This window comes from Macrosteles quadrilineatus, unplaced genomic scaffold, assembly GCF_028750875.1.
Source record: "Macrosteles quadrilineatus isolate MER2022 unplaced genomic scaffold, UCM_ALF_1.0 Scaffold_8__2_contigs__length_117827958, whole genome shotgun sequence".
Lineage (NCBI taxonomy): Eukaryota > Metazoa > Arthropoda > Insecta > Hemiptera > Cicadellidae > Macrosteles > Macrosteles quadrilineatus.
Genome location: NW_026542601.1, coordinates 70,992,411 through 71,114,306, shown reverse-complemented (window position 1 = coordinate 71,114,306; position 121,896 = coordinate 70,992,411). Strand labels below are relative to the sequence as shown.

General features: G+C 33.4%; 2 protein-coding genes across 2 annotated transcripts; one reads left to right on the top strand and one right to left on the bottom strand.

Moving 5' to 3' along the window:
• The first annotated feature begins 778 nt into the window (after positions 1 to 778).
• Positions 779 to 14,733, top strand: LOC129000180 (ragulator complex protein LAMTOR2-like). Its single transcript, XM_054427125.1, has 3 exons — positions 779 to 984; positions 6,786 to 6,948; positions 14,506 to 14,733. Exons 1-3 carry the CDS (start codon positions 917 to 919, stop codon positions 14,650 to 14,652), a joined length of 378 nt encoding a protein of 125 aa, XP_054283100.1. The 5' UTR covers positions 779 to 916; the 3' UTR covers positions 14,653 to 14,733.
• A 77-nt stretch (positions 14,734 to 14,810) lies between these two features.
• Positions 14,811 to 39,310, bottom strand: LOC129001308 (BTB/POZ domain-containing protein KCTD5-like). The gene is made up of 5 exons (XM_054428559.1): positions 39,046 to 39,310; positions 23,541 to 23,649; positions 21,010 to 21,197; positions 20,490 to 20,618; positions 14,811 to 16,777 (listed from the first exon to the last, which is right to left on the bottom strand). Exons 1-5 carry the CDS (start codon positions 39,277 to 39,279, stop codon positions 16,748 to 16,750), a joined length of 690 nt encoding a protein of 229 aa, XP_054284534.1. The 5' UTR covers positions 39,280 to 39,310; the 3' UTR covers positions 14,811 to 16,747.
• Positions 39,311 to 121,896: the final 82,586 nt, after the last annotated feature.

Sequence of the window (121,896 nt, the reverse complement as noted above, 5' to 3'; positions counted from 1 at the left end):
TATTTTATAATTTTTTTATAATAATTATAATTTAATGGACATCTACGGTGAACATTGATGTCTCATGGGTAAAAATAGCCAGACCACCTTTTCGGTAAGGAAAAAAATGGTATTTACTCAGGGGAGGTATAGGTGAGGTTACGATGACAGCTGTAGTAGGCTTCTCAATAGTAGAGGGAACACCATTACCGTAACAATACGGTTTTCAGCCGTCGGCCTCGGTGGTCTAGTGGTTAGCGTGTCGCACTGTATGCTGAGAGTTCCGGGTTCGAATCCAATCCCACTAGTGGCACCAACCTTTTGACTAAGATTTTTTTCATTATCAGCAAGTTTGGTTGGTTTGGTTCGGTTATGACAGTTTAATTTTATTATTAAGTCATTATAAAATTTTAATTGAGCAATTTCTAGTTTTATTTAATGAACAGAATTATTTTTTTCTATTAATAAACTTTTTTATATTATTTCATTATCAGCAATTTTGGTTAGTTTTGTTAGGTTATGATAGTAATTTTATAATAAAAAAATTATAAAATTGAATTTGAGGCATTTATAATTTTACTTTATGAACAGGACTATTTTTGCGATTAGTAAACCTTCATTGCCAAAATGCTCTCGCTACTACAGCGCTGTTCACGGAGGAATTTTGAACTAATGCCTCAATCGTATCTCCCCTAAGTCAGACCCGAAAAAAACCTCAACCTTAACCTGTCAGAATCAGGACCAGACCAGACCAGACCAGGTCCAGGACTCAGGACTCAGACTCAGACAGACTCAGGACTCAGGAGGGAGGAGAATAGTAGATCAGCGGAGATAGCAATTAACCTTAAAAAAATATAATTTAATCGTAAATTGTTCCATCTCATATTTCAACTGCACCTAATAATAATAAGTTAATAATTAAAATATAATTTTAGAAATGCTACGACCGAAGATTTTAACTCAGGTATTAAGCCAAGCAAACACTGGAGGAGTTGAGAATACACTGTAAGTAATAAGTTAGGCCTAAGGTTAAGTCGTTAATTTATTTAGGCTCAATTAATCAAAAGCTGAAACTATTAAGGACAATGTTTCAATTTAAAATTAAAGCGATATCTTTTCAGGGCCAGGTGTAGCATTTTGGAGCCCCTAGGCCCAAATAATTTTCCGCCCCCTTGGCTGGTCGCCTAAAGTTTTCCTTCAAACCTTTACTAAAAGCTATATCATGCCCATAGGCCTAACTTAATTGCTTGAATACCACTCCTCGTCGGAATTTTATCATTGCAAGTTTTTTGAAGAATTGACTTGTTTAGCCTTAACAAAATGCCGTCTTAAACACTTTTAGCAATTGTATGCTCATGATTGTGGGACTGAAAGAAAACAACTCAACCGACCGAACATTCCTGCAAAAAACATGGCAATTGATTCCAATTTCAGGCCCAAAAACATGAACTCCTTACAGTACGGTACGTGATACCATAGATTAAACATACTCCTTTAGTAGATTAGCTGAAAACTAGGTACTCGTGTTATTTATAAATTGTTAATCCAAAATATAACGATAGGCCTATAATCCTAAACAATAGGTCGTCTCCTGGTTATATTATAATAAATTAAAACACATCATAGAACTAAATTATCCCTAAAATAATAGAAAGTAAATTACGTCAAAACTGACGTCCAGTGTCACCAACATGAACTAGACATGAAAACACTTTTGAATTAACAATGTGATAAGAAGTCAATTTGAGTTCTAGGCTATGGTTCTGTTTAATCTATGGCGATACTGCATGTAGGCTAGGTTATATTTCCAAAGCAAGATTTGTATTTGTTATTTTGGTTCAATAAATGAGTTATGAGTTAAAACAGAGCAATATTACTGCAACCATACCGATCTTTATGTCTGAGGAGAAAATGACAGCATTAATGGTGCTTTGGAGGGTAGCCTATTGAACTTTTCTAAAACCTATTGCAAACTGAGATTAATATTTTTTTGATAATTTTAAAGATAGGCCTACATTCATAGTTTTTTTAACCCTCCGAGCGTCACTCGTCGAAAAATCGACTCACGACACACTTTGTGCAGTGTCACGCGTCGATTTTTCGACACACGAACATCGTTTACGGCGAAGGCTCTATGACTGACTGAATTGGATTGAACTGGATCGAGTTAGGTATCGTTCTTTTCGTTAGATTCTAAGCTTTCTCCAGAGGTCTGTCTCTAAGCGCTTTATGTTCTCCGAGCCGATCGTAATTGTTGCAGACAGCTGACGTTCGTGTTTTAGACAACTTGGTTATTTCACATCGGTGACTTGTGTGTTTTTGTACGTTTATCGTCGTTTTTAGTGGTAAAAATGGACAGTAGTGATATACGTAATGCACTAGAAGATGATATTAGTGATGTTGAAGGACTTATTGACGATCCGGATGAAGTAGGTGGTGATATTGATGTTTATCAGCCAGATTCCTAGCTATGGTTAGGCTATGCATTCTTAGCTAAACGCTATGTACTGAAATCTGTTTTTTGCCCATAACTTAAGCCTGGTTTACACGGGTCGAGTATGTCAGACGAGTTATTCGGCCCAGTTACTAGGCCCAGTTGTTGATTTGTTCAACTCGCCCGGTACTCGACTGGACTGTCTACACGCGTTCCTATTTCAAACAGGGACAGTGTAGGCACAGAGAAGTAATTTTTATTATTTCTATATGGTGAAGTGTATTCCGTATACCGTATCTTTTGTGTTAAATGTTGTTTGAGTTTAAAATGGCCCTTCAAGAGTTTAATACTGAATCTACACAATAGCTTAATTAGGCTGAATCACTGAATTAGATTATTAGATATAAAACTGAATCACCACTTAAATTCAGAGGTTGCTTAAAAGCTTTTTTGCAAATAACTTGTAAACGGTGAGGAAATAGAGCAAAGTGAAAGGTGATATTCTGAAAGAAAATAAGATTGGTTACAAATTACTATTCTTCATTTCTTTAAAATAATATGTAAAGGCAGCCAAAAGTTGCCTCAAAAAAAAAAATTGAAAACACCGTTTTCAATGTAATTCTAATAGAACATATGCTTTCTAACGAACCATTGATTAATAAAATCAGTCCAGTATAACTGTAGATCTTAAGTTGTTGTACAACAATTTTAAAAACTAAATTCTATAAGAGTAGATTTACGAGACAATGCAACACAGTACTGTTCAACTTGTACTTGTACAAAATCACTTGTACTGTTCAAATAAACCATTGTCATTGAGCATTGAGGGTGAGTAGGCCTACACTACTCACTGAACTAACCTCAATACTGATCATTGTGTGTCAGTGTGTGATCGGTGATCGACTCACTCAGTGTCCACAAAAAAAATTAAAAAAAATCATTCTGTGGACGCTGGACTCACTTGATAGCAGTAGGCCCTAAACAGATGTTTCACGGGCAAATCGTGGTAGTAGGGGTAGCTACTGGGCCGAGCAACTCGGTTTTCAACTAAATCACTCGACTCGCTCTCAATTGACCTCTTTTTATCAACTCGCCCTTTGCTCGACTCGTCTGCATGTCTACACCATGCGAGTTAGAGAGCGAGTGGCAACTCCTACACTGACTCGCCCGCTGTACTCGACCCGTGTAAACCAGGCTTTATTTATTTGCAAATCTACTTCCTTATATTATTATTTATTTGTAATCCTCATAAAATTTAGAACAAAGTGGCTATTTTCAAATATTTATAGGCCTATAATTTATACAATTTCATTGAGCGCGAACTTATTTTTTTTTTTCAATTTTTCCAAAATAATTTTTTTTTACGGTACCTAAAAAATTTTTTTGAAACAAATATTCCTTATGTTTTATATATGACATTGAAGCCCATGATTTTCCAAACAAAATGGTACGGTATATAGAAAAGTAGAATTAACATTGTTTTAAGCTTCTCAGATCCGTTTTAATAAAACCTTGCAAATGCGCTAAAAATAGGTGGACATTAAGGCCTAAACTATGGACACTCGGAGGGTTAAATATTCAGCACAACGTGCAATGCAGGGCCTATTATATATTTTAACTTGATCCTGCAGATTGCTGTAAACTAATCAAAAGATTAGTTAGTAGGGTAACGTTTGTTTTGTGAGGTGAGAGTGGTAACAGCGTCTAGCACACATGCGCCCCTAATCACTCCGATCAGTAGCGCCGAGCCAGCATAGTGGCAGTGCAGTGGCAATATGATGCGTACCGCTCGGGTGCTTGTCAACATCCCTACAGACTACCCGTATAACCGATGAAATTGATGCGTAATTCTGAAAAATAGTTTACATTTTCTAGCAATTATTTCTTCCTATGAACCTAGAGTTTTTTTTATCCATTTACTTTTATTTTTAAATATAAACAAAAATTCCTCTCGGCCGTGCGCCCTTTAAGAGCTCGTGCCCATAGGCCCGAGCCTATTGGGAAATCCGGCCCTGTATCTCAGACCCAGATTTGCAGTTGTCGGTCGGCGTTTAATTAATGAATTAATCACTATTCACATAAGTAGTGTAAAATGCACCTTAACCCATTGGCGCCGACTTACGAGCGTTACTCGTACGGCCGCTGCAGGCCCGGCGGCCGACTTACGAGTGCCGCTCGTGTCACCGCTAGGCAGCGCCATTAGTTATTTAGTTATTATTATTTTTCGCCCTTTTAGCGAATTTCCCATATAGGGAATAAGCTATTACCGTAGTACTCATGGTAAGACCTGGACCCGGGACCAATTTACTTTTTCGTTTTGAGGTCCCTAGAGGCCAAAAACACCATCAGTTCGAATTCATATAGCATATATATATAGATATATATATATATTTATATATGTGTCCGTTAGCGCAATAACTCGAGCAAAAATCATCCGATTTTTATGAAATTTGGGACAAATGTGTAAACCTACGTTTATTCGAACGAGTTTGCGAACCAGCATGATCGGATTATGGGAAGAGGGGTTTATGGGGGGTTTTATGTGGTAAAAATTGGTTTTTCCCATTTTTTACCCTAAAAACATAAAATTTAGCAACTTCTTTCCAAACCATTTTGTAGAGCTTAAAAAAACCAATAATTTAGTAAAGCGTTATTATGCGCCTAATGGCTACGGAGAAAATTAAAAAAATTGTAAATTTAAAATTCCCATGTTATTCTTATATGGAGAAAATTGTAAACTGTTGTAGTTTGCTTGTTTATGAGCATATTTTGATCAAATTTGGAAAAAACACTTTTTTACCACCCTCCCTGTTGCAGCCAACCTAAGTACTCGTTAAACTAATGCTATTTAAATAGGGAATAAATGTAATATTTTTAAGGAGACATTTTAGTGTAAATCCAATCAGGCAAATGGAAATTCGCTTAGTCTGCAGGTTTGCTGCGGCGGGGGTATTTGTTTCTTCTTACTATTATAATGTTTATAAATATCTTGCTTCTTGATTTGCGTATTTACTCATTTATTTTAGCGAATAACAAACAATTTTGTGTTGCCATGGAAACCACATATCACCAAAAATCAGCTGCGGTAAGGTAAACAAACAATAAAAAAAAAATATTATTACTTATAAAAGTACACAACTTTTAATTTTTCTACGTAGGGAATCGATTGAACTTTATTGGTGTCTGGATTAATCTTGGAATTTGTATATCAAGTTTACTTTCAAAATATTGTTTTTAAAATTTTTATTTTCATAATCTTTAACCCTCCGGGTGTCATGCGTCGCTGCAGCGACTCACGAACACTTTTTACGGCGAAGGCTTTCCACTTAATTCTTGGTTTTTTAAGTGGTCTTTTATCTTGTGGTACTATGGAATATACTTTTAAAAGTTGATTTATCTCCTATCCACCACGCATAGCCTGCCCATCCAAGCCTTACTTCTGGAAAGCACCCCTATATCTGGGTGTTTACACATTTCTCATAGCTCTCTGTTTGTTTTTATCTCGACCTCCGTTATCTTGAACTGGTCTGTATATTTTGTCTGCACTTTTCAATACTATGGGGAGAGTTATGGTATGGTATGAGTCGACTTTGGTTTCTACTGCACCTTGCAGCTCGTTGGACAGTTTTGTAGAGATCTACTACACCAATTGACGCTTTCATTACTAACCAAAATTATAGTATGACTCACATACATTCGGACATACAGAATAAGAAGTATCAAGACGTAAACCACTTATATCTTAAACGATTAAGCAATAAATTTCTGAAAAAGGATTTCCCAAATATGAGATGAAATTTCCATGGCATAAACTAAATAACTTACTTACACAGTTTGCATTTACGACAAAACTTGATTAAACTGTTTGAGATGTATAGATCAAAATAACACATTTCCTGATAAAGCAGATCCTTCACGGTAGAAAAAAAAATAAATTTTTAAAGTGAAATAGTATGCAGGCCAACACCGAAGAACAATATTTTTGTATACAAACAACTTGTAACATAAACATTTCAATGACAGTTTATAACCAGCTGTTAGTTTAACCAGCACTGAAAATACTTTGAATTGCTAGCGTCGGCTGCTAGGCTTTAAAAAAATTGAAACTTAATTTCTAAAAAACTGAAACCCTAAATTAAAATTATGGCTTCGACATTCCCTAGTTCTCAAAATTATCTTTCTTTCAACACAAAAATCATGAAAATCGGTCAAGTGGTTGATTCAGAATCGCGAAATAATAAAACCCTGTTTCGTTTTAATATTATAGATAGATTTAAACATATATAGGGCCTACTTATACCAGATGTGAGGTCTATATAATCTCATCGAAGCTTTAAAAAAATCTTGAATTTCACCTAGTCCTTTTTTCCAGACTACTGAACCACGAAGGCACTCTTCTAGCGTACAGTGGTTTTGGAGACAGAGATGCTACAGTCATAGCAGCAATAGCTAGCAACATTTGGTCAGCTTATGAAAAAAATGGGCGAAATGCTCTAAAAGAAGACAAACTGCAACTGGTTCTAATGGAGTGCTCAGTAAGTTGACTAAAGAAAAACACTATGCCTACTACTAGCCTTAATTATTTGGTGTTCATCCCTTGGGGAATCTTGTTTTTAACCAATAACTTATATGTGGGTAGATCAGGAGAGATATAACTCACAGAGTTTTTCTTTTTATGGGTAACTAGCTGTTTGCCTGTTCTATGTACGGGAATCTTGTAGTAAGTTAAAACCTTATATTCAAAACAGGAGTTGGTTTGCATATTTAGTGTGCATTTTTCCAGATATGCTGGCAAAACTATTACTGTATACTATAGGAATACATATAAACCTTCGCAAATACAATATCTGACAGTTTCAAAGCTAAAACGAATGCTTCACAATTAAATGTCACCCGATCGTGTTCGTCCATATTTTATATCTAATGATAAAAGGAATTGCTTTAGAGATCTATTAGGCATAGCCCTAAGGTAGGCCTGTAATTGAAAGTTACTTTTCACACTGGTTAAAAGTAGGCCTAGTTAAAATACTACCTTAACCTCACTACTGCACACTTTATTCGGGTTGAAATTTTCCTTAACAAAGGTGATCTTGTCTTTTCCACGAAACACTGAGAAATAAGGACATTCATGTGTTACCAACAGACATACACACACAAATACTGAATTGAATTAGGGGATTTGCTACACTTTAACCCAAACAAATTACAAACACAATAATTATTTGAAATTTTGATAGTGTCATCAAATTTTATGATAGGCCCTAATCGTTTTTAGGCCTAATCAAACTATAAAATTTGTGTAAATCCGTTGGCAAATATATAAATAAGTAAATAGATACACAGTCCACAAAACATTTATACGTTAACAACGCCAAGTTTAAAAACTCAAAATTCTACAACTTGCTACCACAACAATTTAAACGTCTACACAACAATAAAACATTTGTCCAACACCTAAAAAAATACCTCACCAATAGACCATATTACAACATAAACGAATACACAGAGGAACATTCATACACACACATACGCCAGCTCACTTCGTGAACATACAGCGAAATCCCGTCCAGACGGAAGAACTATGACGATTCCCCGATATACGGATTGTGGTGAAGACATCGAAGGTAAAAGGTAAAAGATGGTTTGCTAAAAAATCGTTCACTCACGTTTTATCATTTTCATAGCATAAACCATTTTGGAGTCCGGACCGAAAATGCAAAAACTATACAGTAAGACATCAATTTAAATTGAATAAAAAAATTATAACCCTTTAATAGCATTATTTGTAAGCAACTTTTAATGTTAACATAGGCCTATTAATGACAGTTTGAAAGAACCACCTTTATCTAAACAAAGGTTTCTTATTTAAAAGATTGCGTAATCTCTAAACGATAATCAGTACATATATCTAGAAAAAGTACCGATATCGTTGTCGAAATGTAAGTAAGTAGTAACCAAAAGTGACACATTTGGAAAAGCGAGTTTAGCTACATCTGTAAGTTAAACTTCTGTTACGATCACAGCGAAATCAGAAAGATCTTCCGAGATCGCAGCAACATCCACAATCACCCACTGCAGTTATGATTTTTTACTTTGCACTTTACACAACTGTTCTTGAAGCGCCGTCAATGAGTGAAAACCTTTTTTGTATGCTATTGGTGACGATGATTAAATAAATGTAAGTTGCCCAGCACTAATACAACACTGATTCACGGTATTTTCCCCGGTTATCAAAACTCAAGAACAATCGTTATGCTTGCGATTAATTAAACCGGTTAAGTAAGGCACAACGTTTTTAATCTCACTTGATTTGGATGTGCTAACAAAACTTGATCGGAAATGGTTGCAGTATTTGTAAACAACTCTTAATGTAAACATATCAGTGACAGCTAGAAGTGAGAACTAATCCAAACAGCTGATCGTTATTTCATAAAGTGTAATAGTAAACATTGGGAGAAAATTTGACAAAAATCAAACAAAATTGGGTTTTTGATGGTTCGTTATTTTGTTTTCAAAGAAGCGAGGCCATGTTTTTATAGCCAAAGACACTCTCACCAATCCAGTAAATACAGAAAAATGATTAGAACCTTGATCGGTACTCTAGTTTTCTAGGAGTAGGCGGCGTAAAATGGCATTTTGGCATCACAGACGGAATGACAGAATGGAAAACAGACAGGCAGACAGAAATTGAGATAAGACTCGTTTCGGCTTTCTTAGGCTACGAAACGTAAAAATAACCAAAAACTGCATGATTCTAAGCAATGTAGGCCTACAGACAAAACTGTAATTCTATTTATATAGATTAAATCATAAACACTGTATTAAATATCTACATGCATTTTCAATTTGTACATGTAGTTTAAATATAAGATAATAAGTTATGAGAATAAAACTGCTCTTGGCTACAAAAAGCACACAATTTAGATCTAGGCCTCAAAACAGAGAGAGACAGAATTGCACTCGGAAACTTAATGGCGCGAGGACACAACCTACTACTTTGCTGTTCTGTTGAAAACCCTACAATTTTATGCTGTGTCTTTCATATTACCTGGGCAGTTTCTGACCATATAGCGAGGTAAATGTTTTTTTATCAATTCACAGTTAGACAAATATTATTATCATTACAACAAAGCTAAGTTATAATAATTGCATGGTTCTCTACCATCATACTCTTCTATACACTTTTTGAAAAATTTGTTCTTTTATGGTTTTTAACCGAATGGCAAAAACCTTAAAGTGTGAAAGGAGCGTAAGGATTGGTAATAAAGCATTTCGGTGATTGATCAACTTGCTGACATAATATTTGCATGTATAAAAGGTTTAATTTTTAACCAAACTTTCACATTCTAGGATGCTGGGCTCTATCCAAAACCCATTTTACACATTATTTAAGACTAGGTCTAATGCATGGTGGAAGTGAGACGGGTACGTGCTACTGCACATCGTAGCTGAGTGAGGGTGGTGCGGGGCAGGGTATTGTGACATCGCCTTGGGGGCAAACAGCCTAGCGACCATATCGAGCAGTGACGCTGCTCTAATAAAATTGTAATTTGAAATAGTTAGAACCGAGAAAAATCCTGAAACATTGCATAGTCATAGACGATTAACAGGATGCTTATGATTTAAATGTTTTGCAGCTCTCGATCGTTTTAAAAACTATCTTGAGCCGGCAAAACCTAATTATTGGCACTAGGTACAAAATATACCATTTAATTTTGTTGAATATTGCAACCCAACTCATCTAGTCTGGATTAGTGATGGACCATCATATGTTTTTACATTTTACATATGCAGTTGTTTACAAAATATAATTCAGTGTTGTGTTTGTAAGAAAATAAAAGAGTTTACAACAAATTTATTCTTTCATTAACTTTAATTTCACCAACAAAGGTTATGGGCCATTTGGAATGATAAAATAATCATTTTACAGTATTCTGTGCTTAAAAATAAGTAAAATGAGTTTTGGCTATAGAATTGAACCTTTGAAACGAAATAATTATGACACTTGGAAAATTCAAGCTGAAGCTATATTAATCCAACAAAACCTAATGGAATATGTATCTGGGGAGAACAAATGTCCTGAGGATGAAGTTGGTAAGAATACCTGGATACAGTTAAAGATCTTAAAGCAAAATCAGAACTAATATTGATAATTTCACCTAGTGAATTGAAATTAGTAAAAAACTGCAAAACTTCCAAAGAAGTATGGGATTGCCTGCAGAACAATTACCAAAGTTCTGGTCCTGCAAGGAAAGCCACATTAATAGCAGTTAATAGTTCATAAAATGAAAGATGGGGAAGATGCTAGGGATCATGTCAACAAATTTATGGAGATCGTTGACAAACTTCAAGAAATGGACATAATTATCAATTCAGACTTACTTAGCATTATGCTACTTTACAGCTTATCATCATCATTTGAAAATTTCCGTGTAGCAATTGAGTCTAGAGACACTTTACCTTCTCCTAATGATTTAAAAATAAAAGTAATTGAGGAGAGTGAAGCTAGGTCAAAAGACACTTGTACGAATAATGAAGATACATTGTATTGCAAAACAAAGCAGTTCAACTCCAAGAAAGGTATTCAAAACACTTATAGTCATAAAAAACCAGATGAGAACAACACTACAAAAGTAGGTTTCAAAGTTAAATGTTTTAGATGTGAAAAAATTGGACACAAAGCCAACAACTGTAGATCCAAACAAATGGGAAATAGTTTTAAAGCAGAGGCTGAATGTTTCTCTTCAAATTTGAACATTTTAGGTTCTACTTCATCTGATTGGTGTATTGATAGTGGATGTACATCGCACATGTGTGGAGAGAAATCACAGTTCAGAGATATCAAAAATTCAAACGGAATTTTGAAACTTGCTTCTAAAGGAAAGACATCTGACGTTTCTGGAACAGGAACGGTTTCACTGGAATTAAAAAAATTCTGAAATCATACATTTGATTGAATAACACTCTGTTTGTACCAGACTTGGCAACAAATCTAATGAGTGTCAGTAAAATAACAGATAAAGGATTTAAAGTGATTTTTGAAAAAGAGAAAGCTGTCGTCCAAAACCAAAGAGGAAATGTAATTGTGGCAGCTGAACGTCAGGGTGGTCTTTATTATGTCAAAAGTACAAAATCTGTAATGGTAAATGAAAAATCAAACTATACAAAAGAACCTGAGATCATAGATTGGCATAAGAAGTTAGGTCATCTAAACGAGGTTGACTTAAAAACAGCTTTAAAAAATGAATCTTTGAATGGATTAACCTTCAACATGAAAGACAAAATTGGAGAATGTGAAACGTGTATTAAAGGAAAATTGACACAAACACCATTTCAATCAAGAAAGATTGCAAATAATGTAGGCTTGTTAGAAGTCATACATTCTGACATTGTAGGTCCTATGAAAGTAACTACACCTGGAGGAAATAAGTATTTTGGAACATTCATTGATGAACATTCAAGATACTGCTATGTATATTTTTTGAAAAGTAAAGACGAAATTTTTGAACGTTTCAAAGAATATAAATATGAGGTGGAAAATCAAACAGGAAATAAAATCAAGTTTCTGCAAACAGATAACGGCAAAGAATATTGTAATGATGAATTTGACAAGTTCTTGAAAGAAAGTGGTATAAGGCGAAGACTAACAGTTCCATACACGCCTTAACAAAATGGTTTGGCTGAAAGAAAAAATAGAACATTATTGGATATGGCAAGATGTTTACTGATAGAATCAAATCTACCAGGATGTATGTGGGCTGAAGCTATTAACACATCTAACTATATAAGAAATCGATGCCCTTCAAAAGCTACTGAACACTTAACGCCATATGAAAAATGGACTGGAAGAAAGCCTTCAGCAAGAAACTTGAAAGTATTTGGATCAAAAGTATTTGTATTAAACAAAGCTTCAAGAAAAGGAAAATTTTATCCGAAAGCGGAGCAAGGAATATTTGTGGGGTATGCAAGCAATTCAAAAGCATACAGAATTTGGATGCCACAACAAAAGCAGGTTAAAATTGCAAGAGATGTAAAAGTTCTTTCAAAAATGTACTATGAAAGAAATGAAGATGTAAATGATTACAATCTTCTTGAGCAAAATAAAATAAAAGAAAGTGATACAAAAGATCAAGATTTTTGCATTATTCCGATCAAACAGAGCGAAAATAATGATGACCAGTCTGATTTTGACACTATATTTGAAGAAGAAAATGACAGTGAAATGGAAAATGATATTATTTTCGAAGATGATATTGAAAATCAACCTGATGATTCACCAAGCTCAAATGATATTGAAAATCAACCTGATGACTCACTAAGCTCAAATGAACATTTAGACACTGATGAAATAAGGGTATCACAGAAAAGGCAAAGAAAACCTCCTCTTTGGACAAAAGATTATCAAATGTCAGCTACCTGCAATGAAGATTCAACTTTAGAATCTTCAGAGGAATGGAATGAAGCAATAAGAGAGGAAATAAAAGCTCATTTAAAAAATGAAACTTGGGTGCTCGAGGATAGAAACAAAGATATTAATGTAATTGGTTGTAAAATGGTATTAAAGAAGAAACTAAAACCAAATGGAGAGCTAGAAAGAAGAAAAGCACGATTGGTAGCAAAAGGATTTGCACAAAAACCAGGCATTGACTACGATGAAACTTTTGTTCCGGTAGCAAAGCTAAGTTCAATAAGACTTATGCTTGGACTTGCTGTTGAAGATGATCTAAGTATTGATCAAATGGACGTTTCAACTGCTTTTCTAAATGGAGAAATAAAAGAAAAAGTTTACATGGAACTTCCTAACAACTTTGAGAGATACCTCCAAGAAATAATGGTGGATGAGAGTGAAAATGAAGATAAAAAACTATTCAACAAAACAACGAAAATGATTACTGACTTAAAAAATGCTCAAAACAAAAAGGTTTGTCTACTAAAAAAGGCCAGCTGTAACTCCACTAACACCAGGTCTAAAATTGGTTAAAGGACATGAGAAAGATTGTAACTACCCATACCAAAATTTAATCGGTTCATTGATGTATTTGTCAATAGCCACAAGACCTGACATAACACATGCTGTGAGTTACCTGAGCCAATATAACTCTTGTTTTGAAAAGGAACACTGGATTGCTGCAAAGAGGGTTCTCAGATATTTGCAAGGCTCAAAGAACTTGTGTCTTGAATTTTTCAAAACAGGAAAGCCATTAATTGGAGCAGCAGATGCAGATTGGGCATGCAGTGAAGACAGGAGATCATACACCGGTTACTGTTTTAAATTTGGCGGGGCTGTAATCTCCTGGGAATCAAAAAAAGCAGAGGACTGTAGCTCTGTCTACGAGTGAAGCGGAATACATGTCATTGACTGAAGCAGCAAAAGAAGCCATTCATTTAAAACAATTGATTAATGATATGGGAAGACCTCAAGAAGTCATTGAAATATTTTGTGATAACCAATCAGCTATTACAATGGCTAAAAACTCCATTATAGGAAGTAAATCTAAACATATCAGTATCAGAGAACATTTTATACGGGAAAAAGTACAAAATGGAGAAATAAAATTGAACTACCAACCCACAGAATACATGGTTGCTGATATTTTTACTAAAGGACTAAGCGAACCAAAACATCACAAATTTCAAAAGTGCCTAGGACTTTTACCTAGCTAAGTTGGGTGAGGGGGGATGTTGAATATTGCAACCCAACTCATCTAGTCTGGATTAGTGATGGACCATCATATGTTTTTACATTTTACATATGCAGTTGTTTACAAAATATAATTTAGTGTTGTGTTTGTAAGAAAATAAAAGAGTTTACAACAAATTTATTCTTTCATTAACTTTAATTTCACCAACAAATTTTGTAGCTAGTTATAATTTGTATTTTGTCTGTGGAATCAGCAGTCATAGACAAACTCTGCCTGTGCGCCTGCTGGGTTGCTATAGTTGTACTCCTTCAATCACCTTAATTTGTTATTATGGGTATTTAATCGGTATGAATCATTAAGGAATATTTAATGTAATACAAATTTAATTGTGAACCCTCCAGTAGGCCTAATCTGACAGTGTTAAATTTTCATATAACTTTCTTTTTTCAGTCAGGTAAAGTGGCTATCACACAAGTGGCTAATATTCTGCTGTGTCTTTATGCCCAAGAATCTGTTGGATTTGGCATCCTACGAGAAAAAGCGCAAGCCCTGGCTCAATACCTTGAGGGACCTCTTCGTCTAGTCACTACATCATAATTCTTGTCTTTCAGCCATAACAAAATAAGTTTTACTAAATACTATTGTGTACTCTATGTAAATAAAGTTTATATTCAACTATTTTATCTGTATTTTTTTCTCAATATCAGAGAAACGATTAACAAAAAAAGGATGTACAAGAAGGAGCAAAAAGAAAATTACGCAAATCACATAATTTAATTATCTGGTACAAAAACAAGCATGGAGACACCATATTAAAATTGTCAACAAAAATATTATTTTTATAGGGAAAACAAAAACTAGATTTTTTGACCTAATAATGTTAATGAAACACATCTCTATGTTACTATCAGGATTAGGTTAATGGTAAAATACTCACAGACCTAAAAATGAACTGTGAGAAAAGTTAACAGATCCAAGTTATAAAAGTGTTAATAAATAGGTACTTTATATTCGGGCAGTGAATGTACAGTTCTTATCATGAAACTTGACATGGTTTCCACTCAGTGTAATATCTTAAAAAAAAAACCAATACTTACAACCCACAATAACAATATATAATACCTTATGATTTAAATAAAACTATCAGACAAAAGTACAATCTTTTCCCGATATAAAGCTAACAAAATTTTGTAACAATAGACTTTTTGTTACAACTGCCAACCATAAATAATATTTTATGTTTTATAGGTAACTCAATCGCCAAACGATCGCTTAGAACACAATGTTAAATTTTGAAATGAGTTTAGAAATGAGAAAATGAAAGAAAAAACTAAACAATCAAACTGGTTTTATACAAAGTTTTTTATAAAGAACATTATTTATTACTCTAAACAACTAACAACTCTGAAGAATATAGGCAAAAATAATTGTTCTTCTCTACGAAAGGAAAAAACTTCATCATAATACGATGAATTAAGTTTCATGTAATATGAAAGTTATCAAACAAAGATTAGAAAATCATAACTTATGAAAAAAATATGACATAATAATAGCATTATGTCAATTATTAATAGATTTACTTAATTCATAATTAATTGTGTTTTAATTGTTGCAGCATAATTAAATGCCATACATAAAGGACCAACCCAAAAGGTGAATGATATAGTCACTGATCAGTTTGATAAAAAAAAAACTTTAATAATAGTTTGATGATTCATTACTGATTGCGGTCATTGTATCTACAAAAGAAGTGATACCGAGATCTCATTGGAAACCCAATATATCGGCACAATTGATAGTTCATGTTTAAAGCTGACTTCTATTGAGTATCAAGCTAGAAGGTGTTAATGTATAGAACAACAATATTACAAGAAAACGCTCCGCTTGAGTTTAAGTAGGAGCACAAGAAATTATATTCTCCTTTATACCAAACCAATACAAATAATGCTGGCAAGAAAACTTTGTTTTTCGAATTTCACATGTAGGTTTTGTGTTTATTTACAACAATATAACTATTCACATTGTTCATTCAATTAATTGGATGGCTTATCATTCACCTTACTGGGAGATTTGTGTAAACAACAAGTAGGATCTCTCAAGATTAATCTTCATAAAAACTGTCTGAATGGAGTGGCGTACAAGTTTGTTCCCAACTTGCAAAAAAGTTCATCATGTTGGCTGTCTAGATGTCAAAATTAATTAAATTAGCTTCTTCTTTAAAGATTTTTATTGCAGTAAAACAACACTAAAACCCTCTCTGGAAAACTAAATGTTGATTACAGATACACGCTTTAAACTCAAAGACCTGACCAATAAACTTATAGTAAAAATACTAAACAGTTATGCTAGAATAAAAATAGGATGAGCAAAAAACAGGTGAAAATCGATTTTGCTCCGTATACCCAGCGGCAAGGTAAAAAATGCAAGGCAAGAACCAATACTTATTATAACCATATTGATAATATGAAAAATCAAAATTGGTTGAGTCAAACTGACAAGGGCCAAAAAATAACTTGGGCTAAAAGTTTATAAACCTTGTTGTACTTTTGCACATTCTTAAAATACAATTTCATAAATAATACTTTAAAATCATAATGCCGCTATTTTTTTAAATCAGTGAATTGTCACCTTCAACTAGAGTTAGAATTGCTAAAATGAGTACATCAGGTGAGGCATTTTACTGTCCAAATCTTCACATTCTTGATCCTTTCTGCTGCAACACCTGAAATTAATATTCAAAACGCATTACAACAAAATTATCTTTATTCCAAAATTAAATTATCACAGACATACCTTATAGCTAAATGTAATTTCTCAAAGACAAGTATTAGAACTAACAAACATGCTTAAAACCATATTTCGTAGTTGTATAGGTGTCCCTAACTGAAGAATTTAAATATGTTTTCTCCCAGAACTATCAAAAGAGAATTGAAGTGTCATTTACAATTTATTTAAGTAAGCGCAACAAACAGAAGATTGCATCAAAATAGTGTGATTTATACTCTTCAAACAAATAATACTTGGTAAACACATTTTATGACTGTACATTTGTGAATGAAAAAACTAATTTTCAATAACTGTGCATATGCATGAATTACAAAGTTTGGAGATTGATTTTAGTAGTATACCAGCCAGCACTAGTGAACAATGTGAGTTATGGCCATGAGTTTTGAATGATTTGTTTAACCCTCCGAGTGTCCCTTGTTTTGGCCTTGATGTCTGCCTATTTTTTGCTCATTTGCAAGGTTTTATTAAAACGGATCTGAGAAGCTTGAAAACAATGTTAATTATACTGTTCTATATACCATTTTGTTTGGAAAATCATGGGCTTCAATATTATACATAGAAAATAAGGAATATTTGTAAAATTTGAAAAATTTAGGTAAAAAAAAAAAATATTTTAGAAAAAAAAAATAAATAAGTTCAATGAAATTGTATAAATTATAGGCCTATAAATATTTGAAAATAGCCACTTTGTTCTAAATTTTATGAGGATTACAAATATATAATAATATAAGGAAGTAGATTTACAAATAAATAAGTTATGGGCAAAAAACAGATTTCAGTACATAGCATTTGGCTAAGAATGCATAGCCTAACCATAGCTAGGAATCTGGCTGATAATTTACATCAATATCACTACCTACTTCTTCAGGATCATCAACCAGCCCTTCAAAATCACTTAAATCTTCTTATAATGCACCACGTATATCACTACTTTTGATTTTTAACACTAAAACAATGATAAACGTAATAAAACACATCAGTCATCGGTCCGAGGGTAACCTAGCTGTTTACAAATACGCACGTCAGCTGTCTGCTACAATTACGATCGGCTCGGAGAACATAAAGCGCTTAGAGACAGACCTCTGGAGAAAGCTTAGAATCTAACGAAAACAGCGATACCTAACTCGATCCAGTTCAATCCGATTCAGTCAGTCATAGAGCCTTTGCCGTAAACAGTGTTTTTGAGTCGCTGCAGCGACAAATAACACTCGGAGGGTTAACTGTTATATTGAAGTGCTGCCAATATAAATATACATATAAATATAAATATATTGCACACAAATGTTGGCAAATTGTCTAAATGTCTGTGAGTGTGAGCATGTTTATTGAAAACTCTGTTAAACTACTCAGCAGGCATTGCAGCAAAGTAAAACCTTATCACACAACATTCATAAGCCTTTTAAAGAAGAAGAATTAAAACCTGTCATGGTACACAATACCTCAATTATTAAATTAGAAGAAAGAATAGAGTATTAAAAAAAATACTCTTAGAAAAAATGTTGAAAAAAACATAGTCTTGTAATTTAACCCTGTGTTAATTTAAAACTGTGTTTTGTACATACAAAAATGTATTTAAGCCATTTATAATCAATAAATTGTAAAAAAAATCAATAACAAACTTTTACTTTACATATTTTTAAAATACATAGCAACCATAAGCAACACGATCGGTGACACATGGAGTGTTTTTCCGTGTGTTGAAATATTAGACAAACAACATTTGTATACATAGGCCTATATTAATACTAAAACGTATAAAAACCATGTATAATAAATACAATTGTTCATGAAATAAAAAAAAAACTCTTACTTTACATATTTATAAGAAATATATAGCAAACAAAGACAACACTATCGGTGACGCACGGAGCCGGTCTCGTACTACGCAACTGTTCGGGCTTCAACTGATAAATAGGGGTTTTGCGGGGGAGGTGTGAGATCTAAATAATGTTCAATCGGTTCCTAGAAAGATGCATGCAAGGTACTGTTACTCCTAAAGTTACCGGCATATTACTTTTACTTGGTTATATTGGTTTTTATATTTCTGTATAAAAACAAATGCACCCGGAGGAAAACTCTGTGGTGTCACAGACAAAGGGTTACAATAACATTTGCACAAACTGATGGTATATTTTTTTACCCATTCAAGTGTGGATTTCCTAAGACCTAATAAGAAAGGAAAATAGATTCCCCAACAAAATTTGTGGTTTATGTATCTTAAGTCTTCATTAAAGCCCCTGTCACACGGAGCTGGTTCCAGCAGCTATTTTTCGCTGCAAGAACCAGCAGCATTAGTGGTTATTTCTCCAGCGCGCTAGAAGTCCTGTCAGACGAAGCTGGAGAACTAGCGCTACAACTTACAAGTCTGGGAATCTAACTACACATTGTAGTTGGATGTAACTACACACTCATAATAATGGTAGCAAAAATAATGTTGTAGAAGTAAAAAGTGTCACGAAAAAAACAAAATATTAATATTATTTTGTTTCTACTATGGGCATGTAAATTAACTTATTAAAATCAAATAAGTTGTGTTAGGCGTATAACAAAAGGACTTTATCTTTCCTCGACACAAAAAATCACATTAATTTAATTAATATATGTGAGATGTAGCAATCGTAACAACAAGAAAATTATGACAATGCGTGAAAAACTTTTAAACATGAAAGTTTAAATTTATTTTTGATTAGTTTAAAAGTGTTCAATTAATTTAAATTCATTTTTCTTAATGCGAGAACTAGCACGATACTGTCAGACAGAGCTGGAATGGTGCTAGAGACTACAGATAGTCACATGACCTGCTAGTGACTCTTCAAGCGCTTGTAATATTAAACTGTTTAAAACCTCCAGCGGCTGGAGATACCAGCTCATGCGAGTGTTTCTAGCAGCTGGAGAATCAGTCACACGATGCTGGTTTTCTGCTGGTTCTAGCTGCGAGAAAACCAGCTCCGTGTGACAGGGGCTTAACATACAGTAGACTCCCTCTTATCCAGACACCTTTTAACCGGACATCGGTTTAACCGGACTACACTCGGTGGAAATGACATCTCTTTAACCGGACAATTTTTATCAGCACATTGGTTTAACCGGACTAGATCGGCAGGAAGTGGGCAGTACTGAAACGTCTGTTCTCTTGGGAAAGATTTGAGACCAGTGATCACGTGTCTTAATACAATGCTCTCCTAAATTTAAGTAGAATATCACAGTAAACAGTCCGTTTTAACGAGATTTTGGGGACATCGGTTTAACCGGAAAACCCGTTATCCGGACTGGCCTCGGTCCCGAGGAGTCCGGATAAGAGGGAGTCTACTGTATTAAAACCATTATAAAAGGACCAGTTTGTCCAGTAGGCTACAAGATTTAACGTTTACGTTGCAATCGTATTTTGGAATTTGCCATTGTGTTTACAAAATGCTAGGAAGTTCCAAGTTGCAAAAGGTATCCCAAGATATGTCAAAAGGTGATGGGAATGATATGTTAAATAGGCTATAAGTTTAAAAATTAAAAATGTAACCTACTTTTGACTCAATTTAATGATTGAAAACCAAAATTTAAGAGAGTCATTAAATGCTTGGTAAGCTATTTATTTTTTTCCTTAGTTGACCATTCTCAGTGGACTGCATACAATGTACTTGTAAGTTAAATACCTTGGCCCTGTCAGTAGGTTCAGTCTCCTTGGTGTTCCTGTCTCGAGGGCCGTACTCTCTCGACACTACACACAGGAACTCTGCGTGATCCTCGTTCCCATAGTTGTATTGTGAGCCAATGTTGATCAGCTGTAATTTGTTTATAGGATAGGTTAGTTAAGGGCAAGTAAAAAAATATGCAAAAAACATTTCACAAACTGAAACTAAATAGTTGGAAAAAGATCTATCAATTATTAGTGATAAATTTAAACCTTTAAAAGTCTTAAAATGTTCAAGCTAACAACTTCACAATACTGTGTTGACGAAGAAATAAGATACACACAGGCGTACACAAATTATTAGAAACTATTAGCCTACAATACAATTTACTTAGCTTTTAGATTCTGTTTTTATTTTCTACATGACTTTTAATAAGCCTAAACACAAATACATTGAAATCACAATCTTTTGTATTACAATAGTAATGTTTACAGTTGTCCATGCATTTATTTCATGTCTAATGATTATTCTGACTTCTTACCTGTTCAAACTTCCAGCCGTCGCTCATAGTGGACACCATTTGCGTGAGCTCGTCCTCATGACATTGTATCACTCTGTACACGTGTTTCTTTGAGTCTTTAAGAGGTCGGGTATCTCGGCACACAATGCGTTCTTTCACTAGTCGGATGAGTTCTGTGATGTTATAAAACTCTGCTTCCTCCAGTACTCCTGGAGAGAGAATTGGTAACTATATTTTGAGACATGTTTAATCGTACGTGCTACAAGATACCCATAGACCCTTTTAAATTGACTGGGCAAAAGCATTTTTTTTTAAATTATTTGTTTACCATGATTCAATTAATTTAGGCCTTTGTTTGAAAGGTCTATTAGTCTGATTGGGTCATGCCCATTGTTTGTAACATTATTTATGAATTTCCCTAGAGGGAAGTAACTATAACCGTATATAGCACGGTAAGACCTGGAGCCAGGACCGATATGCTTTTTCATTTTGACGTCCCCAGAGTCCAAACACTATTTGTTAAAACAAAACTTATATATAGTTGGTTTTTCTAATTTTTGACCCTCAAAACACAAAATTTCCCAATTTCTCTCAAGACCTTTTTAAAGAGCTTAAAAAAACAAATAATTTAGTATCTTGATGTGTTTTTGTACGGTTATTGGTTACGTAGAAAATTTAAAATTCCCATGTTATCCATATGGAGAATGTTGTAAAATGTAGTTGCTTGTTTATGGAAATATTTTGATAAAACTTGGCAAATTTATAAAACCGTGCCTACCATTCGAAATGGTGGGATACTGAGGCCGGCGGGTCGTATGAACCTCTCTCTTTTACACAAACATACATTCTCTCAACCTGCTCTGCTACACTTATTTGTTAGGCCTAACATAAACATTTCAAATTTATATGTTGGTTTTATAAGACAGTGCTTATTACTGTGTTGTTAGTTTGAACCTTGACATATTTTTTATAGTTTATTTAGGCAAATTAAGATTGATGGTCGTTTTTTAACACCACTAAAAACATCAAAAATGTAGTCAGCGAGGAACTTTTTTTTTATTTTCTGGAACAATCATTGTTGAAGGAATACAATGCACATCAACATTATGAAACAAAACATTTGAAAATAGATAGGTGAAATTACAGGGCCGGTAAGAGCAGAGAAAGTTTGACCACTGAAAAAAGAAAGTTTTGCACTTAAAACTCTCCTTTTTTAGATTACAAGAGATTAAACTTTTACTTCGTCAGAGTGCTTAAAATGTCGTATTTGCAAGTATAATTTTTCATACCCGGACACCCCTCTCGCAATGGAGGGTATTCCATACCCCCCAAACCTACGGTGGTCGTGGCCACGCTGGCCTAGAATTAGAATAACCCCCATACCCCCGACAAAATGCCCCCCCCCCAAAAATTTGCCCTGGAACCGCCCTTGGTCCTAGGCCTATATATTTGTTGGGTTATGCCTTTACCTGATTTTTAAATAGTCTTTATGCACTTGACAGTAGGAAACTCAGTGGTGGATTAGTTTGCACAAAACTGAACTAATGCTGACACTCCTCCCCAATCTTGTTCTGACATAAAATACTCGTACTTATTACATTATCATGTACCACCAGAATGGATTCTGTGTACCACTCAAAATAAGAGATGTATGCGTATCACAAGTTAGGAATACTGTTAAGGAACTTAATTTTGTTTAATAAAGTGTCCAATTATTTTAGAACTCTTTCATTTAATAAAAAGACTATCTGAGTCTGTTTTTACAACAAGGAAATGAAAATACCCCCGCCGCAGCGCTTAAACCTGCAGACTAAGTGAATTTCCATTTGCCTGAATTAATTTGAAATTAAATAGATTTAAATAACATTAGGTTTAACCTAGGTTTGCTGCTACAGGCAGCCTAATAAAGTGTGTTTTTTAGTAACATAATAGCTTAGAATAAAATAAATAAATTTGCCAAGTTTGATCAATATATATCCATAAACAAGCAAACTGTAGCATTTTACAAATTTCTAAAAAAAATTGGAATTTTAAATTTAATTTTTTTTTATTTTCTCTGTAACATATGACCGTACAAAAACTCTTTAATATAGCCTACTAATTCATTTTAAGCTCTTTTATAATGGTCTAGAGAGAAATTGCTAAATTTTGTGTTTTAGGGACCGTCAAAAATGAGAAAACCCAATTTTACCTATAAAACCCCCTGCAAAACCCCGTTCCCATGCTCCTATCATGCTGGTTCGCAGACTCATTTAAGTTTATGCACCTTAAAACCAAATTTTATGAAAATTGGAAAAAAATTACTTAAGTTACAGTATTGCGTTTACGGAAACAAATATATATATAACATTTTGAACGGTTGGCGTTTTTGGTCTCAGGGGGCATCAAAATAAAAAAGTAAACCAGTCCCGGGCCTAGGTCTTACCGTGCCACCTACGGTAATAGCTACTTCCCTATAGGGAAATTCGCTAAAACCCAGCCTTAAAATAGAACTATTATAAATAAGTTAGGTTGCTAGAAAACATGGTTCTCTTTATCAATTCAAGACTCACCTTCTTCTTCTAAATCCTTATTAATGATTAGTTTTCCATGCCGTAAATAATTTAACACAGGACTGAAATAAGTAGGGTCCCGATCGATCAAATAAGCACCTTTCTCATCCTGAAAAAGAATATGGAATTGTAACCAAAATTGCCTATTGTGAACACAACTTTAGGTCACTGAAAGCATGGTTTAAGTTAATATTACAGTTGAACCTCTAAGATTAATTTCAAGGGGTAGGGGAAAAATTATCGAGGTATTCATAGTAAAGAGGTTAGTTTTATCGAGGTTACCGGCCGTTATTCGCCTTATAAAGGTTTCTCCTCTACACAGGCACGTGCCAAACAATGACTGAGGTATGGATGGGGTTTCATGTAGAGACTTAAAAAAGCGTCTGTTTATAAAACTACGTACTATGGAGTTAACCTCATAGTTCATGAGAAATTCGCCTTATAGAGGCCACATTCGTCTTGTAGAGGTTTTGTGCTAAGAATATTAATTGGCCTATATTTATTGCAAAAACCCTGTCCCCTAGGTTAGAAGTTAGATGTACATAAACTTGTATATTTTCAGTAATATTAAGGCATTAAATTTTAAATATTTGGTTTGAATTAATTTATAAAGTTAAAATATAGACAAATATTACTAAGCAGGCATTTTAATGAGATTATACTGGCAATAACGATCGTTAAAAGTCGTGTCCCTGGCCGTGAATGTAATGCTGGGTTCGAGGTCGAAACCAGTTCTCGTCAGGTCTTTCAACCCTCTCTCCAGGGTGTCCACAGAAAATTTGTCATCGATTTCCATGACTTTCCATGACTATCCATGACCATTTACCATTGATTTCCATGACTCACGAATTTACTAGAAAATTATATATGACATACACACACGGATAATACTGCCTAGACAAGTAATTTCACAGAAAATACAGAAATTTGTATTAACACTAGAGTAGGCTAATACATTTTGCAAAAATATTGTGTTCAACATAAGGAAAGAAAGAAGAAATCCCAGCCTCCTCCGTCCCCATAGCTGGCCAAGTTCTCTCAAGCCACTTTCTTTTTTCTTTCCGATCTTACTTTATATTATTGAATTTTATTGAGTTTAGAGTTTACTAAATTAAGGTTTTAACTTTGGAAAGACTTAACTTGAGACAACTCCAAACAATATAACAATAGCCTATTTGTATTCCAATTTGAGTTGTAATAATAAAGTTGTAACATTTCAATATACACTACTGTTGCAACAATATTCTACAAATATTAAATTCAATTATAAGATTTAGTAGCGACAGATTATATTGAATTATTAAAAACACAAAACTCATAAACCTATACAACTGTAATAAATTAAATTGTTGTGAATTTGTGAAAAACTGAAAAATCCTGAAAATTGCTACAATAGTCGGGTTACAGCTGACTAGAGCATTGAAAAGTACCGTCAAATCTATCCATCATTGGGGATTTCTATGACTTTCCATGACTTTTTGCCTATTTCCATGACTTTCAATGACCAGAATTTTTTTCCATGACTTTCCCTGACTATCCCTGACTTTCCAGAATGTGGACACCCTGCTCTCTGTTCGTTGTTGACTGTGGGTGAAGTAGGTGAGACGTTATGTGATGCCAGGATTTCTAGTTTATACGGAAAGTCTTGATTTAAAATCCGTTTTGTAAGCATTAAGTTTTTGTGTAATGATCGGTATTGATAATAACTGTTACAATACGGTAAATAACTTATTTAAAACTACAAAAATATAAGACAGACGGATACTTAACCAAACTTATGGCCAGCAAAGGGAACCACGGCCTCTAAGTTCCATTTTAGTAAATGACGAGAGTGAAAATGCTAATGTCGGTCACTGTAATTTGGGTCACAAAATCTGAGGATCTGATGTATGACCTATTACTTTTGGTGAATTCTGTCACCCAAATTACTTCTCTTATGAGTTTTCAATGTTGAGAATTAATTTTTCTGTAACCCACAATACAATTGAAAATTATTTCTGTTTACTTTCTTTACTTTACCTATTTTGATGATGGGCGGGATTATACAAAAATGTGGGCAGTGAGAATTTGGCTCCTAGATTTGCGAGAAAATTACGAACCTCGTGTTAATAGCAGACGATAATAACGAAAAGGTGACACTTTTATAATAAAGGATGGTAACACAAGTGTTGTTTAATACATAGAAGTTCCCCATTTATACGTTTGAGTTACTGTGTACCTACTAATGTCAGTCGCCTTACTTGCTTTACATGTAATGTCAGTCACGTGACCTACATTACTTGTAATTTGGGTCATTCTTAAAATAGTGGGTCACATGGTGGTTTGTATGCATATAAATAAAATCGCTAACTTTAATGGTTATTTTTAAGCAAAACATTATACTTTTCAGTATATTGTTTAAAGAAAAAAATATTGCAGCCTATAATTTGTATTGTGAGTTAGATAAATAATATAGAAGGATCCTGATATCATTACCGCAATTTTTTTAGAGTTTTATTTTGAGTTTTTTAACATCTTGTATATAATTTATAGCAATCACATTTCTCACACTTTGGTATTATTGGGTATCTAAAAAGCTATTGGAATCATAATTTGCATAATTCATTGTAGATATCCTTGTCAAAACTTAGGATTGTTTGTGTGATCCAGATTACTCAAAAACCAGAGGTTGAATTTCTCTTCTGGCAATAATAAATGTTATTAATTATTTTATTGCTAATAAGATCAGATTTATGAACTACAAAGGCTACACATTGGAAAAAAATAGACTTAATTACTATTGGTGAGTATTAATTTTCTCAGATATACCTAGGGGACAGCAATCGTCCTATTTTCAAGTTTTTAAACCCTTATGATGTCTAGTAAATTGGGCTTGGTGTTTATAAATCTAGGTATGGTGTCTAGTAATCTTGGTTAGGTGTCTTGTATAGCAGTGTTTCCCAACCTTTTTTACTGGTGTACCACTGCACTAGACAAAAAAATGTCACGTACTACCTAGTCAAATGAAGTATGAATAATTATCTATGGAGAGATCTTTAATAGTTTGCAAACCTAACTAACCTATACAGCCAAAAGAACTAAAAGTAAAATTCTGTGTAGTGTTGTAACATTTAACAATTAATTAATTAAAATGACAAGAAACACAATAAAAATTGTTGCTGAAGTTCCGAATCACAGTTTAGTTCAAACAACTGTTTGTTTTCTGGTGCAGTCAAGTTGTCTGGTGCCATTTCTATCTTCATTCAAATCCTCAGGAAAATAAAGGTTGTAGCTGTTAATTTAGCTGAGACAATGGTTTTTAATGTCAGCCAGAAATTCAAGACTCAGTTGGTTGTAATTTCGTCATCAAAATTCCCAATTGTAGGAGACAGTGAAATCTTGTTTCTTCTACCTATTATTACTTGATTGCTCCTGTTATAAGCTAGTAACTGTAATAGCTGTCTAACAAATGATCTCGTATTCGTTCTATTGTATTGATAACGAAACAAGACACAGTTGCCGATGGCCAATGAATTGTTAACAGTGCCGCACCGGTGCGAACCATGGTGAAATAGTAATTTTAGGCCTAGTAAAGCCTAATCATACGTCACTGCGTACCACCGCAGTTGCCTCTGCGTACCACTAGTGGCACGCGTACCACAGGTTGGGAAACGCTGTTGTATAGTAACTGCCCTGTCACGATGTTTAAGCGAGTTTTCTAGGTGTAGTGTCTAGTAATCTAGGTCTGGTGTCCTACAGGAAGTCTCGGCGACCAAAAGTCATTTGAGAAAGGGTAATTACTACCTATATCTACAATGAGATATGATGTAATTATTTTTAGTTAGGCTACTTAGGCTACAGTTTTTTTCACGCAGAATCCAAAAATGCAATCAGTTTTTGTCGGAGAGATTCCTAAGTGGCTGTACAATTAAATAATTAATATTAAACTTCAGTTTCGTTGAGTGATTCAGATATTTGTGGTTTGGACGAGTCCAAGTTCTAGCACTAACGAAAGGGGTCCCCGGAAGGTTTGTGGAGTGGAAACAGCTGTTAGATGTTTACAACCGATGCTAACAAACTAAAACTCACACGATGACATGAGAGCAAAATCTGAATTACAATATGCAATAATTAGATTTGTAATAGCAAATGAACTTTGACGCCGTTAAGAAAATACAATAACTCAACTACACATTTAAACTATTACTCACTTCAACATTAATTATAAAACAATGGAATTTATTCTCGTAAAATACAAGTAATAGAAGCTATGACACTGCCACTTCAATAGGTAATAGTGCATAGGCCAGGCCCTAATCCCATTGTGCCTAAAAGTGAAAACATGCCACAGTGCATAATTTCATGCATCAGCAACTAATAAATGATATTACATGTGTAATATGGAAACCCCAACAATGAGAGATCCCATGCTAGGTAACAATATTTTAAAGACATAAGTTACTGCAGTACAGAAGTTATTATTGACACCCTTTTATATTAAATTAAGATCAGCTAATCTAATCTAAGTTTAATTTAACCTAGGCCTAATCTAACCTAGAACCTAACCTACTAAATATTAATTTTTAAAATCACTTTTTATGACAGAAGAGGAAGCATGACATAGGCATGTGAAGAAGATAGGTCGGACTTTATGCGGATTCGTGATTGTATTAAGTCCTTGAAGTGAGGTTAGATTAGGTAAGTTGTTTAAAGTTTAGGTTATAATGAACCGACTCATTAACCCTAGCAGTGGCCAATGTTAGAAGTGGGGAATGGCCAACCCATTTTGGCGATTTTGCAAACCTTTTTTTGAAAATTCGTAAAAATTCAACCGTACAAGTAAACCTAGCCAACCTCATATTCATTTTGTTCGGAAAGAACAGGAGAATCTAGAAATAGTAATATCATAATGATTTAGACAGTGTATTTTATCGATAAAGTGAAAAAAATAAAAAAATTTGAATTTTTTTTTTTGAAATTTCAAAAGCGGCCTTGGTATTTTTTTTCTACGGATTTCTTTATGGGAAATTCATTATATACATTTTGTAGAAAATCTAATTCCCTACATAGAAATATATAACATGTTAGGAAAATATTTTTTTTATAAGTTTTTGGGGCGAAATATAATGACAAACGGAGAACCGAAAAAATTGAGAACCGTACAGTGTTAGTTTATGTTGTAAAAAGTTCTATAATACATGTGTATACTAATAATGATATATACATGTTTGTAAAGCTAATGAAGTAAGGAATCAAAAAAAGTCATAAAGTTTATGGTAAAAATAATTTTTTACCTATAAACATACGTATATAAAATAATGTTTATATATTTTAGCGATTTCTCGAAAAACAAAATTCACAGTACTTAGTATACACAACTTTTGTACCAAATTTTTTACTTCAAACCAACATAATAATCTTGTAGTGTATTCAATTACCAACATAAAAATGTATAACATGTTAGAAATATTTTTTTTGTAGGTACGTAATAGGGACATAATAATACAATAACCGCAAAACCGCAAATAAGTGTAAACTATAGCCTACAGTGTTTGCTTGTGTTGTGAAACATTATGTAGGCTGATGATGTAGCCTACATATTTGTAAAGCCAATGAAGTAAGGAATCCAAAAAAGTCATAAGTATGATGGTAAAAAGTTATTTTCACCTATGATTATGTAGGCCTATCAATTTGAGAACGTTTTGAATTTTTTGCGCATTTCGAGAAAATGGAGTGTACAGTATTTAGTAGCCTATATAATTTTTTACCAAATTTTTTACACCCAAACCAATATAAACATGTTGTAGTGTATTCATTTACCTTTATAAAAATGTATAACACCTTGGGTAAATCATTATAACCCCTCTGAATGTCAGAATCGGGGTCGCCGTCTATGTGTCACCCCGACAACCCATCACCTCGGTATTTTGGGCACAGACGACAACGTGTCACCTCGTAAAAATATAACGATGCCGTCTAGGTGTCACCTCGTCTAGTTGTCACCTCTTCTCTGGAGGTGATTGTTTGTCGTGTGTAGAGACGACTGCCTGTCACCTCGCACGCTTGCGTCAACGTGTCACCCCGACTACCCGTCACCTACTCTAGGCCCAGGTGACGATCTGTCGTTGCCGTTTACGACAAACAGTCACCTCGTACACTCGCGACAACGTGTCACCCCGACTACCTGCCACCATCTGTTTACGTTTTCTTATAACGCATAATAGGATTTCTCCACTTGGTTTATCGGCGCTACCATGCTTGAAAACAAATAATTGTATATGTTACAATAAATAATAAACAAATAATCAAATACATTATAAATTATGCATGTTTAATCTTCACTAACTAGATGATACACGCAGGCTCCACCCGGGTAATAAAACTAAAAAATCTAACAAATTAATAAAATAATACTAAAATATAGGTAGTTAGAACCAAATAACATTAGGTTGGTTCTGTATACTGCAACAAGTAGAAGAAAAAAAATATTTGCAATCTAAATGCAGTTACGACATTTTCCAATGTAGGAGATTTTATAAAAAGTTCAGTGACACTGTTATATAAATTTTAGTTAAAAGCTAACATTGCATGCTCTCAGCTTAAATAGAAGTCAGTCATTGTGCCTGAGGAAATAAAAACGACCTTTTGCGATTAAAATTTTTCATGTTAGTGCCAAATATAAACTTAGTTCCAGATCATAACAGATGTTACATTTGAGACTAAATTTTTAAGACGCCGTTAGACATTTGACCAATTAATTGAACATACATTGAAATAGCTCATAGTGTATTTGGATGAATTAATAATTATCATCCACTAGGCCTTCTATGGCCACGAGAGAAATTTGTTTCTTGCATTCAAACACAAAAATGAACTAGTTAAATATAAAAAAAACTACAAGATATGTCAGAAAAAATACGTTTCATGCTAAATTAAAATTATGTTCCTTTACTTTAGCTTACTACAATCATTAAATTCAAATATATATTTAATTTTTATAATCCATGTAATTCAACAGATTAAAACTATTATTCAATTAAAAATTAAACCTGATATTCCAAAATATAAGCTTTCAAACAGCACTGAAAAAAAAACGCATCTTACATATTGAACACATAACTCTTGGGAAGTTCAAGAATAGACTTTTAAATGTTAAAGGATGCATTTACCTGACTTAAGTAAAAGGTATTCTTGTTAATACAAATATACAAACTTTGAGTTTTTTTAACTTTTCAAAATCGAAAATTTTGACTGTAGTTACTGCAGTTTTAAATAACGCCTTTATAACAACGGTACTTGACAATTGCTAGATTTCGAGCAACAGGTACATAGTACTTAATTATTTTATGAATGCTAATATTATAAATTCAATATTTCTCAAGTAAGCCTATCGCATAAAAAAACACAATACCGACTAAGATACTATTATTTAAAAAGCTGTATGTCTTACCATGTAAACACTTTTGTTCGCATTAAAACACGTCGTTCTGTTCTTTTAAACCCCGAACTAACAAACCAATCCATATTGCTAATAAAACGGGTTACTTAAAAAAATATATATAACTGTTAACTGTTTGACTGTTATTTAACTTTTAATCACTGTTTACTATTAACTGTTATAAGAGTCGACGTATAAGAGCTCCGCTCCGCTAAAAAACTGGGTTTTCTCATTTTTGTCCCTCAAGACACAAAATTTCCCAAATTGTCTATAGACCTCTTTAGAGAGCTTAAAACACAAAAAATTCAGTATATCTAAGTATTTTTGTACAATTATTAGTTATTGTACAGAGAAAATTTATAAAAATATGATCTGAAATTTCCTATGTTATTCTTATGAAGAATATTGTAAAATGTTGTAGTTGCTTGTTTATGGAAATATTTTGATCAAACTTGGCAAATTTATTTATTATATACTGAGATATTATTATTTTTCTAAAAATACACACTTTATTAGTTTCCCTGTAGCAGCAAACTTAGTTACTCGCTAAACTGAATGCTAAAAATGCATTTTTAGGCCTAATTGAAAATCAGTTCAAGTAAATGGGAATTCGCTTAGACTGCAGGCTTGCTGCATCGGAGGTATTATTTTTTTACAGATTTTTTGTACTTATTTTTGAGCCTGTTTTATTTATATAGGGATTCCGCACATATACAGGAAAATATATTTCTAAAAGGTTTGTGTAGATTTTCTCTGCGATGCACGGGAAATAAAATATGAATTTACTAAAAGACTCATTCTGTTCGGCAGTGTCGAAATAATTATCATATCCTAGAAATGATCAAATTTATGATTTTTGATTTATTAATATTGTTTCTTGATATAGTAGAGTTTTGAACTTAGCTGATTCTAACAATCAATAGTTCAACAATCAAATTAAAAACTGTAATTCAACGGTTATTTTGAGTCAAAAACATAAACAATACTGGAGCAATTGATTTTAAATAATAGACAAACTTTATAGAAAATAATTTTTATGTAGGTTGTTCACCTTGCCTTTGCTTGAAACTCGTCCGATTGGAATGACTAATAGCTTAAATGAAAACCGATATTGCACTGAAGGTTCGTCTTAGACCAAAATATATCTATAGGATTATATAATTATTGAAGGTTGGAGAAAAGATAAGTACATATAATATATTTGGAATATGGTTTTAATTCATATTAAACTTGATTAAACATATTAAAAAAAAAAAAAAAAAAAAAAAAAAAAAACCAAGGAATAAATGTGCGGAGGGGGTATTTTAATCAGCCACAAAGTATATACCATGTAAGGACCGAAAGTTACTTTTAAAATTGTTTGTCATAGAATAGGAAGACCGGAAGCCTGATATGATTTTTTTTTTATATCATACGCTCGGTTATTCACTGGCGCAATCACCCACATGTACTGCCAATTGTGTAAATCATCTGTTTTAAATGGAGTCTTTTAAGTCCTGAACAATGAATTAAACTTTTATTTCGTAATAAATTATAAATTTCATAATAGTATATAAGTCCTCAGATCATATCAGAATATCTTCAGAGATCGAAAAATGACAAAATAAAGTGCCAAAATATAATCTGAACTGATTTTACTGGTATGTCATTTAAGTTTTGTGAATTGAAAACAATTTTGAGAAGTTTTTTTGTGCTTGTTAACAAAACATCTTTAAAAATTGTGTATCATGTTTTATTTTTTCTCCAGGGTGTTCCAATTCTATAGCTACGTCACACAATGTTTGCGTCCATCATCGCGCAGATACCGGACGGGCCTAATCCGCTGTTGTCAAAACATACAGTAGCTCTTGTTCTTCTCTGGGAAACCGAGGGGTTGCGACTCAGCGGTCATTGCTACTGCCTCCCTTTAATTCTCAGAAACAGTGGCAATGACCGCCGGGAAAGGGTAGCGCACCCTCTCGTCCCTCTCGTCTTACAACAATACCCATATTTTGACAACAGCGGGTTAAGTCTGACCAAGTCTACCTGAATATTTCTTAGATTACAACACCTTTTTAATCCCACTTATTACATACAACTGCCTCTACATATTTATCTCTACGAAAATTAAGTCTTTACTTAAAATGGTAGGTTGAATAATTATAAAGCTCGATGGACCAGGTCAACACAATCCATCCATCCATATATATAATACGCTAAGCCGATTTTTGTAAACAGAACTCCTCCCTCATTTTTGGACCGATTTTGATGATTAAAGTGTCAAAAGAATGGCCCTGATCTGTAGTTTTGCAAAGTGTTTTTATCTGTTTGAAATCTTTATTAGTTTGGACTGAATTTTCCATCAAAGTTGGGTTTTCTACCATAATATTAACATGGGGGAATCTAAATATTTAATTAGAAACTTTTCCTCCGCTAATTTAAGAGAACGACTGGGCGTAGAAACTTGGTAGAGGTGTCCAAAGAACGGTCTTGGTCTGTAGATGAGTTATCAAAAGAAAAACGAAGTAAATTCCCTAAGGGCTCTGCCCCAGAAGCCTTTAAAGATCCCTCCACAGATTTGTTTACATTTTGGCCATGTGGATAATAATTTTTGTTTTTTATGAAACAAACTGTTAATTTTTAAATTGTATTTTAAACAACAAACACTTATTGAGAGTTACTGAATTGTCCAAAGGAAGTATTTTTTGCAATGTTATTTTCTTGAACTCTTCGAGGTCCTTTGAATGTTACTAGCTTAACGAAAAAAGTGTTGTGCATGTTTACTGGCACTACTCAGCAACAAAAACAATTTAATTTATCTCTAAAAAATATATTCTTAAAGTGCACTGAGCAGCAGCCTAAAACTCAAACTCGCATTGTGACATTTATGATTCGGCTTATATTTCTCCAACAGTTATTCATCTGCAGAAGAAGTTCAGTGTGCTCTTATTATCGTGTCTAATAACATCCAAACACACAAACCTTGCCTAAAATGGTACCTATTTTGACAAATTATTTGCAGTTTGGTCTATATTACGGACCGTGGCTCACTGGGTTGGTAACATTATTGAAATAAGTAACACGATATTTTGGCTGTAAGAGTAAATACTATTTAAGCAGCTACTGTCATGACAGAAAGGTCATATTCCTTTTAAATCCTTTATAAGATACGTTAATTAACAATGCATGTAAATGTCAATATTTACGTAACAGCCAATTTACAGTATGTTTTTCGCTTAGGATATGCCACATTGCTATTGCATTTACATTATTTGTTGCCAATGAAGCTACACGACCATATAAACGAGGAGGCCCCTAACCGTCGATTTCGACGGGTTTCACCTAGTATAAAATAAACCCTGATGACTCCGCTCAATGTTGTGGATGCCTCTGCGAATGCTACCTAGTTTATTTAATACTAGAGAACCCGCGCGGCATAGTATGAAACATAGCGCCGAACAAAGCGTTAAGCTCATATTCGAGTAATTCTAGTTACATCTTAGAGTTACACTTGTTAGAAACTAATTATAAATATCTGTATTTGCGTTGTCAAGGTTCGCCTACATTATTTCTGCTCTCAGTTTTATACTGATAACTTCTAATAAATGCTAAACGATCTGCTTCAGTTCGAGTTAACATGTCGCAACAAAGTTATCACAGCATTGAGAATAAAAATTTTAAAAAACTGTTGCCTCACTGATAACCTGTGTTAAGTAATTTAAGTTGGGCCATTTTATTTCTTTGTATTGAGGCATCCCCTTGATCAAACGAATTTTCTCCGTAGAGAATCCTGAAAAGTGGGGTGATGGTGATATCAACCCTTTCATGTGCTCCATTTTTTACCCACAAACTCTGGGTTACCAACTGGACAGCCATAATCTGCTTTGAATAGGCTAAAGTAACAACACCATTGAAAGTTGCTTAAACGACCCATTTGCGTTTTTTTTTCAATTGAGGTAGAGTGAGTAATTCTAAAGTTTACAATAAAGACATAAGGTCCGCCAAGATTTGGTATAATCTAACTTGAATTTATCACAGTCAAGGCATTATTATGGTTTCGTAAATGTTTGAAATATCTCGATCTGTTAGTGTCAGAAGTAAAACATTTCTTGTATGCATTAATTTGATCTGACATTAAGCAAGTTAACTTTACCACCAAGACAACACTATGTGCTTCGTATGTTTTTCACTTCTAAAGTAAGTTGCATAGCAGAACTGGCATATATCTTACCAAGTAAATGTGTATCTGGATGAGTATCTGTTAGAGCAGGCCTATTCTACTCTCCTCATACAGATAAGATATTTTATTATTAATTGTCTCCTCCTACCGTTATAAATATTTCTTATTTGAACTTGAGGCATTTCTGTTCTTCCAACAAAACTGACTAACCTTTTACTAACCTTTTAACTTCGTCTTAATCTACTGAATATTACAATAGCTATTTACATTACAAGTGTAGTAAGAGCGTTTTTACATGAATGTCTCTGTCTTAATCTGATATAGAAGCTTGAAATATATTTTACCTAACCCGCCATGTTAAACTTCCCTATCCCAAACGTGATGTATATAACTTCGTTACTTCTCGAGTGATGTAAAGTTGAAAAAAAAACTCACTCGGTGATGTAATGAAACCCATTTATAGCTATTTACATTAGTTGCATAATTCACCTAAGTGATGTAAACACGCTCTTGCGTAACGTGTAACGTACAAAATTTTACCTGACCCGAAAATATACAGGGGGTTACGTTCAATATTTTGTATTATCCATTTCACTCATCTTCTAACAGTAAGGTTCTTTTACAAACAAAAGCTAGGTTAGGAAAATTCTTAAATCAACACAATAAAATTCAAGCACACAGCTGATTTCTAGCGTTGAACGTCGAGGTATATTTTTTACCTAACCCGCCATGTTAAACTTCCCTATCCCAAGCGTGATGTATACAACTCCTTCACGAGTGATGTAAAGTTGAAAAACATATAAAACATATTTTACATGAAAAACATATTTCGGGTTAGCTGGAGCGGAACCCGAAAGGATTTTTGAGGTAAGAATATGTCTATACGTTAATCGAGGATGTGAGCTATCATCCTGCCAAATTTCAGCCTGATCCGACAAGTAGTTAGTGCGTGATTGAGCTTCAAACGAACAAACAAACACGCAAACTTTCACATTAAAAATATTTAGTATGATTAAAGAAAAGAATAGTATTCATATTTAAAAGGAATTACAGAATTTAGTTAGCTGTTTCAACTAAACTGGTTGGTTCTATGATATTCAATACCATTAAAAATTAAAAGATTTACCAACAGAGTGCAGCACTAAATTATTATTTATTTTTTTATTTTATGACAACAGTTAATTTGAATTAAGCAGCAACAAAAAGCTGTGATACACAATGAAAATTGCAAAGTAGTATTGTTTACATTTACGTATGCATTTTTCTTTTAATTAATAATTTGCGGTATTGTGCGAATGTTTGAAAATTTACTTTCTTCTATTATTTAGGTACAGTGGTAGAACATTATGTCTATTTTAGATTTGTTATAATAAACGCAAAGCATGAGTATAACTGCAATAAGCATTGTATTCGTATACGCCAGCCCCGTACGAAGGACGGCTACTCTGCTAGTTTGTTCATATATGTACTTTTAGTTAAAAGTGATGATACTATCGGAGTGACGGTTTGAGGCGGTGTCAAGTTGTCGGCTGCATCGACGCTAAACCGCCACCTCTCACGCTCGCGTCTAGGTGTCACCCAGACAAGGTGTCACCTCCTCTCTTTGGAGGTGACGACTAGACGCCTTCGTACATGACAACCTGTCACCTCGCACGCTTGCGCCTAGTTGTCACTCCGACTACCTGTCACCTCATTCAAACGGTGACGGGTAGTCGGAAACGATGCGCGACAACGTGTCACCTCAAAACCTGTCTTAAAAGGTGACGGTTGGTCGGGGTGACTGGTTGTCGAGGTGACACGTAGTCGCTGTCCCTCAGAATCGTCATTTTTGGACATGATGCTAACAAAATAGCCTACAGTAGTAGGCCTATTTAGTATAGGCTATAACTTTTTTACAAAATTGTTTACCCCCGAACCATTATAAACATGTTGTAGTGTATTCATTTACCTTTATAAAAATGTATAACACCTTGGGTATATCATTATATAGGTACAACAATCTCTGAATGTCAGAATCGTCATTTTAGGACATGATGCTAACAAAATACAACCTTTTATGAACACTATTCCACACAATTCAGTAATATTTATGCATGAAGATAACTGTTATACACACACACAACACTTCACTTACACTAACACTACGAACTAATAACATATTTAGTAATAAATCGCGGATAAAACTATTACGGCAACAACACAAACAAACAATGGCAATACAAGACAGCTGACAGACTGTGGGAGTAATGACTCACTTCCGTCGTCTACATCACTGTCTACATGCGAGCATACAGAAATAACCCTGAGTGCAGGGCTGCCACTCTCTGAATCTAAATTTCTTCCTCTTCAAAATGATATACTATATGACTAGTAATAATAACTTTCACTGTATATAATTCGTATTTTCCATACTGTCACCGGACGACTGTTGGCCATTTGTTAGAAATTTCGAAAACAGCTGTTTTCATAAAATCGTACCGATTGTGCAATCAATATTTAGTTATAAATATCACTACCACAATGAAGATAAAATCAATGGCTATCCAGTGGTATCACCCGCAACATCCCAAGACGAAAATTACCCGAGCAGGGTAATGCCAAACAAGAAGTGTTTTGCCAGTTCCCAAGTGTCGGCTGCAAAAGTCGTACCGCGCCAAAATTTCATTTGATTTCTAATCGTCGTGACATTGTTATATACCTGCTACAGGGTTTGTTTATGTAATCAAATGAAAGTTCAGAATGTGATCTTTCGAATGGTATATATATTATTCTAATCTGAGTTGATTGTAAGTGTTTTTTTTACCGTTAAAAAAATTTCGGCCCATACCGTAACCAGACGACTTTGGCCATTCTAAGCATCAACGTCATACCGTAACCAGACGACGGTTGGCCACTGCTAGGGTTAATTTATGCTACTTCCAGACTGCAAGATTTTTTGTTATTGTTAACTTATTTCATTGTATTTCAACCACTATTTAAATTGTGCAAAACAGTCTTGAAGTAGCATAAATTAGGCCTAATGAGTCGGTTGATAATAACCTAAACTTTCCTTCCTAATCTAACCTCACTTCAAAGCACTTACCTAAATACAATCACGAATCCGCATAAAACCCGACCTACCTACCCACATGCTGATTAGGCTAACTTATTTGGTTTCAAAACTAATTGATTTCATTCCGCATTAAGTATAAACAACTATTTGCTCTCCTCATTTAGTTCTGAGTCCACATACGGACCCATTCCACCACGCCATATTACCATCAGTAGGCCTACCGCTCAACTAACTTAACCTTATATTCGTAATCTTAACCTTCGTTTTAAGGCCACTTGGGAATCTCTCCGACAAAAACTGATTGCATTTTTGGATTCAGCGTGAAAAAATTTGAAATAGACATCTAAAAATTACATCATATCCCATTGTAGATAGGCCTAACTTGCCAGGTAAATTGTAAGTAAGTTAGCCTGAGAAAGTTGTAAGTTAGTGTTGGTGTCTAGGAACAGTTTAAAAACGTCTTCTAGGACGTTTTAGGTGATTTGGGGGGTGTGAATAGTAACCATGATATTGCTAACTATAGCCTATCAATTATAAAACTAAACTGTCATAACCTAACCTAAGTTTACTAACCAAACTTGATAATGAAAAAATGGAATGAAGGTTTACTAATTGAATCGATAGCCTCAATCGGTATTAGCATAGCCCGGTTAAGAAACGGTAACCAAAGCCATTTTACATAAGTTAGGCTACATTGTTGATTGGCTTCAATTACAGTAGGTCAAACCTAGCTTAGGCTAGGTTGTCAGTAGCCTAACTTGCATGGTTATTGGTTAGGCCCTTCATACTTAAATATTGAAGAACGAATAAAGGAATTCACTAATCTAATAATAAAATAATATTATTGTAAGTAGGCTATAATGGATATTTTAATTACCCTATCAGATATCAGGTCGGAGTCTTCTTTACACAGTCTATATAAAAACGAATTTGGGTCTCTTGATAAAGTTGTTTTAGTCGTCAAAAAACACGTACCACCAACATTTAATTTAACCCACTGCTTACTACTAGGTTTAGATACACTATTCATTTCCATGTCCATTGAATTGTTTTCTAATTCGCCTATATTGTTTTCAAACACAGTTTTATCGCTAATTTCTGCTTCAGCCATGTTTGTTTGCTTTGCTTGCTTGTGGTGTTCGTTCTCGTTGACGTTATTTGACGGACGGACGCACGGATAGTCAAAGGCTTTGAAATTGTTGTCCACCATAGACTACTACTAACCAGTTTATATGATATAACTACACAAACACTATAAAAATTGATCAGCTATTAATTGTTAAATATTCAATGGTGCTATATTAACTTTAGTTTAATTATTAGCCTTTAGTATTTATGTGTTTAAATATATGTTTTAATACCTGTAACCCGCGGGCTTTGCCCCGTTTAACTTCTTAATTTTCAAGATTATCTCGTTCGCATGGCTCAATCACGTCCTGGTTGAAGTTGGTTCGCTACGCTCACTCACCTTTAGGTTGGAGCTCGTTCACTACGCTCACTCACCTTTAGGTTGGAGCTCGTTCGCTGCGCTCACTTGCCTTCAGGTTAGCTCGTTCGCTACGCTAACTCGCCTCCAGGTTGAAGTTCGGTCGCTACGCTCACTTACCTTTTGGCTGCAAATTAGCTGTTGTCATAAATGTAAAAGAAATAATAGCGGTGGGGCACACGGAAGATTTCTCAGGTGCCGTTTGACGTCACTAACTGCTGACGTCACTAAAGCCTGGTTTACACGGGTCGAGTATGTCAGACGAGTTATTCGGCCCAGTTACTAGGCCCAGTTGTTGATTTGTTCAACTCGCCCGGTACTTGACTAGACTGTCTACACGCATTCCTAAAATTCCTATTTCGAACGATGACAGTGTAGGCACAGAGAAGGAGAGAAGTAATTTTTATAATTTATCTGTGTTCTGTGGTGTAGGGTATTCCGGATACCGTAGCTTTCGTGTTAAATGTTGTTTGAGTTTAAAATGGGACTTTCAAGAGTTTAATGCTGAATTTATAAATTAATTAAATCACTGAATTAGATTATTAGAACTAAAACTGAATCATCCATTTAATTCAGGCAGGGGTTGCTTAAAAGTATTTTTTTTTTTTTATACGATAGACCAAAGTGGAAGGTGATATTCTAAAATAATAAGATTTGTTTCAAATTACTATACAGGTACTGCATTTCTTTAAAATAAAATATATAGGCAACCAAAAGTTGCCTCCAAATAAAAAAAATGTGAAAACACTGTTTTCAATGTATTTCTGATAGAAAACATTTTTAGGGAGTGAGCTTTCTAACAACCCATTGATTAATAAAATCGTTCCAGTAGAACTGTAAATCTTAAGTTGTACAACAATTTTGAAAACTGAATTTTATAAGAGTGAGTAGATTTACGAACAGCAAGACAATGCAACACAGGGCCAACTGTTCAACTGAACCATTTAGTATTGAGGGTGATTAGGCATACACTACTGAACTAACCCCAAAAATACTGATCGTTGTGATCGACTCTTTGTCAGCGACCACAAAATAACAAAAAATATTGTTATTCTGTGGTCGCTGGACTCACTTGAGAGCAGTAAACAGATGTTTTGCGGGCAAATCGTGGTGGTGGGGGTAGCTACTGGGCCGAGCAACTCGGTTTTCAACTAAATCACTCGACTCGCTCTCAACTGACCTCTTTTTATCAACTCGCCCGTTGCTCGACTCGCCTGCATGTCTACACCAAGCGAGTTAAAGGGCGACCCCACAACCCGGTGACGTCACTACCGGACGCCTAGTCCACGTCTGGTTACCGGACGCGTATCCTCTGTGTTCGAAATAATAGTGCTGCGCCCTGTTGGTAATCCTTGTAACTTTAATGCTATTGGACATCATAGAACAGAACCATCTTGTTTAATTGAAACAGCTGTTAAGATTCAATAATTCCATTTCTCATAAGGTTAACATGGGAAACTCCAGAGCCACTGGGGCGGAGCCCGAAATGATTTTTGAAATAAGAATATGCCTATATGTTAATCGGGAATGTGAGCTATCATCATGCCAAATTTCAGCCCAATCCGACCAGTATTTTTCGCGTTCACTTGTCACAAACATACATCACATCCATACATCCATACATCCAAACTTATTTTTCATTTATAATATTAGTAGGATTAGTAGGATTGTAAGATATTATAAAATTTGACGCAATCTATGCGTAATCACGGTCAAAGATAAAGAAGACAAGTATCCAAGTAGTATCAAGTATCCAAGTAAGTACTTAACGTACAGAAAATAAATTAAAATGAAAATAACAATAAACGAACAAACCTAACAATACTTTTAACTTCAATTAAAGAGTGGTGCATTTCCAACAACATGTCCCTGAATATTGCCAAGTGTTCAATCATGACACATACTTGGCTTAAAATACCTACTTTGAATGGTCGCCATTTTATAAGAAAGTAAAGTAAAGTATTAAAGACATTCGGCAATCGGCAGATTACGAGAACCGTACCACTTTCAATATGCAATTAGATGGTCAGTTGTTTTTGTTGAAACGAGTCACAGTGGTCAAAGATTTGGGTGTTACCTTTGTGACAGATCTTACCTTCGACAACTACATTGACGATATAGTAGCAGAGCAAACTGGTTCCTGGGATTTCTCTTTCGATCGACCTGTGGACTGAGCAACACTTGGGCGCTTGGACTCTGTTCTGCTCTCTTTGTTCGCCAAGTGACTGTTGGTGCCATGTGGAAAAAACTTGGCGGTGTATCAGAGAAAATGGAGGACATAAAAAAAATAATAAAAACTCAAGTAATTGGCATAAAGTTGAAGGCAACTATTGAAATCTTAAGGTACAGTTATTTAAGTTTCGTTTAGTATTTTGTGTTTTACAATTATAACAGCACAACTCCCATCCCAATACCACCCTGAGCGATAGGGATTAATGAGATTCGCTCTAACTCATCCTCTCCCCTTTATGGGCAAGTGTTCATTTGTTTTCTTTCTTAGTTTTGTTTGTTTCTTTTTTAAATTTAAAAGCCTGTATGTATCCCTGGTTTTTCCTATTTCCCTACCCACACAACACAAGAATATCCTTGGAATGTCCTGGGGATATCCTCTGTATATCTCGCAATGTCCTCAGGATATCCTGGGGAACTCCCTGGGATATCCCTATGTCCGCCCAAATCCTGATCCCTGGGATATCCCACCAGGATATTATACATGAAAACACAAAATAATAAATATTTAGTCTGAAAAGCACTTTTACCAGTTACGTAAATTAAATATAGCTCATAAAAACAAATTTTGGAAAAAAATAGAAACAAAAATGTTTTTGTGATTGTTGATATTACTAGTTTTCAACCGGTTAAAGAGGAGCCGACAGCTGAAATGGTCGCAATACTTAAATATTTTTGATACTACAGTATGATTCTGTTTAGGCAGCAAGTTGTTAAATTCGTGATCATACATAAAAAAAACATTGCCACAAACAAATTGAGAACCTCCTCCTTTTGTTGGTAGTGGGGGAGTTGGTTAAAAAAACAGTCGGTGAAAGTAAAAATCTGCATTTAAATTATATTTATTTGTACATTGTAGTTCCAAAAGTCCGACATTGGATCATTCCCTTCAAACCCTTTGGGACGGAGCTCTTTTGACGGATCTGCACTAAACGTCACACAAACCATCCTTGAATAATGCCTGAAAGTTTCATTACAATCTGTCGAGCGGTTTCGTAGTCCATAGGGTATATACATACATACTTCCTCTTTTATAGATATAGATAATTTTTCAGCGTCATTTTTGGGATAACATTCCTTTGTATGTTATTTATAATATATGACAAAAATGTAGAAATGTGCATGTCGGTAATCTTAGAATACGGAACCAGACAAAATAAATTTAGATACTCAACTCTTATTATCATACTGTATTTGCACTTAATGCTATTTTCATACAGGTAGTAACTATTATTGGAGTTGTTGTTCTCGTTACGCATTTTCCTCTCTTGCATTAGCATTATGCATTTGTCAAATTTAATACTTATCATGTGTCATATTTCCTCAAGGCTTTTTGAAACCTCGTCAGGCAATGGCAATTCCTGCTGATTATATTTATACTGATTCTCACTAAAAAAAAAAAACTCTACTTTAAATTTAAAAACCTAATTTATTTTTGCGTTATAATATAATTTAAGGTACAGTTAAAATTTAAATCAAAATGTTAATTTTAACATTATTTTACATCTTTTTAGATTTATATGGTTTGAATCGAAAAACCAAAGACAGTTTACAAATCCGCACATTGAGACGTCTGTTTTGATGTATATTTTAGGAGTGAGTTTGGGTTAAACACAGAGCAGAGAATGTCTTAAAACAAAAAAAGCCTTATCGGGAACAAACTTTCCCGATAGTCGTTTTGATTTTTCCTATGGTTTTATGTTTTCAAATCCTAAAACGCCACGTAGCCAGTTAATTGTTGAATAACTTTGAATATTTGTTAAGTATTTTTATGTAGCATTGCTATAAAAATACTTTTATGATGTAACCATTTTTAGATTAATTTAAAAGAGAGAAATACTAAGCCGATTTGTCATATTTTTGACGCAAGTGAATTGAGCCCATAAAGACGAAAGACATAAATAATAGTATTTCTTGCTAGAATGAACGCGCTTGGCAATCATGTACGTGTTCACTGAGCTTTGGCCCAGGTTGGTACGCCTGATAACAATATACTTTACGATCTGTATTCTCAGTTGTACGACGCAGAAGCGATTCTCTCCAAAATTGTATTTTTTCTCTTCTTATATTCTAGTCAATATGAATATTTTCAGTATAAAATTAACTTTTCGATTAGCATACCACATTGTTCTTTTCCCCTCTTAGGTTAAGTTTGCAGTTTATAAATATCGAACATGTATTTTTTATTATATTGCTAGAATGTTTAGTTTGTTATTTCTTTTCGGGTAGTTTCAGTGGGTCAGGAAGTCAAATCACACAGCAAACAATTGCTACACAGCTCCAAAAGAATTGAGTTGATCCTTCGATTTGTTAGGTGCCAATGAGACTTTAAATATAAATAACAAACAAATATAATGAAAGTATGAACGGAATACGTGTGTATTTGGTATATGTCCTATTCCACTTACAGTAAAACTGGGTTCAAATATTACGTCTTTTGTATTAACGAATCTGTACACACAACGGTATGTTATTTTGCTAGAATGAGCATGTCTTTCTAGCAAAATGTGATCATATATAACTTAAATAAAACGGATGATTATGTCCTGACGAAACGTGGTGCTTTCTTGAAAGAATAATCTCACGAAAGCGGAGTTATTCATATCTTCAAACACAAGAGATAAATTTGTGTTTGCATAAGGGAGCTCCTGGGATTTTACTAACTCACCAAATACTCAAAGTAATCTTTTTAGTTCATTCACTGCATAACCTTACAAATACTGTTTAAGAACATCTTATTTTATTTATGGTTAAATTAAGAATGTAAACAAATATATCCTTTCCTAATAATAACGTACTTTTCAGAACTTCGAATGTTTTGATATAGCCCATTTTATATGTTGAATTGCATAAATTGTTCAACATAGATGTTGAATCCATAAGAAAACTAAAAAAATGGGTTGTTTCTTTTAAGCAATGGAGGGACCAATTTTAAACTGATAATAATATTTGATGGTGTAGAGCTAAAGCACAATCCCGATACAATAAGACGATAAGTTAATGGAAAAAATAGTACACAAAATGTTAACGTTTTCCAAAATTTATTCCTGTATTTAATGCTTTATTTATGTTAATTTGTTGGTACAATGCAAAAGATCCTGCTTTCCAACCTACAAGGTTGGTCCTAGATTAATGCATCATTACCAAATTTTAAATACATTATTTATTTTGCTATGTTCTGTTTATAAAAACCCACACCATACTGTAGAATAAGGAGCAAAAAACATCAACTGCTTCGTATCCTACATTTAGGTAAATTTTCATTTGCGGTAGCCTAAATTTTAAATGTATTTTTATTAAAGCTTTTGGTGTCAACCTTGGTAACATAATCTCACTTTGTAGTTGATATATCGTGTTTGGATGTGCATTAAATGGGTTTTATCTGATAAGCCATCTTCAAAATAATATATTATCTAAATAATTTATTGAAAATAAAATTGAATAATTTAATTTTTTTTTTAAATTAGATACGAAAATGTATAAATATTAAGAGATTTTTATAACGGACGAGTCTCATAACTTCCAAAATAAAACAGGATAAATGAATAAAAAATTACACGAATGCATCCCATGCTACACATACAATGTTAGCGAATTTCCCTATAGGGAAGTAGCTATTACCGTAGGTGGCACGGTAAGACCTAGAACCAGGACCGATTTACTGTTTCATTTTGATGTCCCCAGAGGCCAAAAACACCATATATTTATATATATATATATATATAGACTTATATATATATATATACGTCCGTGAACGCGATAACTTGAGTAATTTTTGTCCGATTTTGATGAAATTTGGTTTAAAGGTGTAAAGCGGGATAAACTTGAATGAGTTCGCGAACCAGCACGATTGGACCATGAGAACGGGGCTTTACGGGGGGTTTTATGGGGTAAAAATTGGTTTTTCTCACTTTTGACCCTCAAAACACAAAATTTCCCAATTTCTCTTTAGACCTTTTTAAAGAGCTTAAAAAACAAATAATTTAGTATATAAAAGTATTTTTGTTCGATTATTGGTAACGGAGAAAATTAAAGAAATTGTAAATTTAAAATTCCCATGTTATTCTTATAGAGAATATTGTCAAATGTTGTAGTTCGCTTGTTTATGGATATATTTTGATCAAACTTGGCAAATTTATTTATTTTGTACTAAGCTATCAATATTTTACTCAAAAACACACTTTATTAGTTTCTTTGTAGCAGCAAACCTAGGTACTCGTTAAACCTAATGTTATTAAAATATATTTAACTGAAAATCAATTCAGACAAACGGAAATTCGCTTAGTCGGCAGGTTTGCTGCGGCGGGGGTATTTAATTTGATTACAATCGAAGGACTTTAAGCGATTTATATAGTTTTGATAAATTCTATTTTCATTATTTATTATCATAATAAACTACTGATTATAATATTTGTCATGTCACGATCATAAAAGCCTAAACTAAGTTTAGCTTAAATAATACTACAGTTAATTACTGTTAGGTGAAACGGACGGAGTTCACATGTACCCAGTAATAAATGATATGTTTGTTTTAATCTAAGCTTAAAATAAAAATAAAAAAACTTAAAAAAATCGGTTGGTTCCGTGACTTTCACTAAGTATCGTAATAAACCGATAATTAACAAAGTTGTAAGGTGAAAGAACGAACAAAAGCAATAACGGAACATAATGAGAAACGTGACCGGAAGTGAGTGTTAAACGAGACAAGAAGTGTATGATGAACTTCTTCTCGTTCGACTTTTCAACTTATCAATCAAACTTGTCCACAACACTGTAGGCCTACTTGTAAACAGCAACTTGTATCCTCACTCATTCAAAGCAAAATGATATGTTTCAGAATTGATTCAGGTGCATGTGTCATTTAAAGAACACACCAATAAATGACACGTTCTCTTGTTAAACATCAAGTTCAGTTCAGTTTGAACAGGCAACTTCAATGCACAAGAATGAATAAAATAATCTTATCCTCTTGAGCCTATGAATAATGCACATCTTGTCTAACATATTAGACGGCGGTGGGAATAAAAAATATTATAGCTATTTACATTACAAGTGTATTAAGAGCGTTTTTACATCACGCAAGTGAATGTTGTGCAACGAGCGGAAGCGAGTTGCATAATTCACCTAAGTGATGTAAACACGCTCTTGCGTAACGTGTAACGTACAAGATTTTACCTGACCCGACAATATACATGGGTTTATGTACAATATTTTTCATTATCCATTTCACTCATCTTCTAACAGTAACGTTCTTTTACAAACAAAAGCTAGGTTAGGAAACTACTATAAAGCATAACAATAACATTCAAGAGCATAGCTGATTTCTAGCGGTGAACGTCGTTGGCTCCATAGAGGTATATTTTTTAAGTTTAGCACTCAATGTTATGTAAATGGGTTTCTTTACATCACCGAGTGAGTTTTTGATACTTTACATCACTCGAGAAGTAAGGAAGTTGTATACATCACGCTTGGGATAGGGAAGTTTAACATGGCGGGTTAGGTAAAACATTTTTATAATGTACGTAAACAGTTTGCAAGTTTATAGAATGGATTCGTCCATCACTTAAGTGCAAATAGTTTCCTGTTTCATTAATAGAATTTTATTACAACAAAGACCCCGTACAGATGCCATTTGAATACTGTATCTTGAAGGAATCAAGGCAAACTTTAAGGTACAATAAAAATGTCAGTTATTAAAGTAGTTATGCGTTTATTCGGGATAAATTCAACCAATACTACATTAATTTATTTATATTTTTTAAAGCTGACCCGGCGTGTTTGAAGCATCTAGGGCTAATGAATGTCATGTTAGCTAAAGTGATTTTAGACTTTTATGAGATTAACACATAAGAGATATTCATATAGTTTAATACAATAACATAATGCAATGAAAATTCAATGGCACTGCCTGAATTGTAATTGTAAGTACCGTACTTCGATTGTGTGCCAGCAAGACGTATTCAGGTTCAAACTGTGTATTGTGCAGCATGGGATGCGTTCAAGTTAATTAATTAACCTGTCCTTTGTGTTGAGTTAAATTAGATACCGTCATAGTGAAATAATTTTAGAATTTCAAAATGTGTGCGTTTCAATTGTGAAGTTTACAGTTTTTTTTTTTCAGAAACAAACATTATTAAAAGAATCGTAGGCTATCCGGTTTTCAAAATACAAAGAACGACTATTAGGAACTCATATAATGAACAACCAAACATGATAAACCCAAAACTGAGTGACATAATATTACAGAGGTTGACACCAGGAACTTGTTAATGAGGATATATTACGAAATTCCCATGAACAAAGATTTACATACACGTAGATGTTTACTTTGCTTTTATACAGTACGACTTTTACACTCATAGCATCATTAATTTATAACATTATTAGCCAATTTACAACTAAAATTAATACCAAAGATTCTAGGTTTATAAATATTTTTAGTGGTAGAAATAGAGATTATAATAATTATTTTTTTATTCATTTAAAAATGACGTTATATGAACAGTATTTATTTAAAATGTTTTGCAGTGTGTAAAAACTTAAACAGAAGGTCATGTTGAGTATTTGGGGGGTTAATAAAATCTCATGAGCTCCTTTATGCAAACATAATTTATCTCTTGGGTTTAAAGATGAATAAAAACTCCACTTTAATGAAACTTTTATTTTTAAGAAAGCAACAAAGGTTTACAGGAATGTGATTTTAAAAAGTTTTGTTTCGTTGTATTGTATGGCCAAGATACACCACACAAACATGCTCGTCCTAACGAATACATTTCCATCCTAACATCCTACAGTTACCATCCTAAGTTGTAATGTTTTGATTTGTATAGCTGTAAAATGGAGATGTCCGTTGGAAATAAATAAATATATTAAATGAGTGGTAACTCTTTTCAAATATTAAAACACTAGCTGAGTACCCATCCTTCGTACGGGGTTGGTATATAAGTATAAAATACTTATTGCAGTTATGGTAGAGGACTTAATTTATACGGTATGCTATAGCCACATCTACCATAGCCATAATGTTCTACCACTGCACCTAAACCATAGAAACTTTTTATTAGTAGTTAGTAGTAAGCTTTTTGTTACTAGTTGGTTCAAATTAGCTGTTGTCATAAATGCAAAAAAATAATAGTGCTGCAGTGTTGGTAAACAACTTTATTTAATGCTATTTAATATCATGGAACCAACTTGTGCAGTTGAAACAGCTGACAAAATGCTTTAATTCCTTTCAAATATGAATACCCATAAGGTTAAGATGGGAAACTCCAGAGCCACTGGGGTGGAGCTCGAAAGGATTTTTGAGATAAGAATATGTCTATATGTTAATCGGGAATGTGAGCTATCATCATACCAAACTTCAACCTTGTCGGTTTAGTATCTTCGCGTTTTGTCACAAAAATCCATCCATAAATCCAAACTGTCTCACTTATAATATTAGTAGGATATGTTACACTTCTTTCGTAAATATTAAATCCATGCATATATGAATATGATTCCCACACACAAATATCCCTCTCAAACTTTTATTAAGAATTATTTGATTTGTTATTCACCAATATTGGTTATTAGTTCATAATTATTCAGTTCCATTACGTACTAAACATTTAATCATAAACGTAATTTTTATGGGAATCGTGTTTGTCACCCACTAACACTTCCCAAATAACTACAATATTAAATGTTGTTATACGGATTGGTATATAAACAAAAGCAAATCATTCAAAAGTAAGGTTTATTTTTTAAATATACAAAGAATAGTTTTGAGGAGATTATCAAATAAAAGTACCGGTTTGAAAAAATTTCTTCTAGGTCGACCATTTGAAAATAAAGCTTTAAAAGTGTATGTTATCAGGCTTACCAACCGTTACACAACTAAGTGAATACGCACATGATTGCCAACCACGTTCATTCTAGCAAGAAATACGTCTATTGTGTCTATAGGATTCAACTGTAATAGTATATACTTATTGATACTATTTTTTCAATATTGCTTAAAACCTTATACCACAATTAATTCAAACACTCATTTGCTATTTCAAACACTATTTCAAAATCATTCAACGAATTGTACCTATTAATTAACTATGCAGCGCTTTAAGATATTTCTCAAAAGAAGGAGAAAAATAATCAAAACTACTATTCATCCGAAAACATGTAGAGCTACGTGTTTCATTATGATAGCTTAAAAATAGGTTAACAAGCGTCATGGCGTGCCCTATCGTCTTATCATGTGATATTCTGTATAGATAAATTTACCAAGGAACGTAACGGATTTTCATAAAATATTGATATAACTATAACACCCATTTATCTTATTTTTACATGAGGACTTTACAAAAACTTTAAAGTAGTAAGTAACTGTTCACTTGAAGCAGGGAATCCAAGTGACGTCAAGATGACGTAGAAGTCGTGTGCCGCATTCTTGACCCCGAGGTTATCTCTTATCAGCAATTGACTCAAATTTACCTCAAACCAAAACCAACTAGATATCCGTTATCGGGGATTTCCCAACCACAGGGTCACCGCATCTGTTTACATCCTGCTTATCAACAACTGTTCACCATCCACGTATGTCCGATGCGCATGATGTGTGTTACATAATGTACATATGACATATGTACATATGTACTAATGACAATTTACGTTTCGAATTGGTTCTTTTTTAATCGAATTTTCATATTTTTTATGATAAGTTCTTCGTGAAATTCCATATTTATTGCTCGAGAAATGTCCACACAGCATCAGATTTCAAAGTAGACTGAAACCATACAAGCTCGAAACCTGGCTTTTATACCAAGAGTTCTGTCTAGTCAAACAAATTCCTCAATGCGTATTCAACTATATCGTTCTAGCTGTCACTTACGGATCTTGGATTGGTCGATTTACAACGTTTAGTGTACCGTCGCTGGTTTGAGCTCTGTATCACCTGTCATCTCCACTCGTCCAGTAGATGATGACACGAACCCACTCTGGTAACGATTCCTATATCCGGCCATAAGTTCATCAAAGTTTTTTTGTGATGTGGTCTGGAAAAATCCGAAATAAGGTTGGCTCTGTTTGCATTTGAAGAGCCCCGAGATGAATCCGGCTATTCTTGGTTAAGTCTAGACATTTTACTAGATCGATGGTTGTACCAAGGCTGAGTGCACTTAGTTGAATATATGGTATAAAATAAAAGACAGTCCATAGACGTCATACTCGCTCAGTGGTACAGTCTTAGCTTTGTAAATAGTGGTAGGAAAACTAAAAAATCCCATTGATGTAAAATAATTTCTTTTCCAAACTTTTTATTTGAAATTGAATAAAAACCATATTTTTTTAGTTTCTACGTTTTATAAACAGATAGAGCGCAAGTCATTACTTGTAAACATAATGACTGTTTCATTATTACTGTTCATCATCATTACTGTTTCATTGTAAACAGTAGTATCGACCCCTCGGAAACAGATAAAGAAGTGTAAATAGAGTATAAGCAGCATGTAAACAGACGCGGTAACCTGGAGGTCAGGAAATCCCCGATAACGGATATCTAATTGGTTTTTGATTGGAGGACAATTTAAGTCAATTGCTAATAAGAGATATAACCTCGGGGTCAAGAATGCGGCACGCGACTACGTTATCTTGACGTCACTCAGATTTCCTGCTTCAAGGAACATTTACTTACTACTCTTTTAAAACCTAAAATAAGGTAATTTATAAAAGTCAGTGTTAGTTTTAGTCAATCCATAAAAACGAAATGCATTATTCAGACCACTTTCATGAAGTAGGCAAACCGTGAAATGCTTTTTATCGGGCTGTAGTTTTTCCCATCTCTTCCCTATCCGGTTGGAGGTTTTTAGTCAAACTAACCGCAAAGAGAATACCTACTCGGGTAAACACCCTTTTTACATATTAAAAATGTATATAATTTATAAAATGGTTTAATTTAAGAGGAACTATTTCATACTCTAAAGTAAAAAAAAGTGCAGGAATGCAAATTATATCTAATTTTAGGCCATTAGAGTACAGTACAGTATATCTAAGTGATACGTTCTATGACAATAGTATAAGAACTTCACATGTATAATACTGTAATTCTTTTTGGATTAAAGTAACCCGTTGTTCTGAGGTTGAATCCCTTGATTCTCCGTGTAAACACAAAAGCTCTTTCCTGTAAGCGGGTTAACTACTCTGTCCTGATCTTAAGTATTGTAAACTATCTCAGAGTTGAGTATGAGGACAGTCACGATTCACATTTCAGTTACCATATTCCATAACATTTCATCAAAGGGTAAATTATATGTAACTTGTACTCTGCAATTTTAACACCTAGAGTGTGTTGCATTGTTAGATTAAATGTTAATTCATATTATTTCTATCCGAATATGTTTATTTATATTTTTTCATAAAGTCAAGTTCTCGTGTGAACCTTTACGTTTAAGGTTTATTATTTCCTCAAAATATGCATACAGCATTACAAATACTGTTACATACGATAAACTAGACGCATATTATCATAGCATATTATATTAGGTTGTATTTTAGATTTTGACATGTGTTTTTATTAAGTGACAAATAAAGTAAAAACTATTAAATTTTATATAAATTAAAAATTAATTTCCTATTTTATATGAAGAAAATAATGCATAAAAAGCTTTAGGAATAAAAAGAACTAATTTTTTTCAAAGTTTGCATTATATGAATGCATTATTAAAAAAAAGAAAAAAAATTTGCGTTAAATAATAACGTTTAACTTACTAGGCCTAGATCTTTTCTACTTTGATTTCCTACATAGGTCTCATAAAATATAAAGTATAATGAAATGATAAAATAAAAAAACTTGTACACTCATTCAAATATTTACAATGCAGAGTGGGTGCACAATATCTATGTTTTAAGTCTTTAGACACAAGTCATGTTAAGTATGGAAAACCCTATGTCTTAATTAATTATGGAAATAAAATGTAGTACTGTTACAAAAGCTACAAATGATTAAAGCCAATCATATGTGTAAAAATATACTAGGCAGGTTTAGTTTTCAAATCCAATTTAATTTATTTTTAAACCCGTTGTATGAATCCTGCTTGTAGAATAGAAAATTTTTATTCATTACATTTAAATAGAGAAAAAATAACATTATATCTTCCAGAGCCACAGCAAGAAGTACTGTATTAATTAACTTACTTCAATAACTTTCACAGCTTGAAACATATGCCGAAACTAAACTCTATTGGCACAGCCTACAACACCTTATTGATAGGTTTATTACAATACATAAAACAGGACTTTGTATTCTCCGCTCTCGTCGCTCACTTCTAGTATGAATTATTCACCAAGTTTCATCTCACTTGGCGGTAACGTCTTATAGGGTTGTCCCTACACCAGGACTGAGTTAGTTCTTTCTTTTAATAAAAAGAGGTTGGCGGCCTCAAACCTTGCATTTGCCTGTACACATGTATCCAGCAAAGCAAGGAGTGAGCCGTTACAGTACAAATGTTAACTGCACTGAAAATGTTTACGGCAGTCACCAGGACCCGAACCCACGACATCGCCGCCTTGGGTCCGAAGTCCGTGACGCTACCGACTGAGCCACCTACTCACCTAAGTTTGATTGCTCGTGAATCTGTCCTTTTGTATTTTAACGTAAACTTCACTCTACTTGTCACAAAACACATATCTTTCACTTTTATTATATAATATATTTTTTCTAAACGTCATGGTATTTTAGGTGAGGTCAATACTTCAGTATGATAAATATATTTGGGCATCACTCACCTTATTGAAATCAGGAGAACACACTCCTTGTCATATCACAGTTCATTGAACATACACATTGATAAAAAAAAAACAAAAATAAAAATAAAAATAAATATAAAATCACAGATTAAAGTTCTCATCTCCAACGTTTCGCCACACCAATATAAACGTGCGGCGTTTTTAAGGTTATTTTTTCATCTTACGTAAACGTTGTGAGCGCCTAACCGCGACTAATATTTTTGTGTGTTTGTAACAGTTCCCACAACACCCAAGCATTGCAACTGATCGAGATGCTGCAGTAAATTTATACTCCCATTTTAAAATATGAGGCAACCTTTTATTTGTGGTCAATATCCGGTATGCTTTTGGTAAAAAACCATCAAGTGCCCGTTTACGAATATATGTTTTTATACAGAGTTTAGAATTTGTATAAACAGAAAAATCGATCCACGCACACTGGTCGGTTATTGTACACATGTTATATTTTACACGAGTAGCCCTATGGTTGCTGGCATTATACTTATGTAGTTATGGGCATGGGCATTACACCATTGAACATATCAAACATATTTCATTTCATTTCAAAACAAATGGATCTCCTTCTGTTTTTTTGTGTTATCTGTGTGTCTATTGTGAATAAAAAACACTTAAAATAAGTTCCAAAATGCTTATTGTTTCCAAATAGAAAATCATTTATCAGCAAATTTCCCTATAGGGAAGTAGCTATTACCATAGGTGGCACGGTAAGACCTAGGCCCGGGACCGAATTATCTTTTCATTTTGATGTCCCCGGAGGCCAAAAACACAATTCGTTCAAATATATATATACGTCCTGGAATGCGATAATTTTTTTGCCGGATTTGATAAACTTAAATAAGTTCACGAACCAGTATGATTGGATGGGAGGGGGGTTTATGGGGCGAAAAATGGGTTTTCTAATTTTTGACCCTCAAAACCCCACATTTCCCAATTTCTCTCTAGACTTTTCTAAAGAGCTTAAATAACTAATAATTTAGTACTTCAAAGGTTGTAAGGTTATTGGTAACGGAGAAATTCAAAAAATAGTAAATTTAAAACTCCCATGCTATTCTTATAATATTGTAAAATGTTTTAGTTTGCTTGTTTATGGATATATTTTGATCAAACTTGGCAAATTTATTTTTTTTACTAAGCTATTATTATTTTACTAAAACACACACTTAAATAGCTTCAGTGTAGCAGCAAACCTATGTAGGCTACTGGTTAAACCTAATGTTATTTAAATAGATTTGATTGAAAATCAATTCAGACAAATGTAAATTCGCTTAGTCGGCAGGTTTGCTGTGGTGGGGGTATTTTGTTCCTCGCTCTGCACTCTATATTGACAACTAATGAGTAAACATATCACAATCGAATTCTCAAGAGATTTTCTTAACTCCCAAAGGTCGCGCATGAGATGTTCAAAAGCTGAAACGGCGAAAGTAATATTTCCAGCGTTTTTCAAGTTCAAATCCTTATTCCCCGGTGAATTATTGGAAGATATTGAATAGCAAACGTTTATACTCGTATTTTGCGGGATTTCAGTATTTATCGAGATCGTAAAAATTCACCCAGTGACTGAAAATTTACGTTTGCCTTTGAATGCTAAATAGTTTAAATAATAAACTTTGTAATATTTTATCAACAACTATTATTATAACAGTTATATTTTATATGATAACTTTTTAGTTATATTATTACTTTATATACGGTATAAGATGTACACGTAGATCTCCATAGTTGTAAAAACACATCTCCACAACTTTACAGCGTAGCGAGTCATTGTCCCCAGGTCTATCTCCTAACACAAAAGCTCTTACCGTAAGCACATTAAGGGATAGTAGTTTCCTCTAAATCATTACCACCCTTTTTGAACGTAGAACCCTCTAAAATACTTTAGAAGGTTTAAAACAAATGAAAACTATCGTAAAAATGTTCATTATTGATATATTAAATGTTGAAATGCTGATTATATAATTGTTAAAATGTGACGCTTCTGGAAGTAGGTTATTTCAATCTAAATATGAGCGAAGGATTCATATAGAAAGAAGTTAGATGCATTATGTAGCATTGTTACTGATTAAGATTATCTGTTTATTAAGCAAAAATTATAATCTATATACAGGGTGAGTTTTAAATGAGTCCTCCCCCTACATTTTTCTACATTTCTTAAGATAACTCCGGGCCACGTCAGATAATTGTAGAGTAGTGAGTACTTCAGTTTGACTGGATACACATTTTTGGCCTCCATATCGGATACCTATTTTTTTTTTCAAATGTAAAGGTAGGGTTAGGACCTATCGTTTCAAAATAGATGTTTACACTGAATTCGATGCTGCAATCCGTTAAAAAAATCTTGATCCATTCAGCAATGCCGCAATCCGATTTTTGTTATCGAGCTTTCTTGATGAAATATTACAATTAATTCATTTAAAATTTCAATATTTCAAAAAAACAAAATATGACAATTAAAAACGGATTACGGCATTGCGTTCAGCATAAAAAAGTAATTCAATAAGATGGGTCATAACACCAACTTCAAATTTAAAATAATTGATCACATTTCGAAATGGTGGATCCAAGATGGTGGCCGAAAAAAATACATCCGTCATAAACAAGTGGAAATAGGTCGACAAATGCTAGTGGTGTACTTATCTTGATCTAGCACTATTTTGAGATTATGGTCTTAGTTTGTAAATGCACAATGCCTTTAATGGGCTAAAAATAAAGTTATAAAAAGTTCTCATAACTTTTGAATGGAACAAGATAAAAAAAGATTGTGGCAGCGAAGATCAGAGACTAACAAATAATGAACTTTTATTTGAAACTAAAAAGGAATTGTTGGCCGTTATTAAAGAAAGTATGTAAGAAGAAAATAATAAATTTTGGTTTGTGTTTCAACATTGACTTTTAATAAGACCCAGAAGCCAAAATTTTAATAAAGCCTTTTTTTAAAACAAAATGTGCCTTAAAACTTTAAAGTTTTAAGATTGACTCTAAATGAGGTTACAGTGCGTCCATATTATAAATCCAATTGGACAAGGGAAGCTGAGTCTAATATCCAAACATGAAAACTCTATTAACTTTTCTTAGGATCGAACAGGCGATCTTCCAAATACTGGATGAGCTTTATAACCACTATAGCTCCACAATAAATATATTTATAACCACTATAAATATGTCAGCTCCCCAGACATATTTTTCAATTCTATACAATGGTCTCCACGAGTTTGTAGTAATTAGCATATACATGGATTCAGCTGCATATCTAGGTATTTAATTGAGTGATATTATTTTATTTTTAGATAATTAGATGGGTAAGTGTGATTAAATCCTTTGAACCCTTCCCCCCTTTTATACTTTTCCGTGTTGGATTTTTAAATTAATGATTGAACTTAGTTAGTTAACAGGTTCAGATAACACTTTGAGTCAGGTGAACATTAAAAATAACACACGTTTTATCAGGGCTACCAGTATGTGCTCTAACGGCATTCACTATTTCCATCTGCATTATTTGTATTCTCAATAAAAAAACACATTACAATTTCTGCCATCAAAAGTTCTTCGAAACAAATCGAATTGAACGCAAAATGTTAGCTCGCTACAGAATTTGGATTTTATAGTTTTGTGACAATTAATTCAATGTGTTGCAGCAAAAAAGTGAGTGATGAATATTAATAGTTTTGTTTGGCGCTAAATAGTTTGATATTTTAAAAGGCATTAAAAATTTAGTGGTTATCATGAAGGCATTTACAAAAGCTATCCAAATAAAAATATCGATTTAACCGAAACCACATTTAACCGAATTTCAAGCTTGAAGGAAACTTAACTGTTAACTCCAAAGGTTATTTAATACAGGTATCAAAAATCTTCTGCAATAACGACAAATAATGTTTTAAATATTGAGTTCATTTCTTTAATCTGGTCATTTTGTTTGATATGAGTATTAAAACTAAATAGGAATATTGATGCATAAATAATCATCGAATTTCAATGTTAATTAAAGAGCAGGTAGAGCTTATATTTGGTTTCACTTCTTCCTCATTGTAGGCTTTGTCTCAAAGTGTGAAGCATTGTTGTTTTTCTAGAACACAATGTAACAGGGTGATCACGTATTTCATTACTGGCAGATATTTTACCAACTTTGCTCACCCTTCTACTCAAGTATATCTGCCAACGCTCCCGACACGATGATAAAAATACAGATTTCATTGGTTTGTATATATTAATACTTTTGTGGAATGTTCAAATAAAAAATGTGCTTAAAGGTAAAACGTAAGACATAATGTATCTAGGAGAATGGCCCTCCATCAATATGCAGGTTTTAAACTCAATATAAGCTCTACTGTGATGTATCAAATGTGAATTTTTAACACTATATCTATAGTTAAATTACTTCTTTTTGATAGTAATTCATAATGGTATATTTTGAGCAGGGGTCCACGTTCCCAAGATCGGGTGCGAAGTGTAGGCCCCTAGTTGAGAAGCTTGCAAAACATCTTCGTTAGTATTGGAAACACCATTTCATACCCAAAAAACTACGATTGCTGTTAAAAACGATAAAACCACGATACAGTTTTTATACAAACTAATACCAATTTGTATATTTAAAAAAAGTTGTTTTAATACATTGTCGGATAGAGATCAAACTAATATTTCAAACATATTTTCAAATACCGTGTTATAGGTTATGCAGATAATGAAATATCTACAAGAAAATAAACCTGTACAAAAAGATTGTGAGCCTATGAGCTGCAAATTAAAATAATCATATCGTTGGTAGATCTGGTGATAATATAAGGATAACGATACTGCCTTGTAGACTGAGAAGGCCTGAAGTTATCACGAGTAATTAAAGGTTAGGTAAACATATTATCTTAAAACATGTAAACTGGCTTTTAAAACAAAAATTACATTGACACTGTTTTTTTTTTATCTATTAATAATCAACTTTGGGTTGGTGGTATATTGTAACCATATTCATCTAATTTCGTCTTTAAAAAAATTTGTTAAAATTATTATCTATTTTACGAAACTATAAAAAAGTATAAATACAGTAATTATGAGTTCAGTTTTTTATGTGTTTGAAAAGACAATTGTAGACCGCTATTATCTATATAAATAAAATTAGAGTTTTGTCTGTACATTGCTTAGAATAATGAACTTTTTGGTTATTTTTACATTTCATAGGTCAGAGAAACCGAATCAAACCTTATCTCAATTTCTGTCTGTCTGTCTGTCTGTCTGTCTGTCTGTCTATCTGTCATTCTCTTGGTAACGCTAAAATACGCACTTTATTACAACTACTCCTCAATAACTATAGCACTGTCCCGCCTGAAACTTATTTTCCAAATACTATACATATATGAGATGGTTTTAGACGTATTTCATCGAATATGAGACAGTTAGATATTTAACAGTAAACCCTTGAAAATCAAGTTTTTGTCGATTTTTGACGTGGAATTTCTGGAAGCCCATGTTAACCTTATGAGAAATGAAATTATTGAATCTTAACAGCTGTTTCAATTAAACAAGTTGGTTCTGTTCTGTGATGTTCAATAGCATTAAAGTTACAAGGATTACCAACAGGGTGCAGCACTAGCACTATTATTTCTTTTACATTTATGACAACAGCTAATTTGCAACCTGGAGGCGAGTGAGCGTAGCGAACGAGCTAACCTGAAGGCAAGTGAGCGTAGCGAACGAGCTAACCTGAAGGAAAGTGAGCGCAGCGAACGAGCTCCAACATACAGGTGAGTGAGCGTAGCGAACGAACTTCAACCAGGACGTGATTGAGCCATGCAAACGAGATCAGATAGTAAAAATAAAAGTAAGCCTACCGTTATAGGATCGACCGGCAGACACAGAGGTAATTTAACCTTTTATTGATTGTCATACCGATCCGGAACAACAAAAAACAACATAAAATGAAGCTATGTATAATAGTTTGGCCAGCATATCTTAAAATATGCAAACCAACTGCTGTTCTTTATATAAGAAGGTTTCAACTGAATATTATAAGATCCCCGTGCGTAGAACGGGTACACAGCTAGTACTGAATAAGACTTACTTAACTCCTAACAATATAACTTTCTACAGAAATTTAAACGTAAAAAAATTCCATTCAAGATAAACATATGACCCCTTTTCAAACATGGACTAGATTCATCTTTAAAATATAATAACAACATTAAAATATTTGGGTTAATTGGTGCAAAGAATATTTAATGGGTGCCGCTCTCTAAAACAGAACTCACAAAAGCGGCAATGCAAAGGTAAGCTAATACGGGTTATTTCAACTGGAAAATTAAAACTCGACGTTTATTTTCATAAAAAAATAATACTACCCATCCAAAAGATGATTGTAAAACACCTTTTTACCTAACCCGCCATGTTAAACTTCCCCATACCAAGCGTGATAAATACAACTTCTTTACTTCACGAGTGATGTAAAGTTGAAAAAACTCACTCGGTGAGGTAATGAAATCCATTTATAGCTATTTACCTTACAAGTGTAGTAAGAGTGTTCGAGCGGAAGCGAGTTGCATAATTTACCGAAGTGCTTACGCAACGTGTAACGTACAAGATTTTACCTGACCCGACAATATACAGGAGGTTACGAACAACATTTTTCGTTATCCATTTCACTCATCTTCTAACAGTAACGTTCATTTACAAACAAAAGCTAGGTTAGGAAAATTCTTCAAAACATAACAATAAAATGCAAGCGCACAGCTGATTTCTAAAGTTGAACGTCGTTGGCTCCATAGAGGTATATTTTTATACACTCAAGTTAAGCACTCAATGTTATTTAAATGGGTTTCATTACATCACCGAGTGAGTTTTTTTCAACTTTACATCACTCGAGAAGTAACGAAGTTATATACATCACGCTTGGGATAGGGAAGTTTAACATGGCGGGTTAGGTAAAATAACATTGAGTGCTTAACTTAAAAAATATACCTCTATGGAGCCAACGACGTTTAGCGCTAGAAATCAGCTGTGTGCTTGAATTTTATTGTTATGCTTAGAAGAATTTTACTAACCTAGCTTTTGTTTGTAAATGAACGTTACTGTTAGAAGATGAGTGAAATGGATAGTGAAAAATATTGTTCGTAACCTCCTGTATATTGTCGGGTCAGGTAAAATCTTGTACGTTACACGTTACGCAAGAGCTTGTTTACATCACTCAGGAGAATAATGCAGCTCGCTATCGCTCGTTGCACAACATTCACCTGCGTGATGTAAAAACGCTCTTCCTACACTTGTAATGTAGTGAAATATACAATGTAATGTTCTTTATTATTTATATACAAGGCGAATAATTCGCCTATTGGGTCTGATGATGATTGGAGTGTCCAATCGAAATCGATCACCACTTACAATTTTTTTGTATATTTACCGTCTTGTGAGAAACAGTATAAGCGTAAATATCTATATATTAATTACGTAAGCCGATTCTTTGCGTCAAAATTGAGGGTGACTGGCAAGTCGTAGAACGACGGGAGAGGGATCAAATTAAAGGTCTCGATCCCGTGACGGCAGGAAAAATAGTGAAATTCCCAAAATTTTAACACAATTTTAGATATAACGTAAAATTTGTTCCATAAGAATAGCATTATAAGCCATTTACTGCTGATTTTTGTTTACTCCAATACAGCTGATCGTGATTTATCATTAAGCCAGCAGTAAACAACATTACATTTGGATTACTCATTTGCCAGTCAATTCTGCAATGTAGGCTACTGTATACTACTGTATACAAAACCAGGGATAACGTTACCCATAATAATTAAGACTTTTTAGTTACGTCAAAGTTGTAATAAATTGTTTTCAAGATTAAAGAAACTCTTCAAGATTAAATGGAGAACTTCTGCTTTGTTTTGATTTGAAAACATCTGCTTTATTTTTATTTCATATTATATGATAAAGATTTATCCCACACTTTTTTGTAAATTTACAAAGATTTATATTTTTGAGATTTATTGTAGTGTTTAATCAATATTTTGTATGAAGAAAAATAATCTCAACGGCCACTCTTAGAAAAAAAATTGGGAATAAAGATGAAATAGGTTCGTACAGTCAATATATTTGTTCATTAAGTAAGTACTATTAGTGTTATACAGACAATGGTACTATGACAAGTTCCAATGGGCGAAAAAAACAATATTGTTTAGAGGAGGTTTTAACCAGGTGCATTTGTACTGACTGTTGCTCCAAGCAGAAAAGGCTCAAATAATATACAGGATGGTAAAAAAGTCCCTGGACAGTTAAATATTTTAAAAAATAATGCAGATAGAGCTACAATACTTGGTACAAAGTTACAGGGCATAAAACTCTATTTTAACACATATTCAGTGATCCAATAACTCTTCAGGGGGACGGCCCACAAGGAGTCGGAAGAAAATCTTAAATGGAAGCATAGGTCAATATGCACATCAAATTAAAGGTCTTTTTTAGTAGAATACAATGCCACAAACCGCACGTCAAAAGGTTGACCCTGCACAAAATGACAGTTGTTCAAAGATTCATTTAATTTACATTGCTATTATACGCTTTATCCTCAGGGGCCCTAGGAATCGGAAGAAAATTGTTAACGTAAGCATAGGTCGATATGCACATCAAATTAAAGGTCTTCACTAGTAGATTACGATGCCGTAAATTCAAGCTCAAAAGAATGCCTGAGTAAAAAATGGCAGTCGTTCAAAGATTCAAAATGGCGGATTCAAGAAATCTTTGAACATCTGTCATTTTGCGCAGGATCAACCTTTTGAAGTGCGGTTTGTGGCATTGTATTCTACTAAAGAAGACCTTTAATTTGATGTGGATATTGACCTATGCTTCCATTTAAGACTTTCTTCCGACTCCTTGTGAGCCGTCCCCCTGAAGAGTTATTGGATCACTGAATATGTGTTAAAATTTAGTTTTATGCCCTGTAACTTTGTACCAAGTATTGTAGCTCTATCTGCATTATTTCTTTTAATATTTAACTGCCCAGGGACTTTTTTACCACCCTGTATAGCCTAGCATGTACGAAAGTAAGGGAGCACCTATATAACAGTAAAACCTAGAGGTAATTTCCGTTTCTTAAAACTAACCAAAATTATGCATTTTGTGATTGGTTTCTATAAATGGGTAATGGAACCCTAACCAGTCGCAAAATAGTTAGTACTCAGACGTTGATTAGGCCTTTTTTGATAGAATATGTGGTCAATCACAACTTTAGGACGAATACCACCACATATATTTAGGCTACAATAGGCTAATAGTAGTTTTTTAATGTTGATCGGAAACATATTTTGGGTTAAGTTCTCTCAGAGCATATACATAGAAATAATAACTGGGTCGGGTGTTAATTTGGCGGTTTTGACCAAGAACTAAGCTTATCTCAACACACCTTTTTTGCTTTTTCATATTTGACGAACATAATTCCAATATTTCAATCAGGGAAGCCTTTTTATCAACATTAACCAAAAGACCAAAGCTACCTTAGTAAGCCAATATTTATTCACAAACATGTTTGCTGCCTTTAGCAGAGTTAAACCTCTGGGGTCATTCAAACTTTTTTTATAAAAAATTACATTACAAAAACAAACAAAGACAAACAACAAACTATTTTTTCCACAAAAGATATGGTGTACAGGGATATCCATCCTGACACATAGATAATTTGATTCTGAGTTTGCTTAAAGATTACAAAAATTAAATGTTTTACATTTGAGCTTTTTAGGGACTTATGTCCCTACAAGCCACTAGTATGTTTTAAGTGTTATAAGACGTTTCTTTTATTTACTTTCCGTAAATTTAATAACACGTACAATGCTGATGAAGAAGTTATTTAGCGTCTTAACCAGTTCAGGGCAATACACCTACCTGTACATCTCATCATGTCAAGCATATTAAACATAATCCAAAATACATTGTCAGATAATATTCGACGAAAAAATGGAAATGAACTAATTTAAACTGTAATACACGACTGTTATTTCCGTCATTTCCCGATTTTTATTCTATTGATAATTATTATTGGACTGACAATAATGATGAGATAATTAATTGTATTCTTCAAGTAATGAAACACGTGATATACTATCACGATAATTAACAACAAAAATACACGAAAAGCCGACATTATAGATCCGAGACTGACACTGTCATAATAGTATAATTAAGATAGTATGACAATATGCTGCACATGGAACATTAAATGTCTTTTCTATATAATTATGTTAAAAATCACTCAAACAACTAATATAGATTAAAACTAGTTATAATTTTAGTTAGTCATTTGGTTATATTTTCTCTGAACTGGTGGATGTTCAACACTTAAGCACTGAGGATGCCTGATGGTTAATATTGAAGCCGGTGGCATTGAATTGATCAAACACAGCTTATGAGGAAGGTTCAAATATTAGAGCTTTATAATACAAAGTAAGTCTTCAAAGGGCTGCATGTTTTAGAATTTGCCTGTAGGGATGTAGTTGTAGCCATTACCTTAATCATTGTGATAAAACAAAAGTCTAAGATCCTTATACTGCGTTTTTTCTACTATTATTACAAAAATAATGTTTTATTCATCTTAGCTACAAACACCTTTAAGCCAATATTATTTGTACCGAACGTAAACATAATATAATATATATAAATAGAATATATAGTATATAAGTATAAGTATAAGTTTTCCCTATTATGAACATTTCCTAAAATATCAATGTCTAACTATTTTGAAGCCATCCCAACAGAGCTCATTTGGTTCCCACAGTCAAACTCAACGGGGATTTTTCAAGGCCTAAGAAGAATTCTGAACCATCGGATGTCGTTTCGATATCTTGACGAAGACCAATAATTCTGAGTTCCCCCTGTAAAATTTTCCTTCAGCAGAAAATCAATATTCTTGCCCTATAAGAAACCCATGTTAAATAAAAATGTCGCTAAATTACAATTATAATATTAAATCATAGAACTACTTATGATTAGATTTTTGGCTGAGTTTTTAGTTAATGAAACACGGATATTACAACAAGGGTATAATACAGACAAAAATTCTTCAAGTAGTTTTGTAGGGAGAAAAAAGCTGCATATATATATCAGGTTAGATATTTATCAGCTCCCCATGTTCCATTATACATTACAATCGACACCACGACCTTATAGTGGCGAAAAAGTCAAGGAGTTTCTCCTTTTACCTTATAGTAGGCCTATTATGTTACAATATATTGATATTCTAAAAATTATCCAATATTTAAAGGCTAACGTTTATAATAGGTAATTAATTTATAATTTTATATAAATATTTTTAACCACTGTATACTGTACATACAGTATTTAAAATGTTCCATTGCAATATTAAAAATATTTTTATAACTATAATTCATTTAGTTAATTTGTAATTTATTTGGCTTGGACGTACTTTTATAATTGATATTTTTCTTATTCCATTCTATTCTTGTACACAAATAAACAGTGCAACGAGAAGTAATACAGATATTTAATAGAGAGTCGAATTCCTACGATACATTTTTGTTACTATTTTCTGTACTTGAGTACGCTTAAATAAACCTTCAAATGTCATTTTATCTATCTACCCCTACCAATAGATTGTTCTCTTGGATAAGCAACTTTTTGAAAAAAATATTTGCAAAAGTCCTATTGGTATAGATCCGGGACTGACACTGTCATATAGTATATTACATGGAGTTTAGTGTTAACTCCGAACAAGCCTTCTAAACAAGTTTCTAGTGTTTGTGGAAAAACTCGAAGAATGGAAAGAAGCCAGACCAGATACAAAAGTTGTTGGAATTTTGTCCACCTCAAACATGATCGAAGCTTATTGACAAACATTGGGGCTGGTCTAAAGTCACCAATCTGAGATTGTATGTCGTGATTTGTCCTCGAAAATGTTCTTTTGTCCTTATTTTCTTTCAAAACTTATGAGAAAGAATCCTTGAAACATCAATCATCACTATTGCAATGTTAACTGGCCCTAAATCATAATCATATTAAAAACTATTTTCAAGTTTAATAATCTTAAACTCTAAATTTGTCTAAATAATACATTTTCTCCTGAATCGATTGTGGGGCCAGGTGTGATTTTTAATTGGCCTATAATTTAACGTAGACTTATATCAACAGACTTGCGTTTAATAGCAAAATACTGGGGTTTTGACCATTATCTCTCAAGTCAAATCCATAATACCAACAACGTCAAAAGCACGCCAAAATGTTTGCAGATCTATTTACATTTCTCTTAACTAAATATTATAATGTTCTACAGATCCGCATAAAAGATTGCACAAGTAATGCAATAAACATGATGTCTTGTGGGGTTATTTTCATCATAGAATAATCTTTTAAGATAATTTGAGCTCTATTTACGTAATTAATTGTAGTCTTTCCCATAGCATATTCGAGCTTAGCAATAAGGTCTTTCTTTAATATAGTACATGAATTTAAATATGAACTCAACGTATGTTGTGATTGTCAGACCTTTCTGAATTGTAATGTACATTTTTTATTTTAAATGCATTTGCATAGTAGAAATATATATGATCTACAACCATAATACAATTTAATATAACATTGAAAGATCACTAGTATAATTAATTATGTTTTCATTATTTTTTCACTATTTGGCAAGTTAATTTTAATTGCCTACTCACTGAAATATATTAAATTCACAAAACTAGAATTATTTAAAAATAAATGCCCTTTTTTAAACAAGAACTTTTATTCACAAATATTAAGATTCAATACATCCTAAAATAGAAATGCAATCCTATAGGTTTAAGATCATCAAAGTGAAGTATATTTACCAAGTCCTCCGGTAAAAAGACCTCTGTGTTAGCAATAATTTAAAGGTAAGCTCATCCGTTGATTTCAAAGAGAAAAAACGATAAACGCTTTCATCGTTTGTTAAGATCAGTACGTATGATATATTCTATTTTCACGATAGCCTTCAACCTACCTCTCCCTTGATTGGGTACTGTAGGAGATATCTAGTGAAGTAACATAATAAAAAGTCAATAATACAATGCTTATGTACGCAGTCAATGGATTTTAAAGTAGAATACAACCATACAGGTTTTTTATCTTAAAAAGGGGGTTTGCACGCAACACTAGGGCAAAGGTTTAGCAACTTACTTTTTAAATAAATGGTGCATTATTATTATTATTATTATTATTATTATTATTATTATTATCATAACGGAGCTTTAGTGATAAAACCGACACATAAATAAATTCTAATAACAATTTTACATAGATATATAAGAGTGGGTACGAGAGATGTCTTCAGTAAAAAAATATGTTGTATGTCATCAATCAGACTGGACAACAATATTATATATCACAAATAATGTTTTTAATAATATATCATAAATAAAAAAAAAACATTTACCATCCTTATTTTCCATTAAATTAAAAGATTCTAATAAACTCAGTATATCAGCATCAATAATGTAATTGAATATGTCCCGGTATAGTCGCAAAAGACTTTTCTTAAGCGAGCTGTATTTTAAAATCCCACAAGAAATATGTGCCAGAGTTTTTACTTATGAGAGATTCGTCAGGATTTTAACATTGATGTCGATTGGGGATTATGTGGAAATCTGGAAAATATTACTTCCCTTTAACCTTAACTCTTGTGGCGGAGAAAAGGTGTGAACCCACTACAGTGCAATCACCATCCCTCTCCCTTCAGAAAAATATAATTCCACTAATGTAACCACTCGGTTATGTCTCTGCAAACGAAAGTAGTAAGCAAATATTTTATTCTAAGTAGTGTTTGTGTAAACTGAGGGCACTTTTTTAAATAAACAAATTTACAGACTAAGACATATAGACAAATATTAAACAATTTTATTCGTTTAGTTATACTTTACTTTACTTTTATTCGAATTCTCAGTTAATTCACCTAAAGGCTTGAATGGAATATGGTACGCTCGTATACTAAACCAAATATGACATCAAAATGTTATATTTCGTAATTTGATTTTAAATGAGATTTCAGGTAATAATTATAAATTAACAATATTTAGTGAGAACCCGTTGAGTTTACCTCTGTGCCTATCACGTGTTTGGTTTTTGCACCAAAAAACGATTGAGGTGCATCAAAAATTCATGTTAAACGTACACTTATGTTTTCTATATTCTTTTTGGGCCAAAAAATTTAGTAGGAGTGAGAAAAACAACAAAATGTCTTAACTACGCAATAAAATATATGCAATGATATAGGACTAATTTTTAAGTAATCCACTAATGAGTAAAATGCAAAAAAATACAGTAGAACCTTGACAACAAGACTCTCAAGGTTGACTCGTTATTGAGGTTTGCAATAACATGTGATTTGGGGTCAAATAAATTCAAGGGGATTTGAAAATTAGCCTTTTTTTTAAGTGTCTTCTTATCGAGGTTCCACCAATGATTATAATAATATGAACGATATAAATCCTTCCAGGTATAAGTCATAATCCTATAAGACATGGTTTCTAAGTGGGATAATACGTGTATTGATATTTCATTCCTAAGGGAAGGAAGTGGCGAAGGACAACCCTGTGGAAACACTAGACGTTACTGTATGTATGACTTTGAACATCTTTACTGTGGATAAATAGCAATACATTTCTGAAGATGTTGATATTTTTAAGCTATCCAACCTAAACTTCCCACTTCAACAAGGCTTAAGATTTTAGTTTAAACTATATTTATGTTTCGCTATTCGGATAGTAATTAATTGATTGAAAACTATTAAGGCTTTATAGTTTAATTGCATTGGTGGGTTGTTACCCTCAAACTACGTAAGAACTCGGCTCGAATAATCTATAAAATAAAATCTTTGTTACATGACTTACCTAGAGATCTTGTGTGACACTATGAAGCAATAATTTAAGATTTGTAGGCTACTCTTAGTCATTACACTAAATGTCATAGTTGTACTCTAACAATATTTATATTATTTACTATATTTATTTAAAAGTGCAACACGTTGCACAACATTGTATAAAGCAACATATTTACTACTAAATATATCCAAAATAATCTGCACAGAAATAAAACCACAAAGCGCCATTCTCTCGGAGAATAAATCGGAATAGATAATTTAATATGTTTTAGTTGCTTTATTTTTGGTGTTATTTTTTTAAAGGTAGATGTAAAAATTGTTTATTAACTATAACCCACCATATGGGGTAAAAAATACTACATTGACTCCATAACTTATGTTGAGATTAAATTAGCAGCCTATAAACTAGTTTTTGCTGCATGTTCTTAATGGAATTTGTATAGGATCATTCACGAATAGTACATTATGAAACTGAATACTCCTATAGACCCTCCATAGTTATAGTGCTTGGCTTCAAATCTGAGGATTGCTGGGTTGATTCCTAGCAAGGTCAGTTCTGGATCCAGGTGACATTACCAATGTGCATAAATTGATGTAACGTAACAAAAGGAATACGTTAGATAGTTACAAGACCAGGGGTTAGAAGGTTCCCTTGGAACCCCGTAAAAAGCTTTAATGTCGTGGACAAAACAAAGCACATGGAAGCACATGGAGTTATTTCATACCAAGTACATAAACTATTTAGCAATACTTTTCTTATAGCAAACGTAAGTAAAAACCTCAAAAAACAGACGCAACAAGCAAAAATATAACAATACAAATGTAAAGTTATCTCTTATACAAGTAAAGTATTCTCTCCGCATGCATATGAGACAAGTGAAATATCTCGGTCATACATTGGACCAAAGTTGTGCATTAGATGCCATTAGGGATCCCTCTTAAATGGCCAACTATGTGTCATATAACACTACTTACTGAAGAATAAAAAAGCAAATGGGAAACCTTTAATAGAATTAAACAAATTCGTTGTTACGTTTTTGAAGTCAAAGATACAATATAATACAAAATAGCAATCGTAGAAAAAATTTCATGTACCATATTTCTAAATTAAAATCCAACAAATAAACAAATGTGAATAATTTAAAATGGAAAGAAAAAAAATGTAAAATAAATAAATTCTACAGTTTGATCACAATTGCTAAAACATTTAAATCATCTTCTATAAAATATTAAAAATCCATAATATCATTATCATAATCTAAGAATAAAATTCAAACCGAAGATTCAATAGAAAGCTGGCATCTGCTGAATAACAATAAGATTACTTATCTTACAATTAAAATGGTAATGCAGAAAAATAAACTTTGTGGCTTCATCTCTGAATACATTGAGTATCAGGATAGATGCGGACAATTGAACTATTCATTTGTAAATTTGATAGTTCCAAAAAAGTAAAATGTTACCACATACTTAATGTTACCATCTACATATTTGTGTGAATGTGTCTAACATACTTAGCTGTAACCAACGTTAGAGCACCTAAACCACTGTAAATATTTTTTTCAGGAAAACATTGATTGTGAAGATAATTAATATATTTTTTTCACACTTATTACAATCGAGCTATTTTGTTGGAACATATTTATGACCATTTAATGGATACCTTATTATGTATGTTGAAGCCATAGTTATTTCCACTTGGAGTAACAATGAAGCGCTTAGCTGAAGTTTACTCATCGAAAATTCTGTATGAAAGAGGAGCGAATGATGTACAGACCCTAACTATCACACACTTGCTGTTATTATTTCACAAGGAAATGAATTAGAGAAAAAGATGAGCTCTGTTGAAATTAATTTTTTTTTATTTTTGATAGTGTTTATGTGTTGATGTTCTGCGTTTATCTAGAGCTAGAATATTGTATAGCAGTACAATACTTAACTTACTATTCCTTCTTAGTTTATATTTACACAATGTATAAATACTTAGGTTAGGCCTATTTAACACTTAGTTATGATCATTTTAATACAATGTAAAACTTATCCTCAATATATTTGTACATTTGTAGGCCTACTACGTTACTATATCACTGTTTAAGCTATATTACTCAAGATAGTGAAAATTTATTAAGTAAAACATTGCTAGAAAAACATTCAGGGCAAAACAAATAACACATAAGATGTAAGAAGTATAATCTGGGCCGGGTTGTATGTTTATTCACTTAAGCCTGTCACGTATGCAACGTTATAACTGTAGAGGAAAACCTCCACGTCGCTCGCATGTTTGACTCAAAAGTCATCATGATTATTCAAGTCGCACCTTCGAGTTGTGTTGCGTGTGTTTGGGTTTTTTTATTCACTAGTCATTTTTCAGCTCACTTGTTGGCTGTAAACAACTTTTGTGAGTGATACGTGTAAATTAAAAAGTATTTGGATAAATTTTAAAATAGAAACTGCACCAATCTATATAAATAAAATTAGAGTTTTGTCTGTACATTGCTCAGAATTATATACTTTTAGGTTATTTTTACGTTTTATACATTAAAGAAGCAGAAACGAGTCTTATCTCAATTTCTGTCTGTCTGTCTGTCCCTTTGTCTGTAACACTCAAGATGGCATTTTACGCAATCTTCTCCGTGAAAACCAGAGTACATATCAAGATCCAAGTCATTTTAATGTATTCACTGGATTGGCGAGAGTGTCTTTAGTGATTTAAATATAGCCTCACTACTTTGTAAATAAAATTACGGACGTTCAAAAATGCAGTTTTGTGCGATTTTTGTCAAATTTTCGTTCAATTTTTTATCACATAATCGTCTATGAAATAACGAACAGCTGTTCGGATCAAGATTATTTTTTCTATCTGTCAATGACATGTTTACAAATTTTGTTTACAAATACCGCAACTATTTCGAATCACGTTTTGAAAGCAAATCCCAACCAAGTGAGATTAAAAACGTTTTTCTTACATAACGGATTTAATTAATCGCAAGTGCAATAATATAGTCTAATAGTGTAACCGTAAATGAAATTAAATAACTAGACATCGTCCAAATCGGAACCAGAAATTCTTTGAGTATAAAATGTTTCTTGAGTTTTGACAACCAGAAAGAAGAATACCTTGAATCAGTGTTGTATAGGGCTGTGACACTGAAATGATCGTCGCCAATAGCTTACAAAAAAGGTTTCCACTCATTGACGACGCTTCAATGGCGATTGTGTAAAGTGTAAAGTAAAAAATCACAACTGCAGTGGGTGATTGTAACAGAGGTTTAACAGAGGAAGTGCTAAACTCGCTTTTCCAATGTGTCACTTTCTGTTTCTACTCACCGTGTGATGCAATCGCTGGACCATACAGCCAATAGGCCCATAGCTCATATCTTGGGTACGTAAGCCTACATATTTATTCATAACAACCTTTTTGACGACGATCCTTGATACCGGTACTTTTCCATAGAATACATGGCCTACCTACTTAAAAAATAAAATTACAAATGACCAAACCTCCAACATTGTGTGATTTTCGTCACATTTCCTTCTAATGTTAATAGATATACTAATCATTGTTTAGAGAATGCGTAATCTATTAAATAACATAAAGTTGTTTGGGTAAGGTTGCTTCTTTTTCAAACTGACACCGATAAGTTTACGCTATAACTTTTTACGAGAAAATCCAAAAGCAAGAGATCAATAACCTCGGGACTAGATATTAATGTATTTAATTGGTCCGATTTACTGTAATTCTTAGGTAGGTTCTTACGTAGGTACTGGTTCTTTTCCTTAGAACCGGTGGTTTACAAATTAGATATAGTTGGTGTTGCACCTTATTTATTAGAGCCGTCCGTATTCAATTTAAGTGATGTCTTAACTCTGTATAAGTTTTGCTTTTTCTGCCTGGATTCCAAATCTTAGCTTACCCGGTATGCTAAGAAAATGATAACCTATTTGAGTAAAACATTTGTTGGGCAAACCATCATGAATTGTTTACGCCTTTATATTGTTTATGTATCAATAGTTCGTGGCCTTTGTTGGATTGTTGTATTGTGTTGTTTTGTTGTATGTTGGTAACGCATTAATGTCCTTATTTCTCAGTGTTTCACGGAATGGACAAGAGCACCTTTGATACTGAAAATGTCAACCGGAATAAAGTGTTAAATGGTGAGGTTGAGGTAGTACTTTAAATACGTTTAAGTTAACCGATGTGGAAAGTAACTTTCAATTATAGGCCTACTTTAGGGCTACGCTTCATGGATCTATAAAACATTTTTAAGTTTAATCATTGGACATATGGACCAACACGATCCGGGTGACATTTAATTGCGAAGCATTTATTTTGGCTTGAACTGTCAGATACTGTATTTGCGAAGGTTTATATATAATAGTTTTGCCAGCATATCTGCAAATATGCAAACTAATTGCTGTTCTTAATCTTAATATAAGAAGGTTTCAACTGACTACTATAAGATCCCCGTGCGTAGAACGGGCACACAGCTAGTATTTCATAAATTTAAATTTGTATTATTATGAGTATTTTGGCCAGCTATGCTTGCATCATCATTAGTACATTTATTTTATTAAAACAAACGTTAACAATTCTTCTTGAAGAAATTATTTAGATGTTTTCGTATTATCATACTACCTTAAATTTTCCTTGCTTTTGGATTTCGGACCAATGAATACGGAAAGAACTGCCTACGAGTACTAAGAAGAAACATTACTAAAAATGGTACAAAAATATCTTTGTATACATTATGCTAGGCAATTCGACCTCCAAAAGAGGTAAAATAATACATTTTAAGGCATTAGGTTTTACGTACGTCAAATAGTTCAATGGTAATGATTGCCAGTCTGTTACGAACCCCGTGCCGCACCGGATTGACTATAGTAGTCAAAGGCCGGACTAAATCAGTAGGCCCTTGATAGTGCTATCTTAATGTGTGTGTCATTGACTATATATACCTACTGTAGGTTTATATAGTCAATGCTTGTGTATACTACAAACATGTTTGTGGCCATGTGTTTCAGGTTTTTTTTATATATTTTTTATCTTCGTGTCGTATTTGCTTTAATTGTGCTCTTGAAGAGTTTATGCATTGATAATGATGTCTTTGCATTGAAACATGTAAGCCACTGAACAATCTTTTACATTGGTTTATTTGATGGAGGTAATTAAAGCCGGTTATTGTCTTAATAAATTAGTCCAGGGGCTGGCCCCTGTATAAAATTCAATATGTATTAAAATGATTAAAATTGCAATAATGCAATTGCAACGTATATTTATATGCAACGTAATGTACGTATATTTTTTATCAAAATGTATTAAAACTCATGATTCTGGAAACATGAATTTTAATACATTTTACTTTGTACACTAGGTGAACGTCAAATCTCACAGTTTGGAAACGGATCGTGATATTGCCTAAAAAGTCGATAGTCAAAAGCCTGACAAATTGTAACGCCGAAGAAACTGTCCAATAATGAAGAAAAAGAAGACGATAATCACGTACTGTTGGTCTCATTTTACTCTCACTTCCGGTCACGTTGCTTATTGCTGAACATTATTGTTTTTGTTCGTTCATCACTCTTTTGACTTTTCTGTAACATAAAAAAATAACTAACCTATTATTTAAACTATTTTATATTCCACAACGAATCAGACAACACTTTTGCATAGATAATAATGATCTATGAATATCTTATAATTGTTATACATTTTGCATTCATGATATCTCTGCTACATTTGCACAAATTAAATGGTTAAGATTAAAAGCTTAAAGGTGGTAATGAACTTACATGGCATTGGTAAATATAGTGAAACAAGTTTCATACTTGATTACCAAGAACGACTTTGTTGTAAAAAGGCCCAAAAAGACCACGTGACATTATAACGTGGGTTTGACATCATGTCAGTTAAATTGGAATAGAATGCACATAGAGCATTAAGTGGTATTTTACGCTTACATAATATTGTTTCTCTTGCACCTAGAGTATAATACTCATGCAATGTAATAAAATGAAGCAACTTCTTGTTTGGTTATAATCATTGGGTGATTTACAAGTCCACGTTTGACATTTACCCCTCCTACCTCATGCACCTGATTAATTCTAAGTATTTTATTAAATGCATAAGACCTGTTTCTCAATTTGTGTATATTTTACGTGTCAAAATGAATCAACATTTTCATGGTTAGGTAGCCTCTGGATCACTAAATTTATTCTAAATGGTCTAGTTACCTGGCTTCTTCAAGTGATCCTTTTTCAGTAGTTTACTACTTTAGTTTCAGACTTCCATCTTCAGGTAATACAAAAATATCGATGGAATCATTTAATCGATTTGGTTAGATTCGTCGTTAACTCTGAAAACATACACACAAACACAAAAAAACATGGAAAACGAATATAATAATGTAAAACTGGCCAATGAAATCACCGGACACGTGCGGTGACTCACTAGCGTGATTTAGCGTGATTTCATTAGTCAGTTTTACATTATTATATTCGTTTTCCGTGTTTTTGTCGTGTTCGTGTGTATGTTCTCAGAGTTAACGACGAATCCAACCAAATCGATTAAATGATTCCATCGATATTTTTGTATTGTAGGACTATGTGAATTCTATCTTATTATTACCATACAAAATTAAAAATACACACATTCATTCCGTGTTAAAAATTGACCACAAAGCATAATTTTCTACTGTGAACGTGAATAAGGTGCTGATTTTTAGATTTTATCTAAATTTAATGGTGATAAGGCAACACTATTAAAATTAAAGAATAACAAAAACGTTACGACGAATCATTAAAAAAATCTAGAATTCCTATTAATGGCGTATAAAAAGCAACGGGAATGTTTAGAAAAAGTGCATTACATTTTTTCTACTTCCAAACAAATTAAGTCTTTTTCGCATGCCGCAAGTAAATAAGCTATTAATATTTGACCAATAATGTTCGTTTGATATAATAATGTCTTATGATAGGCCTAATTAATAACCATGCCATTGGCTTAAATTGATCAAAATGCTTATTAGTGTATTTCAACTAGGCCCAACCGAAGTTCATATTTAAAAGGCCAGTGCAAAGGGTATACGTTTAGTTTGGGTGTAGGGTTGATAACTTCCTATAATAATTAGACAAGAATTATAATTAGAATTATATTAAAACATTATTTCCTTAAACGCGTTTTAGAATATTGATGAACCCTCACTGTAAAATTGAAAAAAATATTGTCAACAAAGTCCCCACTAAAATATGATATTTAGAGTCATGTCCAATTTTTTTCTGTAGAATAAAAAGGTTGAGAGCTCCATTATTTAGACGTGTGTTTTAAAAAGGATGATGAAAACCTGTGCTAAAACTTTTAATGTTGTAATATGACGAAGCAATGAGAGAGCAAGTAATATACCTCGGCTTTCCATGTTCCAATACCAATCGACGTCTCGACCATATTCCGACGAATCTTTCAACAGTATCACCCTTCAACCACATTTTTGTTAGGAGGTTCTTCCTAAGTTTTTTTTTCTTAAATAAAAAAGTAAATTAAAATAAATAGTTGAAAGTATTGATGAAAAGTAATAGAATACACACGAACACAGTATGGCTGCATGCAAAAATAAATTATAATCTAATTCATTAAAAGTAAAAAATTTGGGTGACGTTTACAGTTTTAAATCACTACATGATATTACAAACCCTAAATAAAAAAAAAATATATGCATTGAAAGCTAGTTCACCAGTGTTCTAAAAGCTTATAGCTTTTATCCATTTGGAGGGTTTGTAGCTTGGAATTCCTACTTCAGGTTACAAAAGCTCATGTGTAAATATTTTGTATTTCCTCACCAATACCATATTGTTATGATGCCGAGATCTACCAACGCTACTATTGGCAGTTCAGAGAATATTACTTTTCTTTTCCCTTCCCATGTAAATGCTCAAAAGGTTTATGGAACAGAAGATTTAACTACAGTCTTATTTTTATAAGAGGAATGAAATTGGAATTCATTATAAGAATATACATCTGAATTTTTTATCATGAATTGTATTAGTAATGAGTAAGTACTGTGATAATTACTATTGGTTGTATACAGTTAAGGATATTACATAATGCTCGTAAAAAAACTTCACTTAATTTTAACATCCATATTTTCGATATATCAAGGTATATTTTCTTGTAGTTTTTGTTTGTTTTATGTAATTGCGTGATTATAACCACCCAAAGACTTATCTTTGTCAACAAAACAAAAAGGTTTAACCTATTCCCGGATAACTTATTTTAAAATTTATGTTTAAGAAAATCTGTAGCAAGACTTTTATCGGATTAAGTTTTACTTTCTTCATGTAGAGTTCTATAGTTATGGTATTTGATACCAAAGAATGTATATTGATGGCATATATTAAAATATTATGTAAGGAACTCTAATACATGGGTACGTGGGTACTCTGGTATTAATAGGATCTTGTTAATCAGGGTTTACTGTATTATAATCTAATATTTTATAAACTTGATCGAAAACAAAAATGTAATTTTTTTTGTGCTAAGACGCTAGGCACGAACCTGGGATTGTTTTTCACATTACTTCGGGCTAGACCTAGGGGTTGCGGCATTATCACTTGGATAAAATCCAATGGTGACTTGGCGGGGATCGGACCCGGGACCTCAGGGACTGAAGTCCCGCGCTCTAACCACTACGCCAGCTCGCTCCCCCCAAAACAAAAATGTAATGGATAGTTTAGAACTAAAACAATGAAAATCATGCATTATTTGTGCAAAAACTTGGAGAAATACTATTTAGTGCATTTATTTAATTGTTTGGAAACTGTTAGATACGATATTTAATACAATGGTTTGTGACGTCAGTTCTATTTCGAAATTTGACTAGATACACTTTTCAAGCAAAACCTACGCTCTCTATCAGTTATAAAGGGATTTTTGAAAATGCAATAATGACAAGAAGGATGTCGCAGCTCATAAGAGACAAACAAGTTATCACAATAGAGAAGTCTTGTCCAATATTGTCTCTGAGTAAACCCAGTCTCTCATCTCGCCCTGAAACATACACGCTGCACTTATTACGTCAACTTCATATTTGGCTTTATGAGAAATGGTTATAAAACATAGTGAACATGGTCAACCTCTAAGTACAGCTCTTAACATTCACGATGTAAAGGACGACTTTATAACTAATGATGAAGTATCCAAACAAAAAAGAGTATTTTAGTTTTTTTAAGTTGTACTATAGTTGTAGTTGTGTATAGATGCACTTCCATAAAGTATAGATCACTTTGATGTTACTATGTTCAAGTTAAAGCAAGTTTAAGAATAAGATAAAAATATGTTAAGGTGGGGTTATGATAGATAATGCAATGCAATATTTTTTAGCCTGTTATTGGCAAATTTCCACTGTGCTGGCCAATCACATATGCTTCTAGCATAATGTTTACGTTTCAGCGAAAATAAAATAACTTGAATCAATATAATGAGTTTTTGTGTTGACTACCTTGGATTTGAAACCTAGTTGAGTATTAAATAGTTTTTTTTGCCAAAGTCAAAAAGTAAATTAAAATAAATAGTTGAAGGTACTAATGAAAAGTAATAGAATACACACTAACACAAAAAAATTATAATCTAATTCATAAAAAGTAAAAGATTGAGTAATATTTAAAATTTTAATCACCACACGATATTTAGCATTATATACCCTGATTAAAAAAACTATGTGCATTGAAAGCTAGTTCATTAGTGTTCTAAAAGCTTATTTGGCTAAAGTATATTAAAAAGCTTTGCAAGAGTAAATAAAGATCCGGCTTTCTAACAGACTAAGACCCTTTAATGTGCTTAAGGTAAGAGCTTTTGTGTTTGGACTTAGTAAGAGGAATGACCGTCCATTACAGAGAATTGGCTTATGTTATAATGAAAAAGCAAATGATTTCGATAATTATTCTACTTTTTTACAAATTTGTCTGACCATTAACAGAGTTTTTAAATTGGAATATGATGAATCATTGTTACCCATTCTTGACCTAGGATAGTAAAAACACCATGCAATTTAATACCTGTTTTACGCCTATTTGTAAATATTTCCACCGATTTGTATTTAACATGAACTTTAGGTCAAATTGGAGTCAAAATTGAAAAAAAACGTACACAGTAAGTTTCTACTGAAAAGATTAAGGTGATGAAAAAGGGTAGTTTTACAAGTACAGTTTAAAGTTATACTACTTAATATCTGTTGCCTGATTTTTTATAAACTTGAATGCTGTTCATACAAGTCAACGTGCAGGTGTTAAACATTGTTTGTACATTCTACTGTAATTTGAACATAAACTATTATTTATATCTGTTAACCCACACCTAAGTGTGATTCAGAGGCAATTAAGCTGATAACAGCTTGATATTTTTTATCTTATTATACAGGATGATCAACTCAAGGAGGCCAACCATTAGGATATCGGAAACGGTAAGAACTAGAGAAAACTTTAAAAGGGGGACATTCCTTTATTTTTTGTGGCAGTTAAAAATATGATTTTATTTTTTCGAAATTCAGCCGCCATTTTTCAAAATGGCGGCCAACTTTGAAATTTTTAATAGAACACCCTATATTTTATCATATTTTCGGATAGAACATACAATTAAAAAACTTTTTTAAACTTGAAATTTTTTCGATAAACCCACTCGTTTAGGAGTTACAGCCTATGGAAAAATGACTTCCGGTGTACATTTTACATCATGTAGCTCCTAAACAAGTAGACTTATAGGGAAAATACGAAGGGTAAATAAGTCAAATAAGTCTTAAAATTGCATCAACATTCCATAAAGACCATAAAATACACAGTTTTCCACTTTTCAAGTTTGCCGCCATTTTGGAAAATGGCCACCATTTTTAAAATAATAGAATTAATATTCTTAACGAATTTTATGGTCTTTTTGGAATGTGGATAAGTCTACTATAGGAGCTACATGATGTAAAGTGTACACCGGAAGTCAATTTTCCATAGGCTGTAACTCGTAAACGAGTGGGTTTATCGAAACAGTTTTAAGAATAAAAAAGTTTTTAAATTGCATGTTCTATCCGAAAACATGATAAAATATAGGATGTTCCTTAATAAATTTCAAAGTTGTCCGCCATTTTGGAAAATGGCGGCTGAATTTCGAAAAAATAAAATCATATTTTTAACTGCCACAAATGATAAAGGAATGTCCCCCATTTTAAAGTTTTCTCTAATTCTTACCGTTTCAGATATCCTAATGGTGGCCTCCTTGAGTTGATCACCCTGTATAGTGGAATCTTGCAGTATATAAATGTCAGAGCGTCAACACTGTTGTTTGAATGATTCTCCACGATCCGTTGACGCGTTGAATGTGTGGAACATGAAAACATCGGAATTATTACTTCGCTTTCCTACCACTGAATTTTAAACTTGGTAAAACAAATACACATCAAGAAGTGAATTTTACTTGAACGATTTTCTTATTATATTGTCATTTTTAAATTTTTTTACTTAAATGTTATGAAACAGAATTATATTCAATACGTTACTGTATCCCAGAACTATTTCAGTTAGGTTATGTTCAGATTATTTTAATACGTATGAACATATTTCTTAATTGAAACACATAATGTCAATTTGAACATTACCCTGATATTATTAGCATCTGGAAATTGAATTTGCTATAACATCACTTTGATCCATTGATCTATTATATTTGATACAGTTACTAAATTACATTGCAATAGCTAATATAAGGGTTAATTTGTTTATATTGCACTGTTTGTACACATAACATGAAAACATAATCAATTACCTTAAATAATTACCTGAATTTAATACTTAAAGTTATATTCAGCAAGCCTTTTTGTGCTACCAAATTCAATGGCTGTGAATCATTTTATATGTTTTGATTTATGAATATCAAAACTAGTTATTCCTAGCGTATTATATTAATGTATCATATTGACTAGAATCTGATACTAGACATAAATTAAATATTTTACAAAAAAAAGTTATATGTATCACGTTTATGTTTGACTATGTTATTATATATTTCCTGTGCTAGAGAGCTAGTTTTTAATAAGAAGTTTTAAATATGAAAAGACATGCAATCGTCTCAGGAAAACAAAATTTGTACTTGTAAGTAATAAGGTTTCTATTTAATTCCTTGGACATTTTTATGGACAATATTAGGTTTTATTATTGAAATATTTTATGCTAGAGTAAGCTAATTAAAGTATGCAAATTGTCATAAGGTAACCGACATTTAAATACGTTTTTATTTTCAAGAAACAAACTTTAAAATACCATTGAACCTTTTTTATCAACACAAATAACTCACGAGTTATTTGACCCCTCTTTCACTTTGATCAAAGGTTATTTGAAAAAAAGCAAAGAACGAGGTTAAATTTTTGCTGACGTGAGGTTAAATTTCCCAGATTATTTCCCCCTCCAATAAAGGTGACTGGCGAATGACAGGTGCAACAATGGGGTGTTGAGGGGTAGTTTTGGGGGGAGGGAAGTGAGGGAACGACAAAGGAGAAATCGGCAAATATTCCCAGTCTGCTGTCGGCAGCCGTGCAGGTGGTATCGTTACATCTCCGTGTTGTACGGATACCCATTGTTATCAGAAGGTAAGGCCTGATTGAAAGAGTATTACAGTTATAATATTATGGCGTAAATTAAAACATTTAGTCTGAAATCCTAGGTTCACTTCTTTTTTTAGTTTATGGCATTTTGCATATAACATTAAAAAATTATGTCCGTATATATACGAAGTGGTTTTAAAGTAATAGGCACAATCTTGGTCTAATAACACTTTAATAATTTGGTTTAATCAATTTGAGAAAAAATATTCAAACAACTACTTAAATAAATTACTCCCCTACTTTATCTTTATTGGAATTAAATTGGTCACATGTTTTAATGATAATACAGGGATACTTAAAATTAGCAAAACATGTTTGGATAGTGGATGATTTTAAATCATTCATTTACATGAAAGCCAATAAATTATTACGAGTTAAAATTGCCCTCAAGAGAATTAAATAACTCTTCGAATTTTTTTATATATGTATAGCTTACTTTTGTTCTTCACCACTAAGACCACTCATTCCAACGGGATTTAATAACCGTTAGTATTTCATGTGGCACTTTAAATCTATATACATAAAAAAATGCCTATACATCATACATTCTAGGTACTGAATATGCTAAATATATATACCAGGTGTTGTTTAAACAATAGTGAGCTGTATGAATTTTTAGCAGGTTTTTGCAATTAATTGAGAAAATAAAAGGGTTTCATATACTTTAACTGTAAAATATATTGTGACCGCCTTTATCAAGATATATTGTCCAAACTTAGTGCTGAAAGAACATTTACTATAAAGGCAGCAACGAAAAATTTAGTATGAAATACTCAAAATATACGAACATAAAATTTAATATTATGATGAACTTCAAAGGAAGAGTGTCACAGGCAGTGACAATGAAGTTTCGTATCAAAATTCCCATGAAAATTAAGATGAGTCATTAATTATTATATTACGGCATTAAAATAGTTTTGGTATTAAATAAGGTAAAAATTCAAATTATTAAGTAGAAAAAGAAAATTATCAGATCAGTTATAAGTCTGGTAGAACTATAACGGTGTTAATACGACTTCTCAATTTGTACAAAGAAAATACGATACGTTTAAATATTTATTAATTGCAGCCTTTTCATCGGTTTGGTACCATTTACCTGTTGAGAAAAAAATTTGAGGAAGCAAAAAATTAAATTTCATTTCCATATCTGCTGGTTACCTATTATTATTATTATTATTTTCTAACGTTTATTTCCATTTCAGATGTCTGAGGTCGTCCGGTTCTAGTTGTCTTGTATACACGATCAGATTCCCAAAAAATCCACGTTATTCATAAATTTGTTTGTGCCGTGGGTGTTATTTTTAAAGAATCAAATCTATTCCAATAACAAGACTATAATGTAAACAAATTATAACAGGCAATGAGCTTATACGAAAATTAAACTTCACTATTTGCTCCAGCCATTGTCATATAAATAATGTTGACGCGATAATAGGTCTTAATATTTATAATCATATACAATTTGTTTTTTCCAATTTGTAAAGCCAAGTTAACAGAAAGATTAGCAATACCTTTAAAACGGTTAAACATAGAGTTGCATTGACATTTCTTCATTATCTGAATGAAAAACAATTACGGCGCTAATGTTACACACGACTTGTGGACTGGTAATTAATTGTCCATAATTTACAAACGTTAATTAAGCCATCGGTTTACATATTTGTTTGTGTAACTAACCAACGAGTTAAGTAAAATAAACATGACATGTGTAATCAGCCAAGTGCGTATAATAAGCATAAAATAAGGTACTTACCTCTCAATGTATCTTTTTGTGTTCAATAAACTTTTAATAAACAAAGTAGTATTAACAAAAATCGATAAATATTTTTTATTTTATTTCATAACATTACTATTAAACTAATTCTAATTTATAAAGTTTAGTTTGCATTAGTAACCGAGATGGATTTGAAAGTGATGGAATATATAATAAAAAAAATAAATTTGATTTCTACTGTTGATAGATGAGATTGCATATTTACAGCATGCAATACTACAAAAGAGATTGTAAATGTAAAACTCAGGTTCCTTAAAATTATAAGCTAAAGCTTCCTTGGAGGATAAGGACAGTTTTATATAAGGAAGTCTATCCAATTCAGACATTGGTGAAGCCGATACTTATCTTGCATTAAGTTCAATGCTATTGGATGACATTAGCATTATGTGAAAATAGTCGTGGTGTTATGTTTATTATTTTTCCTCAAAGACGAGGTTTTTTTTTAACAAGCAGTGCTACTGGTCGCAATAAGTAAACTCACCGATGGGTGTACGCTATCACTATCATTATTATTATGATTATTGTTATTACATAATATGGAATGGTGAAACTTGGTGACAGAGGCATTGACGGCCCCGGTTTTTAACACGGGGCTACCAGTCCGGCCAATAATTAACTATTTCCATAATACTATCATCATACACACACATATATAAAAAACATACTAGCTCATAGTCAAATATCATAAAAAAAACATAAAAAAAAGAAAAAAAACATGTTTTTGTTCAAATTATAGTTGTTTATTATATATTATTTAATTTGAAAACAAAACAAATGGATTTATACTATGTACCTGTAAAAGATATTATAATAATGTAATAGATATGAGTTTTCCTCTCAAATAGCTTGCAGCTAGAGGTATACAAGGCGCTGCAGTGTACAACAAATTTTCGCATGCGAGAAATAAACAAATTGAAATTATTATTATTATTATTATTATTATTATTATTATTATTTTTATCAATTGAGAAGGAGACGCCACTTAGGTATGTATTTTAACCCAAATATGAGTAAAGGATGAGTGTAGAATGGAGTGTGATACCTTGTGGAGCTTTGTTACCTATTGACTAAGACCAGCTGTTTCATTAACCAGGACCATTTATAAGCCCAATAAATGAAACAGCTTAGTCCAGTTTCGAACCAACATAGAGCTGCACACTTTTCTCAGGATCGAACCGGTGACCTTTTGATTACTAGGCTTGCACTATAACCAGATTCATGCAAAGGTTTAAAATACTGATAAGGAAGTTATGAACGTGTGTTATGTTGGATAACCAATATGTCGAAACGTAACATTTACTTCAACAAACATTGCTTTGTATTTTTTCACTAATATACTTTTGATCTGATTATGAATTCTGTAAAACTATCATAAATTAAAAAAATATATATTTTCAGACCCAAGATCGGAAGAAAAATGAAATCGGTTTAAGAAGGAAATTAAAGCTGTCTGGAAAAGGGATTCCTTAAACAAAATCCTACTCAAGCAAGCCCAACTTTGCAGCGTTCTTTGTCTTCGTGCTTTATAAATCGGAGGTATATTTCTGAAGATGCATTTCATATCTTCCAGTTCGACTTTAAAATCCTAACGTGAGTATCAGGATTATCTCTGCAAATGTTTCGGTTCACAATGCATTACGTTTGTTTTATACACAGTTGTCGAATCAAATATCATTGTCTAATTTATTACTGTCCAATACAATTATTTATCTCAAAAATAAGAATAGGGATTAAATGTTTATTGAGGAGGGTATAATACGAAATGTGCATTTTGGTTAGCTAATAATGCTTTGATTGCTGATATATTTTATTTTCAATCTTGGTCAATAAACGTTTACCAGCCACTAGCAATATATGCTTAATGATGATATAAAATTAGCGTTTACCAAACAATAAAACTCCTTTTACTATCTATTTTGCAATTTATTATTACCCTTGTTTTAAACGGACTACTCAGTTTATTCATTTAGATAAATATTTTTGGACATCACTCACCTTTTTGAAATAAGGAGAACGCAGTTCTTGTCACCACACTTCATATCACACACTAAGACACATTTAAAATAAAAATAAAATAACGGACTCAAGTTCTTTAATTTCTGTATTTTTATTTAAAATGTATGTTCTTGTGTGATATGAACTGTGGTGACAAGAAAAAAAGGTGAGTGATGCTCAAAAATATTTATCCAACTGGACCTCACCTAAAATCAATGTCGTTCAAACATGTATCTGTTAATTGATACACTTAATATTAATTAAATACCTTTAGATAGTTGGCAATTTATAAATAAGTGGTTTCGATAATATAAGCATTTGATTCGGCTACCTTAATATTTTAGCGAGGCTACGAACACTATTCGTTGTTATATACAGTATATACACAGGTGAGTATGTGTGTGTCCGTTAACGCGATGACTCGAGTCATTTTGGCCATATTTTGATTTAATTTGTCTTGGAGGTGTAGGACGGGATTAACTCGATGGAGTTCGCGAACCAGCAAGGTCGGTTAAGGGAAACTGGGTTCCACGATTTTATTGGGTTTCACCCATTTTATTATACCTGTGTTATGGTTGTTTGAAAATTGTCAAAACAGTTTTTTTAATTGTTGTCATCAAAACATAGAAATTCACAAACATGATGTCCATCGTCTATTGGGATATTTTATATCGAAGCGATGTTGTACAATGTTGCTGAGAAAATTAACGAAACAGTAGACCTAAACTAGTGCAACTACCCCATCAGCTGATTTGACAGTTAGAGACGATAGGGGCGGAAACGACGTAGTATAGCGGATTTGAGCCGTTTTGTATATAATTAGCGTATGTTGTCAAAAGTGCAGCAAGCAGGTGGTACCAGGATACAGGTGGTAGGAGCAGGAGGTAATGGATAGGGGATGAAACAGCTGTCTGTACAGTAGTGTGTTTAAATAGCTAACACTTGTTCGTTTGCAATTATTGTCTTATATGTATAAGGCATATCAACCAACATCAACACCAACGTTTTAACCCAAAACACAGATTACATTTAGTCAATAAACAAAAATAGTTAAAATCATATTAATAAGAATAAGAAACATTTAACAGCACAGTATGGTGAAAACCGAGGCGCGGTGACCACCGTCGTTAATCTGGGACGGTTTAGAAAGTCTTACGTAAGCGGCCTTGGGTCGTCCCGTTCTTTGCGATCACGGCAGCTTTGAGTCTCATTCAGTGCCTGGTAACCCGCGTTGAATAACACAGTACGCTTGGTGTTTGCTCGTTTCTGTATGTGCCGTATGTGTTTACCGCTTGCCATGTTACAGTCGTAATATAGTGGAATGTTGTGTTGGAATATAACACTACACGTTGAGTTAGCTTGTGTCTGTACCGTCTATATTTTAACAAGTGAAATGTGTTGTGCTTGCGTATGTCTCGAACTATGTGACACAACAGCTGTATCCAGTGTAGACCCTACCACCAACCAACCGCCTCGCCGTGCCTATCCATTAGCCGTCATTGGTCGTGTCCATCAATGAGGTATTTTTAAACTAAATTTATAATTTATATCTTATGTTAGACCTCCTAAAAAACAGTTTTGCCGATAGTAATGTAAAATAAAGTAAAATTAAATATTGGTCTTTACATCTAAATATCTTGGTCTAAATATCTTTAAAAACACATCAGTAGTGGTATAAGGGGTGTTCTGCGCACAATATTTTTGTTATAGGGTTTTATATAGTAAAATTAAATATTGCTTATATATATCTTAAAAACACATCAGTAGTGGTATAAGGAGTGTTCTGCGCACAATATTTTTGATATAGGGTTTTATATAGTTAAATTAAATATTGCTCATATATCTTTAAAAAAAACATCAGTAGTGGTATATAGGGTGTTCTGCGCACAATATTTTTATATAGGGTCTTATATAGTCTTTAGAAAGACTGATTTGTTTTGTACGTGAATTATACCCAATTCCATGTGTCCTGACTTGTGTGAATCAAATAAATTAGTTTACCATCTCCAACGTAGGAGGGCGGGTTTGGTATATTTAATTGTATCGGAAAGCAAACCTCTAAAAACTTGTTGTCATAAAAGAAAATAAATGTTTTGCCATTTGCATTGTGTCTTTGTTCTACTAATTGATAATGTTTGTTTTGCAACAGGTATTTAAATGTAACTTTTTCTGTTTCTATTAGACTCACTAGTTGAGGAAGCTTCATTTCTTGACATATGGCTTCGGGTGATAATTGATTAGAATAATTTGATCCTGATGCATTCCAATGTAGTGGTAATTTAATTTGCTTCTGAAACTTTAGACGTACTGACATTGACTTGCGAAAATTTTTGGTTTTAGTAGTAGTAGATTTCTTTAAATTTTCTTTTATTCTCTCTAGTTTATCTTGTGTGATTTTACTTGGCTTGTCCATAGTTAACATCAGAACAGAGCTAGCATATGTGAACAGTCTCCGTTGAAGGTTCGACACTGAATGATATGATGTTGGCGACTTCCTTACTTAGTAAGTAGAATTACCCGACAGTAGGGAAATATACCCGCGAAGCAGGGTAAACCTCCCAACTGCCCCCCCCCTCCCAACCGACTCGCGCATAAAAGTAGCGGCAGCGAACGGACTGTAGTCAGTCTCTCCCAACTGGTTCAGCTGACTGGTTGTGTGCAGACTGACTGACTTCTGATTAAAACCTTTCGTTAGATTTGGCCAATCTAACTTAATGTTTTAGTCAATAGCATGTGCTGCATGTTGGTTTTAGCTTGTAGCTTAGATGGTTTTTTACTTTAAGGAGTGCATCGTGTCTTTGGTACTTGAATTGTGCAGAGTGTTGTATTTTAATCATGTGATATTTCAGCTAACAAAGGATTAAGAAGTCCCCTATTACAATGAACACTCTTTTGTGACTGTAAATATTCTATATTTAAAATTTAAGTTGACCATTTTGTAATTAGTTGAAAGGTCCAACGGCCTGCATACTATTCTGCATTTGGTTGAATTAAATTTTAAATTTTTTGTTGTCATTGGTGGTTTACTCATGTCAGCTAGCAATGAACACTTTCTCGTGACTGTACATATTCTATATTTAAAATTTAAGTTGACCATTTTGTAATTGGTTGAAAGTTCCTACGACCTGCATACCATTCTGCATTTGGTTAAATTAAATTTTAAATTTCAGAGATAGAGCAAGTTTGACACACACAAACATCTTTATGGGGACAGTTCGTCGACTGCGCTGCTCCGGCTATTGCTAATGAGTCTTTGATCAATACCACGAGGACAGTCCTTCGGCTGCGCTGCCTCTGATCAAAAAGACTGTAACATTGGTCTTTAGCCAATTCAGACTTACACACAAACACAAAAATAAAAACAAGCACTAAGGCCCCCCGCTACAACAAAAGGAGAGATGGAGCAAACTTTTGCTCCATCTCTCCTTTTGGTATTATTTTGAAATGACCTTGACCTACTTACAGGACTTTGAAAATATCTTGGAAAAACAGAAAACGGTAGTAGTGGATCTGGCTTGTATATGTTTGAATCCAACCGGGTGTGTGTTCTAGCTTGGACAATCACTAATTAATTCACATAAGCAGGTGCAGCGTTGTTCTACCCCCACTACTCAACCCGAGCGTATAAAAGGGCTGTGAGCAGTCGGATGTTTGCCAGTCTTGCACAACCGATGAAGCTGATCGGATGGGTAAACTGGCTATAGACGAGAACCTTAGTTTAGAGTCGGTACCACTCTAACCTAAGGTTCTTGTCACCTAGTAGTTATATTAGAAGCATGTTGATTGTAGTATTTGTTGGCTTGTAGTTTTGAGGGTGTTTTGCGTATTTGCATCTTTGGTAAGGGTGTTGTATTTCTTAATTATGTGATGTTCCATTTCAGGTATCAAAATAATTAAGTCCCTATTAGTAATTTTTATTTTTTCAATTTGAGTTGATCATTATATGTTACAAAGTTCTAAGTGACATTAGTAAGTTGAAAACGTTCACACAAAACAAAAACATGAAACGAATAATAAATTTATGACATAGAGTTCTCTTTGACATACACACATTTTTTTATGGGGACAGTTCGATGACTGCGCTGCTCCGGCTATTGCTAATGAGTTTTTGATCAATACCACGAGGACAGTCCTTCGGCTGCGCTGCCTCTGATCAAAAAGACTGTAACATTGGTCTTTAGCCAATTCAGACTTACACACAAACACGAAAATAAAACAAACACTAAGTTTCCCCACTACAACAAAAGGAGAGATGGAGCTAATTTTTGCTCCATCTCTCCTTTTGGCAATATTTTGAAATGACCTTGACCTACTTACAGGACTTAGAAATTTCCCTTAAAATACATAACAAACACTAAGTTCCCCTATTACAACAAAAGTAGAGATGGAGCCATTTTCGCTCCATCTCTCCTTTTGGCAATGTTTTTAAATTACCTTGACTTACATACAGGACTTAGAAAGCTTCCTTATAGTACGTTATTAGGAACCGAGAACAGTTCTTTTAAGTTAACACCAACGGACACAACATTTCCCCTCCAACCACAAGCTTCCCCCCTCCACCCACAAGCTTCCCCCCTCCACTTGAGTTTTGCTATAAAAGGAAGTTTGCTTCGCAGGCAATCATCATTCCATGATCTGAAGTAGTCTTAGCTAGCTGAGTCAGCTCAAACTATTATTCACTGTTTCATTTGTTATCATGGCTTACCTTAGAATTCCCACTAGACCCTCGAAAGTAGTTTCTTCATCTTCAAAGTCTCTTCCTCGGTCTATTTTAATTTCATCGCATGCGTCAGATCCAAAATCGGTTCTTCGAGAAATACTGCAGTCAGAAGGTGCAAGTCCTGGAGCAGAAGAACAATACACCTTCCGAGCCATTGGTGATCAATCTCCTCCACTGATTGAAATATTATCTTCATCTTCATCTTCACAATCAAGTTCGTCTTGTTCATCTTCTTCGGAGTCAACATCATCTGATTCATCTACAAGCTCTTCCTCGTCCTCTGACTGCACTGTTGCTGATATTCTATCAACACCTACTGCTACTAGAACTTCATCTCCACCTCCAACTTCTACACCATGTATTTCTCCCTTGACAACTCCACCTTTACAATTCACTATTCCACCACCCATCATATCTCCTCTAAAAGACTCCCTACCAGCCACTTCCAAATCCTTTGACCACCTTCACACTTCTCCTTCAGATAAGTGTAAACAATTAATTGCTGACAGGAGAAGAAAATTTGCACACACCCTCTCTAAGTGTCGATATGTTTTTAAAAAGGGTGCTAGTAAGGGGGAACACTGTGAAAAGGTTTGTGTTTTGAATAGTGATATGTGCTCCATTCATTCAAAACACAATAAAACCACAGAGTCTTCCAATAAAATTAAAGAACTTCCCAAAGCAATCCGGGTAAGAAGGATGAAAAGGTGTACGAAATATTTCTTTGTCAGATGTGTATGGTTTAATAACATCATTATAAAACGTAACGATACAGGAGAGCATTTTTCAATTAGATTACCAAGAGATGTTGTAAACCCTGAACATCCGAAAAGAACTGACTACCTTATCCGGGATGCTAAAGGAAGATTGTCTTGGAAATCTTCAATTTCCAAGTTCAAAAAGACACGGTAATTTTTTTCCTTTTAACATTTTACATTACCAAAGATAACACAGTAAATTCAATTTTTCCAAATTCTTAAAAAAAATGTGTGAGCAATTTGTTTAAATCTGATACATCATGTGTAAAAACATGCTGCAGAATTAAATGAATTGTTCACACATTTTTTTTATTATCTTGCAATGACCTTGACCCACTTCTTAAACTTAGAAATTTCTGCAAAATTTTAAAATAATGATAATATCAATTTCTACCACTACTAAAATTAAGGTAGTTTGTTTAACCCCACCCACCTTTACCCCCACCAGTACATAAAGGTATAAAAGACGCTTGATATTGCACATAATTCATTCTTAGATTGGAGCTAGCAGAGGCAAGTTTAACTATGAATTCCCCAGCTACAATAATAATTAAAAGAAACTTAAAAAACCTTCAAGAAGCATTTGCATTCAGGGGAAGTTTAGAAAAATATTTAAATCATAGTGTGACATGTCATTTTACTTTGTGGAAGGAAGAGAGAAACATCTGGAACTCAGAAGCAAACGGGTTGAAACTAGAATTAACTGATGTACGATTTAATAAAATAATTCGAAGGCTAGTGGAAATGTTAGAAAAAGGGTATATTGTGACTGCCACATTCTACATAAAACCAGACCGCAATAACTAAAAACAAAATGGAGTAAAGGTTAAGGGTGGGGGTAAAGGTGAATGGTGGGGGTTTGTCTATATAACATGTTTGCTGAGGTACAATCAGTTACTTCAGATTTACCACTCTTGTACATTATGTCTCCTGTGGACAATATTTTCCCGACAACTTCTTTTTTAAAAACCTTATTGGAAAACATTGTTTTTGAAGCTGGTTCAGAGGAAGAAGACATAGACTTGGAGGAAGAATCTTTATCCGAAGAAGAGTTGGAATCGGATGGTGACGAAAATTTGGAAGTATTGACTGATGAAGAGTTAGATGAAGAAGATAGAAGTTTTCTACTTGTTGAAGATTCATCATCTACTGAAGAGATGGTATGCTCGGAGAAACTTGTTGAGCTAAGGGAAACACCTACAACAAGTCATATAATGTTTAGTGCAATGTTTAGAAGTAGAAGACGATTGTTTGACTCTGACTCTGACTCTGACTCTGACTCTGACTCTGACTCTGATAGTGTACAAAAACTAAAATGAGAGGGTGGGTTGGGAGTTTGTTTTGCAAATCATCAATTTCCAAAACAAATACAGTAAATTTTCTATTTCTAAATTTGAATCTTTGAAATATTTTTGATTTCTTTTAAAACCTGATACTGTAATCATAAAATTCCAAAAACATAGTAAATCAGCTTTTTCAAAATTTTGAAAAAAATGTCTGAGCAATTTGTTTAATTCTGGTACATCATGTGTAAAAAAAACATGTTGCTGGGTTAAATAAATTGTTCACACATTTTTTTATTATTGTACAATGACCTTGACCTACTTAAAGAGTGTAAAAATTCCATGGTTCAACAAAAATGTTACCCATTTCCCCCACTACTATAAAGTAAAGTGGGGAGCGGTCTACCCCCACCACTATATGTAGGTATAAAAGAGGTTTGATATCCCGCATTAAACATTCTTATTTTTGGAACTCGCAAACGCAAGTTTAGTGAAGATGGATAAAAAAAAGATTAGACATAATGAAAGAGAAAGAATGAGGGTACTGAAGCTAAACGAAACATTTGAGGTATTGAGAACCGTACTCAAAGCTGAAAAAGGAAAATCTAAACTTCAAATTATAAATTTAGCAATTGAGAGAATAAGATTCTTAGAAAAGGAAGTTGAAGAAGCAAGAATGAGGACTGTGGGAGAAATGAAAGAAGCTAGTACTATAATTGATAACCACGTTGAAAAATTAAAAGAAGATGATGATGATGAAAAAATGCTGTCGGATATGATCCAATTAATGAATGGTGAAATGGAAGAGCGGATTCTGTCGGACATGATGGAGTTATTGGATAGGGAAATTGACGAAGAGTACTAACAAATACAAAAGGGGAACTGGGTAGGTTGGGTTTGTCTTGGAAATCTTCAATTTCCAAGACTATAACACAGTAAATTGGGGCTTTTCCAAGTTTTGAACAGTAAATAACTTTTTTCCAAATTTTGAATAAAAAAATGTCTGACCAATTTATTTAGTTCTGGTATAACATGTGTAAAAACGTGTTTCAGAGTTAAATGAATTGTTCACGCATTTTTTTATTATCCTGCAATGACCTTGACCTACTAAACAGGAATAGTTAGTAAAAAATAAAATACCTCGTTTTTCTATAAATATGTTTCAAAGTTGGAGAATAGCCTGTATTTACGTTAGATTATAAAAAAATTAGGGAATGGGGTGATGTCATTAATTAAATAGTAGTAGAGGGGATAAAGAGGGGAGGGAATGGTATAAATAGAGGTGGATGTTCATACCTTTCATCAGTATGTTGCTGCTTCTTGAATAGAGAACATCTACAACATGCTACGCTGCACCATTTGTCAAGCCACATTCGAGGATGAGATAGATCTTCTACTTCATGAAATAGTCGATCATCCTACAAATGAAGAGGAATTGGAAGGATATCAAGACTTGATTGAAGAATTGAATAAAATAGGACAAGGAGAAGAAGAAGAACCCAAACCATCCACTTCAAGAGATCAAAGAGAAGAAGAACCAAAACCATCTACTTCCATGCAACGCTGCGCCATTTGTCAAGCCGCATTTGAGGATGAAATAGATCTTGTACTTCATGAAATAGTCGATCATCCTACAAATAAAGAGGAATTGGAAGGATATCAAGACTTGATTGAAGAATTGTATAAAATAGGACAAGGAGAAGAAGAAGTACCCAAACCATCTACATCAGGAAATCCAGGAACAGAAGAACCAAAACCATCTACTTCAAGAAATCCAGGAGAAGAAGAACCGCAACCATCAACTTCAAGACCAAGTGTTATTCATTATGCACCCAAACCCCCAACTTCACCTTCAACTGATGCATCTCCAACAAATGTGGAACTACACGCTCATGCTCTACCGGGTAAAGTGGTAACACATTTTAAAATTGACAATGCTACATTAAAACTAGAAGAATTTATGTTTAGTGCAAAAGGACTAGTAATTGAAACGCTACAAAATGAATTACAAAGATTAAATTTTTTAAAGTTTGGACTATTGCTGGATGTTATATTTATCAACATGCAAAATGAAACATCACCTAGGGGATTTTTAACAAAAAACAGAACCATTATGTTTGCCTCAGATATTGAATCAATTGTAGATGAATGTTTTGAAGAACTTTTGACAAAATTGCAAGAACATGAAGGCAGAGGATCAGGATGGACTGTATTGAGCATATCAGGTTTGGATGTAAGAGTACATAAACATGGATATGGAATGAGAGGAAGTAGCTATATTCCTCTACCCAAGAAAATTGCAGACACTAAATCATGTATAAATATACAAAATGATGATACTGAATGTTTTAAATATTCAATGTTGGTGAAATATGTCAAAAATAATAATCCACAAAGGGTAGGAAGAGAATATGAAGAAGTGCAGCACAATTATAATTTTCAAGGAATGAGCTACCCTGTAAAAATCAAAGATATCACCAAGTTTGAAAAAAAGAACCCAACTGCTTCTGTAAATATATATGGTTTAGATTCATCAAACAATGTATATCCACTACGTATAAGTGCACAAGAACTAATGAATCACACAGACTTGTTATTAATCACCAAAGGTGAAATATCGCACTATGTATATATTAAGAACTTTAAAAAACTTGTTATTTCACAAACTTCAAAGTATAGAGGATGTAAGACAATTTGTAAAAGATGTTTCTGTCATGTGAACAAATCTTTGAGAAATGGAGGGTCCGAATGGTTGTTGGAACATAAAAGGTTATGCAATGGAAATGAAGAAGTTAAGATTAACCTACCACCAGCTGATAGATCATTTGTACAGTTTAATAATGTATATCAGCAATATAGAATTCCTATTGTCGTGTATGCCGATTTTGAATCTACTCTACTACCGTTGGAACATCAAGAGGACGACACATCAAGAAGAAACAAGTACCAACTACATTCACCCAACAGTTTTTGTCTACTCATCAAGTCAACGCTTTCCGAAGAATATTTACAAGATTATGGACTGACAGCTGAACCAAAAGTGTATCGTGGTGAAGATGCAGCTAAACACTTTGTTGACGAGCTTTACTATATAGCTGAAAAAGTAGAGGCAATGTATGCACAGGTAAAACCTATGACACCTATGTCACCGGTTGAAGTTCAAGAATACGATTTATCAACTTCATGTTATCTGTGCAAGAAATCATTTACAGCGGATAATCATAAAGTGCATGACCACGACCATCTGACTGGAAGCTACAGAGGTGCTGCGTGTAACGCTTGTAACTTAAACTATAAAATTCCTAACTATATTCCAATTGTAATGCACAACTTAAGCGGCTATGATGGACATTTTATAATCCCTGAATTAGGAAGGGACAATGGTAAAATTGATGTATTAGCCGTAACGATGGAACGGTTTATTAGTTTTTCAAAAATGGTTGGTAAAATGAAACTCAGATTTCTTGACTCCTACAGATTTATGCCTTCTAGTCTTATGAAACTATCAGAAAATTTGACAAGAGAAAATTTAACAGAAACAAGTAAAATAGTAGAAAACAACAAATTGGATTTAGTTCTTCGAAAAGGAGTCTTCCCCTATGATTACATCGATGGATTGCACAGATTTGATGAGACATCACTTCCTCCACCAGAAGCCTTTACCAACAAGCTGAACAATTCAGAAATATCACCAGAAGATTACCAACATGCATGCAGAGTTTGGAACGAACTTGATATGGAAACATTAGGGGATTATTCAGATTTTTATGTTAAACTCGATGTTACTTTGCTTTGTGATGTGATGGAGGAATTCAGAAACACCTGTTTAGAAGCATACGGATTAGACCCTCTTCATTCTTACACCTCTCCAGGATTAGCTTGGCAGGCGATGTTAAAAGAAACCAATTGCAAACTTCAACTGTTAACAGATATTGATATGGTGCTGATGGTTGAGTCCGGTGTCAGAGGAGGATTGACTCAAAGCGTTGTAAGACATGTAAAAGCCAACAATAAAGACCTGCCAAACTACAACCAGCAAGAGCCATCAGTTTATCTTGGGTATTTTGATGCAAACAATTTGTATGGATGGGCAATGTCCAACCCCCTTCCATATGATAACTTTAAATGGATAGACCCAGAGTCAATTGGAGATATTGTTCAAATTCCAAAACATTGTGACACAGGATATATATTAGACTGCGATTTCGAGTACCCAGAACATCTACACGACCTTCACTACGATCTTCCTCTTTTACCAAAAACTGAAATTTCACCAACTGGAAAACATCCTAAATTAATTATGAATTTAAATCATAAGCAAAGATATGTAGCGCACTTTTGGATTGTACAACAAGCACTTGAATTAGGTCTTCGTCTAACCAAAGTACACAGAGTTTTGGAATTTTCTCAATCTTGCTGGCTGAAACCCTACATCGATTCCAACACTACAAGAAGAGCAGCAGCAACGTCAGCCTTCCAGAAGGACTTTTTTAAATTAATGAACAATGCGATATTCGGTAAAACTCTGGAAAATAAAAGGAAACACAAAAATGTAAAACTTGTAACAGATGCTAGGAAATTGGAAAAACTTGTACAGAAACCCAACTTTGGATCATCAGTAATCATTAATGAAAACCTTGTTGCCGTATCTATGAAGAAAACTAGTATAAAAATGGATCGACCTTTGTATATATAGGAATGTCAATATTAGATATATCAAAAACGCACATGTACGATTTTCACTACAACAAGATGGTTGCACATTATGGAAGAGAGAACATAGTTATAACTTACATGGATACAGATGCTTTTATTTACAAGATAATTACTCAAGATATGTATAAAGATCTTCGAACATTTGTATATAAAGATGAATTTGATTTTTCTGACTATCCTAAAGATCATCCAAACTACGATCAAGATAGAAACAAGAAAGTATTGGGGAAATTTAAAGATGAGGCTAACGGAGTGTTACTTGAAGAAATCGTAGCACTAATATCAAAATTGTATGCTGTGAAACTACATGATGACAACATTATTAAAAAGGCAAAAGGTGTAAAGAATTTGTATTTGAAGAAAAATGTACTTTTTGAAGACTACAAGCAAGTGTTGTATGAAAACAAAGTTATAACTGCAAACTTCAACACAATAAGGAGTTATAATCATCAACTGTACAGCGTGACAGAAGTTAAGAAGGCGCTCTCCTGCAACGATGACAAACGACACATCCTACCAGACCGGATCCACACACTTCCATTTGGTCACTATTCCCTTAACCCTATCGACTAATTACCTTTTCATCGTCCTACACCACTTATCCTTTCTCCTTTCCGTAAAATTGGGGGAACACAGCATTGTCCGCTGTGTTCCTCCTTTTTTACACAAGGTTTGAATGACCTTGACCTATATAAGGAGATGTAAGACAAAATGAAAATCATTACTTTGCCAACATTGACAGTGAAAACACAACATAATGGCTTTTAAAGAAAACATTGTAAATGAGCTACACAAACCTGCAAGAGTAAACTTTCCAAGAAGAAATACAACTGTAAAAGGAATAAATGATTTGTATCAAGCAGATTTGATTGAAATGCGGCCATATAGTAAAATAAATAAAGGACATCATTATATACTTACAGTGATTAACTGTTTTACCAAAGTTGCAGATGCATTACCATTAAAGGATAAAACTGGTAAAAGCGTAACACAAGCCATGGAAATTGCTATAAAGAGAGATAAAAACAAAATGAAACATTTACAAACTGATGACGGCAAAGAATACTTCAATAAAAGTTTTTCAGAGTTAATGAAAAAATACAACATAAACCACTACTCAACCAAATCTGAAAAAAAGCTGCTATAATTGAAAGATTTAATAGAACGTTAAAAGGAGCGATGTATAAAATGTTTTCAAACAGAGGAACCTACTTATGGATTGATATTTTACCAAAGTTAATAAGTGATTACAACAACAGGTTTCACAGAACTATTGGGATGACGCCAAATGAAGTAAACAAGAAAAATGCTAAACTTGTATTAAAAAGAATAAAGCACAATACAAAACCTAAAGTTGAAATAAAGAAGCCTAGAAAATTCAATGTAAATGATAAAGTTCGAATAAGTAAGTATAAAACGATATTTACTAAAAAATATCTACCTAATTGGACAAATGAAGTATTTACCATATACAAAGTGCAACCAACTATACCAGAAACATACATAATAAAGGATAATAAAAGCAATTTGTTACAAGGTGCGTTCTACGGACATGAACTATTGAAATCTACAGTAGGTGATGTATATCTTGTTGAAAAAGTGTTACAAAGGAAAAAAGACCAAGTTAAAGTACGATGGCTAGGTTTTAACAAAACAGAAGATTCTTGGATACCTATAAAAGACCTAATTTAACGGGAACAGCTCATTGTACCATCGGATTTTGAATAAGATGGAGATTGTTCATCATAAAGATCAATTCAACATTAGTAATATCGATGATTACACTGTTGATAACGACACAATCAACACTGGCAAACATGGTAGTTTACTTCCAAACACAGTCAGATGTATTATAAGTGGTCCTTCGAACTGTGGAAAAACAAATGCCGTATTTAATTTGATTACAAATCCTAAAGGATTGAAATTTAATAACTTATACATATTTTCAAAGTCACTACATCAGCCAAAGTATCAATTGTTGGATAAAATCATATCGCAGGTGTCAGGTGTTAACTTTTATAAATTTAACGCCAGTGATAAAGTTTTGCAACCAAACCAAGCTAAACCATATTCAGTATTTCTATTTGATGACGTTTCATGTGAAAATCATGATACTATTAGGAACTATTTCGCCATGGGAAGACATAATAATATCGACAGCATATATATAGGACAAACATACAGTAAAATTCCAAAGCAACTTATCAGAGATAATGCAAATGTTATAATTTTGTTCAAACAAGATGAAACCAACCTGAAACACGTATATAACGATCATGTAAATGCTGATATGTCATTTGATAAGTTTAAACAAATTTGTGGAAAAGCATGGGCAGAAAAGTATGGATTTTTGGTCATTATGAAAGAACAAGCCATAAAAGACGGACGATATAGAATAGGGTTTGATAAATACGTTCTGCTTCACTAAATATCACTATTTCAAATCAACACTTCATACTGTAAACATGGCAAGTCAAGAAAAGCTCTTAAAAGAAATAAAATCACTTAGTGATTCTATTAGACATAAAAACAGAGCTCTGAAGTTAGGTATAAGCGAAAGAGAAAAGTTTATAGAATCAACGTTTAAACCCGTTACTGATCCTTTAAACAGATTAGTTAAGAATATTGAAAAACCTTTCGAAGGAGATGCTATTCTACCGATTTCTAAGTATGAAAAAGAATCAAGAGATTTTGAACAATACAAACAATTTCAATCAACTGAAGAAAGTGGTGAAAGTGAAGAAAGTGAAGAAACAGAAGAAACTGAAGAAACTGAAGATTCAAGAGAAAAAGAAGGATTTTCTGCAGGTCAAGAAGAAGGATCTACTAATCCTACAAATTTAAGTACATTAAGCACAAACATAGCATTCAAAGGGAATTTGGGCAGAAAATATTTATTAAAGATGTTACATTCAACACAGGCTAATCGAAGATATCATATTTATGGAGCTAGACTAGAAGACAATGGTATTATGATTGGAGACAGTAATTTGGATATTGATGAAAACGATAACATCCTTATTGGTAACCAAAAATATAAAGGTACAACAGGACTGTTTGAACTTATTTTTAAAAACAAACCTGGTAAATATACCAAAAAAGACCTATCAGTGTTTAAAAATATACTAAATGATACAAATGCACATAAAAAGCAGTATTCCAAAGATTTGCCCATTTATCGAAATCGATCAATAAAATACACAAGTGTCATAGCTGATCTTTTTCCAACACAAGTGAAAAAATCTCAACTTAAAAGAAGAGCTATATCTACAGCTGAATTAAATGAGTTACACAAAAGACCAAGAACCAACGAACCTACATCTTCAGGGAAAGGATTATTAAAAAGTCTATACAATACCAACATAATATATTATAATGATGTCAATAAGCTGGTTGATCGAATGAGATTATTACATGAAGCCATGGAAGCCGGTCATACCGGATTGGACAATGAATGGGTAGCTTTAATCGATGAACTACGAAATCGAAGGATTATTGCTTAATCATCGCGTATAAAAGGAGGACAAGAATCGAGGGAACTCAGTTGAATCATGAGCGTGGACAAGTTTGGAAGGTATTCCAATTTTGGAGAAAAACCAAAATCCAATGGTAAAAGATATAGTTTACCATTAACAGGTGAAGGCGATTATAACATAAGCAGCAAACGATTGAAATTTGTAAAAGATCCAGAAGATGATAATGATGCAATAAATTTGAAAACTTTAAAAAGTGAAAAATTGTTGAGCTTACAACTTCAAAACGACTCTTATAATGCTAAGTCTCATAGAATAACAAATGTTGGTGAACCAATAGAAAACTCCGATTCCGTCACCAAAGAGTATTTACTTTCAAAACTGTCAAATACTTTACAAGTTAATAATGAAGTTTACGATGTTAAAAACAGAAGAGTTATAAACTTAGCTGATCCTGTCGATAGTCAAGATTAAGTCAATAAAGGATATTTACATTCTATAATCCCTGAAAGAAAAGAAGATAGATTCTCTTTTTATAACTTTGTTATAAATGATATAGGATACCCTAAAGAAGATTCGGATGCAGTTAACCTCAAATATGTTAAAGATAATTGTATTATTCACGATAATGAACAAATTGATTGCAAAGGTAAAATATTACATAAGGTTAAAGAAGGATTAAAACCAACAGATGCTGCCACTGTAAGTCAAATCATGTTACAAAAGAATGGAAATTGGCATGCTGAGAACAAAAAGATAACTAATGTAAAAGGTGGAGTAAATCCTGAAGATGTGGTAGTTTTTAAACAAGTTCCTGTAATAACCGATGAATATAAACATAATAATATAAAGACCACCACTTTTGATTGTAAAAACTTACCATTAGCAAATGTTCATAATGCAGTTTTACCTCACGAAGCGGTAACTTTGGATCAGATGAAAGATCATATAAAAAGCCAGTGTATAATAAAAGATGAACAAAATGAAGAAATGTACACATGTAATAATAAAAGAATTACAAATCTTGAAGATCCACAACAAATGGATAATGCTGTCAATGTAAACTATCTTGCTAGACTTTTGGGTACTGTAATGTTTGATTTTCACAATATGATACCAGCACATCCAGGACATAACAAAGTGCATCCAGATCAAAGAGATCAATGGATTGATAGGGTTATTATGAAGCAATATTTTATGTCTAGCAGAACAAAGATGCTTAGAACTAAACCTGTAGAAAGATTTCACCATTAGAAAAATGTTTACAATGCAGTTTTACCTCACGAAGTGGTGACTTTGGATTAGATGAAAGATAATATAAAAAAGCAAGTGTTAATAAAAGATGAACAAAATGAAGAAGTACACACATGTAATGATACAACATATTCAAAATATAACAAAGAAGATGAAAATACAAAAAGTATAATATGGATTGATAAAGGTACATAATAAGAAATCAATTCGTAAATGAAACATTCATTGTCAAACACTTGAGGAGTGAAGCCGATGTGGGTACATTCCCCTATAAATAGAGATGTTAAAGGTTAAGCACATCAGTCGTGATATAGAGAGCTTGAAGAGAGGAAGAGGATTGACATCATCAGCAGTTTCTCTATTATCTAAACCAATTGGAGCAATTGTTAACAAAACAATAGATTTACTACCAGTAGAACTGCATTTGCCTGGAGGATATCAATACTGTGGACCTGGAACAAAATTGAAAAAACGTCTGGAAAGAGGAGATTCTGGAATAAATAAACTAGATCAAGCTTGCAAACAGCACGATTTAGCATATTCAAAGTTTGCAGATATAAAAAATAGATCCATAGCGGATAGAGCGCTTGCTGAAAAGGCTTGGCAAAGAGTAAAATCTAGTGACGCAAGTTTTGGTGAAAAAGCAGCAGCTTTGGCAGTAACAGCAGCAACGAAGACAAAAACTACGTTTGGAGGAGGAAAGAGGAGGAAAGGCCGAAAACGAACTGTTAAAAAACAAGGAGGTAGTATTAAAAGGAAAAGAAGGAATAATCAAAATAAAAAAAAACAAGAAACCAACAATATGGTCAATGATAAAAAAAGGAGGAGGATTATACTTAAGACCATACCGTGTGTATTAAACAAGAAAAAACAAATACTAATTCCAAACAAAGAGTTGACAAATAAAGAATTAATTATATACGCTTCTTGTATGAAAATACCATTTTTTAGAGGAGTGTTTATGAAAGATGCATTGCCCGGTAAAATATGGAAAAATGAGACTGGAATAGTTAATTTAGAAAACAGTGAAGGTCCTGGCACTCATTGGATATGTTATAAAAAACTTGATCGAATTATTTATTATTTCGATAGTTACGGTATTATGCCACCACCTAAAGAGCTTCAACGTTACTTTCGCACAGCAAAACAAGTATTTTACAACTATAACAGAGAACAACCTGACAATACAACAATTTGCGGACACTTATGTTTAGATTTTTTAGCTAGAAGCGTTAGTCAACTTTAAGATGTCTTCCTATACGGTCTCATTGACCGGCACTTCATCAACTCTGCGCAGTATTCTATTTCCAGCTCTACGATTGCAAAAAGGAAGATTATGGGAAGCTGCATTATTGGATTTAACAACATACAATTCTATTCCAAATATTTCTGAAGGAGTCAATAACAAATTACACTATTACAAAAGCAAAAATAATTTGGGAGAATTAACACCAATGAAAGAAATTAGTTTACCGACAGGATCTTACGAAATAGACCATATTAACGAATTTATACAAAAACAAATGAAAAACGAAGAACTAAACGAACTTGCTCAAAAGGAATCAGAAAAAGAATATATAACAATAACAGGGAATAACAATACCATGAAAGCTGAAATAACTTCTTCATATTATATTGATTTTACTCAAAAACATTCAATTGGAGGATTATTGGGATTTTCTGAACAAACTCCAATACTAGAACCTAAAAAGACCTATTCCGGTGATAAAACTGTAACAATACTGAGAGTTAATACTATAGACATTACATGTAACATAATTCAAGGATCATACAGAGATGGAGAAAATAGTCATATATTGCACACATTCTATCCAACAGTCGCCCCAGGTTTTAAGATTGTGGAAAAGCCACAAAACTTGGTGTACCTTCCCTTAAACACCAGTGTGGTTTCAGACATCGTGTTGAACATACTAGATCAAGACGGAAACCTCATAGACTTCAGAGAAGAACGTATTACGATCAGGATTCACATAAAAGCATCAACCTAAACCATGGGATTGTCATTCAAGAAGAGAGAGTTGTCGGGTAAACACCTAACTAGCTCATCATCTGCAAAAGGATTAACTACTGAAAACATTCAGTTTTTATAGGATATTGGATTAAAACTCATTGAAAATGGAAATACTGGATATAGCACAAGGACCGACATTCGACGAGACTTTATGGGAAAAGGAGTATCACACGCACAACCCCTACGCTTCGTCAAAATTGAATAATAATGATGAAATTAGAATTCCTATACAACAACAGGATATTTATACTCTTCCGTGCGAAAGTTATCTATATATTGAAGGAAGAGTAACAAAAAAAGATGGAACAGCTGGAACCACCGTCCCTTTTATCAATAATCCAATGGCATTTTTATTTGATGAAATTAGATATGAAGTATCTGGAGTAACTGTGGATTCTACAAAGAAAGTAGGTTTAACAAGCACATTAAAAGGATTAGCATCTTTGACACAAAACGAGACGAATTTGTTAAGAATTGGAGGATGGGTTGCACCCGATAACGACACAATCACCCCTGATTCTGCAGGGAACTTTGATTTCTACATACCATTGAAATTATTTCTAGGCTTTGCTGAAGATTACAGAAGAGTAATAATAAATGTGAAACAGGAATTAGTGTTATTAAGATCATCAAATGATAAGGATACTATTTGCGCAGCAGCTGGAACCACTGATGCAAATTTAGACTGGAATTTAACTTTGGACAAAATCGTTTGGAGAGTACCACATGTGCGATTAAATGACGAACATAGAATAACACTGTTGAGACAACTGAAATCAGATAGAGATATTGTAATACCATTCAGAAGTTGGGAATTTCATGAATATCCAGTTTTACCTAAAACACAAAGACATACATGGACTGTAAAAACATCTACTCATTTGGAAAAAGCAAGACATGTAATATTTGCACTACAAACAAAAAAAAGGAATAATATACTAGCTAATGCCGGCCATTTCGATCATTGCAAACTAACAAATTGTAAAGTGTTTCTTAATTCACAATTTTTCCCTTACGACAACTTTAATATTTCTTTCACTAAGAAGAGGTACACTGTTTTGTATGATATGTACGCTAGATTCCAAAGTTCATACTACGGGAAAACAAACACCCCGATACTGTCTCCCGAGCAGTACGAATCAAAAGCTCCAATAATTGTAATAGATTGTTCAAAACAAAACGAATCTGTAAAGTCATCAAGTGTGGATATAAAAATAGAAATGGAGTTTGAAGAGAACGTTCCTGATGCAACATCTGCATATTGTTTAATTTTGCATGATAAAATTGTAACGTACACACCATTGACGGGATTAGTCAAAACAGTGTTGTAAATGAGTTTCACCACAACCACCAGTCGGCTATAAAAGGAGGAGCTTCGCACACCACCAATCAGTCTTTGCTCGTTCGTTGAATGGGTAACATCCTACACTACATCATGAGTAAAATGAGTTCTCCATCAGTCGTACAAAAGGATGCAGAGGAAGCAGCATTATTGGATCAAGAAAACCATCAAGAAATCGTCAATGAAATAGAAGAATTTTTAAAGTTTCGAAAACAAGAAGACAAAGAAAACAAGGAGGACAAAGAAGAAAAAACTAAAAAAAATGGCACTAAGAGGAAGCGGAAAGATGAAGATACAATCCCAATTAATATTTTGAAAGAAGTTTTCCTACGCATTTACTATCCTATCTCACTATGTTTGGGTAAAAGTGTAACAGCTGGACTAATGAAATCATCGGAATATACACCTACAGTAATCTTGCAGCATGGTACAAAAATGGTTATATTTTCTGAAACGGCATGGGAATCTTTTCTAAAACATTTAAATCTAATTGAATGTTACTTAAATACTAATGTTTGCGGAAGGAAAACTAATATTCGACTTTTGGATTCTGACAATGAAATTGACATAGTAAAGAATCGTGGAACACTACAAATACGATTTAGAGATTTAACTCAACATGAAAGTAAAATTTTACTCTCACGCGAAGAATTCTACATTTTAATGCATGCAACGTCTCCTATCTCTAGATATATGAAACAACTTGTATTCTCAAGTTCAATCATCAAGGAGTATTTAATTGATACACTAGAAAAACAACCGGAAAGCACCATATTATACGGACACGTGGATACATCTATTTTTAATAGATTGCCTCATGAAGTTGGTATGTGGAGACAGTTAAGGAACTTCGAATCAATTGATGAAGAAGCGATAGAAGCTGTTGAAGAATATGAAACTATAAACCAAGAAGAACCAGCAACCCAAGAAGTGTAATTAAAGAAAAACAGTATAAAAGAGTGACCAAGGCGCGGTGTGAATTCAGTTGAACACTATACGTGGTGGTGTGTAGATAGGGTTAAACATTATGGATATAAAACCCTGTGTAATAGAATTTCAAGCATTTCGTGATAACAAAGATGAATTTGTGATAAAAGAATTAGTGATTTTAGATTTGATTACACATGTCGTATACCCGTTTATATTTGAAGCTCCATTTTCAGTAAACCAATTGAATGACAAAGCAAGAAGAACAAACAAATGGATAACTAAACATTTTCACCATATTCAGTGGAACGAAGGATTGATAAGCTATAAGCACTTGAACAATATCATGTATCATTTTTCTAACAAGTTTTCCCATATTTATACAAGAGGATTGGAAAAAAGACAATGGATACAACAATACACATATCACGATGTTTTCGACATAAAAATGGACAAGGATCATCAAATTAATTATGGACCTATTTGTACTTTAACAGATCACTCTTATAGCACAGTAACACAATGTGCACTACAAAACGCATACCGATTAGCTAATTTTCTAGTTCTTCACTATTGGGACAAAAATAAATTCAAACAGCAACAGTGGAAGTATTACGAAGGAAATAGCGGTGGAGGGGGGAACGTGTGCTATAAATACAGTGGACAGTCTCAGGATCCTCATCAGTATTACTCCAGACATCGCAGAGGCAACATCTCACAGGGTAGTCCTAATCAAGAAAATGGCTTCACAACAGTTTCTCCAGTCTTTGGTGGATCAGTTCAACACCCAGTCCAAATCCAGCATTCTAAGTACTAAGAAATGTCACGAATTGAAGGAACACAAACACTACATCGTTCACGAGCTGAAGAAGACAGAAACTTCACATGGAGACGCAATTTTAGCATCACTGAGCGAGGCACCGTTTTCACCAGGTGATGAACCGAAATTTCAAGTTTATCTTCCAAGACGATTTGTGCAGCAACTACAAAACGAAGACCTGCGAGGTATTCAACCAGGATCCCTCTATTTGGTATCACACGGAGTTTGCGGAAACAATTCCACTGAACTATCTCTACACATCACCCATCAATGTTAGTTTTAAGTTTTTTTTCTGTAAATAACCATCTATGTACATATGTTTGTTAAATGTTTTTGTCATTAAAAAAATAAATAAAAAAATTAAAAGAGGAAACAAAATATCAGCATATAATTAATTCTATATGCTGATATGTTGTTTCTTTTTTTAAAATTCAAACAAATGACCTTGAACTTTTTACTATAAATAACAGGTCTTACACGCAGTTGCTCTCAGTCTTGTTTCAACAATTCACCGAGCATCATGTCACAGCGTAAATACAATTTACCTTTTGTTTACAAATCCAAATACGATTTGGATAACTATTGTTGTAATTTAAAATGTTTTAGAAAGCCTGAAAGTAAAGTTGATGGAAAAGCTTGTAAAAAATGTGAGTCTGTTGGCTATTGCAAATGTAGGTGTAAAACATATCAAGACAAGCATCAAAATTACATACACGATCTAACACAAATGGTTAACCTACTATGGAAAAATGTAGACTAACTTGTGGCAGATGCATGAGAGCTGCTGACTCTTGCACTATAAATAGCAGCTCACAACACATTGCTTTTCATTCTTGTTTTAGAATTCAGTCGAGCAACATGTCACAGTGTAATTCCAATTCATCTTTTGATCACAAATCGGAATACGATTTAAAATACTATTGTTGTAATCTTAAGTGTTTCAAAACACCTGAATGTCAAGTAGATGGAATGGCTTGTAAAAAATGTGAATCTTTCTCCTATTGTCAATGTAATTGTAAAACGTATCAAGAAAAACTGAAACATCACTCACAAGACAAGGGACGTAGAATCAAAATACTTTTAAAACGGATGGAATGATGCCCTCGTGATGCTCTCCCCCACCTCTACTACTTTCCCCCACCCCTACTGCTTTAGCTCCGCCCACTTCGTCAGGGACCTGCACTTCTTTACACGCAACAGTCACTTCGCATCCAGCTCTTCACCAGTCAACTCAACCTTTCTCGTTTACTTTGCACAAGATGGCCAACCTACAACAACAACAACAACAACAACAACAGTGGACAAGCGATATTGAAGACTCTGACCTACACCAAGCATGCATCGAGGCAGATGAGCAGGAGCGAAAACGAAAGGAAAAACTACTTCAACTGCAGGAGGAGGAGAAAGAGATTCGACACAAATTTGATCGTGTTTGGTGCGCTCAGCCTCGAGACAACATCGAATGGGCCGAGCACAATGCAGACATGGCAAGATGGAAAGAGCTCCATAATACAATAGAGGAGTTGAAGAAGTAAACATCCAAATACACAAGCGTCGCCGAGCTACACAAAACGGCCTTTATAAAGGCCACCAATAAACTCATTCGTTTTACACTTTAGCAGACGCTCACTCTAGATACGTACGTTCGCACATGTTTTCCTTATTAATTGTAATAGTATGTAAGTTATTGTCATTCCTCATGTTTTATACAAATAAACAAAACAAGGAAGCTATCCTACACTATAAGTGTAGGATAGCTTCTTTTTTTTAAAACACAAACAAATGACCTTGAACATCATATGATCATCCTCATTATGACGTCAGCTCAAATCCGCTATACTACGTCGTTTCCGCCCCGCTGAATTTTTATTTCAGGTTTAGTGTTGCCTACAGTATTATTTTGAGGCTTCTGATTGGCTGAGGGAACATCATTACCGCAACAATACGGATTTACGCTAACGGCCTCGGTGGTGAAGTGGATAGAGTGCTGGGCTGATAATCCGAAGGACCTGGGTTCGAATCCCACCCGTAGCACTATTTTTTGTATTGGACTTTTTCATTATCAACACGTTTGGTTGGTTTGGTTAGGTTACGATGGTTTAATTTTATAATTAAAACATTATAAAATTGAATTTTACCCAATTATAGTTTTATTTTATGAACAGAAACATATTTTCGAATAAAACCTTCATTCGATTTTTCATTATCAGCAAGTCTGGTTAGTTTGGTTAGGTTATGATAGTTTAATTTTATAATAAAAAATTATAAAATAGGATTTGAGGCATTTATAATTTTATTTTATGAACACAACTATTTTTTCGATTAATAAACCTTCATTAGATTTGTTCATTGTCAGCACGTTTGGTTGGTTTGGTTAGTTTATGACGTTAATTTCACAATAAAAAAACTATAAAATTGAATTTGAGGCATTTATAATTTTATTCTATGAACAAAACTAATTTTTCAATTAGTAAACCTATATTATAGTCAATCAGAAGCCTCTAAATGACACTGTTGGCAAAATAAATCCTGAAAAACAAATTGTGCTTCCGCCCCTATCGTCTCTAACTGTCAAATCAGCTGATGGGGTAGTTGCACTAGTTTAGGTCTACTCGAAACCAGACCTGTTATTTACCTGATATTCCTATGTTATTTTTATAGAGAAAAAGAAAACGGTTTTAATGTAGTTTGCTTGTTTATTTCAAAATGTGTAGATCAAATTTAACAAATCATTTATTTAATCCTATTCTATAAATCTTTGGTAAATCCCCTTTTTACTTTTAACGTAGCAGCAAACCTTAGTAATATTTAAATAAAATGCTATTTTAATATTGAATTAATATGACTTGTTTATGGAAATATTTTAGCAAATATCCAAACAGTAAAAAAGTCTGTATGTTTGATGCGGAAGGGTTAATATTATTGTTATTCCAGCATTGGTAGTTTTGAACGCTCTTGTAAGGAAAGATATAACTGGAAAATTGAAATATAGGGCCAGAAAAATATATCATTTGAAATCGAACCAGCGACCTTTAGATCAGAGAGAGCACTATATCCAGTCGGCTACCCAGCCGATTCTATCCAGTACATAATCAGTTTTTATTCTTATAAAAATTGAAAAGGTTTACATGTGTGAGTATTTAATTTATAACTAGGTCGTCCGGTCGTATATTTCCATAAGTTCCACTTCAACCAGATTTATTCCACATATTTTGTGAATGTCCAGCTTAAGTGCCATTTACCTCAGTGCAGTATGTCCGTTTTCCAAGGTCCTGACGTTAATGGTGCTATACGATTTATGTGGATTGTTTCGTTATCGCATTGAATGTGATTTTGGATTATCATTTAAATTGAAATGCACGTGTGTTGGGTCCTAATGTTGAGCTCATATGCGGTAATAGTCTTGGGATGCACAATACAGCATTTCCTGTTGATTCGAAACATAATTTAAGTTGAAGCTTATCATGCTTGATAAACTGAACTTGATGTGAACTTGAGTTGCACTTTTATCTACATGTGTATCTATAGTTTATTACTGTATATTGTATTATTTGTGAATAATATACCCAAAATAAAATAAAGTAGACAATTATTTTAAATCTTACTTATTACATGAGTATGGATTACGTATAGTTAAACATAAAAAGCAATATATTTTTAAATAAATTTATTCAGATAAAACAAGTTTGTCATTTACAACTTCTGCTTTAGTTTAGTCCCTAAATGTAAATGCGAGAAGTTAGTTTTTGCTCTTCATTTCGTATTCTCTATGGTTATTTTCAATTTAAAGTACCAGCCTTGTGTAGATCTCTTATGTACAAATAATGCAAAATACGTAAATAACGACGAGATATCATAAAAACAAGAAAGATCATAATTATTATTACCAGCAATAATCCATTCAACTTATTTAGAGACATCTGTTAGTTCATATATTTTTTTAAGGCTTCAAAAAACTTATAAAATATGACATGCATTGACAAAATCACAAGCTTCTCTTAACGTTTAGTACTAGACCAACTACATAATACTCCTTTTACATAAGTTTAACATTTCTTTTGCAATACTCTAATCAAATAGAGGTTCCAAGACAGTCTAATATGACTGGTTCCAAGTCCCAGCGACTCTTTGATTTTGACAGTATTATTAATTCCTTTCTTATTTTTATTTTATTTATAACCTTTTTCATAAAGTTGTTTGCAGTGGCTCCCTAGTAAAATTCTTTTCTCCCTTTTGAATATGTATTAGTAGGCTATGTAGATTAGCATTAGACTACTAGAATAGGCTTTGCCTGTGTGGGGACCATCAATTTTTTTAAATTGTAATTTATGTGTAACTACCTTCTTCGAATAAATTATTTTTATTTTATTTCGTTTGAATGGTCATTCAATTTCATATATGCATCTGAAATTACACACTATGTCAGCAAAAATTACAAATTAATATATTAAAGCAAATGTAGACTTTGCAACCTTTTTTTTCAAATTTGATATATCACTGCACTATGTCATCTCTATGTCTGCAAAATGTTCAAATTAACATATTAAAGCAAATGTAGACATCACAACCTCTTTTTTAATTTGACATATCACTGCACTATGTCAACTCGTTTACAAAACTAACAGTATTGGGGAACTTAAATGTTAAACAGTTTATCCATAGTTCCCAAGTCAAATTTCGAAAACACAATTGCATAATACCTACACCAATAGTATACTGCTGAACACAAACAACACAATAGTACAACACAGGCACAATCAGATACTCGACCTGTTTGTGTTGACTTGTAGAGTGGACACGATAGTGTTTGTGGATTAATTAAACAGACTGTCTAATTACCTACTCTTCTGGTAATTAAGTGCTTAAAGTGTCTTGTATTCATATCTTTGTTATTATGCCTTTAGTTTATTTCGACAGATATTTAAAAATCGGAAAATATTAATGAGCATAAGTATTGACAGCCTTATTAAACTATAATTATTTCACACTAACGAGTTAAAGCAATCTGGCGTTCTTGAAATTGTGAGAGTTTTCAATACGTTTCAATATTTTTGTTTTCACAAACATTCATTGGCTCGAAAAAGCTTTCATCTTATTCTCATATTGAGTAAAACAATGAAAAGGTTAATACTTCAAGTTATATTTTGCGAAATATGACGTTTAAAGTAAAAAAAATGTTTTATCGTAAAATAGTTCGGTAAAAACTGCAATACTGAATTTGTGAAACAAGAAACTATTCCAAACAAAATAAAATGTTTTACCTAAGTGAAATGGTGAAGAACTGTCAGATTTGACCTATTAATAATGCAGTTAAGAACGTTATTAGCTTTACCTGTCTGAGAAGCAAACTTTAAACTACTTAGAGTGCTTAAGATGCTCACAAAAGATTAATTACAGATAGGATTTTAGCTGTCTAAGTTTTTGATGACATTCATTGTCTCATGCTTGATAATGAATTTAATGTAAGACATCCATAGCAAAATCAACTGGATAAGTATAACTAAATATTTTTATAAAATTACAATTTTGTCATTGATTGAATAGTTTGGTTCATTTTGTCAATATTTCACACTAAAAGAAGACCCAATATACATACTGTAATATTTTAAAAATGAACAATAAATACTATATATTATACTATATATTATATATTATATACTATATATTTTTTTTATTTTAGTCGAGTCCCTTTTCCCGGCTCACGCGTTGCGCCCACTGCGGGATTATGGAAGGGTGGACGACGTCCCACTTTTCAGCCCTGAAGAGCTGGTGGCGGCCGTCATATCCCTGAAGAACAACAAGGCTCCTGGTCCCGATGGGGTGCCCGGTGAAGTCCTCAAGAAGGTTTTGACTACCAACCCCTTGATCCTTTTGAGCATGTATAACGCCTGCCTGGTTGAAGGGGTTTTCCCCTTGTGCTGGAAGACAGCTAGGCTTGTGCTTGTTGGGAAGGGCAAGGGAGACCCAGATCTGCCATCCTCTTACAGACCTCTGTGTATGTTGGATACGGCTGGCAAAGTCCTCGAGAAATTGATCCGTTCCCGGCTAAATTCAGCCGTTGTCGCTGCGGGGGACCTCTCCCCTCGTCAGTATGGATTCAGGATGGGGCGATCAACGATTGATGCGATTGAGGAGGTGAAGCAAGCCGTGATGAGAGCTGAGGATTTTACCCACTACTCTCGCAGGGTTGTGCTGCTCGTAACGCTCGATGTGCGAAATGCATTTAATTCGGCGAAGTGGTGCGATATGCTGGATGCTCTGGAGAACACCTTCCACGTACCGGCATACCTCATGCGCATCATAGAGGATTATCTCCGGTTTCGCCTCCTAACGTATGACACTGCGGAGGGCCCGCGGACGATGAGTGTCACTTCTGGTGCTGCCCAAGGTTCCATACTCGGCCCAGACCTCTGGAACGTCGCTTATGACAGCCTTCTGAGGTCTGAAATGCCTGAGGAAACAGTCTTGGTTGGGTACGCAGACGACGTTGCAGCTTTGATAGCTGCACGTAGCGTTGAGCTGGCTCAGCTAAAGCTAAACCGAGTTATGCGTACCATAAACGCATGGATGGCAGACCACGGTCTCTCGCTTGCTCTGAGCAAAACCGAGATCGTGATTTTGACAAAAAAAACGGATTGACACCATCGTGCCGTTGAGGGTGGGAGCCGTCGAGGTTCAAACTGTTCGTTCTGCCAAGTATCTTGGGGTCATGGTAGACAGCAAGCTTAGCTGGCGGGATCAGATCTTCCGTACAGCGAACAAGGCCGCTAGGGTGGTTTCTTCTCTTAGCCGGTTGATGGCCAATGTCGGAGGGCCTCGGTCCAGTCGTAGAAGGCTGTTAATGTCTTCGGTCCAGTCCGTACTCTTGTACGGTGCGGAGGTGTGGGCAGACGCACTAAATAAGGAGGCATACAGGATGCGGCTTGCCCGAGTGCAGCGTCAGGCAGCACTGAGGGTAGAATCTGCCTACCGAACAGTGTCCGAGCCCGCCATCCTGGTGATTGCTGGAGTCATCCCCGTCAAACTTTTGGCGGCGGAGAGAAAGGCAATTTACCGGCGCCGTGGGGAGGACGAGGCACGAACAGAGGAACGCACCCGCACCTACCAGCTGTGGCAGGAGGGCTGGGAACAGGAGACACGGGGACTCTGGACCAGGCGACTGATACAGCAAGTCCAACCTTGGGTTGATCGGCGGTACGGAGAGGTGGACTTCTACCTCACCCAATTTCTGACGGGACACGGCTTTTTCCGGTCGTACCTGTTCAGGATGGGCAAAGCCGTGTCACCCGACTGCATATACTGCCCAGGCATTCTCGATGACGTGGAACATACATTTTTCCACTGCCAGCGCTGGGAAAGGCCCCGCCTGGAGGCTCAACAATTAATAGGACTGCTGTCGGTGGACACGGTCATACCGATTATGACGGAGGGTGAGGACAATTGGACCTGTGTGTCACATTATATCCAGGGCATTCTCCGAGCCAAGAAGATCGACCTTGACCGGGATGCGGTTGTAGGTCATTAAGAATCGAAATGCCAGAAACGGTGCGAGCCCTGAGGGCTTAGGTCACATGTTGGCCTGACTTGAAGTAATGTGACAAACAATTCCAGGTCTGTGTCCAACAGAGTAGAGGGGGTTTTTTAGTGAGTAGTCTGACAATTTTCAGGAGTCTCACACTACAGGCTGGCTACCTGTGTGCGTAAAAGCATTTTCACTCCTCTCCCTAAAAAAAAAAAACTATATATTTTTTAATGGATTGTCGAAATAGTTATAACTTGTAGCTTAGTCTAACAAGATGTTATTACATGGGCATTGTTACGGATTTTAAAATCAAATTTACTTTCCACTGTATTCCAGAATGCAGTTTAGGTAAACTGGTTTTATTGTTTAGGCCAACATATTTAGTAGATTATGAAATAACCTACGTAAGGAAAGCAAGGTAATATACCATAATATAAAACGTGGATTCAGCTGTTTAACCAAGGACGTATGTACTATCTAAACTGAGGTATTTTTGAAGATTCTTCAAATATACTTTCTTATTGTTTCGATAACAAAGCACCATGTCTAAAGTATTGGTTCTGAAACACCCTGTATATTCAGTGCCAAAAACTGTGTTTTTTTTTACATTCTCTTGAACACACAAAATCCAATGTAAATTTTTGTTATAGTAAAAACTGTAATTTTGTTCATCAATAAAAATAACTACAGTTATCATTGAGGTAATATGAACTTTCTTAAATTGAAACTAAAAATAAAAATACCAAACCTTGTTTTTTAATTCACTTGTAATTTTGTAAAATATAATTTTTACATAGAAAAATTAAATCGAGTTTCTAAATTTAATTGTATTTAAACGACATCACCTAATCTTCTATTTATTTCTATTTAGTTTGGTTCAGGTTACCCAAGTAGCTGTTTAAACGTTCCAGTAAAATATTAAGTACTTGAAACAAAACTTTGTCCCCAACATTTCTACTTGAAACTTCCAAAAGCAATTACGTTTTGAAAGTATTGCTATGGACGCTTCGGCGAAACTTTAAGGGGCAACTTAAAGTGACTTAATAAAATTACGCATACGTTAAAACAATACCCGTATTCTCAGTTTCGACAATTAAAGTGACATATTCAGTTGTTATAATAAAAAGGATCTTCCAGCACAATAATTAAAATTCAAAAGTAAAAAAAAAAAAAAACAGTTATTGATACTTATTTAGCTTGGAATAACTTACAACCATACTTCTACTTAGGACTAAGGTTCTTCTTAATGGAAATTGGATCCACTAAAAATGTATTTGTTTCATACTTAGTTATCGGTATTGTGTGTCAGTTTAAAGTCCTTTCCAGTTAACTCACTACAGTCAGGTTTCATTCAAATTAAAATATTCTAATTATCTACAAAACCTTATTAAAATCGCTTTATTAGTACAAAGGAAATACCTAAACTTTAGATTGTGAATTGTTACATACTTGTTAAATTGGTAGCGAATTAACGAAAAGGTCGAAATCTGATCCAAACAGCAGTCACGATTATAACATACATCATTGTACCAGCTTTGTAAACAAGTATCTTAGTAAATGTCTTTGTTTCGTGTCCTTAATCCTTGGAGCAGATCATATGTAACATTAGAAGACATCGAACAAACACTTCTTACTCTTGTCCTACGAATGTCATTTTATGAATCAATCCACTACACAAATAAATCTTTTAGTAACAAATAGTTTATTTTAAGAAGTTTGTCTACTTAATCAAATACAATTTATTAAAATGAATTAAAGAAACTTGGAACTGGGCCAAACTAAACGCTCATACATCGATTATTCGAAAAGATTTTCTTTAAATTAGACAGGACATGGACCCAACATTGCCCCTATTGATACTGTATCTGAATACACTGCTTAGCACTCAATATGGTGATTGTAGGCTTGCGTTTCAGATATTGTTATAGAATATATCGTTGGTTAATACACTTGGTGTATATTAATGACCTATTGAAAGTATAGCTTATACACGTTTCATAAATTTAAAGTAGCTTATTGTACATTTGTTGCTATATTTAGCCACAAACTGTTTTAGAAAGTGTAATAAACTGTTAACATAATCCAATAAAGTATGAAATCAATTTAAAAGAACTATTTCCATAATATAAATTGAGAATAAAGAAGAAAGGTTCTTTCGAAAGTCACTTAGACAGTCCAACGTTACAACGATCACTATATCCTTGTCTAATAACAATTTATACTTCTTAATTAACTGAGACCTAATAACAAACCAGTATGACGTCATAAAATCAACGTAGAGTTAATTTAACTGCCGGAAATTGGCACTACACCATTAACAAGTATATTGAGATCATATTCACTAAAAACTCATTCATTAAACTAAATTTAAATTTTGTTATCCAACCGTTGATTGGGTATCTCAGTGGTTATAGTGCTCGCCTACATCAGAAGAACCTGATGAATCGTGGAAGTCAGTAGCTTTTTGATGTTTAGTAACTGGGCCCAGCTGTGCTTGATCATTGGGGTTTCGATAGATGATCATGACTTGTAAGACGGCTGATCTTAGTCAAAACAAAGCTACACAGATCATCTTACTCCATTCTACTACAATCACTTTGCATTCAAATTCGGCTTAAAATACGCATCCAACTGTGCTTTGATGTGTCTAAGAATTGACAATGTAAATCTGATAGGGATTAATGATCATTTTGATTATTTCATTTTTTTTCAATTTCTGTATGTAAGTATATGCGTGAGTGTATCCATTCAAGAATTATACTTGGAAGAATAATTAATATCTTCTATATAAATAAAATTAGAGTTTTGTCTGTACATTGCTCAGAATTATATATTTTTAGGTTATTTTTACGTCTTATACATTAAATAAGCAGAAACGAGTCTTATCTCAATTTCTGTCTGTCTGTCTGTCTGTCTGTCTGTCTGTCTTTCCCTTTGTCTGTAACACTCAAGATGACATTTTACGCTATCTTCTCCTGGAAAACGAGAGTACCTATCAAGATCCAAGTCATTTTAATGTATTCACTGGATTGGCGAGATTGTCTTTAGCCATTAAAATATGGCCTCACTACTTTGTAAATAATATTACGAACGTTCAAAAATGTAGTTTTGTGCGATTTATGTCAAGTTTTCGTCCAATTTTTATTGCATAATCATCTATGAAATAACGAACAGCTGTTCGGATCAAGATTATTTTTCCTAGCTGTCACTAATATGTTTACAAATGTTGTTTACAAATACCGCAACCTTTTTCAATCACGTTTTGAATGTAAATCCCAAGTGATTAAAAACGTTTTTCTTACATAACGGATTTAATTAATCGAAAGTGCAATAATATAGTGTAATAGTGTAACCGTGTAAATGAAATTAAATAGCTAGGCATCATCCAGTTCAGGAACCAGAGATTCTTTGAGTATAAATCGTTCTTGAGTTTTGATAACCAGAAAGAAGACCTTAAATCAGTGTTGTATACGGCTGGGAAACTTTAAATTTAATAATGATCGTCGCCAAATGGCTTCGAAATATGGTTTCCACTCATTGACAATTGCAGTGGGTGATTGTAACAGAGGTTTACGGATGATGCTAAACTCGCTTTTCTAATGTGTTATTTTCTGTTCCTACCATTGACTATATTAAATATATAGTCAATAGTACCTACTCACCGTGTGATGCAATCGCTGGACCATACAGCCAATAGGCCCATAGCCCATCTCTTGGGTACGTACGCCTACCCAATTATTCATAACAAACTGTTCGACGACGATCCTTGATACCGGTACTTTTCCCTAGAATACACGGCCTACCTACTTAAGAAATAAAATTACAAACGTCCAAAAACCCAACGTTGTGTGATTTTTGTCACATTTCCTTCTAATGTTATTAGATAGCCTTTACCAATCATTGTTTAGAGAATAGGTACGTAATCTATTAAATAACAAAAAGTTGTTTGTATGAGGTTGTTGTTTTTTTTTTCAAACTGACACCGATAAGTTTACATTAAAAGTTGTTTACAAATAAAGCAATAAATGGGAATTAACTTTGATTGCCGTTTTAAAACGTTTTACGAGAAAATCCAAAACCAAGAGATCAATAACCTCGGGTCTTGATTAACTCATATAATTGGTCGGCTGTACTATAGTTCTCAACTGTGAACGTTGGTTTTTGGTACCGGTTCTATTCCTTAGAACCGTTGGTACTGTTGGTAGTAGTAAGAATCATTTTAGCGAATTTCCCTATAGGGAAGTAGCTATTACCGTAGGTCTCATGGTAAGACTTAGGCCCGGGACCTATTTACTTTTTCATTTTGATGTCCCCAGAGGCCAAAAACACCATTCGTTAAAATTTTTATATATGTATATATATATATATATAGGTATATATATAGATTTATATATATATATATATGTGTCCGTGAACACGATAACTTGAGTAATTTTTATCCGATTTTGATGAAATTTGGTTTGAAGGTGTAAGGCGGGATAAACTTGAATGAGTTCGCGATCCAGCATGATAGGACTATGGGAACAGGGTTTTATGGGGGGTTTTATGGGGTAAAAATTGGTTTTTTTCATTTTTGACCCTCAAAACACAAAATTTCCCAATTTTTCTCTAAACCTTCTTAAAGAGCTTAAAAAAACAAACAATTCAGTAGGTATATCAAAGTGTTTTTGTACGGTTATTGGTTACGGAGAAAACTAAAAAAATGGTAAATTTAAAAGTCCCATGTTATTCTTATGGAGAATATTGTAAAATGTTGTAGTTTGCTTGTTTATGGATATATTTTTATCAAAGTTGGCAAATTTTTTTATTTTATAGTAAGCTATCAATATTTTACTAAAAACACACTTTATTAGTTTCCTTGTAGCAGCAAACCTAGGTACTCGTTAAACCTAATGTTATTTAAATAAATCAATTGAAAATCAATTCAGCCAAATGGAAATTCGCTTAGACGGCAGGTTTGCTGCGGCGGGGGTATTTAAGTACCAACACATCACTGTACTTTACAAATTAGTTATCGTTGGTGTTGCACCTTATTTATTATTACAGGCGTATTCAATTTGATTGATGTCTTAACTGTACAATTTTGGCTTTTTATTTCTTGATTCTAAAATGTTAGTTTATGCTAAGAAAACGATAACGCATTTTAGTAAAACATTTATTCAGCAAACCATAATGAATTGTTTAAACGTTTTACGTTGTTTATGTATCAATAGTTCGTGGCCTATTTTGGTAATATTTACTATAAATTACCAATCGTCTATAGTACTTCATTTCATATAGTAAGCCATCATTTCGGGTCATCATCGGTCCAAGCAAATATACATTGTTATGATGAAATTTGATGACATTAACAAAATATTTCAGATACTAATTTTACAAGTACTTTGTTATGCTTAAAGCGTAGCAAATCCCCTAATTAAGTTCTGTATTTTTGTGTGTATGTCTGTTAGTAAAGCATTAATGTCCTTATTTCTCAGTGTTTCACGGAAAGGACAAAAGTACCTTTATAATGAAAATTGTCAACACGAATAAAGTGTTAAATTGGGAGGTTGAGGTAGTACCTTAAATACTTTTAACCATTGTGGAAGGTAACTTTCAATTATAGGCCTACATTAGGGCTATGCCTCAAAGCTATCTATAAAGCATTTTTTAGTTTAATCATTGGATTTAACATATGGACCAACACGACCCAGGTTACATTTAATTTCGAAGCATTTGTTTTGGCTTGAAACTGTCAGATACTGTATTTGCGAAGGTTTATATATAATAGTTTTGCCAGCATATCTGAAAATATGCAAACCAAATTCTGTTCTTAATAAAAAGGTTTCAATAACTGACTACAATAAGATCCCCGTGCGTAGAACGGGCACACAGCTAGTAGGAGTTAAGGAAATGATTAAAATTATTTTCCCAAACTTACAGCCAAAATTACCCCGAAATTCAGCCAAAATTGTATTTCATATTTTATATTAAAGCTAAATGCTGAGGCAATCTACTAGACTTTTTTTCTTAGTTCATTATTCAGATTCTAGACAAATTCGTTAACAGCTTTTCTCTCGTTTTTGTCCCTTAATGTAAATTAAATTAAGTGAGCAAAGGGGTTTCAGTAATGTCATGACTACTTATTTACAGTAGAGTTGTAATTACAGAATGTAGGCTACGTAATTAAATTTAACACCTAGATTGATCTGTGTGTAAAGTGCAACCTCTTTACAGTTGACTATTTTTTAAATATAATTAGTACAACTTTTACCATACTACTTATTGTAAGATATGTAAGTAACTACAGTATAAATAGTCTGTGTTTATACGGTAAGAAATATTAATAGTTTGAAAGCTATAAGTAGTCACAACACCAATTTGAAAATAAAAGTATCATAACTCAGTTAATTAGCAAACTAAACAATAACCTCATATAAAAGCCTCATATATGAAGCCCAAAATTGGAAATTTCGGAGATAGCTGGACAAGGTTGAATTATAGCCTGAAAACTAAAAACTAACGCCAGTTAAAAATGGGTATTGGGAGATAGGGACCTCCAGATTTCAACCTATAACGAGGTGTCACTTGATCGGGCTTTATTTTTAAAGTTTTTGAGCTGCACCCAAAATACCCCAAAATGTTATTAATCTAAGTATATCATCCTTTTAAGTCATATATTTTAATTTATTTTTATAAGGGAGCAAATTCTTAACCAAGAAACATTTGCAGGTCTAGCAGCTCGTCGTATTACCATCATGTTTTAGCCAGGTATAATTATACAATATACAGCGATTGTCCTTGGCAGTATATATACTATACCAAGTGACAAGAAAATGTCGTTAAGAAGACATTATGGCAAACCCACTTAGAATTAGCCTTCGCAAACAGGAAAATTAGCCATTTAACAAGTAAAGTCTTTGTAAAGCAACTGGTTTAGAATTTTGAGAGCCCTTGCTTTGCCTCCCGGCCAAGCATTCAAATGCAGTTTGAAGATATGAATAGTCGAGTTCTGTGAACTCCTATAAGTAATAAGGTTGATTTATAAATGTTGGAAAATTGTATTTACTTATTAAAAAAAAAAACAGAGGGATTATATTCTCACTTAGATTATGATAGAGTAGTGTTTTCTACTGGGGGGATTGTGTTTGATTTATTCATTGTTATTTTAAGTTCATACTCTAAATACTAAACTTTTCAGAGAATGTAGAATAATTAACCTCATATTTTTTACTATTTATGGTACATTTGATTTAAAATTATATCAAACTAGCTTACTCCGCCGTGACTTCGCTCACGAAAATATACGACTAAGTTAAACATATGTGACCTCTTAAGTGAATTAAACTAAACTCGATTGCAAATAATCCTTTCTTTGGCATTGATATTCTGAACACCTTAAATAATATACCAACTGTTATTTGGTTGCTGAAAAACAGTTCTTAAAACATCAACAAATAGAGTACATCTTGATTTGCAAATTCATTTAACGATTACATAAAGTGTTAAAATGTTAAAATACAGTTAAACTAAACACCAATTATTTTCAAGCCACACCTAGAGCCTAATTAGAATCTCCATGCCAATCCCTGAGTTCTTAGGGTTAGTAGTATTTGAGATTAATTAATTAATTTTTTCACATTTAAGACATATCTAAGTCTTAAATAATAGCAGTATGTTCATTAAAATGATTTTTTATTCAATAATAGAAGTAGTGATCATGCAGAAATTAAATTAAGATACAAAAAGTCAAACTCACAAAACTAACGTCAATTAATGCAACGTTTTTTTGCAGCTGTGGCCAACGACGAAATAAATTACTTATCCATGTTAATGACTGCTATAATTATTTATTAAATATCACTATATGATTAATTAAAAATATTTAATGTAGCTATTTGACAAGCATTTACTAATTTGTTATCACTGTACTATAATGAAGTTACATTGCATTCTTCGTGTACGTTATCGTATTAATTTATGCAACACACATTAAACATGTAAAACTAAGGTATTCAACAGAACAACATCAAAATGCTTACGCAATTCTAAGAGAATACTCGTTCAAAAGTGAATATTATTAGACAAACTGAAGGATTTTAATATTACCAATCGATTAGGCCACCGACGACTTCATATATTTATAGATAACTAGAGGACCCATGCTGCTCCAAATTTTGTTTACGTATA

What these genes read in the sequence shown, in the direction of transcription:
- LOC129000180 (XM_054427125.1), top strand. Translation starts at nt 917, where the DNA reads ATGCTACGACCGAAGATTTTAACTCAGGTATTAAGCCAAGCAAACACT. An exon ending in GGAGGAGTTGAGAATACACT is followed by an intron (nt 985 to 6,785) that starts GTAAGTAATAAG and finishes CCTTTTTTCCAG; the next exon opens with ACTACTGAACCACGAAGGCA. An exon ending in TGGTTCTAATGGAGTGCTCA is followed by an intron (nt 6,949 to 14,505) that starts GTAAGTTGACTA and finishes TTCTTTTTTCAG; the next exon opens with TCAGGTAAAGTGGCTATCAC.
- LOC129001308 (XM_054428559.1), bottom strand. Translation starts at nt 39,279, where the DNA reads ATGGCTGAAGCAGAAATTAGCGATAAAACTGTGTTTGAAAACAATATA. An exon ending in TAAGGATTTAGAAGAAGAAG is followed by an intron (nt 21,198 to 23,540) that starts GTGAGTCTTGAA and finishes TTCTCTCTCCAG; the next exon opens with GAGTACTGGAGGAAGCAGAG. An exon ending in AACCTACTGACAGGGCCAAG is followed by an intron (nt 16,778 to 20,489) that starts GTATTTAACTTA and finishes TATTAATTTCAG; the next exon opens with GTGTTGCAGCAGAAAGGATC.